The sequence below is a fragment of the Rhinoderma darwinii genome, chromosome 5, assembly GCF_050947455.1.
Source record: "Rhinoderma darwinii isolate aRhiDar2 chromosome 5, aRhiDar2.hap1, whole genome shotgun sequence".
Lineage (NCBI taxonomy): Eukaryota > Metazoa > Chordata > Amphibia > Anura > Rhinodermatidae > Rhinoderma > Rhinoderma darwinii.
Genome location: NC_134691.1, coordinates 54,203,905 through 54,348,083, shown reverse-complemented (window position 1 = coordinate 54,348,083; position 144,179 = coordinate 54,203,905). Strand labels below are relative to the sequence as shown.

The window sequence follows — 144,179 nt, the reverse complement described above, 5'->3', positions numbered from 1 at the left end:
CTGCAGCCAATCACAGGCTGTAGTGGCGGTCACGCACGTCAGGATGACGCTTCATCCCACGTGACTGCCTCTGCAGCCAATCAGAGGCTGCAGCGGCGACATGGATGAAACGTCATCGCTGGAGGCCGCCCTTGTAATGCTAGGCTGCTGCTGCTGTGTTGTATCTGGCTGGTTATAAAAGTGGGGGGGACCCCACGTCATTTTTTTAAAATATTTATTTACATTTCTTTTTAAAAAAAGACATGGGGTTCCACCCAATTTATCATAACCAGCCACATACAACACAGTGTTATCAGCCTGGGAATGGACAAAACCAGTGGCCCTTCCCACCAATGTAATGCCAGACTGCTGCGGCCTTGTATATGGCTGGTTATTAAAAATGTGGGGGACCCGTCTATTGCTAAATTTGTTAAATTCAAAAAAAAAAACGACGTGGGGGTCCCCCCCATTTTTATAACCAGCCCGATACAACACAGCGGCAGCAGCCTAGCATTACAAGGGTGGGAAGGTCCACTGATTTTGGCCCTTCCCAGCCTCATAATACTAGCCTACGGCCGCCCCAGTACCCGACCATCACAACAGATGGCCGGGTACTGGATCGTACCAAGCTCTTCCCGGCACCCCTGGTGGTGGTGGGTACCGGGGTAATAATGGGTGGTTAGTGCTAGCCTCTGCACCGGCTAACACTAAGTACCGCCTTAATAATGGACACTGTCAATCAGCCAACTACCATTATCTAGGCACTAATAAAGTTTAAAAAAACCACAAAGACAATTCTTTTTTATTGAAATAAGAAATCCCCAACAAAACCCTCGTTAACCATTTTATTAAAATTTGAAAAAACGTAGATCTACGCAGTAGTCCAACGAATCGAAGATGTAGTCCAATCGGTACATCAAAATCTGCAACAACATAAAAAAACAGTTATCAATGTGAACAATACCAATACTTCTACTCACCTACACACATATATACACGCACACACAAACAAACAACCATACACAGACACACATATATACACAAACACAACAAGATATACACACACACACACACACACACATAAACAGACAAACACACACACATATACACGAACTCACACATATACAAACAAAAACAAACAAACAAATACAAACAAAAACACATATCCAAACACACACACACACACAGTTATACACACACATACACGAACACACATACATACACATATACAAACAAAAACACACATACCCAAACACACATATACACAAACACATATACACAAACACACCCATATATACACACAAACACACACCCATATACACAAACACACACATATAGAAAAACACACACATATACAAAAACACACACAAACATCTACACACAAACATATACACAAATACACCCATATATACACAAACATATACACAAACACATATACACAAACACACCCATATATACACACACATATACACAAACACACATATAAAAACAAAAACAGACAAAGTCACATACCCAAACACACATATATACACAAACACACACATACACAAACGCGGTTTCTTTTAAATGCTGCTGGGGAACCCGCTCGATCCACTATATAAGGCTGCGCTACAGTGCAGCATTTAAAAGAAACAGGATCCTGACCTGTCCATAGAGTTTAAGGCAGCACAGAGTATTTCAGGACATGAGCGTGCAGATTCAGTGCTGCTGTGAACTCTGCTCTTACCATTACGTAGCTCTCAGTCTGTTACCTCTCCTCCACTCCTGTCCTCCAGAACACCTTCACATGATTGGCAAGTCACCACGTAATGGTAAGAGCAGAGTTCACAGCAGCACAGAGTATTTCAGGAGATGAGCGTGCGGATCTTGTGCGGGGTGGTGACTTGCCAATCATGTGAAGGTGTTATTGAGGACAGGAGTGGAGGAGAGGTAACAGACTGAGTTACGTAATGGTAAGAGCAGAGTTCACAGCAGCACTGAATCTGCACGCTCCTCTCCTGAAATACTCTGTGCTGCTGTGAACTCTGTTCTTACCATTACGTAGCTCAGTCTGTTACATCTCCTCCACTCCTGTCCTCTATAACACGTTCACATGATTGGCAAGTCACCACCACGCACAAGATCCGCACGCTCATCTCCTGAAATACTCTGTGCTGCTGTGAACTCTGCTCTTACCATTACGTGGTGACTTGCCAATCATGTGAAGGTGTTCTTGAGGACAGGAGTGGAGGAGAGGTAACAGACTGAGAGCTACGTAATGGTAAGAGCAGAGTTCACAGCAGCACTGAATCTGCACGCTCATCTCCTGAAATACTCTGTGCTGCCTTAAACTCTGTGGACAGGTCAGGATCCTGTTTCTTTTAAATGCTGCACTGTAGCGTAGCCTTATATAGTGGATCGAGCGGGTTCCCCAGCAGCATTTAAAAGAAACAGTATCCTGACCTGTCCACAGAGTTTAAGGCAGCACAGAGTATTTCAGGAGATGAGCACGGGCAGCCGTTTGTTTTTCCGAGCCATGCTCCCATTATGCACACGACCGTAAAAACACCCGTTATTGCGGGTCGTAATTACGACCCGCAATAACGGGCTCATAGACTTCTGTTACCCACGGGTACCTTTCCGTTTTCTCACGGGAAGGTGCCCGTGCCGTTAAAAAAATAGAACATGTTCTATTTTTCTATTTTACGGGCCGTGCTGCTATAATTATAATGACAGCACGGTTCGCAAAAGCGGCCGGCTGCCCGTGGCCGGCCGGCCGTGCTCGTAGTTACGAGTCGTAATTACGAGCACGGCCCGTAAAATAAAAAAATAGAACATGTTCTATCTTTTTAACGGCACGGGCACCTTCCCGTGAGAAAACGGGAAGGTACCCGTGGCTAACAGAAGTCTATGGGCCCGCTATTTCGGGTCGTAATTACGACCCGTGATAACGGGTGTTTTTATGGTCGTGTGCATGAGGCCCCGTAATGACGGGTGGCTACATGTGTGCACCCGTCATTACGGCAGCGTTGCTAGGCGACGTCAGTAAGGGTATGTGCACACACACTAATTACGTCCGTAATTGACGGACGTATTTCGGCCGCAAGTACCGGACCGAACACAGTGCAGGGAGCCGGGCTCCTAGCATCATACTTATGTACGACGCTAGGAGTCCCTGCCTCTCCGTGGAACTACTGTCCCGTACTGAAAACATGATTACAGTACGGGACAGTTGTCCTGCAGAGAGGCAGGGACTCCTAGCATCGTACATAACTATGATGCTAGGAGCCCGGCTCCCTGCACTGTGTTCGGTCCGGTACTTGCGGCCGAAATACGTCCGTCAATTACGGACGTAATTAGTGTGTGTGCACATACCCAAATAGTCACTGTCCAGGGTGCTGAAAGAGTTAACTGATCGGCAGTGACTGTTTCAGTACCCTGGACAGTGACTACCGATCACAGTACCTGTAAAAAAAAAGACGTTCATACTTACCGGGAACTCCCTGCTTCCTCCAGTCCGGTCTCCTGGCCGTTGCCTTGGTGACGCGTCCCTCTCGACATCCGGCCCGACATTCCATTATGACGATGCAGCCCATGTGAGCGCTGCAACCAATCACAGGCTGCCGCGGCCTCTGCAGCCAATCACAGGCTGCAGAGGCCTCTGCAGCCAATCACAGGCTGCCGCGTCAGAAAGGAAGGTCGGACTGGAGGAAGAAGAGGCACTCGTCACCAAGACAACGACCGGGTACGTATGAAATGCTTTTTATTTTATTTTTAATCAGCAGCCTCTTTTCTCTATCAGTGATTGATAGAGATAAGTGGCTGCCGATTTGTATAATGTTTTTGACCGGGTTCGGTCAAAACGGATTCGCTGCGAACCGAACTTTTCCGGAAGTTCGGACCGAAACCGGGTTCGGTTGTCCCGGTTCGCTCATCTCTAGTCTTGATGACCATTATGTTCTTGTATTTATTGTAATAAAGGATTTATATATTTTTTGCAAATCTCTTGTGGCATTTGGTGTTATTATTTTCTCCCCTTTGGGGTGTCATTATTTGTCCTCACATACAGTTATAGGTATTTATTGTCCGTACAGAAATCATTTGCAAATTTAGTTTAACCCCTGCCATATAAGTTTGTACAACATAAAACAACAGCTCCCAGTATAGCCTCAACTATGGTTAGGATATGCTGGGAGTTGTTGTTTCACAAAAAAGAATGATACACATGTCAACTCGCTGAAGATCATACAGTTACTACAGTACTGATCAGTCACAGGGAGAATAAACATTTACATTGAGTGACTCACAGGTGACACCTCAGATTCTTTTTCGTTCTTTTTATCTTTTCTTCTCCATCTGGTCCAGACCTCTATGATAACTTCTCCCAGCCACAGCCCATTTCTACAGAGTTTGCCGCTCAGATGTCTTTGGCTTCTCACTTTTCCGACATTTCCGCACCTATAAACGAAGATAAAATTCTCATGGTGCCACATACTATGCCGCAAATATAATAGTATGACACACTGTGCCCCTGAATATGATAGTGCTAAAAACTGTACCCCTGAATATAATAGTACCATATTGTAAACGCTGTAAAATATAACTGCCCCCTGTAGATAGCGCCAGTTGCAATGCCCTCTGTAAATAATGCCAGTCACATTGCCCTCTGTAGATAATGCCAGTTACACTATCCCCTGTAGATAATGCGAGTCACAATGCCCCCTGTAGATAATGCCAGTCACAATGACCCCTGTAGATAGTGCCAGTCACAATGCCCTCTGTAGATAATGCCCGTCACAATGCCCTCTGTAGATATTGCCCAGTGTAGATAGTGCCCCCTGTAAATATTGCCCTCAACGCTGCCCACAGAAGACAAAAACAAACCAAAATATTCTCTCCTGTCCCCGTCCTCCAGCGACAATTCACTGGTCAGTAACCAGGCAGCGTCATACGGGGGCAACGGCGCAGTTGGTGTGATGACGTAATCACGCCAACAGCGTCATTGTTAAAGCGCCCAATGGTGAGGCGGGAACTGATAGTTCCCATCTCACCAGCGCAATAGTAATCAATTGTATTTGTGTCCTAAGGGTGAGAGGTCCTGCTTCACCCTGGTTCTCTGAATCGGCTGTAATTTTAACAAACGGTTTGGGACAACCGGGGCGAACTGGGCCCCCTTCCAGCCTCGGGCCCCAGGCACTTGCCCAGATTGCCCTCATGGAAGTTTGCCCCTGCAGGGGACGGATTGCAGATTACAGGAGGGGAGACACCTAGTGGCAGTAACTGCACTCAGAATTTGCATGGATAAAGTAGCTGAATTTTAACAGTAAGTAAATTATAAAGTTGTTTTATATGAGGTATACTATTAGATCAGCATAAGTTGTTTAAAAAGTTATTGTCCATTTAAAGAGGCTCTGTCACCAGATTATAAGTGCCCTATCTCCTACATAATGTGATCGGTGCTGTAATGTAGATAACAACAGTGTTTTTTATTTTGAAAAACTATCAATTTTGAGCAAGTTATGCATCATTTTAGATTTATGCTAATTAGTTTCTTAATAGACAACTGTGCGTGTTTTTACTTTTTTACCAACTGGGCATTGTAAAGAGAATTGTATGACGCTGACCAATCAGCATCATACAGTTCTCTCCATTCATGTCCATTCGTATTCACTGCACAGCGTGATCTCGCGAGAGCACGCTGTGCAGTCACATACTCCCACATTAACTTTACCGAAGTGTCTTGAGAGTGAATAGCCATTGCCTCCAGCCTGGACGCGATGTCTATTCACACTCCCGACACTTCGGTAAAGTTTCTTGGTCTCGCTGTGCTGTCATTCACAGAAACTTTACCGAAGTGTCGGGAGTGTGAATAGACATTGTGTCCTCGCTGGAGGCATTGTCTATTCACTCTGAATACACTTCGATAAAGTTAATGTGAGAGTATGTGACTGCACGCTGTGTTACGAGTACTGCTAAAAATTAATGGAGAGAAGTGTATGTGTCACGAAGCGGGTTAGTGGACCCACTAGGCAGTACCGCCGTAGCGGGAAGGCAGCTGGCCAAACAACAGGACACCCCAGAAATACAATGTCCCGCACAAGGGTACCTGAATAGTCCAGATGGTGGCCGCAGCTCTGGCACAGATGAGATGGGTGCAGCAGATGGCGCCAAACGTGGCGGATAACACAGGAGCCGCAAGTTGCGCCAGACGTGGCGGATTCCTCCGGACGTGGCAGATGACACAGGACGTGGCGGATTCCTCCGGACGTGGCAGATGACACAGGACGTAGCGGATTCCTCCAGACGTGGCAGATTCCTCTGGACGTGGCAGATGACACAGGACGTGGCAGATGACACAGGACGTGGCAGATGACACAGGACGTGGCACGACTAGATACTAGGGCAAAGCACGGGAAACAGGAACGAGGAACAAGGTACGGGTAACAACAGGAACGGGAAACACTAAGGGACCATTTGCAAGACAGACTGGGAAAACTAACAACGCTCAGGCATCGAACTAGGGGGCTGGACCCCTCTTATAGCCCAGGGTACTCACGGGTCAAAGGTCGTTCAAAATGTCCGGTGCGCGCTCTGCCCCTTTAAGAGCGGGGACGAGCGTGCGCGCGCACCCTGTGGGCTCCGGCGGAGGTGAGTGGATGCAAGCGCTGGCGTCTCCTGAGGAGGAGGCTGGGGTCAGCGCTTGCCGACTCGTGGCTGCGGCTGTCAGCGGGAGGCTGGAGCTGACAGCCCGCAGCCACGGACATTACAGTATGAGGCTGATTGGTCAGCATCATACACTTCTCTATACAACACCCAGTTGTCTATTAAGAAACTAATTAGCATAAATCTAAAATTGCTCATAACTTGCTCAAAATCGATCACATTATGTAGGAGATAGGGCACTTATAATCTGGTGATAGAGCCTCTTTAAATAGAAAATTGAAAGACATTACACCAGGGCCAAATTCAGGAACATATAAGTCATGTTTTGCTATCGGGAAGGAAAATTCTTTAAATGGGTTGTCCGCTTTGGGCCATCCCTTATTGTTAGAATGATCTCCAAATGATAAGCTGATCATGGGTTTTCTTACTGCTGGGACCCCCAGTGATCAGCTTATTTGATCGGGAACCCAGCAGCAGGTTTTCATTTCCCCTGCAGAGCCACCACAGGGGAAATTAGGCATTACACCTTTCCTATTAAATTCAATGGGCTGTTCATGTAGTGCATGGAAAAGCTAGGTCCATTGGCTCAGCGCGTGAGCCCCGCTCTATGCTTCACCCCCGCATCAGGATGTGCTATTACCTCGTGGTGCGCGAAGGGGTTAAAATTCCCTAAAATGGTATTTGAAAATGCTTTTTTTAAATCTGACAATTCCTATATGTTATATTTGTAGACTATATCAATAATCATGATCAAAGATAATATCATTAATCTATCTGTTAAAATAAATATTTTGTTTTCAGAAGGCTTCAAATACTATGATGTACTTGGTGCAATTAAGAAGAACAACCTATGAACCATGCAATGCTTAAGTGTCACTGAATTATTAATTCTTTAATATCATGTAGCTGGAAAGATGAACGTGATCTAAAATAAGAAAGTAACATATTGGAATTTTTTCTCCATGATTAAAACCGCATGCACTCTGCATAAGAACATAATAACCTGGGAACTCAAGACGTAGTTTTACATTTGAAAACCACAGGAGGTAAAAGTACAGTACATTTTACTGCAATATTTTATGGCATTGCAATTATTTAAAGATGGATTTCAAAATGAATGTTCATTTCTTCCTCCTATAATAAAACAATCAGCAGTAAATATAAATTCTCGCCTTTTCCATTTCTGTCAAGTTGTGATACCTGTTTCTGACAACCAATATGGCCACCATTATAGCCCCAATAGGGTTGTCATCATCCTGTCTAGACTCAAACATGGCAAAGGGTGTAGTGTAGCTATAGGGAGTGCAGAGGTAGCAGTTGTACCTGGACCCTGGAGTTTGATGGGATTCAGTGTAAGACCCACATAAGAAGACACCAGTATTCTAAATGACACATGGTAGGTTTAGGTATTGGTGCAGGTTTTTCATTGAGGCCTAGGCGCATCAAGTTTCGCCTCTTATGGCCAGCGGATCCGCACTCGGATTTGCTCCATTTTAATTCAATGTAGCAAATTTGCGGCTTTTCAGTGCGGAATCCGCAGCAATAATAAGCATGATGTGGATTTTAAAATCGGCCGCACTTGATCGCAATTGATCGCTGCGGATATTTTCCTGAATGTGTGAATAGAGAATAAATCGAGGGTTTCCGCCTTCAGTACAGTATTATAGTATTTCTAGTGACAAGTGACATATTAGGGGGGTAGTGACATGAGTCTTTTTTTTTGCCACAATTTTGGTAATCGGGGCAAAATCTGCATCAGCTTTTTTTTAAAAATGGCATACTTTTTTCGCAATTATAAAAATTGTGGCAAAATACCGTAATGAAAACAGCAGGAAAAATTACTTATGCTAATGCAAGTGTCCATCACACTGCCAGGATAGATTTTTTTTTATCTATTGGAGGAAAAAAATGAGGGCTCCTATACTGATAAAGCAATCAGGGTACTTGAAAACGTGAGAAATTAATACAGAAAGTATATTAGAAAATTGTATGACTTTTCATTATACAAAGAATAACCTTTATTTGATAAGACGAGGAGGGGAGTGGGGGAGAGGTAGTCGCGGCGCGGGGAAGTCAGTAGTGAGGTCAGTGAGTGACACCTGACCCGCTGGCGCCCCGAGCAGTAGCCGCAGAGCATGAGAAATTCACCCGCTGGTGCCCCCCTTACAGCATGGCGGCCGGCGCCCTGTGCGACCACATGTGTCGCACGTAGCTAAGGCCACTTCGTTTTAGCAATCGGTGGGGTCTCAGTGCTCGGACGACCACCGATCAAAACTTCTGACATGTCACTATGACATGTCAAACGTTTTCTAAAAATTTAGTTACACTTTAAAAATGGATCAAGGGGCAAAAATGAACGTATGACATGATTCATGCTGATTTTAGACATGTTTCTATAACACAGACTTTTTCTTTCTGAACCCCTTGACGCACTATGACAAAACTGTACATCATGGTGTGGGGCTTGAAGTATGGAGTGGGCTCACGGGCTGAGCCCGCTCCATATGCCGCGGGTGTCAGCTGTGTATTACAACTTACACCTCGCACTAACGGCCAGGAACAGAGAGAACTCTGATCTTGGCTGTTTAACCACTTAGATGTCACGGTCTATAGTGACCGCGGCATCTAAGCTGTTAGAAAGAGTGGGCAGCCTCCTTCGACAGCCCACTGGCCCCCCCCCGCAACGTGATTTTGGGGGTGATGATCTTTGTCATGGTATCCCAGGGACCAAATGAAGACCCCAGGTCTGGCATTTTTTTTGCTCCATCCCCGCAGCCCGGCATCTCCCAGTGAAGGCTGCTGCTAGCAGCCTTGGTACTGGAGGAAAATATCGGGTCGGATCACAGTGGTGATCCCTGTCGATTAACCCCTTAAATGCGGTGGTCAATAGCAACCACCGCATTTAAGTTGTTATAACAACATCGGCACCACATGGTGCGATTGCGGGGGGGGGGGGGGGCGATGGTTGCTATGGCAACCGGAAGCCTAACAAATGCCTCCGGTCTGCTATCTATGTAAGGCGATTAGGTCCTGCCTTAATATGCCCCCTGTCAGTGTCAAACTGACAGGTATAATACCCTGCAATACATAAGTATTGCAGGGTATTATAACAACGATCCAACAATTGGATCCTCAATTCTCTCGTGGGACTAAAAAAAAAAAGTTACAAAAAGTTACAATAAAATGTACACAAGTAAAAATGTTAAATAAAAATAGAAATCGCCCTTTTTCCCTTATAAAGTCCTTTATTATTAGAAAAAAATTAATAAACTATGGATAATTGGTATCACTGTGTCCGTAACGGCCTGCACTATCAAAATATAATGTCATTTATCCTGCATGGTGACCGCCATAAAAAAACTAATAAAAAAACGATACCAGAATCTCTATTTTTAGTCACTTCAGCTCCCAAAAAATTGTATAAATAGGGTTTAAAAAGTCGCATGTACCCAAAAATGGTAGCAATAAAAACTACAGTTTGTTCTGCAAAAAACAAGCCCTCACACAACTTTCTTGATGGAAAAATAAAAAAGTTAGAATATGGCGACAAAAAACTATATAATTTTTTTAAAACCGTGATTTTATCGTGCAAACCCCCTGTAAAACATAAAATCTATATACATATGTATCGCCGTAATCGCATTGACTCACAGAATAAATTAAATATGTCATTTATGGCACACGGTGAACACCGTAAAAAAAAAGAATAAAAAACAATAGAAGTTTTCACGGTCTAATTACACTAAATTTAGCAAAAAAACTGCAGGATCAAAATGCTCACTATACCCCTAGATAAATTAGTTTTAAGGCTGTAGTTTCCCAAATGGGGTCACTTCTGGGGGGTGTCCATTGATTTGGTCCCTCAGGGGCTTTGCAAATGCGACATGACACCCGAAAACCAATCCAGCAAACTTGAGCTCCAAAAGCCAAATAGCTAGCACTCCTTCGCCTTCTGAGCCCTGCCGTGTGTCCGAACAGCCGTTTATTACCACATATGTGGTATTGCCATAATCAGGAGAAATTGTTTTACAAATCTTGGGGTGCTTTTTCTTCTTTATTCCTTGTAAAAAGGAATTTATTTATTTAAAAATTTTATTGGAAAAAATTTTGATTTTCATTTTTACGGACTAATTCTACTAAATTCAGCAAAGCACCAGTGGGGTTAAAATGCTCACTATACCCCTTGATTAATTCCTTGAGTGGTGCCAAATGTTGTATTTTTAGGGGTGTTACTGTTTTGGCCACGCAAGACCTCTTCAAACCTGACATGGTGCCTAAAATATATTCTAATAAAAAGGAGGCCCCAAAATGCTCTAGGTGCTCCTTTGCTTCTGACAGTCCATTAGCACACTAGGGACACATGTGGGATATTTCTAAAAACTGCAGAATCTGGGCAATAAATATTGAGTTGCGTTTATCTGGTAAAACCTTCTGTGTTACAGAAAAATAATTAATTAAAATGGATTTTCTGACAAAAAAATAAATTTGTAAATTTCCCCTCTACTTTGCTTTAATTCCTGTGAAACACCTAAAGGGTTAAGAAACTTTCTAAATGCTGTTTTGAAAACTTTGAGGGGTGCAGTTTTTCAAATTTGGTGACTTATGGGGGTTTCTAATATATAAGGCCCTCAAAGCCACTTCAGAACTGAACTGGTACCTATAAAAATAGGTTTTGGAAATTTTCTTGAAAACTTGAGAAATTCCTGCTGAAGATCTAAGCCTTGTAACATCCTAGAAAAAAAAAAAGGATGTTGAAAAAAACATGCCAATCTAAAGTAGACATATGGGGGATGTTAATTAGTAACTATTTTGTCTGGTATTGCTATCTGTTTTACAAGCAGATACATTTAAATTTAGAAAAATGCTAATTTTTGCAAATTTTCTCTAAAGTTTAGTGTTTTTCACAAACAAATACTGAATTTATTGATCAAATTTTTCCACTAACATAAAGTACAATATGTCATGAGAAAACAGTCTCAGAATTGCTTGGATAGGTAAAAGCATTCCCAAGTTATTACCACATAAAGTGACACATGTCAGATTTGAAAAAATTGGCTGCGTCCACAAGGCCAAAACAGGCTCAGTCCTGAAGGGGGTCAAAGGGGTTGTCTGGGATCCCCCAAACAGGACCAAGGGGTGGTGGGATGCCAAAAAATAATAAAATAAGCATAACTATCCTATTAAATCCCTGTAGAAGCAGTAAGTTATGCTTCTTTAATTATGTGAAGGCATTTCCCTATTTTTGCCCATTTTTTTGGTGATCCCGCACAGCCTAATATTCAAGAAGTGGTGCCGTAAACTATAGGCCTGTAAGTTTAACCTCCATTGTGGGTAAAATATTTGAAGGTTTTCTAAGAGATGCTATTCTCAAGTATCTCAATGAAAATAAAATTATAACGCAGCATCAGCATGGGTTTCTGAGGGATCGGTCCTGTCAAACTAATCTGATCAGCTTCTATGAGGAGGTAAGATCTTGACTGGACCTGGGTAAGGATGTGGATGTGGTGGATCTAGACTTTTGAAAGGTATTTGATACTATGCCACATAAAAGGTTTGGCTATAAAATGAAAATTCAGGGACTGGGGGAAAACATGTCTAATTGGGTTAATATGGCTGAAAACAGAGTGTGGTTATCAATGATTTTTGCAGATGATTCTAAGACCTGTAAATCAAAAGGAGGATAATATAATATTACAGAGAGATTTGCAGATGGTGGAGGCTTGGGCAGAGAAATAGCAAATGGAGTTTAATGTGGGAAAATGTAAGGTTATGCACTTGGGCCGCGGAAACAAATTCTTCAATTATGTATTAAATAATAAAACACTGGGTTCTATCTGTAAGTACCATCCTTTAGCCCCTGAGAATACAGTGGGAATCTGACTTTGACTTCACTATGTCTCTTAAGCGTTGGCACCACCGCGTCAGGAAACCACGCCAAAAAAACTGCCGAAATCACCTCCCAATGTTTTTTACAATGAGCGGAAAAAACGCTTGTGGGAAAAAAAAGTTACATTCTCTTTCTTCCTGCGGTTCCATCTCTGACCTCCCATTGAAATCAATATGATATGATTTTATGATATGCGTTTTTCGCGGCATTTTTTTGCCCGCAGCGCTCAATGGCAACGGCAGAAAAACGCCACGAAAAACGCAGTGAAAACCGCGGCAAAGGAAGTGCAGGCAGGTCAAAATCTGCCTCAAAATTCCTGAAGAAATACCCTAAGGCTATGTTCACACAGAGTATTTTGGGGGAGGAATATCTGCCTCAAGGCTCCAAACGGAATTTTGAGGCAGATATTCCAACCCCAAAATACTCCGTGTGAATAGCAATTATCGCGCCGTTTTTCGCCCGCGGCCATTGAGCGCCGCGGGCAGAAAACACGCTTTCTCCTGCCTCCCATTGAAGTCAATGGGAGGTCGGAGGCGGAAGCGCCCGAAGATAGGGCATGTCGCTTCTTTTTCCCGCGAGGCAGTTTTACTGCTCGCGGGAAAAAGACGCCGACGCCTCCCATTGAAATCAATGGGAGGCGTTCTCGGGCCGTTTCTGCCGAGTTTTGCGACGCGGTTTCCGCGTCAAAAAACTCGGCAAAAGACCCCGTGTGAACATAGCCTAAAAGTACTCCACCGAGCTTTGTATGGTGCCGACTAGGTTACATGCAATATATCCAGATGTATCAGATTTATGCTTTAGAGAGTGTTATTCGGTAGGTACTCACCTCCAAATTTGGTGGATGTGCCCGATTGTCCGCAGGTTTTGGAGACAGATTGGCCATCTTATTGCATCTGTTACCAGTGTTGCCTCTACTCTCCCACCACAAGTCATGCTCTTAGGGGACACACCACCTAGGATTGCGAATGTGTCCTTTAAGCTCCTTTATAGCACAGCAGTGGAAAAAGTCAAAACTCGTGTATGATGTAGTGAAGGCTAGGATTAATAAAATCATGCTTTGTGAAAATCTAACAGCTATACATCTAGACAGGATAGTACTATTTGAAAAAAATTTGGTCTCCCTGGCTTTTGCATATCAATGTGACTAATTTGAACTACTATATCAGACTGTAACCTGAACTTTGCTTATTACACCATGTATCAGTTTTTCCTAGGTAGTGCTCGTGTGTATTTTGTGTATTTGTGTCTTTGGGGTCGATCTAATTACAATGCACAAATATATAAATGGATAGTACATATATCTTGTATTGATATTTTTACACCTAGGGCTACAACCATAACAAGGGGGAATCCTCTATGTCTAGAGGAAAGAAGGTTTCCCAATAATTATCAATGGGGATTCTTTACATTAAGAGCAATGAGACTATGGAACTCTCTGCCAGTGGATGTTGTGATGGTTGGTTGATTGAGCAAGTTCAAGAAGGGCCTGGATGCCTTTCTTGAAAAATATAATATAACAAGTTATGGGTACTACAGACCTGGCCAAAAGTTTTCAGACTGACACAAATGTTGGCTTTCACAAAGTTTGCTGCTTCAATTTTTATAGTGGCAATTTGCATTAACTCTAGATTGTTATGAAGAGTGATCAGATGAATTCCAATTAATTGCAAAGTCATTCCTTGCTATAAAAATTAGCTTAATCACGAAAACCCAATTCCCACTGCATCGAAGCCCTGCCACAAAATGACCTGCTAACATCATGTCGGTGATCTTCTGGTTAGAGCAGGAGAAAGTGTTAGTGTGGACAAGGCAGCTGATATCACTCTGTCTTACTGATTGAATTATAAGAGCAGACTGGTTGCTTTAAAAGGGGGATGGTGCTTGAAATCATTGCCTTCATCTGTTAACCATGATTACCTCCAAGGAAACACGTGCAGTCTTCATTGCTTTGCATCAAAAGGGCTTTACAGGCAAGTATATTGCTGCTCGTAAGATTGCCCCTAAATCAACCAATTATCGGATCATCAAGAACTTCAAGGAGAGAGAGGGTCAATTGCTGTGAAAAAAAGGCTTCCGGGCGACCAAGAAAGTCCAGCAAGCGCCAGGACCGTCTCCTAAAGAGGATTCAGCTACGGGATCGGTTCAACACCTTTGAAGAGTTGCTCAGGAATGGCTGCAGGCAGGTCTCAGTCCATCTGCACGCACAGTGAGGCAAATACATTTGGAGGCTGGCCTAGTGCCAAGAAGGGCAGCAAAGACCACTTATCTCCAAGAAAAACATCAAGGATAGACTGACATTTTGCAGGAAGTTCAGGGATTGGACTGCAAAGTACTGAGGTAAAGTTATTTTCTCTGATGAAATACCCTTTAGTCTGTTTGGGAGATCCGGAAGAATGATTATCCGGAGAGGAAAAGGTGATCGCTTCCATGAGTCCTGTGTCATGCCAAAAGTGAAGCATTCTGAGACCAATCATGTGTGGGTTTGCTTTTCATCCAAGGGAGTGGGTTCACTCACAATTGTGCCTAAGAACACTTCCATAAATAAAGAATAGTATCTAAACATCCTCCAAGAGCAACTTCTCCCAACAATCCAGGAGCAATTTGGTGATGAACAATGCTTTTTCTAGCGTGATGGAGCACCATGTTACAAGGCAAAAGTGATAACCAATTGGATAGGTGAACAAAACATTGACATTTTGCGTCCATGGCCAGGAAACTGCCCAGATCTCAATCCCATTGAGAACCTGTGGTTAATCCTTAAAAAGCGAGTGGACACTCAAAGACACAGAAATTATAATAAACTTCAAGCACTGTGATTAGGCAAGAATGGGTTGCCATCATTCAAGATTTGGCCCAGAAGCTGATATCCAGCATGCCAGGGAGAATTGCAGAAGTTTTGAAAAAGAAGAGCCAACACTGTAAATATTGAGAGTTTGCATAAACTTGATGTAATTGGCAATAAAAGTTTAAAAACTTATGAAATGCTTATAATTATACTTCAGTATACCATAGAAACATCTGACTACAAAAATCTAAAAACACTGAAGCAGCAAACTTTGTGAAAACCAAAATTTGTGCCAGTCTCAAAACTTTTGGCCAGGACTGTATTCTGGAGATGGGACATTGTTTCCAGCATTTACTCTGATACTTCCGCCATATTTAGCGTCTTTGAAGAATTTTTTGCCTCTAATATGGGGCAATTGGCAACCGTCTCATAGGGTTTTTTTTGCCTTCCTCTGGATCAATAAGGTAGGATAATAGGTTGGACCTGATGGACCTGTGTCTTTTTTAATGTAACTATGTAACTATGAAGGTCTGCCATTGTGCATACAGCAGTATGTAAATAGCAATAGGTCAAAAAATTCCTGCCAGGGCAATATAAGGGCAATACAGCGCAGAGAATATAAAACCCTATTTTAACTTTAAATGTATCTCCCTCCCTTAGCTTTATATGCAGTTTCTGTACATAAATAATAATCATCTCAGTACAGATTTTTTTTAGTAAAGAAGCAAAATTATATAGGGCCGGTGTAGAACAGACTAAAGTTGATGGTTTGTGGCAATTATTTTATGTTTGGAGTAAAGTCAATGGCGGATTATAAAATGGGCTGTTCGGGCGGCTGCCCGGGGCCCGAGGCTCCCAGGGGGCCCATCGCCGCCCGAACCGCACACACCGCAAAACTATGCAGCGCTGCTAGCTGCCGTGCTGTCCCGCTTCCAACTGAATCTGCGTCCGCAGGACGCAGATTCAGTTGGGTTGAATGCCGGAGCCTCGCTCTAGCATTCACTCTGCCGTGAGCGGCTCGGTGCAGGCAGGCGCGATGTAGTGACGTCATCGCGCCTGTCTGCACGGAGTCACTCACAGCACAGTGCAGAGGAGGAGAAGCATCCCCCACCGTCGTGGGAACCGGGAAAGGTAAGTAATTATGTTTTTTTATTTATTAGGTACGTACATATGGAGGCATTATACTGTGTCACAGCTATGGGGGCATTATACTGTGTTGCAGGTATGGAGGCATTATGCTGTGTTGCAGCTATGGAGGCATTATACTGTGTAGCAGCTATGGGGGCATTATACTGTGTTTCAGCTATGGAGGCATTATACTGTGTTGCAGCTATGGAGGCATTATACTGTGTCACAGATATGGGGGCATTATACTGTGTTGCAGCTATGGGGGCATTATACTGTGTAGCAGCTATGGAGGCATTATACTGTGTTGCAGCTATGGAGGCATTATACTGTGTAGCAGCTATGGGGGCATTATACTGTGTCGCAGCTATGGGAGCATTATACTGTGTTGCAGCTATGGGGGCATTATACTGTGTAGCAGCTATGGGGGCATTATACTGTGTTGCAGCTATGGAGGCATTATACTGTGTAGCAGCTATGGGGGCATTATACTGTGTCGCAGCTATGGGGGCATTATACTGTGTTGTAGCTATGGGGGCATTATACTGTGTAGCAGCTATGGGGGCATTATACTGTGTAGCAGATATGGGGGCATTATACTGTGTCCCAGCTATGGGGGCATTATACTGTGTAGCAGCTATGGAGGCATTATACTGTGTCGCAGCTATGGGGCATTATATTGTGTAGCAGCTATGGGGCATTATACTGTGTCGCAGCTATGGAGGCATTATACTGTGTCGCAGCTATGGAGGCATTATACTGTGTCGCAGCTATGGGGGCATTATACTGTGTTGCAGCTATGGAGACATTATACTGTGTCACAGCTATGGGGCATTATACTGTGTCGCAGCTATGGGGGCATTATACTGTGTCACAGCTATGGGGGCATTATACTGTGTCACAGCTATGGAGGCATTATACTGTGTCACAGCTATGGGGGCATTATACTGTGTAGCAGCTATGGAGGCATTATACTGTGTCACAGCTATGGAGGCATTATACTGTGTTGCAGCTATGGAGGCATTATACTGTGTTGCAGCTATGGAGGCATTATACTGTGTAGCAGCTATAGGGGCATTATACTGTGTCGCAGCTATGGAGGCATTATACTGTGTTGCAGCTATGGGGGCATTATACTGTGTCACAGCTATGGGGGCATTATACTGTGTAGCAGCTATGGAGGCATTATACTGTGTTGCAGCTATGGGGGCATTATACTGTGTTGCAGCTATGGAGGCATTATACTGTGTCACAGCTATGGGGGCATTATACTGTGTAGCAGCTATGGAGGCATTATACTGTGTAGCAGCTATGGGGGCATTATACTGTGTTGCAGCTATGGGGGCATTATACTGTGTCACAGCTATGGAGGCATTATACTGTGTCACAGCTATGGGGGCATTATACTGTGTAGCAGCTATGGAGGCCGTATACTGTGTAGCAGCTATGGAGGCATTATACTGTGTTTCAGCACTTCATATTGTGTGCACACAGCCCTGTGTCCTGTCTGTTGCTAACAGCCCTGAGCACTGGGCAGAGTGTCAGGGGCCAATCTTTTGGTCCCTGAACATGTGATCGCTGTAACAACCAAACACGGCGATGATATGCATTTCTATGTAAATATAGTGTGCACGCAATTGTGTGCACACAGCCCTGTGCCCACGCTGTTACCAACAGCTCTTGGCACTGGGCAGAGTATCAGGGACCAATCTGATGGTCCCTAAACATGTCATCGCTGTGAAAACCTATCACAGCGATCACATTTGTTTTTATTTTTAAAGTTCTGGCATTGTTTCAGTGTGAGGAGAAGAAGAGACTTAGAGAGAATTGCTGCCAGAAGAATACTGTGTGAAAAAAATACAGTGTTACACTATAAAACATTCTCTGTATAGATAGATTTATATCTATCTATGCAATCTATCCATCCATCTTTTATTATATCTACCTTTCTATCTTTACTAGAATAGTAGAATAGGAAGGTAGGGAATATATAATTATATATCCATATATATATATATATATATATATATATATATAGTATATATATCTATAGCAGGTTTATTTTTTTGTTAGCAGTAGTGTATACCAGCTAGTTTGTGTATATATATATATTTAGATACATTTATATATATACTCTGTTATAAATATATATATATATATATATATATATATATATAAAAAATAATAATTGTTTGTTAGTTAGTGTTAGTTACGTTATGGCGAGGAAGTTATTTAGCACAGAGGAGGCATACGCCATGCTGTGATCTGAGTCTGAGACCGCATCAGAGATGGCGTCAGAGATGGAACCTGTTTTAGGCAGTGACGATGATAGCGTCACTTCAGGTTCATCTTCAGGGGACGTTGTCCCTGACGCAGTTGAAACTGCAGAACATTGAAGCGCAGGGCCTAGTAGCGCTGTAGCATGGGACAGCCTGGTCCCTCCAGTTCAGGTTCTTGTATGGGCACCTGCTCCATCTTTTGGGCCTAGAATCCATGGATTTACTGCCACTCCTGGCATAACTGTGAACAATACAAATTTTGTCCAAATGGATTACTTCCATTTATTCATTACAGACGACCACCTAAATATCATTGTCGACTAAACGAATTTATATTCCGCTCAGTATATAAGACAGAAACTTGGAAAAAAGAATTGCTGGCGGTCAAGTACAGGGATCGCACAGATGTGTATGTACTAAGCACAATACATACCGCAGGAACAGAGGCAGTGAGGGAAAGGGGGGCATCATTGGACAAGCACAAACCAGTGAGCGTGTCCGAATATAACAAGTACATGGTGGGATGGATTTAAGTGACCAGGTTTTACAGCCCTATTTAGTGAAACGCAAGACAAAAACCTGGTACAAAAAAGTGGCCGCGTCTGCAGAAAATACGGACGGCGCAAAGATTCCCGATATTTCTGTACCTCATGTCTCTCGCAACCAGGCCTGTGCATTCACCCATGTTTTAAAAAATACCACACTGTTCTGAATTATTAGATTTTAGTTAATTAGTTGAAAATATATTTGCCCTACATTACATTTTTATTTTTCCAATGATTTTACTCCAAGGGTGACGGAGGGAATGGGTGGGGGGTGGATGTCATGTTTGCATATTTTCTAATGTTTGACTGCTGGAGATCTCCACTTGCATAAACCTGCAATTTCTTATATTAGGAAACCCAAAAAAATTAATTCCTATTATCCCCCTAGATTAATATTTTGGGGTCTCTGCTTCAAGAGCAGATATTTTGGAAGTGTTATAGAAACTCTGTTGAGTTTTGTAAAACCTGCTTTGAAAAAAGGTGATTTGTGAAATAAGCTTCTTCTATCGTCCGCCCTCCTACATCTCTATGTGATAAATAAGGCAAGCATATTTAGTATCCCCATGCTCAGGAGAAGTGGCAGAATGTGAAAGGACATGAATTTTGTCCGTGGTCTATACTGTGTGTGAAAAGTGCTGGTATAAACTGACGCATTTGCTAAAAAAAATGCTAATTTTATTTTGTTCCATCTCATTCAAGAAACTTTCAGAAGAAAACTGGACTTTCTAAAAATATGATAAAGCCCTTGAAGAAAACCTTGTGGGGCCTACTTGTGTGAATAAACTAATTTATGGGGTGTTTCTAATGTTTCAGCAGCATTCCGCCCCCCAGAACACAGTATGCTGCTATAAAGTCAAGTGCAGAATTCCTGGACTGAAAAGGCCAAAAATACTTCTTTTACGCCAAGCCCTGGCACATGCCCGCACAGTGAATAAAGCACACATATTTGGTATCCCCATGCACGGGAGAAGTGGAAGAATGTGAAAGGGGATGAATTTTGTCCGCGGTCCATACTATGTGTGAAAAATGCTAGCATAAACTGACGCATTTGCTAAATTCTTGCATTTTTTTTCCAATTTTGCCCATTTTAGAGAAAAAAATTAAAATCATGTATACTGACAAATGCCATTAAAACAAAGCCCTATCTGTCCTTTAAAAAGAGTGTAAAATTCAAAGATGAACTTTATTCACCTGCAGAGTTATAATCACCTAAAGAAGCACATAGTAAAATTGTGACATTTTCTCTGGTCATTTAGCTGTAAAACAGCCTAGACCTTAACCGGTTAAAAACATGGAGCTTCAATTCATTATTGTAAAAGAAAAAGTAGAGTTTACTCCCAAAGAAGTATCGCTTACCAGTAGTTTATAATTAGGGCAATCTGGGCACGTGCCCAGGGCCCGAGGCGGTTGTTAAAACCAGTGCAGAGAATCGGGGTGAAGCGGGACCTCTCACCCAATTGTATCTGCGTCCTTAGGACGCAGATACAATTGATTACTATTGCACTGGCGAGACGGGAACCATCAGTGATGCGGTCGGCGCAATGATGAGGTCGGCGCAGTGATGCCATCACACCTACTACGCCGTTACCCCGGATGACGCTGCCTGGTTACTGACCAGAGCTATGTCGCAGCGTTGGGGGCTCTATCTACACTGGGCAATATCTACAGGGGGCATTGTGACTGGCATTATCTACAGAGGGCATTGGGTCTGGCATTGTCTACAGGGGGCATTGTGACTGGCGCTATCTACAGAGGGCATTGTGACTGGCACTATCTACAGAGGGCATTGTGGCTGGCTTTTTCTACAGAGGGCATAATGACTGGCGCTATATACAAGGGGCATTGTGAGTGGCACTGTCTACAGAGGGCATTATGACTGGTGCAATCCACAGGGGGCATTGTGACTGGCGCTATCTACAGGGGGCATTGTGTGTGTGGTGTTTTACTTTACAGTGTTTGATTCAATTGAATTCATGGGGACAGAGTATGGTGCTATGATATTCAGGGGCACAGCGTATAGTACTATTATATTCATGAGCACAGTGTATAGTACTATTATATTCAGGGGCACAGTGTATAGTACTATTATATTCAGGGGCACAGTATGTAGCACTATTATATTCAGGGGCACAGTATATGATACTATTACACTACCGTTCAAAAGTTTAGGGTCACTTAGAAATTTCCTTATTTTTGAAAGAAAAGCACAGTTTTTTTCAATGAAGATAACGTTAAATTAATCAGAAATACACTCTATACATTGTTAATGTGCTAAATGACTATTCTAGCTGCAAACGTCTGGTTTTTAATGCAATATCTACATAGGTGTATAGAGGCCCATTTCCAGCAACCATCACTCCAGTGTTCTAATGGTACATTGTGTTTGCTAACTGTGTTAGAAGGCTAAAGGATGATTAGAAAACACTTGAAAACCCTTGTGCAATTATGTTAGCACCGCTGTAAATAGTTTTGCTGTTTAGAGGAGCTATAAAACTGACCTTCCTTTGAGCTAGTTGAGAATCTGGAGCATTACATTTGTGGGTTCGATTAAACTCTCAAAATGGCTAGAAAAAGAGAGCTTTCATATGAAACTCGACAGTCTATTCTTGTTCTTAGAAATGAAGGCTATTCCATGCGAGAAATTGCCAAGAAACTGAAGATTTCCTACAACGGTGTGTACTACTCCCTTCAGAGGACAGCACAAACAGGCTCTAACCAGAGTAGAAAGAGAAGTGGGAGGCCCCGCTGCACAACTGAGCAACAAGACAAGTACATTAGAGTCTCTAGTTTGAGAAATAGACGCCTCACAGGTCCTCAACTGGCAGCTTCATTAAATAGTACCCGCAAAACGCCAGTGTCAACATCTACAGTGAAGAGGCGACTCCGGGATGCTGGCCTTCAGGGCAGAGTGGCAAAGAAAAAGCCATATCTGAGACTGGATAATAAAAGGAAAAGATTAATATGGGCAAAAGCACACAGACATTGTTATGGACAGACGAATCTAAGTTTGAGGTGTTTGAATCACATGGAAGAACATTTGTGAGACGCAGAACAACTGAAAAGATGCTGGAAGAGTGCCTGACGCCATCTGTCAAGCATGGTGGAGGTAATGTGATGGTCTGGGGTTGCTTTGGTGCTGGTAAAGTGGGAGATTTGTACAAGGTAAAAGGGATTTTTAATAAGGAAGGCTATCACTCCATTTTGCAACGCCATGCGATACCCTGTGGACAGCGCTTGATTGGAGCCAATTTCATCCTACAACAGGACAATGACCCAAAGTACACCTCCAAATTATGCAAGAACTAATTAGGGAAGAAGCAGGCAGCTGGTATTCTATCTGTAATGCAGTGGCCAGCGCAGTCACCTGATCTCAACCCCATAGAGCTGTTGTGGGAGCAGCTTGACCGTATGGTACGCAAGAAGTGCCCATCAAGCCAATCCAACTTGTGGGAGGGCCTTCTGGAAGCATGGGGTGAAATTTCTCCCGATTACCTCAGCAAATTAACAGCTAGAATGCCAAAGGTCTGCAATGCTGTAATTGCTGCAAATGGAGCATTCTTTGACGAAAGCAAAGTTTGAAGGAGAAAATTATTATTTCAAATAAAAATAATTATTTCTAACCTTGTCAATGTCTTGACTATATTTTCTAGTCATTTTGCAACTCATTTGATAAATATAAGTGTGAGTTTTCATGGAAAACACAAAATTGTCTGGGTGACCCCAAACTTTTGAACGGTAGTGTATATTCAGTGGCATAGAGTGTGGCACCATGAGAATTTTATCTTTGTTTATAGGTGCGGAAATGTTGGAAAAGTGAGAAGCCGAAGACATCTGAGCGGCAATCTCTGCAGAAATGGGCTGTGGCCGGGAGAAGTCATCATAGAGGTCTGGACCGGATGGAGAAGAAAATAGAAAAATAGCGGGAAAAAAAGTCTGTAATGTAAATGTGACTAAACAGTACTGTAGTAACTGTGTGATCTGCAGCGAGATGATGGGTGTATCGTTTTTTTTGGTGAGACAACAACACCCAGCATATCCTAGCCACTGTTCTGGCTATACGGGAAGCTTTTGTTTTATGTCGTACAAACTTATATGGCAGGGGTTAAACTAAATTTGCAAATTATCTCTGTATGGAGATGCATTTGTGCTGGTGCTGTATTTATATACTGAGCTTTGTTCTTTTGCTGTATTTATGTACTGAGCTTTGTTCTGGTGCTGTATTTATGTACTGAGCTTTGTTCTGGTGCTGTATTTATGTACTGAGCTTTGTTCTGGTGCTGTCTTTATATACTGAGCTTTGTTCTGGTTCTGTGTTTATGTACTGAGCTTGGTCCTGGTGTTGTATTTAAATACTGAGCTTGGTTCTTGGCTGTATACATGTACTGGGCTTTGTTCTGGTGCTGTATATAAGTACTGAGCTGGGTTCTTTTGCTGTATATATGTACAGAGCTTGGTTCTGGTGTTGTATTTATATACTGAGCTTGATTCTGGTATTGTGTTTATGCACTGAGCTTGGTTCTGGGGCTGTATATATGTACTGGGCATTGTTCTGGTGGTGTATATTTGTACTGAGCTTGGTTTTAGGGCTGTATAGATGCACTGATCTTGGTTCAGGGGCTGTATATATATATATATATATATATATATGTACTGAGCTTGGTTCTGGGGCTGTATCTTTGTACTGAGCTTTGTTCTGGTACTGTATTGATGTACTGAGCTTGGTTCTGGGGCTGTATAGTTGTACTGAGCTTGGTTCTGGTGCTGTTGCTATGTACTGAGCTTGGTTCTGTTGCTGTATATATGCACTGAGCTTTTTGCTCTGTTGCTGTATTTATGTACTGACCTTGGTTCTAGTGTTGTATTTATATACTGAGCTGGGTTCTGGTGCTGTATTTATGTACTGAGCTTGGTTCTGGGGCTGTATATATTTACCTTATCTTAAGGTAAAAGTAGATGTTAAATATATACATTAAAAACTAAACCCAAAAAAACATGGAGGAATATCAGTTTTTTCCAATTCAACCATTATATGGTACTTTAAATGGTGCCAATAAAAACTACAACTCCTCCCGCAAAAAATATTCCTTCACACACCCCTCCATTGACGTACAAATTAAAAAGTTATGGCTCTAGGTAGGCGGCGAGTGAAAAATGTCTTTGAGGGGTTAAACAACAGACAGGTTCTTTAAGGTTATATTCACGCACAGCAGATTTGTGTTTTTTTTGTGTTGCACCTTTTCACAGCGGCTGTTAAGGGTACTTTTGCCAGAGCTTTTCACGGCGCTCTGACATAAGCCCGGCACGGGTGTCCTGTGCCGGCTAGAGCGGGTGACAGGCGGTCTGAAGACAGCCGGACACCTGCTCTAACAAATGAGATCGATTTCAACATCGATCTCACCCGTTTAACCCCATAGATGCAGCGCTTAATAGCGAGTACCGCATCCAAGTGGTTTTGGAGGGAGGGAGCTCCCTCTCTCACCCCATCGGCACCCCGCAATTGCAATTGCAGGGATCCATTGGCTTCTATGGCAGCCGGGGGCCTAAAAAAGGCCCCCAGGTCTGCCTGTAGTGGATGCCTGCTAAGTCATGCATGACCTAGCAGGTGCCTGTCAGTTTTACACTGACAGGAAATAATACGCTGCAATACAGAAGTCAGATAGTGAAGTCCCCTAGTGGGGCTAAAAATAAAGTTATCATAAAGTTTAATACAAAATTTATAAAAATCCCAAATAAAAAAAATGAAAAACCCATTTTCTTCCCTTATATAATAATTTAATATGAAAAAACAAAACATTTTTTTAAAACATTACACATATTTGGTATCGCCGCGTCTGTAATGACCCCACCTATAAAGTGATTACATTATTTAACCCGCACGGTGAACAGTGTCAAAATAAAATAAAAAACAATACCAGAATTGCTGTTTTCTGTTCATCCTGCCTTCAAACAATTGTGATAAAAAGTGATGAAAAAGTCGCATGTACTCCAAAATGGTACCATTAAAAACTAGAAGTCGTCCCACAAAAAACAAGCCCTCATACAGCTGCATCAGCATAAAAATAAAACAATTATGGCTCTTCAAACATGGCAACACAAAAACAAATAATTTTGAAAAAAAAAGTGTTTTTACTGTGTAGTAAAACATAAAAAAATCTATATAAATTTGGTATCACTACAATCGTAATGACCAACTAAATAAATGTATTATGTTATTTATACCACACAGTAAACGGCGTTAATCTAAGAAGTAAAAAAGTGTGGCGAAATTTATGGTTTTTTTTCCATTACCCCCCAAAAAAGTTAATAAAAGTTAATCAATAAATTATATGTACCCCAAAATGGTGCTATTAAAATATACAACTTGTCTCGCAAAAAACAAGACCTTATACAGCTATGTCGACGCATAAAAAAAAAAGTTATAGCTCTTGGAACGCGACGATGGAAAAATGCAAAAAATAGCTTGGTCATTAAGGTTTAAAATAGGCTGGTCACTAAGGGGTTAAAGCCCTTGACCTCTTTAGGCTCTCAAAGATTTTTGCTTTTTTCTCTTCTGCATGGCTCATTCTGCTTACAGCAAATTCAAAACCGTGCCAGATCTATGGCCACCTAAACAGAAATCTGCAAATATTTACAGTACAGTGTCCTCAGAATTCTATCTTCAGAGTTTAGGGGGGGGGGCAGACTTGAAAAAGTGCCCAGGGCCCATTGTACCTTCAATCCGCTTCTGCCGCTGACGCATTTCAAACCTGTGTGTGGTTCTTAGTCATAGCTGTTATGTACATTGCAGGGAAGAAAAACTAGAAAAAAACATCCATAGCCAAACTATAGAGTTCCATAAATTTGTGCTATTGACTTTGGACAGATTTTCATCAAGCTTAGTCCAGCTAATACTGAGAAACCCCTTTAGTACTATGCTTCACCGTAGGTACCCAATTAAAGGGGTTTTTCCATATTCATTATTTATAACCTATCCAAAGGATAAGTGATAAATATCTGATCGGTGGGGCTCGACCACTGCTCTATTCATTTCTATGGGGCTGCCGAGCACTATCTTCGGCAGTCACATAGAAATGAATGGAGCAGTGCCCGAGCATGCACACTACCCCTCCATTCCTATGGGGCTTCCAGGAACGGTACAGTAAGCCTGTTCTTGTGATTGGTGGGGGTCCCAGCCGTCGGAGCCCCAATGATCAGATATTTATCACCTATCCTGTGGATTGGTGATAAATATTGATTATGGAAAAACCCATTTGACATCCAATGGCCCAAACAAGTTACTGTACGTCTAAATCTAGAGCATAATAAACACAAACAATTGAAAGAGTTTAATACATATTTTTTCATGTTTTTATTACACAGTAAAGAATACAACAATACCTGAATCATACTTTAAAGATTCACAGGTTGACAGACCATACATTACAGTCCAACTAAAGGAAAAGAATAAACAGGAACCCACAGTTCAGACATTGTAGACTTGAAAGCTCAAGATTATGCTGACAAAAGCATGATGTCTACCCACCCATTCCCCCAGTGTTAGTCTACCATTAACTTGTGGTACATGTCTGAATTAAGTATTGCACAACAACTTTTTTTTCACAATAACGTTGCAGAACCCAAAAAAAAAAAATGATTTAGAAAAAGTACTTCAAATCTGCATTTCAACAGTCTCCAATTTGATTTACTGTCCTCTGAAGAATTCGGACAACATGGAGTCACCTTAACCCACCCCACCCCAACTTTAAGTATTCCAGACTTAGGCATGCTTTGCATTAGTAAACCAGCCTTGTATTTTTAAACCCCAAGACATGCACCTACACAAATTAAAGCTTAAAAAAACAGAAAAAGGAAACAAAAATAAAACAAGAAATAGGCGGCCCTATCACAGAGTCATGTGACAGGGTTAAAGAGAAAGACCAGAAGGAAGAAGTAGAGGGGCAAGAGTTAGAAAGAGGGTGCCCTAAGCCTATCAGCGACCACTATTTAGTTATATCCAATGAAGAGAACATTTTTTTTTTTACTTTTAATGTGTTATACCTACAAATTATACTCTCACGTAGCCTGCATATAAGTGACAAGCAAAAAAGGAAAGTAATTTTTTTCTTTTTATTAAGATAATGAGGTCTGCTTTGTTACCAAGAAGTGATATGGTTTGCAGCTGTATGAGCTTTGCTTTTGGTATCTGTTTTTATGCCCATTTGGTTTGACTAGACCAGTTTTGATAGCTACTGGTGCAATATACATGCTGTCAGAGGTAGAGTGAAACTTTTTGCTACTGAGGAGACTGTAGCAAAATAGAAGGAAAGAAAGAAGAGGAAAGAAGGAGAGCTCAAAGTTAGCAGGAGGGAAGTAGTATCTGATGTCACTCAGGGTGCCCTGAATTAAAGTAATGAGACGTATTGTTACTAAACCATATTTTACGCAGAAAAAAACAAAAAACAGCTGCCACATTAGTGAACAGCTTATGTTCATTGACATATGATATGATTTATGTAAATTACCAGAATTTTTGCAATTTTCCCATTCCTTCTTACACTAAACAGACATGAGCTCCAATAGTAAAGACTGTCCAGTGTCATACACAGACAACAATAATACACAGAGAGAGTCAATGGATCTGGGAGCCCCATGGAATTGGGTTTAGGAGCACCATGGCAAGAAATCACTTGTTGAAGGTCCTGGTCATGTGCTTCATTCCTTATATGTTTATCCTTTGGCTCCTAATACACTAGACTGCCTAGAGACTTCTTTAGACCCAATTCAGAATGCAGTACAATACTCTTTTAGACAACAGAACAAACCAAAAATATGACAAACAACATAAACAAAAACAATAAATAGTAGTGTAGAAATACTGCATTACGGTATCATATCATGTTATTCAGGTAATATACCTGTTACCTCTAACATGAGTATATAGTCCAACACAGCAAAAAACATGATTTGCAACACTCACCATAAAGCACAGAGCCAGGCCCTAAACAAGAGATAGGTATATACCATAAAAATAAAGCTACATGTCCCATGACCATCAAGCAGGCATGCTTCCCTTTAACTTTTACTTCTTAATATCATGGGAGATGAGGTTCAGATGGGCTGATGTAATGGATCCTCCTTGACTTGGGCTATCATCATTATTATTATTACTTTATTTAACCCACACATCTGGTCTGAACACTGGACATTAGAAAAAAAGAGATCAATGAATTCACACTATACCTTACTGGACATGTTTTACCTGCTGATCTTTTGGAATATAGTATTGGTGCTTTAGGAAACTTACATTTTGGTCCTTAAGATCAGTCTTTGGCTGACTTCCCTTTATGTTTAATACTGTATGACCTGACATTCAGCAGTTAAAGCCGTCAATCTACACCTTAGCATTTGGAAATCTAATTATCATATTCAAAATCAGAAATACATAGTCTTACAGCAATACACATGCACTGCCCTTTAACATTAACGTGATATTTTATTTTTGTTTTGTTTTTTTTATTAAAAATTTGTATTCATGAATCTTTTAAAAAAGGCAAAATAAAAAAATGAGTAGGTAAACCAAAAATCCACTATGGTTCTATGCTACTGTTAGATCGAATGGTGAGGTGGACCTAGAATATTCAAAAAGGAGTTTGCCAAAATAAAATAAAAATGCATGCCTAGGGAGTCATTGTGACAGTGCAAAAATACATTTATGTACATCCCTCCTACAAAAACACCAATAGGTCAGCATTCCGTGAAGCATGCTAGTTTTCAGAAAAAAATCTTATAACAGAGTGAGTTAGCAGCTCCGGTAAATAGCGTTAATTCTTTCCTTTGTTAAAGACAAAAAAAGGGCTGTTTGTACTACTAGAGATTTATCACTTACATTTACAGATATAAAAGCAGCATAGAAAGAGACGGGTTTCTCACCAGCTAAGAATAAAGAGGTTAAATGTGGGCATGATTAGAACTACGATGAATCTTCACATTTGTCCATCACATTTACAAGAAAAAACACCATTGGGGAACCTCACAGGACAGGAGTGTTTGAAACACCGAGAGAACTACTAGCTTTTAAGGTGAAACAGTATGGGATGGAAAATTATTTTCTGTTTAAAAGTGGGCTGGAGCTGAAGCCACTGTGTATACATATTTCTTTTTAACATTTTGTCGCTTTCAATACAAAAAGAAAAATATTAGATTAGACCCGATTGTCTCTGTGGAACCTTGCAAAAGAGATTGAGCATCGAAAAGTTTATTTTTGGGGCAACTGCTTGGTGTCATGATTGCCAACTTGCTACTTAACTATTGAATGAGACCATTCCGTATCAAAAGAAAATAGCCTTCGCATGATAACATCTATCATATCTCCCACTTATTTTTCATGGTGTTGACCTGGATATTACTGTATTTATTTCAGAAACAAAAAAAATGATGAACATCTGTGGTTTCTTCCAATCTGCTGCACATCTGTAAGTTTTTGTAGCGGGTCTTCAAAGTTCAGTTCGTAAACCCATGAACGCCATTCATCTTCTTGTTAAAATGTCTACTGCTGTGTTCAACGCTTATGCCCTTGAGGGGTTCATCTTGACTTTTTTTGTTCCCCCTTTGTTACTATAAAGAACAATGTGATTTTATTTTTTTCAGGTGAGCAATTTTTGCTCTTAACAGCAGTTAGGAATCTCTTGGTTTGCTGTTTGGTAAAGCATTTGTTAATGAGGTCATCTAGTTTTAAATCCCAGCTACTGTAAAATACCAGGGAGGAGGTCAAATCTAGCATTGTGTTATATTCTGTACTCTCTTTCAGTTTTCTAAAGAAAAAGATATCTTTGATTTCCATAAGAAGTCATTGTGACCCGTTACTGGCCTTCACTATTACGCTACAACCGCAGGATAAAAGTAGTCCATTGTTATTGTAGCAATGAAATATGATACTTCATTTAAATCTTTGAACATCTGAGAATGAGGACTTGGTTTTCATTAAGTCTGTAAAGTTTTCAAACAAATTTTTGTCTTTGTTTTTTAACGGGCAGCTGTCTCTATGGTGGACGGTGTGCCTGGAGTGGTCGATCGCGGAGTAGCTGCTGGTGGAGTGTCAATAGGGCTTCCCGCACCACTGCTGGGTGTAACAGAGGAGCTGACTGCTGGAGTCTCTCCTTGCTGTTGAGCTTGAACAGTCTGTCCACAGATATGGTGATGTTTCTCCCAGTCTTTGTGCTGACAGAATGATCCACAATACCGGGCAGTATTACAGCCACTGCAGGTTTCACTTGCTTTCCGTCCACAGTTCCAGCAACTCTACAAAATAACGGGAAAAAAAAAATAAGAAAATTCCATAAGAACATTTAATGGTTTAACTATGTTCATTGCCTCAAAGAGTAACATTAAACGAACTGTAAATTACCAGCACAGGTGGAAAAAGTACGAAATATGTTCTGAACACATGGTGAGACATTTGTGCAAATCCACTGAATTTGCCTTATTATAGTGAAATTGCAAAATGCTATGTAAACAATCTGCTCCGGTTTTTCTGCAGCAGATGACAGAAGATGCTACCAGCAAAGACATGTTCTGACTTTCAAAAATACATTTCAGGTTTTTTTTCTCTTTAAGCTACTACATGTTTTTCAAGTCTATAAAATGTATTTGATATTTTCCATCTTTCCTTCATCTGCCAAACTTTACTTAAAAGTTTTCTAAGCTTTGATAAAAAGAGCCTTAAAATAAAAGGTGGAACCAGATTTAACAGAGCAACAAACAATGTATTTTACTTAAAGGAACCTGCTCTAATTCTAGTCTCTTTGATTTCGATCAAAGGAACCTTTGCAAACCCAGATGGAAATATCAGTTTGATAGAAGACATTCAAATAAAATGTGAAAAAATGATCAATAAAATATTTACATCTCATTTGTCGTATCACAGGAATTTTGAACATGGAAAAGTTCTCTTCTTAGGAGATCATCCCATATTTTCACCTACAATTATTTGATCCTGTTAAGTTGGCCATTCACAGTGAGAAGATTCGACACTTATGAGAAATGGAAGTATAAAACTATTGCATAAATATCATTTATTTTTATAGCACTATCATATTCCATGCGTTACAACAAGAACGTACACAAGACAATGTAGCATGTAAATATAATGATGCAAGACATATGATACAATACCATATGAACTATATACATTTGGAGAGAGATCCATACGAGCTTACACTCTCTACAAGGAACAAGGAAAGGTTGGGAGATGAGTAAGAAGCTCTATGCTTGTCCCGAGGAGACAATGGTAGAACAACAGTTGAGGGAGACCTAGGCCAGATAATATAGTTGCCGGAACGGGTAAGTCTTCCAGGCGCGTTTAAAGTGTTGGACAATGGTGGATGACATGAGGCAGGGAATTCCGGAGGTGAGATATGAGAGCTACGTAGGGACTGCTTGTGATCATCTCCCCATACCAATCCTGATTGTTGTACTAGGCCAAACTACTTCCCAGTGTATGGTCAGCTTTAGATAAATCAGTCCCTTATCATTATATATATATTCAATTAGTAGATGTCCAGAGCAACAAATCAGATTCCTTCTTGATTGCTATGGGAAACTGCTCCACTTTAAGTTAACCTTCCTTGCACCAGTTTTTAAAAAATCTACCCCAATGTCTCTACTTTTGATTTCCCCCTCCAACCTCTACCCAACTATAGGGTCACCCTATAAAGTGATGGGGAGGAAGTGCACCTGTTGCATATCAATACATGCCACCAGTACTTCTGTCTTGCGTTGAGTGACACGGCTCAATCTCCACAGGAACATGAAGATCGAGCTGTGTTCCCCGCTGTTGATAGGCAGCCACCAATTCGCTTGTATTCATTTGAGAGTAGGAAGGATTTATATTGAATAAAATAGTGAGAAACTAAATTGGTAAGAACAATATTATTTAATAAAGCAATTAAAATTTTGAGTAAAAATAGTTGAGTAAAAGCATCTATATCTGCCTGTAAAACTATGGAATGGTCTGAATGAGGCTTTAGTAGGTACTGGAAAGTTTGCCATGTGGAAATATGGTCTCTGTCCAATACTTACTGGCTCCATCAGATTAAAATCAGATGTGGCTCCATTCAAAAGCATAAAGTATACAGAATCAACCAGATAATTACAAATGCATGTGCTGGAACTTTTTTTTTTATTTCTAAAATTGTTCCCATCTTTTGAAAACACTTCAAAATATCCAAAGAAAAAAGTGGCCAAACACAGAAACAGATGTTTTTTTTCTTTTTTTGTTTGGTAGTTAAACGTTGAGCTTGTAGACTGGATGTCTGGCATCACCTGCTATTAATTCACTCCTTCTGGTTTCAGGTTTACATTGTCTAAACTTAGCCGACATTTGGAGATGTCAAAACCTATTACTACACGCAGTAAATGGGTTCAGGATATATTTACTTTTGCCACAATTTTTCCTATATAGTCTTTTAAAGCATGAAACAATAGGCATTTATCGATACGCTGGGAGTCAAATATCCACTACTACTGTATCTTGCACACATTGTAATAAAACATGAAATTATGTATTTGACTTGTTCAGTATCGTAGGGTCACTCTATGTCTGAAAAATATTTAGTTCTTTTATTACTAAAGCTGGACCTACCATACATGACTATAGGGTTATATGGTGATCTAATTTAGGTTCAGTCCGGTTTCAGACAGCTGTAATACAACCTCAAGACCCGGACCTCCTGCGTTTCTACTGAACCAAACATACATTACTATAGAGTTCTATGATAATCTTAGCTCAGTTCAGTTCAGTTTCAGATGGTTGTAATACGACCGCAATGCCCGGACCTCCCGCGGTCTTGTGACTGTAATACAATTTCTTCAACTCCGATATATAATGGCCATCTGAATCTGGACTAAAGGTAAAAAGGGGAGGTCAGAAGATACTTGCTTTTGCACTCCGCCAGCACGGCCAGTGTTTGGCACTTTACTAGAGACATCAAGCTCACCCTGTATAGCACTAAGATTTATTTATTTTACGTGCAAAACTGATTGAGCTTTGATTATTACAACTTTTGCATTTAACTCGGTAACCAGATAGTCGCCCAGTAATTTCCATATGCCAATAAGTATTTGAGGACTATTACTAGTCAAATACTGTATGTCTACTACTATTGCTAACGCAAGGATCTAATTTCTGAGCTCATTTAACTCATAAAGTCATAGAAAAGGTGAATATGTCAATACATCAGGGCTAAGTTTCGGATTTTTCACAACATATTGGGATATCTCCAAACCTTGTGCCATCTGTTAAGCCTAATAAATAATCTTAACTCAGTGTAATATAATGATACAAAAATGTAATAGAATGACAAATCCATTTCTGCTACTTGCATCTGCAGAATATATCGATTACGTAAATCAAACTAAAGGGCCAGAGGCTGCCCTCCTGGCATTGACAACAGAATACAGGTCAGTCCGGTAAATGATCAAAGGGACTTACAGTAGCCTTCAGCATTGTATATTAACCCTTTCAGGACCAGATTAATTTTTGTTTTTATGCTCTTGTTTTTTGCTCCCCGCGTTCAAAAAGTCATAACTCTTTTATTTTTTTCATTGACACAGCCAAATAAGGGGTTAATTTTTATATGACAAGTTGTATTTTCTAATGGTACTATTCAATATTACGTGCGATTTACTGAGAAACTGGAAAAAAAATCTGAATGGTGTGGAATTGGAAAAAACCCCAGCAGTTCCGCCATTTTCTTATGGGTTCCTTTTTTATGGTGTTCAATGTACGGTGAAAATGACACGTTATCTTTATTCTGTGGGTCAGTATGATCGCGGAAAAATCCAAATTTAAGTAGTTTTTGTTATGTTTTTAGTACTTTTAAAAACAAATTAAAGATTTTTTGCATCACCATATTGTGACCCCGTAACTTTTTTATATTTCTTAGTACAGAACTGTGTAAATGTCATTTGTATTAATACCATTTTGGGGAATGTCGGCCATTTCGATCACTTTTTATTAATTTTTTTGTGGGGTTGAAGTGGCAAAAAAGCTGTGATTCGGCCATTTTTACCTTTTTTCCCGCTACAACGTTCATCGTATTGGATAAATATATTTTTATGGTTTTGGCATTTACGGATGTGGGGATACCTAATGTCTTTATGTTTATTATTGTTTATTTATATATGTGATCTAGGGAAAGGGGGGTGATTTGAAATGTTATATTTTTACATTTTTTGGGTTTTTTAAAAAACTTTTTTTACAATTTGTTAAACTTTTAATTAGCCCCCCTAGGGGGCTCGAACCTGCGATCATTAGATCGCTTCTGCCATAGACTGCAATATCACAATAGTAAACAAACCAAAATTGCAGCATGGATCAAAGAATCCCTGCACATGAAATACCAAAATAAATATATATAGAATATGCGGGCTGATCCTGGGCCACAATCCCAATAGCATCATGGATGCATAATCTAAACCTATAGAGAAAAGATGCCATGAAAACAATTTTTTTTATTACAGTCTATGCCACTTACATATATAAGAGCTATAAGGAGTTATGACCACATTCACCATCATGAATCCCCCCATCTACCGCTTGTCACCTTTGCTCTTCTACAGTATCAGCCCCTATTAAGGTGATTGCCTGTTGTTCTTAAATTCTACCCTATTACCAATAATAATGGGTAATTACATGGATAAAGCTGGCTTGCCTACAGAAACAACATAGGAGCTTCACTTTCCTCAGCCTAAAGGAGATAAATCCAAGGACTGTACCTTGGAAATAACTATGATCAGTCTAATCAGGGTTTCTATCCAAAGGGTGAAGTTCAATATCCTGGATAATAAAACAGGAAGCCGTTCTTATTTGTAATCAAATCCAATAAAAATGGCGAACAATTTTACTCAAGCATTAAACTGTCAGAATATGAAGAGTAACATATGACATACGATAAAATAACTTAAGATGAAATGTTTAAAGGAATTGTTCACTTTTTTTTAGAAGAGTCCCCGACAATAAGCGGAGATCTCCTGCAGCTTAGACCCCAGCGATCAGATGTACTTTGTGTGGGAACCATGTAAGGTGGGCTGCCCATGTAATGCCTGGATGTGCCAGGCCTTACAGATAAAAGGGGAGACCAGGGGATTGCCCTCTAGGAATAATTGCCTTATAAGGTATTAGAAAGTGGATGTTCAGAACAAGATAATCCCTTTAATAGCTAAGTATAATCAAAATCCCTACAATAATTAGTGGTCTTTGGGCCATTATTTGATAAAGGCTTTGACATTTGCCATGTGATATTCTCTCTGTAGCTCTTAATAAGTTAAGGTTCAAAAATGTTATAATTATTTATATTATTATGATTGTTATTATTATTATTATTATTATTATTATTATTTATAATATTATTATTATTATGAAACTGGTTTCTGTACTGAGATATCTACTACATTGTAGAACCAGACCACAAAGTAGTTTGACAATATAGAATACTACATACAAATACCTGGCTCCATGTTGTAAACAGATACACACACACACACACACACACACACACACACACATACACATACACATACACATACATACACGCACGCACACACATGCACATGCATACACATGCACACACACATACACACACATTCACACACACACACACACACAAACACACACACATACACACACACACACACACATACACACACCTGCACACAGACACACACACACACACACACACACACACACATAAACACACACACATGATCTGATACCGTCCCTCTCTCACAAGTAACTGTAGAAGGAAGGCATACTATGATTACAGAACAAAGACTCAATTGAATGTGTACAAATATGTTCATCAATATCTGGCTTGTTAACATGAAGATGCCAAGCCAATTATGGACCGGTCTCATTTGATTCCTGCATGGAGAAGTTTGCTTCCCTTTAACTCCCTTCCTGAGAAACTTTCAGATGTTGCAAATCAATTCCTTTTGTCTTTGGGAACTCATCTGCTATGCATTAAAATGAAACTCTGGGCATCTACTGATCCCACAAGGATCTTTCATCCTCAAAGACGTCTGCAACAAATTAAATTCTAGCTTTGCCTATTAAGACACAGTTACATGTTAAATCTGAAGCTCTGTGCCAGTTTTTTGCTTTCACATAGTTTTGTCATTTTAGCTTTTCAACCTATAATTTTATATTTAATTCACTGAAAAAAAGATAATGTTTTTAGTATCTATCTATCTATCTATCTATCTATCTATCTATCTATCTATCTATCTATCTATCTATCTATCTATCTATCTATCTATCTATCTATCTATCTATCTATCTATCTATCTATCTATCTATCATCTATCTCATATCTATCTATCTCATATCTATCTATCTCATATCTATCTATCTCATATCTATCTATCTCATATCTATCTATCTATCTATCTATCTATCTATCTATCTATCTATCTATCTATCTATCTATCTATCTATCTATCTCATATCTATCTCATATCTATCTATCTATCTATCTATCTATCTATCTATCTATCTATCTATCTATCTATCTATCTATCTATCTATCTATCTATCTATCTATCTATCTATCTATCTATCTATCTATCTATCTATCTCTCTCTAATAATAATTCAATCTAAAACAAAGTTATTCTGCACTGGATCTGCTTTAAAAGAGACCACACAATCATTTTGGAATTTATATTTTCTTATTTCTGGATTCTGTGCTTAAAATGCAAACTTTCCGTGCACAATTCACTTAAAGATGGAGTCTCCCTTTTGAAATGCTTTTATTTTTGTCTTACCTCGCTTGAGTCTTCTTGTTGGTTGATAACGGTGAGGGCATCCTCGGCAGCTTGCCTCTTTGCTTCTGTAACCGTTCTTTCCATTTTTGCTCTTTCTGTAGTAATCATCTCGTGTGCTTTTCTTTCTGCCTCCGACACGGCTTTCTGCAGTTCTGTCATCGCTTGTCTTTTCACCTCGTTTACTGCTTCTTCTGTAAGACAAGTAAAATATTTTCTGTAAATATGCATGTTCTGCTGAGGCCAACAAAGAAAGGCTGAGAACTGAAAATGTTCCCGTAGAAGAAGCGGCTGTGTGATAGAAGAACTTGATTCCTGTAAAAGGATTTGTACGTTATAAATGGTGATCGCTAACGCTGGAAAATGCCTAAATTTCCCTATAATCCATCTTTACTAAAATAAGCTGTACTTACACTGCAGGGGTCATTACACAGTATATATAACCTGTGCACCTTAAATGCTGGCGACTTGGAAATGAAATGAGTATATACAATGCGAAAATACAGCTCATGAATTGAATACAGTCATAGGCACATAACACAATTTGGCTAAAAATAAAACAGATACTGTATATAGTATGTAATCTTTAACCACATAAATAAAATCAAGGGCATTACTGAGCCCTAAGTCTTTCTATGGTACCCATTAAAATGAATGTATCACCTTATCTTTCTTACTAATTAAAAATCTATACCTAATTATATGTTTTTATTTTTTGATTACATATTTTTTTCTGTTTTCTTTACATGAGCAGACATCATGCATGAGCTGCTTCACAGCAGAGACATAGACATAAGAGAACTCAGTCAGAAAATGACCTTTTGACTTTTATGGCAGAGTGTTGTGGGCATGCTCTGTGACTTGCAGAGGTCACTGTGCACGAAGGGTTAGGAGGAGGGGAGCTGTGTCCATCACCTATTGACAATGGTGTGATTCTGTGTTATTTGTGTCTAGATTTTTGATAACAGAGTTACATTTTTATTGTAAATCTGCCTGCGATGACAATAAGATGCTGAAAAGTGACCTCGACAAAACAAGAAGTGTCAGTCTATTGATAGCTCAGTGGACAGTGTGAAAAATGCAAGATTTCAGCTTTTTAAATTTTTTTAAATATAGATAGTTACATGGAAAATTAAGAAAAACCACCAACAAAAAAGTTTTAACTTACAACAGGTCATTTTCTGATGATAGAATTCAGTTAAGTACAAATAGAGATGTCATTCATTATTGGTTAAGCTTAGTGGGTAACCAACATGACATGAGTGACCAGCACAGATTCTGTCAAATTATGGTAAATATTATTTGAATGGCGTAACGACACTACATATATATATATATATATATATATATATATATATATATATATATATACACACACACATACATACATACAGAGTGCTGTGAAAAAGGATTTGCCTTTACCCAATTTCTTATATTTTTGCATATTTGTTACACGTGAATGTTTCAGATCATGAAACAACTTTTAATATTAGACAAAGATAACCCAAGTAAACACAAAATGCTGTTTTTAAACAATGATTTCCAATCAATTGACATTTAAAGGGTACCTGCCGTTTCATTAGACTTTTTAGGATAAGCTACCATGTGTGTGTACTGGAGGAGCAGCACTATTTATGACTATTATATAACTTTGATTTTGCAATTTCTAGCACTTTTCCCCTTTGCATGCTATATCTGTAGTTTTGCATTTCTCTCTGAGCTGGGTGTGGAGACTGGCAGCCATACACTACACACAGTAAGAAGAGGAGAATTTGCTCCATAACCTTCTCTGTCACGCAGAAACAGCCCCAGGATCATGCAGGACGTATATAGAGAAGTACTGACCTGTACTGATGTGAATAAAGTGCTTTGGTTGTGACAGCAAGGTCCCATGCCTGTAGTTCTGCTCTTATCTCCTGCACCTCCTGCTCACACTTATCCCTCCCCTCTCCATAGGCTTCCATAGACATGTGTAATCTTATACATGTGAGCTGCAGTCTGACTTTTTAGAGTGAATGTCAGTTTAGCAGAGGGAGGGGGAGCACAGAACCAGCCAGATAAGAGTAGAAAGTTGTCTTGTAAGGTCGGATTCACACGAGAGTTGCGCATCTCGGACGTGAAATCTCGGATGTGAAAAACTGCAGTTTTTCATGTCCGAGGTGAATCCGTGCATTGCGCTGCGGGACGCGATGTCACGCATCCCCCATAGATTAGAGTCTATGGAGGAAAGGGAGAAAAAAATAGGACATGTCCTATTTTCTCACGGAACATTCACACGGTCCGTTGAAACAATGGCCGCATGAACGGCCACATTGAATTATATAGGTCCGTGTGACGCCATTGTTTCAACGGCCATCACACGGACATTTAACACGTTCCTGTAAATAAGGCCGTACTCTGATAAGATATATTACAAAGTTTCTCATAGTCGCCTGTACTATTCATTTATGCAAAGTTTGTTGCAATGACCGTGCCCATTTAAGTTCAATAGGCACACCCAGGCATGATTACTGGCGGACTTGTTAAATCTAAACATGACTTAAATAGAATTTGACAATGTGAACAGTCTAGGAGGTCTTAAAAAGTCGAACATAATGCCGCAACCTCAAGAGATTCAAATACAGATGCCAAATAAAGTCATGCTCTGGGACTCTAGTACACCACAGTGTGAGACATTATCCACAAATGGAGAAAACTCGCATCAGTGGTGAACCTTTCCAGGAGCGGCCGGAAACACTTTTACCAAGAGCCGATTGACGTCTCATCTAGGAGGTCACAAAAGAACCCCAAAAAAACATCTAAAAAACTGCAGGCCTCATTTGGCTCAGTTAAGGTCAATGTACATGATTCAGCAATAAGAAAGACACTGGGCATCCATAAAAGAGTTGCAAGGCACAAACCACTGCTGACCAAAAAGAACACAAAGGCTCATCTTGTACTTGCCAAAAAAAAACATCTAGATGACTCCCAAGACTTTTGGGATAATATTCTGTGGACTGATGAGTCAAAGGTGAAACTTTTTGTAAGACATGGGGCTTGTTACATCTGGCGTAAAGCTAACACTGGATTCCACCATATGAACATCATACCAAGGTGGTGGAACTATGATGTTCTGGAGTTGCTTAGCATCTGTAGGACCTGGACATATTGTTACAATTGATGGAACCATGAATTCTGCTCTCTATCAGAAAATCCTGAAGTAGAATATCCGCCCGTCAGTTCATGACCTTAAGCTTAAAAGGGAAGGTGTCATTAATTTTTTATTTTTTTTCTATCATATTGCTTTTAGTATGATAAAAAAAATAACATTTATTTATTTGTGTTCGTGTATTCTACTTTTTGCTTTTTTTTATTTTTACTTCTCTATGGGTGCTGCTTTTTTTTTTTTCATGTCTGTATGTGTAGATGGAATATGGCACATACATCCCCATAGAAAATGCAAATGGGAGCCGTTCCATTCACTGCAGCGTATGCCGTCTGTGTGGGAACGACACATGCGGAGCAGAGGCAGCAGCGGGAGCAGGTAAGTTATGTTTGTGTATGTGATGTGTGTATTATGTTCGTGTATGTTAGTGTTATACTGTCTGCTAGCACTGTATCTAATCCTCCTACACTGTGCATTCGCTCAGAAAATGGCGGCACACAGTGTAGGAGGTTTGAAGATTAAACCCCCTCCTTCTCCTGGCACTAGCCAGAATAAGGGAGGGGGGATTGTGTGAGGACACTAGAGCGAGTGTGTCTACCCCAAATTTGCAGCATAAAGCAATGAGGTTGCTTTACCACATTGACCATGCTGCAATTTGGGGAACTGCTCCCTCTAGTGACCAGCACATGGAAATGTTATAAATTAGAATCTAATTTATAATATTTCCTGACTTGTGAAAAAATTAAAAAAATTAAAACAATGTGTAATCACTTAAATACTAATTGTTTAACTGAAAAAAAAAAATAATTTCTAGCGACACATTCCCTTTAAGCACAGTTGGGTTATGCAGCAGGACAATGATCTGAAGCACAAGCAAGTCCTCCACTAAATGGCTCAAAAGAAACAAATTTAAGGTTTTGGAGTGGCTGAGTCCAAATCTTGACTTGAATTCCATTGAGATGCTGTGGCAGGACCTTAAACGGACAGGTCATGCTAAAAAGCCCTCGAATGCAGCCGAATTAAAAAAAATTGCGAAGAGGAATGTGCCAAAATTCCTCCGCAGCGATGTAAAAGACTATGTGCAAGTCATCACAAACGTTTACTCGCAGTTGTAACTGGCAGGGTGGCACAACTAGTTAGTAGGTTTTGGGTTGGCATCTACTTTTTGGCATGGGTGATAACGGTTTTGAACACCTCTTTATCCTCAATAAATGGAATGATCATTTAAAAGCTGCATTTTGTATTTACTCAAGTTGTTTTTATCTTATATTAAAATTAGTCATATCATCTGAAACATTTAACTGTGACAAATGAACAAAAATAGAAGAAATCAGGTGGGGGCAAATCATTTCTCACAGCACTGTTTATATATAAATCTTCATTAATTAACCTATTTGGATTCGTCTAAATATTTATTCTGATGTTTCCAGATTAAAAACATTTCAAAAATACATGCTATAAATATTACAAATAACTGCTCATATACTGTAAATCAAACTTATGAGTAAGAATTAAGCGTGACTCAGCACCTAATGATTTGAAACTCTCTCGGAGTATAAATAAAAAAAATTACCTTTTAAAAATTTAAAATTAAAATTTAAAAATTAAAACTTTTCTTTTACATTTTTTTTACGTGCAATGCAAAATAGCTAAAGTTTTACAATCACCAGCCTATATCATTAGTACGGAATTAACCGATTAGATATATGACACTGCCTATAATATATTTTCCACATTTTTAATGCTGACACTAATTAAAACATGCTTGTGGAATCTTTCATCGGTTTTTCTCCATTAACACATTACAAAAAGAAAACACCCTTTGTTCTACAATGATGCATGTAGTTATTTTAGTCTGGTTTCCAGCATAGATAGGGTCATTTTAACAATATTAAAAAATTATAATTATTAAAAAATACTAAAATATATATTTTTAATATTATCATTTTTTCAATATTATATATTACATGCATATTCAATACATAAATGACGGACTTAAATACTTTATTTAAAGTAAATGATCTAATTGAATTATTATGTAACGATATCTTCCATTGGATCTAGTTCATCTAATTTTCATCTTTATTCAAACCAAAATGACAATGAATAATTGAAAATTTAATAAGCAGTAATTATTAACTTGGCAAACGTTGTACCAATTAACACTCTATTAAAACTAATTATGACATGTTTCATTCAAGTGTTTTCACCTAATTGTTTCACTCACTTAAAAAGCACCTTAATTAAATGTTCTGTTTAATTAAGAACATAGATTTCTAATAGAATCATATTACAAGATATTAAAAATGAAGAATGAATGAATACGCTGCAGGAAGCGATCTTTAAAGACACTATCTACAAACCACTACAGAAATTAATATTCCCACACACCATTAGCAAAACACCAGAATATTGAAAAAAAATTCTACGAATTCAAGAATACTATAAAATCCAGCTGAAAATAATGGCAAATAACAATATAATTTAATATTTCAAATTTAAAAATTGAAAGGCATGAAATAAAAAATTAACTTTCTCTACTTTCAAGAAATATTGTATTTACTAAACGAATCAAAAATGATGTATATTTTTTTATTACATTTTTTTATTGTAAGGAATTTGAATGTGGGGCAGTGGTTCTTAATATCACAGCCGGGAACAATGCAGCCCGGGCTTAATTTACTTTGAATATTCAAGGTGAATTAAAATTCTATCTAAGTGGTAATACAGGACAATAATTTTTGCTTACGATCAAAGCTACAGCTTGACTAATTGTATATGCTAATCAGGCAATTTATATTTAAATTATGCATTCCTATTCTAGTCCCACAGGCACGAACAGATCTGCACAGAGAATTGATAGAATGCTCACAAGGTGCTTGCATATTTATTACCAAATGCAAACAAACCTTGCTTACTCAAAAAGAAATATATATAGAATGTGGTATCAGCGGAGTTTTATTACGAACATTGCAAATTTTAACATTTTTATAAAATTAAGTGTTTAATTCAATAAAAATGTTACAATCAATGCAATTTTATATTTTCATATTAGCATAAATGTGGCATATTGACTTTATTCACATATATATATTTTATGGACAGTAGGCATCAATTTTGTTATTTAATAAAAGCTGTGTTCAACACGTCAGTATTGGATTGCTATATAAATAACAGGCCATAAAATATTTATTTTATTTAATGTAAACCTTGTTTTATGGGGGGTAAAATAGCAATAAAAAAAAAATAACAATACAAAATAACAAATAAAACAGTAACCATAAGAAAAACAAATATGGTTTATATATATTTTTTTGATGTGCCGGTTTAAATAACAGGTACTAAGCCTAATGGTATAAAATAAGATCAAATAAAAACAACAAATGGAAGGTACAAAGGGCACACAATCTGCCTATTAATTTATTGTAAACTTTATTCACTATTTTAAGTATGTTCCCGAAACATTAACAGCCTAATGGGTAAGTGTATAGTAATGACACAGCAAACATAAAAGATCAATAGTATCTCCTGGGGTTGAAGATTTTCTACAAAGGATTTCCGCAGTAACCCATATTATAATTTTGAGCAGTTATTGAGGATTATTGCAATTTTGCTGTGTTACTAATCAGTCTGTTTTTTGATTCCTCACATCAGTGCATTAACAACTGCACACATCTGCCAGAACACTAGGTCTGTGTTTTTAAACAATCCTTACCAGCTTTCTTCCAAATTTCCTCTGGCACGTATCCAGAAGCGGGCCTGTGAAGGAATTCCCGATGCGATTCTGCAGAGGAGGAAGAGAGAAAAAAAAAGAACACATTGAGGGTATTGCTCATTTGTTAGTACTTGAGACTGACAGTAAAGCCCACTCTGATATCACGCTGCAAGTATTGTCTACAGTACACAAAAATCTCATTGTCACAGCTGTTTCATGCCTTCTGTAGGAATGTCGACAGCATAACACCATGACATTCTCTGACAGATTGCAAATATTCCAAAGAAATTAATGCAAATGGAAATTTATACACCGAGCAGCCCTGACTGAGCTATGTGTGAGCCCGAGCTCATAAATATCAGCGTCAAGCTTGGCTGGCTGAATAACGGGAACAATCCTTTCGTTTAGGCAGGACACAAGGCATTTATTAACTAGGGGGTTTTAACTGGTTAATATATATATATATATATATATATATATATATATATATATATATATATATACATATATGTATGTATATATATATATATATATATATATATTGAAATTCTATATAAGCATGGAGTTCCCACGACATTATATCACATCTATGTGTCTGATCTATGTACGATGTAATAGTTTATACTATAAAGAATAACATACCATTGCTTATAATTTACTACAGGTCAGAGGTCATTTTACAACAGGACTTTTCTGCTGACATACAGGACTATACAATGGGTTTAATATATGTAAAGGCCATGTCCACCTTCACAAAGTTTTCTTGATATTGCTCCAATACATCTAAAATTACGTTATTTTGCAAATAGTCTTGATTAAAAATATCCAACCGTTTTGTCTCTACAGCTGCTATGCAGACCTATGTGTCTCCATGGAAACAGACAATAAACAAACCCTCAGTAATCTGATCTTGCAGTCACACTCCCCTACTAAGCAGTAGTGGACATAAGGGAATATGACTGCAGGATCAAACTATACAGCATTTGTTCATAGTCTGTTACCATGGAGACGCATAGGTCGGCATAGGAGATGTAGACACAAAATGGTATACAAATGTAAATGAAGACTATATGCAAAGTTTTTGTGTTAGATGCAATGGAGCAATAAAAAAAAAATGCTTGCAAAGATTTACATAGCCCTTAAAGTTTATATATAAATTTAAATAGAATCTATAGATATTATAACAATATTCTTTAACTGTGTTAAGTGTTTTATCCCCCTAGTTTGCACGTATACATCTATACATTTATTTATCTATTTATATATTAAAATTGACAGTACATACACAGGCTTTAAAAAGCGCGAACATTTCGAGAGTTCGATGTATTCTTTGATCACTCCTATTAGCCAAACAGCACATAACTTTTTTTTTTATCCTTTTGGGTAACAGGAGAATGGACCACTCCCTCTAATAAGCTGCCCTTACCTCGGGTGGCTTATTGAGGTGATAGATCCCCTTTAATGTCAATTTGTCAATGTCAATTTGTTGCCAAGATATATTTTTACTCTATAACGGCACATAAAATATGCAAAAAAAGTTTTAGATGTATTAGTATGAAATTGGTTTTAGCGTGTTTTTTACTTTGTGAATCACATAACAAATGGATCACATCTTTACCAAATGAAATTATTGTGAAGCACAAAAAACTGACTGCTTTCATGCCACCCTACTAGCACGCAAATGAGGTAATTAAGTAGTTTTCAGTCTTAATGATTTAGCATTGTAGGCACTTTGAACTGAAGATGTCTGTATCAATAAAGGGTTGTACCTCATAAACTGATCTTTCGTGAGAATGAAAACGAAATGTTGTAACCATAGAAATATTTCAGAGTGGAGAGAGAACTCTTCCAAGAACAGATTAGCCAAGCTGTTGAACAGCTGTGAAAAATATATGACAAAACTATGTGGTATTACAAATTAGGCACTAAAAATACTTTGTTGTGATTTTCATCAGACTCAAATTATATCTGATTATTTGCAGTGTTATTCTATCTGGGAGTCCGCTAGCCAAAATACTGGAGTTAACATTTAGCTACATAGAGAAAGTCATATTTTCTCATTAACGAGGAGCTGAGCGGCTGGCATGAGACGACCAAAGACAGTTGCAAGGAAAATAGAGCAATTTGTAAGGACTTAATTTTTTAGGCATAAGTCTTGTCGCAATCATATTCTTATTTATCTCTAAAATTGCACACATTAACGCAAGTCTAAACTGGGAGTCTAGACCAAGGTACATTGAACCCAAAGTAAACACTTCAATGGCCGAATGCCAATGCTTTACAATGTACTGCTGTTAGATACGGTAAATTAAGTAGTAGAAATAGACTGAGAAGAATTTAGTGGTCACCCACTACCCGCAGTCCAGTAACTTTTCCCAAGGAACTGCTGTAGTCATGTTTGTCTGTGACTATTACAGCTACATTTCACAACTGTCTAAGCTCCCCATCAGACTTTATCAGTCACCTCACAGTCTTACAGATAATAAAAATCTAATTTTCTCTTTGCGATTCAACAGAGACGGTACGGACATGGCATTGACAGTTGCATCTACAAGTCATTCCCGTGAAACTGTACTAAATCATGTTTTGTCACCTCTTCAGCCAATGACATGATGCCTAGAAAAGCTGGAATAGCGATGGTGTGCAACTCTGTAATATACACTATAAACAAATTATGCCTCTCGATGCCGATCATGGAGTTTACGAGGGAAGGAGGGTGGGATACTATGGAAAAATCGAGAAGGCGATGTATATCAGCGGGTCTTAGTTGCAATTCCAGCCTCTTGATGGCATTGATTTATAGCGTAAGGCCCCTTTAAGAAAATTGGTGGGGTAGACGGGGTGATAATTATGTTTTTATAGCTTCTAAAAGGACCATTAAACTGGGCATATGGAGTGGGATCTTTTTAGATGACTCAAGGAGATATTTCTACTGTACATATAAAAAACGGATCAGACTATATAAAAAAATCCCTTTGAGCTGATGCATTGTCATACTTCCCTCGTGGAAATGAAAGGGCTCAAACTCCACAGTGCCAGTGGTACTACAATAGGCAGAATTATTCAATAGAAAAGTGACAGGAGCTTGTTAGACACAAGATAAAGTTGAGATTGTTGGGGAAGATATTTTTGTATTCCGTTACATAGCAGATGTTCATACAATATGAAATGTCTCAAGACTTGTGAAGGTATGTTCTTAAAGGGAAGGTGTCATGAATTTATTTTTTTATCATATTGCTTTTAGTATGATAAAAAAATAAAATTTATTTATTTGTGTTGGTGTGTTCTACTTTTTACTTTTTTTTATTTTTACTTCTCTATGGAGGCTGCCATTTTTTTTCATCTCTGTATGTGTCGATTAACGACACATACAGAGATAGAATATGGCACATACAACCCCATAGAGAATGCGAACGGGAGCCGTTCCATTCACTGCAGCATATGCCATCTGTGTGGGAACGGCGAATGCGCCGCTCCCACACAGACCAAAACGAAGCTCGTTAGCAGAGTGAAATCCGGCACCATTTTCATGTGGACCGGAAGCTGCTGCCGGACAGTCAGATGACGACTTCCGGCCCCGGCTTCCGGCCATATCTTCAAGGAAGCAAAGGCACAAGGAATAGGAGCGGAGTCGGCAGCGGTGGCAGAAGCAGGTAAGTTATGTTTGTGTATGTGATGTGTGTATTATGTTCATGTATGTTCGTGTTATACTGTCTGCTGAGCACTGTATCTAATCCTGCTACACTGTGGATTCACTCAGAAAATGGCAGCACACAGTGTAGGAGGTTTGAAGATTCAACCCCCTCCTACTCCTGGCACTAGCCAGAATAAGGGAGGGGGGGATTGTGTGAGGACACTAGAGCGAGTGTGTCTACGCCAAATTTGCAGCATAAAGCAATGAGGTTGCTTTACCACATTGACCATGCTGCAATTTTGGGAACTGCTCCCTCTAGTGACCAGCACATGGAAATGTTATAAATTAGAAACTAATTTATAATATTTCCTGACTTGTGAAAAAATTAAAACAATGTGTAATCACTCAAATGCTAATTGTTTAACTAAAAAAAAAATAAAAAAAAATTCCAGCGACACATTCCCTTTAATGTCAGACATTCTATTTATGGCTTACTGGCCCTTTAAATCATAAATCATACACTAATAAAATATAGCTCAGTTTCTTAAAAAAATTATGGAATCTAACAGAAAGCAACACATGGGCAAAGCTATCAAAAGAAGGCGACTGAGGAAATGGTATAGACAATAAAAAAGTACATATTTATTTTGGCACAAATCGCTTGCAGTAAAATCCTGAGAAAAACAAAACTGCCTGCACTATCGATTATTTTATATTATGTGGAAAAAGACATATGTTAAACCTTATTTAACCTAAAGTTTGAAGAAAATCATAAAAATGTGGGTAACTTTATTTTTATAATTCTATATATGACATCGGAATAATTCGCACATGTACTATTTCATTCCTCTATCAAGGGGAGGAAATAGATGCCGTCTGTTCTCCAAATATCATGATTCAAACAAAATATATGTTGGGAAATAAAGCAGGAGTGGATAGATGGCTTGCTTGTGTTCATGTCTACACACCATGTTTATACTAGATTAATACATTTGAGTGGTGCAATGTAATGTTTATAAAAAACAAAAAGATAATGACTACGATTTTTTGGCAGATTTTAGCATATGTAATCCAAGTGTAACACAAAAAAAATGACAATTACAAAAAGGGTAACATCTGTGTACCAGGTATCATCCAGATGCCTACACAGATGTATATGTTGGCCATTGACTTCAATTGAACACAAAAGTATACCGTGTGCGTAAAAAATTTTTTTACTGCTCTTTTTAATTTAATTAGGACAAAGATATACCAATATATACTGACCAAACGTATGCCAAAAGGACACTCTTTTGGCCTAAGTTTGGCTAATCAAAGTCAATTTCCAAGCATATAGGTGAAACATTGTGTCAAAACACAGTGGAAATAATTCAGATCCCAAAATACTGGCCTGAAGATAAAATTATCAACATATTCAACTATTTAGTAGACCGTACTATAGACCAATGCCATTTGCAGACTACAGGTTGCTGTATATAGCACCATGTAGTCTGTTGATGGAATGGGAGATAAACTCTAGAAAATTGGAATTTCCTTGGGAGACAAGTCAGTAGCTTCAAAACTCTTCAAATATGTGTTTAAAACCTACTTTCCTGAAGGCAGATTATTTCACATGACCTGTTAATAGATGTAAGTTTGCATGACCAAGACAAACTTTGCCTCCTCATCCACGGTACCATGAAGCATATAAATATATATATATATATATGGGTATATATATATGGATATACATATATGGATATATATATCTCTATAGATACATATCGATATGTATATATCTATATATATGTATATATATATATATATATATATATATATATATATTTTTTTTTTGGAATAACTTTCTATACAGGTACAGTTTTAAATAGAGTATTGGCACTTTATATCTGAAGATGATGAGGATGGTGGTTATGTTTGGGTATGTTTATGGTATTTTTATTGACGTCTATTTGTGGGATCTAGGTCAAATACAATTTTTGGCAGCTGACATTTGACAGCTGTTTTGAGTTACACCCATTCAGAGTCAATGTTAGTTTACGAAGCAAAAAGTCATCCAACAGATCCATCCATGTACCAACGCATGACACAGGGCATTGTCTTGCCCTTGTCTAACCCGCTTAAATGGGCTTCAATTCTACAGTCAATAAAATCCTAGAAATGCATTCATGACTTTCCTATACCAAGGCAGAATAAATAAATACATGACATTACATAAAACATAACATAATAAATATATAAAACCCATCATCAAATGAAATTAATCTTTATACAAATATCTAAGGAAAGATTGGTCATTTAAGAACATTAGGACAAAGGTCCGAGGACCCATCATTGGTAGTGTTAATATACCTAAGGGGACAGGATCTGCATTCACAGGGCTCTGTTGTCTGGAATGGCTGGTGCTGCTGCTACTGCTACCTTTCTTTAAATCCTCCGCATCACTGTACCGCCTGATCCAGTAGTTAAGCTCTTCTCGGTCAGCTTCCTGACATCGCCGTAGCACAGTGAGGGATCGTCTTGTTTTTTCCACCATATCCATTATACAGTTTAACAGCTGTTAGGACAACATCAGAAAAACATTTATTTTTTGCCACTGTCTTAAATAAGTCACCATATTACACACATTTAATTTGCAAGTACTAATATGAGAACTGGTTCCCATTTTATAATTTTCTTTTGCAACAGCATAAAATAAACGTGGCTCAAAAAGACACAAGATCTGTCTGTGAACATGCAACATTCATTAAGCCCAGCTTCCAAACACTTGGAAAGTACTTTCATCTGCCATCTGTGATGATGGTAGAGTTATTTGTTTTAAATATATTATGACTCGGTAATCTTGCATACTTGAAATTTGCATAGGACTGATCCAAACTGCAATGGAAATGTATGCCATTATTTAGCTCTCGACAACAGTATGTGAAGACAATGTACAAGATATAAAGATGATATATTGTAAATGAGTTAGGCAAGTGAAGCATAACGGAGGGAAAAAAATCAATTCAAGCAGCTACTTTGGTAAGTGCTGAAAAATTGTCCAAACAGAATAATGTTCTATAGAGAAAGCTGGGCAATAATTCTATTTTACATGCGGCATCAAATTTGTACAAAGTGTATATTTGTTCTATAATTCATATCCTGTATTTTTGGGAATTTGATGATTTACCAATTATTGTTGTAGATCAATGTTTCTTAACATCTCAGTACCCACTTTGGAGATGGTGTGCACTCCAGGGGGCACAACAGATTGAGAACCTAGGTAAGAGATGACCCAGTAATCTGTATACAATCACCTTCAGCAGTTATAGTAAATATGAGCCATTATATGAGGTCATTAGTTAGAGCAAGGGCAATACAGGTGGTATTGAAGTCAGGGGCCCACACTCACCTGTCAGCTGCCCTCTGCCAATGCATGGGACTCACACAGTTATATTTATATTAAATGAAGAGAACCCATGTAATAAACAATTATATGCAAATATAGAGCCCAGTAATTCCATAGGCTCCAAATAGTCTTTTGCCCCCCCCCCTACTGAAATATATGATATGGATCTAGAAAGGTGCTCACAGGTCATATTAGTTCCTCCTCCTTTGCTCCCTCAGGTGCCCACAATATGTATATAATAGGTTACCAGAAGAAGCATGGAGATGTAGGAGGGAGCCCAGGGGGCCAAGACCATTTGACTGTACGGGGTTAAGGGATTCCATATGCCAGCCCTGGTTAGAGCCGATCTAGTGCTCAGATATTAGAATTATTTAATTAAAGATAAACAACCCTTTTAATACATAGGAAACGTCTAATATTATTTTCAATTCCACTGTGAATGCCATTAAGAGGTTCTTACATGATCAAGGTGCTTCCATTCTTCTGCCCACTCTCTGTCTGTTAGTCTGTGGTCTATCATTTCTTCTTGACGTGTTCCATGTAACCCTAGACAAAGCACACGTAAAGTCTCATGTAACACTAATTAACAGCCTTCTGAAAAATGGAAAAGTCTTTCAACAATATAATTATTTTTTTTCTAATTGGTGGAGAGCTAATATAATTGTCCCAGTAGAAAAAAACAAAAAACAAAAAAAACAGAAAATAAGAATCACTAGAGAATTAACAAATTCTGTAAAAGCCATAAAGACAATAAATTAATATACTGTTCAATAGAGACAGTAGCAGCACAGAATGTCAGATTGTATTGAATTCCTATTTGTCAAGCAATCGGTGCCCACCATGGTCTCTGTAGACCCATCCCCACTGTCATCAATAAATCTGATTTCAAGTGTAGGAGATAAGATGCTCTAGTTTGTCTGTCAGGTCTTCAGTGGGCGTTCCAAGTGTTTAATTACCACTTTCACGGCAGAAAGAGACTGGCTGTTATATCAAGTGGTTTTCTCCTACACTTAAATCAATAGCAAATGGGATTTATTGACTTAGATTTGCATTTTTAATACTACCACACATTGTATTATAACAATGACCAAAATGACTTCAATATAATCAAGTTAATATTCTCCACAAAGCTATGCTAACACAGGAGAAGTACAAAAAGATCTCCAATTCTCTTACCCATAGGCCTGTTTCTGTCCCTGAGGTCCCTGTGGTTAGGGTGTCTGTACGAGTCCCTGTAGTGGTGGGCAATAGCCATGTCATCCAAACGATAATGCTGAGGTGGTGGTGGGGTAGGGTGAGGCAGACCATTGGGTTGATAGGATAAGCCATTATTTGGACTGTACCGCTGGCCGGGGCTTATAGTGCATGGCCGCTTGCTTGGATGCTCTGAGTGCAAAGGCTCTCTGTCAAAGCCATTTTCTTTGGTTCTGAAAAGAAAATATGTGTAATGTACTACAAATGTAATCTAAGTGTATTTTATTGATCTTACGTAGGCTTGACATCGTGGAGATTATGTACAACATGGGTAGGTCAATTCGGGTGCTCAACTTGTTCTCATCTACATGCATAGTCAACCACAACCAACTTCTCACAGGCTGTGGAGAAAAGTTATCATAAGAAAAGCTAAATCCTGTCATATAGAACTTTTCTATGGTTTTAATGACCCCCAGATTCGCTCTACAATAAGCTGGAAAAAGGAGTAAACAAAACCTGTGATGTAGAACAAATTATTAGTCTTGCTGGGAATCGAGTCTAATAGTGAGATAAATACTATGAGCGCTTTGCAACCATGACATGTCATGGACAAATTACTCAGTTGTGTTTTCCACTCACGTGTCAGGTTTTTTTTTCACTCTTTCTGTGACTGATGGCTCCCAGTGTTATTATTGAAACAGATTGATCTTTTTAATGAGCCAGTTTAATAGACTCCAAAATCTCACCGTGGCTGCTCATCCGTGTTAGACCATATGCACCAAGAAAACATTCAGTAAAACATAAAGCTTCACTGTCAGACTGTGGAAACCTTAATATACCTAAATCTACACGTCTGCATAAAATGGCAAATAATGAAAATGTATATCAAAAGCAACAACACAATAGTGTTTTCTGTTAGTTATATAGTAGACACTATTTCCCTCAGCCTACTAAGCCTTCTAGGTGGAAATAGTTCTGCTGGCAAATGCAATAAGGTTAATGCTATGATCCTGACAATAAAGCCAAGTATGCGTATTAGCATTTCCCTGTATAATGATATCCTAAATCCTCACAAGTGCTGTAGCAATTCCAAAAAAATCATCTGCCACATTTTTCTAGGGTAGAAGGCAAGTATTGGATATGGTGAAGAACGAATAACACCAGGTTGCCCAAATTCCCTTACGTATATCCTTGAATGCTCTACTACTGCTAAAATAATTTCTGATGCTGAACATTTTACCCCAGGCCGATCGAATAAAAATATACTTCAGTCTGAATAATAACTTTCTTTAGCCAGTTTGGCGTTCAGTGCGGCCCATGGGAGGCTGGACAGTCACAAGGCAGTCTTACTGTACCTGTCTATATACGCTCTATGCAATATACTCCAGGACTATTTTTAGAATGTTTGCTATGGAATCTCCTCATACATTGTGTTGTATACGAAGTCATGATTTGCCCATGAGACTTTATGTCATAACTCCTTCAACTATCCTATTCTAGAACAAAACATCTTTAAGTAAGGCCCATTTAGTGTCAACCATGTATAACATTACCAAAATAATTTTGCTTTATGAAGAATTATTGTCGATTTTTGAAATACCTAGAATTGGGTAAAATTAATCAATCAGTAAACACTATTGACAACAACTGGAGAGGACACAGGATAAAATCTGTAAAATATTTGCAGCTTATTTGAAAGATTCCATAAATTTGTAAAAATGTTAATTGAACTGTTTCTATTGATCTAAGCACCAAATGTTAAAGCAAAAATGTTAATATTAAAAAATACATATACTGCAAACCCTGAAACAGACTATAGAGAAACACGGCACCACACTCATATAAGTTACAGCTCTTAACATCTGTTTTTTTTTTTTTGTGTGATTTACTACTTAATATTCTTTAAATTCCTATTAGTGTGGTGTTGGAATAATTTGCATGTGATCAGTTTATGAAAAATAGCTCCTGGCTAAAATTTTTGACATGTCTAATTTCACGCTTGAAAAGAGTGAGTGTGCATAGATAACCCCATCAAAGGAGGGAAAACAACAGACGCACAATTATAAGCTGGCTCCATTTCAGTGCATTCTTTTATAGTCATTGGCTAAAAAGGACTTTTCATGAAAAAATTATTTTCATCTTTCTTTTTCAATAAATGAATTATTTAAATCATTACTTAGGGCTCCATTCCACAAATGGACTTTGTTCACGTTTGCGTTTTTCCTATTCCGTTTTGGTTCCAGTGTTTTTGACTGCAAGAATAGTGTCGTCTGCAGTGCTATTCTTGCCGACAAAAAATTCCGTAACCCTGATTGCTATCTGTTAGAATTTGGTGAAAACAGATCCGTCATAGCTGTCCTGGTTGTATTAAGACTGGATGGTGTGAAGACAGCCTTACATATTCCTTACTCCAAATTAGTTTTAATGTTCAAATTGTTAACACAGTAAATTTCTGGGTACCAGATTAGTGGATGTTTTGGAATGTTAGATTATTTTCATATACTCAGAAGCCTTCCCAATGTCATCTTGGGTCCCTCCTAATGCTGTTAGTTCTTCACTTTGATCTTAAGCATTCTAGACCATTGGTTGATTTTGGATTAAAACTGATTTTGCAGATATTTTTGACAGATGTTGCTTTATTGGGGGAATCCTGGTTAATGAAATTCTCCTGTGTGTCTTTTACATAAAAGTTTATCTGAAATGAGCAACATATCATCAGCAGAAAATACAACCTACATTCTACATATGGCAGAAGAATAATCTATTACATAAGAAGACCATTGTTGCTCGATTTATATTTAGTATCGTTATAGATCTTGTAATCGCCACAATATCTTTAAAAAAAATATATTAATTCTTGATTTCAATTTGGAGATAGTTTATATTAAAGCTCACTAATACCAAAAAGTTGCAATCCACATACTGTTGTATGTTTTATAATGTGGATTTGATAGGCAAATTAGTTTACTCGATAATAAGAATGAGAAATATAAAGTCTGGAACCATATGTTTGTAAGACAAAATATACATTGCACTTATATATTATGTTCTACTGGAAATAGGGAAAACATCACCTAGTAATTGACTTCTCTTTTCCCCACTCTAGCCATGTTTTATGTGTTTTTCTTATTTTTCGTCCATATTTCCTGGAATCTCTTCTGGATGCATTTGTGGGGCCATGCGAGTGAAGCAGCCAGATAAGACTTTTTATGAGGATAGTAGAAATAAAATAGTCTATTTAGTCTGCCGATAATATATTGGGATGTTGAATTTGATCTGTAGAATCTAACATATTTTTTACTGCTGGAAAAGTTTAAATCAACTTTATTCTAAAGGAAGTAGAATATTCTCTTCAATTTTTCCAGCAAAAAAAAGTTTCAAACTTTAGTTTTATGGCACACATCCAATAAGTAGTTTCTCTACAGAGATACAAATTGAGCCCCAGTTCTGATACACAATATAGATTGGCGTGGAATCACTGCTCATTTTTCTGCTGTAACGTTATTGATTACCTGTCATCTATTTAACATATTCTACAGCTCTCTACAGGAGATTTGCTAACATCATTCAATGTCTCCATAGGTTTGACATACATAAATACTAAAGGATGGAACATTAGTACAGGCATAAATTTGTTTATGTGTAAACACAACGTATTGTGCATGTTTTTATCCGCCTTTGGCCATCACTGGGGGGTGCGGAGGAGCTGCATACTATTTACACATTGAACTCAACACTAAAACAGTATGCAGTAAGCTCCTAAGGCCTAGTTCACATTGCATTTTGGCTCTACGTTTAGCGTGTATGTAGGAAAAAGCTCTCGATGTACATACTAAATGTGTTCATAGGGCTCTATAAGCCAGACAAAGGCCAAAAGAGTGCCCCTTCGGCTTCCAATAGGTTGATATACGTCAGTATATTTTCTTTTTTGAGGGATGGAACAGCATAGAAGATTATGCTTTTCCATCCGATCATGCGGTATACGTTTTTTTAACATGGGGCTTATGAGTTAACGATGCCACTGTATGGAATTTGCCACAGGCCTCCAGTTAATCGGGAAGCTCCAGTGATATACATTTTTATATATGGACATTTATCACTGGAGTTTCCTGACGCAGCAGAGGCTGCCTAGACCAAACCCCCGCGACCTCAAGACCTTTACAACCGGTGGCTCCGGCTGCTCTCTCAGCCTGGGGCAGCTACGTCACTGGAGCTTCACTCGGGTATAGGGCTACACCAGTGAAGCTCCAGTGACGTAGCTTCCCCGGTATCCGGCTGCTTTAAAGTTCTTGCGGCCGTGGGGGATAGAGGGACGCTGTGCAGGTGGTATCTAAAATCCCTGGCCAAAGTACCTTCGTCACAGCACTCTACACTGCGGTTCATGCAACATATTCCACTGTATGCCTATGCAGTGGAATACGTTAAAGTCTTCTTTCCGAGATATATGTTGGAAGCTATCTAACATATGCCTTCGACAGAAGGAAAAAAACGGCAATGTGAACACTGCCTAAGCTTCATCTAGTGGTGGCTGTGGGCAGCCAGAATTTTATCAATAAACTCTATGACTATAAGGGGATTTGGAGCCATGTAACAGAAAAACGGAGCTCCCACCACTAAAAAGATATATTAAAAAATGAATCAGCACAAAAAAAAAAACACTGGACCTGAAAATGACACTTTGTAAAGGTGGACAATTACTTCAAGTATAAGCATCATGAAGCAACATCTATTTCCATGCTTTGCAGTCTGAAGGAAGTTACTCTTCAAACTCACCAGATTCCAAACTATACAAGTAAAGAACTACTACTTGCAGTATCTACTGTGTTTTTACAAGCAGGATAACTATACTAAATGGTTGATAAGCCGTAGATGTCAACAGATCTTGGGTTTATTTACCTATCAGGGGTTCTCCTCTTTCCGTTTTCATTCACATCGAGAAGCAACTCGGAGGAGTCAACAGGTGAGGTTGTGCTGGCATCCAGTAGCAGTTGCTCATGCTGAGCTAGATACTGGGCTGGGTTTTGCTTGGCCAGTCTTGCACAGTGCAGAAGTTCCCGCTGCAGCAGAGGCAGATTGGCCTATAAAATATACAACAAAGATTGAGGGAACAGCTTGTTATAAAATCTGAACTCTGGAAAGCTTTTATTTTATTTTCAATTCTCCTTAACAGTTTGACAGAATCTATAATCATTTTTCTTTCTTGTGTTCTAAACTTTGTACATGAAAGGCTGCCAGGGGAAGTAAAAAACATGTATGGCAAATGATCTGTGTCCCTTATAGAAGGTAAGATCATTTGATGCTATATCTTCTTGGGATCATACATACTAGTATCTAAAGTAATACATTGATTCTGACAATAGTTTATACAAAAAAAAATCTTGCAAAAACAAAATGTTTTGGTAGGTTGGGCTGATCTCTTACTCCCAAAATATTACTTACCTGGGGTAGGTAGGAGATCACCCTTTGGGTTTAACGTAACTTTAAATAAGTTGCATGTACAGATGGAAAGTCAAGGATCAAATGCTATGGAAAAAACACTGTCCAAAATTGTTTGTGGGACCGCCACAAAAATATTAGAGGATCTACTCTAAGAGGATCCAAAAACTTAAACTGGATGATAAACCTGTATAATTTCATAACTTTTGGACTTATGTATGAAACAGTTATACAGAGACTGATGGATTGTAATAAGAAAGTTACCTAGAGTCATGACAAATTAAATGATAATGTTTGCCCAAGACCTTGGCAACCAGGTGTCCTAACTTAAACAGAATTTCCTGCCGGAGATAGTTGTATTGTACAGCTATAAAAATACATTTACGTTTTGTAATCTCGTAGACCAAATTCTTGAATGATAATTATAAAAAATTACTAGCAGCAAGTCATATTGTGTGCAGATGACTTTTGGCAAAGCTTAGTTGGCTTCGAGCCAGGACCAACCTCAATACATTGTCTACAGAATGTTTACATGCAGATTCCAGAAGCAAATACAGTATAGATCTCATAATAATATAATATAAACAACATAAAAAAGAACACAAGGTTATAAAATTCGCAGAAACGGCATACAATGGTTATCAGATTCCACCTTAAAGGGTAACTAAATGTTCAACAAGCTTCTGGTATGTCATAGTGACATGTCAGAAGTTTTGATTGGTGGGAGTCCGAGCACTGAGACACCCACCATTCTCTAAAATGAAGCGTCAGAAGTGCTCGTGTGAGCGCTCAGCCGCTTAGTTTCTATTCGGCTTTTTCTGAAAATCAATGTATCGGAGTACAGGCTCAATAGAAAGTCTATGAGCCCGTACTCCGATACATCGGCTTTCTGGAAAAAGCCGAACTGAAACGTAGCGGCTCAGCACTTCTGCAGCTTCGTTTTAGCAATCAGTGGGGTCTCAGTGCTCGGACTCCCACCAATGACATGTCACTATGACGTGTCAGAAGTTTGTCTAACGTTTAGTTACCCTTTAACCATGTCAGAAGGATGCTTAACCTGATCTCTTCACTGACAATCTGGTGCCCAGTCCCTGCTACATCAGGGCTCATATACGGTCATGTCAAAGTTAGATCAAAAGTCGGTAATTGATCTAATGTGACAAAAAGACTGGGTCCACAAAATAAGGAAGCAATAATTACATATTTTTGAGATTCTTTATTCCCTACATGGAACATTTTAGGATCGGACATCGTTTCCTGGAGCATTGACAAATATCTTTTAGATGTTTACTGTCCATAACATATTTTGTGCATTGTTAACATCTGTTTTCATAATTTCCCAACATGCTGGCTGATCATTGCTACTTGATGGGAACTGGTGAAAATATTTGTTTTCACTTATTGAATGATTAAATTATTATGGTGGCCGTCCTATAGGTTACATTTTTAACAGGTCGTAGAAAGATGGATGGTCAGACTCAATGCCCTGTAAGCCTCACTGCCACATAAAAGGCAATTACAATATAAAAACCACTAACACGGCAAACAGCATACAACAACAACCACATAAAATAAACAACTCAGTCCAAAAAATCCCATTGCTCCCGATCACTTTAAAAAGAGTGTCAGAGATTTACAGCTAATGAAAACCAGAAATGCTGCCTCTGACAAATTCAAAAGTAATGATGACACGGTTAAAATGTCTTTTGTTTTCTCCCCTTTTTTATTCAGCAATTCTATAAACATGTTCTTTCAATTTGAGAAAAAAAAAATGGTAATACAAAGCAATTTTGTTTGTTCTAGTTCTGGTGCCAGATTAGGTAATTAGGATGGTGTCTAATATCCTTCCAGTAAATGTTTCTCCATAAACGCAGAATGGAATCGTGGGTCTGCGGGTTGCATTAGCTTAATGAAAACAAGATTTTAATGCATATTGTTACAGCTGCGTTTGAATGCACTTATTAAGGCCCCGTGTTCCCACAACCATATGGTTTTTGTCATTAATGTCTCCTTTGAGGAAAAGCACTAAAATTAGAAAAAAAGTTGCATCTTTGATTCCAGTGATCCAAAGTAAATGATATGGGGACCATATGGTGCGCAGCTCTGATAGAAGAATGTGTAAGTGTCCTTGGAAGCTTGCTTTTTTTAATTTTTTTTAATTTTTGTGGCAGCCAATTTGACCCTGAAGAGAAACATATTTTTATTTTTTACAAAGCAAAGAAATCAGCGGTATTCACAGAGGAAATGATGTTAACACGTTGAAATTCATAAAGAAAGCATCCTTTTATGAACCGAGCATACCCAGCACTTCTATAAACAGCTTTGCTTATTAGTTTAAGTACGCTGCTTCATGGGATATGGGCCGAGCTCAATACACTCTATACTTTAACTGCCACCTACCAGTCCATACATAGTCAGTCATGCTTATTTAGTGACAACTGAAATAAATTGGGCCTTAGGATTATCTGCATTTGGCACACAATGTTAACAAGGTGATTATTTTAATTAGCTAAATGGACTACTGTTGGATGATGGCCAACAATGAGCTCCGTTGCCAACGTCTGAACCAAATTGACAATGCTAAGAATAGTAAACCCGATCATAATCATTCATGGTATGCCTCCAATAGTCCCATATCACAGTCCATTCCTACTCTAACCAGCTGAGGGCATAGAAGAGAACACTTACACCAATGATGAAGGACTTGAATGGCTGTTGTAGGCATTAGGGGCACTGTAGATCAGGCTATATGCGATTTTTATTATATCTCATAGAAAACCCCAAGCACTATATTAATTTCACTTCATGGAGAAAAAAAATAAATCTAACTGCACTCAAACCAGGTGTGACTCTAATTCACCCTGATATCTCCCCCTTGTCAAACTCACAAAAATCTGATAAAAGGGGAGCTGTTTGTCAAGTTTCTGAGACTGAATAATTTTCTTTCTGTGACTGATAAAAAGGGGCCTTGCAGGGCTGAAAATAAATATCTTACTGAAAATACACCATTCTATTGGTCAGGGAAAGAAAATAAGCAGCGATCACCAGTGATCTAGTATGAAGATCCTACTAAACAGCTCACCGTAAGTCAGCTTCTTAGACCCTAGAGTGTTACATGGGTAAAGAGTGTAGAATATTGCAGTCACATTTGAATTTCCAGGTTTTGGGAGTGGTTCACTTGAAAGAGAATACTGTATCCTATATAGATAATATTGATAAGGGCAATTAAAGGGGCTGTCCCGTTTAGAAAACCCAGTTTCATACACATTATTAGTGAATTCTGAGTAATTAGAGGGTGTCCTCTGTTCAGGATCCTCATCTCTTGGCAAGAGTGGAGAGCGGCTACAAAGAGCGTCTCTCCCTCTGGAGGACCTGTACTATCCTGCACTACACAGACAGCCCACTGAGATGAATAGACACTGTGTAATGATTCATTTCCCCTGTGGTCGTGCTGTAGGCAAATCAAACTTGGGAGTCCCAGCCGGTGGATACTTTGTGATCATCTTAATATCAAAGGACCCTTCTACTAAGTATGGAATGTTCAAAGCGGAGAACCCCATTAAAAGTGGTATACATTTCTGATATGTTCTAAATAATCTAGCACTAGTCATAATGAGAAAATTAGATATTTTATCTTTTATTTTCCCTTGCATTACAACAAAGGTGCTAAACTTACAGGTCTATCTGTTTTATCATACAAATACATTGTGCTTCTTGAACTTGCACTGGTAACTTGTCCATTATGAGAAACGCATTGGTTTTATAACATGCCATTATATATTTCTGGAGGGAGAACCATACCATTAGTGACAAGATCTCACCATGTGCGTCTTAAAGTACTCATCGACACATCTTTACTGCAACATTTCAGAGCGTACATCTATATCATTTTCTGCAATTACTCAGTCTTGGCAGAGCCAGGTTCCATGTGAGGTTTGTAAGTGTGAGTTAAGAACATAATGTGCTATACATATGTATTGATGCTATTTTGTGGGCAGAAAATCTGCGCACGGTGTCTAACATCACAGCTATGTTAAAGAGATTCTTTTCCTCCGCAGGTCATGACTTACAGAAATTATGAAAGCATGCTTTCTATATAACCACTAAATAATGTGATAATTACAAGAGAAGATGGGTTAACAAAAACATCCTGCTCATTAGGAAAAGGCGATATAATCTACAACACACAGAAACATCACAACTCATAGCAGAAGACAAACGCATTGGCATCTCTCAGTCTTGGGCAAATTATAAACCAATTATAACAGTATGGCTACAACCAGTTAATAGGATTGCCCCATACTTCTAAATTCCCTAGCATATATCAGGGATTATGCATTTTATGCAGAGTGTCGGCAATTGATGTTACTTTTGCCCATCGATCTATAGAGAGTAATGCCTTTTGCATTGGCAGCAGACACGTAGATAGACAGAGTCAGTCCAGTAAAATTGTTAGTCTCAGAGCTCTAACGACTTCTCATTGGCACCCCCATACAATCCAACACCGAGAGGACACATGCCCTACAAGTCTCCCTTTTCCTTCAGCCTTGGAGCTCTACTGGCTACTTATTGGCATCTCCTATACCCCCAGTAACCAGAGGCCACAGACCCCCTCCAAACTATACCCCTTGATTGAGAGTATAAACAAAGTGCACCCATTTCTTGGGTCTGTGAACTTGGCTGCTTTATAAAAATAGTATTCATGTAGGGAAGCATTCAGACTCTCTAGATAAATGCACTATTAGGGAATATTAAGAGACAACATTAAAAAAACAATAAAACTGATTTCAGGCTGGTAATCTGAGTGTGTGTTCCTTTCAACTATGAAATTGCCTTCCCTATCCTACCCGGAGATACAAGAGTAGCACACTAGAGGTTGCCGAGGTGTTCATTGTGTCTACAGATCCTACAGTGTGATGTCATCCTATATGATTGCACATGATGTCATTAGAGGTTGGCTCAGGTATGGACACTTGTGCTTGAGGGCAAAAGTGCCATGCTAGACCAGAGGAGTTGCCACTTTTTCGTCGGTGCAGAAGCAGCATTAGCCAAAAATGTTTTAATAATCTTTAACAATTATTTTAAATTGCACGTTACGTTTGTAATGATCTTTAGAGTTGAATAAATTTTTCAGGCTGTGTATTAGTGAACTAGAAATATTTCTAATATTAGCATATCCAGCTCCCCAGATAGTTCCATGATAGGAAAATTGAATTAGAAGTTTGTCCTAAAATACTGACTACACTGAAAGATGAAGCTTCTTAAATAATTTATCCTTTTTTTTTATTTTATTTTTTTATAAATTGACAGTGGAACATTTAGATAAACTGGATTTTTTTTAGTTGAAGAATTAGAGCTAGGAAAAAAAAAATAACATATGATACTGGACATTGAATATTACCTATATTTTATAAGCCAGCATCACTGCCAAAGAATGAAATGGAGAGAACTAAACCATCCTAAATTATACACTCATGGTACTTTCACGCCCCATAACTAGAAATAACACAAAGAGAGAGCTATAGGGCAAAGAGTCACCTAGATAAGTGTGTCCATCACAGCTCGGTCCTTACATCTCTGATTTATTTTCCATTTTCTCTCTTAAAAAGCAAAACAGTAAAACACACATTTGTGACCTAGCAACAATAAGGTTTGAAATCATTTCCAGATCGATGAACTGTGCAATACCTTTAAAAATGGGATGACAAAGGGTCGCAGTGGAAAGTTAGTCGCTTCTTGCAGTTTGGAATGAAATTCTTCAATTGTCAGTGTAGAATTCTGTTGGATATGGCAAAGAAAAAGACATGGCTTAGCACATTACCCACTAGTAGGAAAAGATTTTCAGCAGGCAATTATTACAAAGGACAAGTGTAAGAGATGATTTTCCATGTAATGCCTTCATTTAAATCCCATATATAATATATGTAAAATAATAGTCAAACAAACTGCCTCCATCCTATATAGATACACAGCTATAAAACAGGCAAAAATGTAATTGAAAAGCATAATCATATAAAAACCAACATACCCTCTATTTAAAGAGGTTCTTCGGAAATAAACAGTGCTGAAATAACAAAGCTGTTTATTGGTTACACTTCCTGATATATTGTGTTACAAGTCGATACCATAGCACTGATCTTAAAGCCCATGACTGCATGGGGGTAGCTTGCTTACATAGACAATGGATATGTCCAGCTACATTGTGATGGATCCTTGCACCCCTACATAGTACTAACACTGACGAACACCAAAAAAAACAGCTGAGTCCATTTCTAATAAAGACTTTGATAAAAGACAACCCCGTTTCTGCCCAATCATTGCTCTTGTTCGGAATAAAAATAATTTTGCAGCTTGATGTATCCTTTGACATTATTTGTTATTCATTTTGTTCATATGAAGGACTGAGCTCTTGACAAGCGTAACTGCTCTCTTAGGGGAAAGCAATAATAAATCAATGCTTGAGAAACAGTCGTGTAATTATAATTATATTATTACTTATCGCCCGCTCCTGTTTTTTTCCTGCAGAAATTAACTATATGATCTGAGGACACATAAATCTGTCAGCACACTACTCCAATATCCCACAATGATCTAATAATATGACTTGGACATAAGACAAGACAGACACACGTTGCCATTATTAACCAGCATATTAATAATCCACTTTATGAAAATGTTCCCTTTCTCAATACTAAACGTGGGTTGAATTTTTGCCATCATTGTTAAATTATTGTGCACTTTCTTTTTCTTTTTATTTTTTATAATAGGGTGTTCTGAGAGACTCATGCTGTGAGAGGGGAGGAGGGGGAAATTATATTACAGTCTCTCACAATGTCTGTTAGAGCCGGAGGGCAAGCATCAGGATGAGGCAGCTTATTGGCTCACAGCACAAGTCCCCATCTCCAAATAAGGAAGAGACCGCCCCCACTCAGCAGACATGGAGAAAAAACATTAATTTACAAAAAGTAACAGAGGTAAAAACATGCCGGTCATGTACAACATTTCTGTTTGCACTTCATCTAATATAAACCTACAGCTGCTTTATAATATAAGTGCTTAATTTCAGGTTACATTCAAACTTCCATTAAGGGACTATTTGCTGTCTGGGGTAATGGAAATTACATTGTCTGATAGTAAATTTAATTTGCAAAGCAATGGTTGTCACTTTCAAACTGATTTACTATCCTAAAGTAAGTATTGCTAAAAACTGCCCTGCATTTATACGGCACAATCTGAACCACTTCATGGCTCTTCTTACCACTAATCCAAGAACAAGGGTGCGCACTCTTTCCCCAATTTCCGGTGAAATATCATTGCCAAACTGCTGTAACGTGGTGAGGAATCTCTTCAGTTTACTAAGTTGCCGTGCACCACATGCTGGAGGCAACTGTTGATTTGCCAATGAGGATGAGGAAGAGGATGAAGGTCCATTACTAAAGCCATTAGGAGGGGACGGAGCTCCATTCAGTGCTGTTGGTGAATGACTTGTGCCATTGGTTACTAATAAGAAAAAATAAAGAGTAGTTGTCAGCTCTATACAGGAATATCTTTATAACTTCACATGTGAATCTCTACTAAAGACAGGTGACAAACATTGAAGAAAGGCGGCCTCATAGCAGAGATCAAAATGGGTCCTTCATTAAAGTCTTGGGTTTTGCCTCCCTCAACCCCAGACAAAAGGGCCTGGTGTTTATTTACCCCTTTCCAAAGACCTTTGAGCCAGTTTCCCACAACCTTATTTTCTAACAAGGGGAGTCCTCTGTGGGTTCCCGTCACCCAATAGCAAAGAGCATGGGACCAACCAGGACTTTTCAAGTGCCCAATAGCATCCACATGGTCTAAAGGCCCTATTAAACTGTCCGAACTTTGGCAGCTGCAGCGAGCGCCGATCAGCAAAACATCGTTGATCGGCGCTCATCTGCTCCTGTCACAAGGAGTTATGGATGGGGAAGAATGGTTGTTACTCCAATCGCTCGTCCCCATACATTATTATCATGTCGGCAGCATGTCTCCCTGTTTACACAGGGAGAGGTGATGCCGACAACGATAATATTTAACTTTTTAGAAATGATACGATCGACAGATAAATGAGCATTTGCTCGTTCATCTGCTGATCGCTGTCCTGTTTACACAGGGCAATTTTCAGCAATGAGCGTTCTATGAACGCTCATCTGCACGATAATCGCCCAGTGTAAATCCCCCTTAACTCTATGGTATGTACACCCTTGCCATTGACCAATTTGACCAAATTAAACCTTCTTTCATCCATACATTCCTGTTTTAAAAGCTGTGGACATTTTTATCTTTTATCTTTTTATTTTAAACACCTTTAGCTAATTTGCATGCAATGCCAGAGACACAAGATAACAGAGCTGGGAATGAAATACATTTATTTTCCATGTTCAGTGACATTGTCAATGTTTCGCAAGTATACTATTAACATAGCAACCATAGTACTATAGCAACAATGATGTATTTATTTAAATCTGTGTATTCTCTTTAGGTATGTGTGTATTCTATATGGTCATCAAATCCATCTATTTCATGTGTAATAACTCTGATAAACCCAATTCCTAGACAACTCTGACAATGTTTTGTATTATATTCTTTCCCCTTGAAGAATGGTAAAATGCTTTATCTTACAATGTGACACCGTCCAATTCATGAGGTTTGATTGGCCACTTCAGTGGCATTAAAGCAGCAGGAAATAGACTTTTGAAAGTCCCATTCAGGTGCCATTTTCAAACACCTATTTCTAAAATGCAAACGATTTGAACATTTTATCCTGAACATAGCAATCATGTTTATATGAAGAATTTACCCTAGCCATATCATTTTACTAATGATGTCATTAATATGGTTATTACAGACCAGAGTATCAAAAATGCATGGTTCTAAGCCTTGGTCATAGGGGAAGACGGTTTTAGGTAATATTTGCCTTTCACTGAAAAATTGTCACAATCATTTCTTAGAAAGAGACATGGTACCATCTTGTATATTTTATACATGGCTTGTATGCAAAAGTCATGAAGAGGAAGGTCGATGCGAAGGACATAAGTGTTTCATTTTTAAAAAAATATATGAAAAATTAAAAAATGTTTGAGATGCAAATCTTTCCATTATACCTTTTCTTTGTGTAGGGTCCACTCCTGGTTTTTGCTTACAAATAGTGATGCAAAATATTGACCGAAATACTGCCGTGTTAAAGTGGCCTAAGGGTTCATACAGACGGATAACCTCGTGCTCAAAGCCTATACCGTGACGTGAGGAGTCCCTACAGCTCCTTACCGTGTGTGCCACCACATGGTGCCTCCATACGGCACTGCAGGATTCATATGGAATCACACAGGAAAGAATTCTATGTGTCTCTGTATGAAATCAGAAGCATATGGAGGCACAGTATGGTCCCACAGCCGTGTATGGAGGCCTTACTGTGGTTCCGTACAACTCTGGGCTTGTATGGAGCCGCAATAAAATTGTGTCCAGAAGTCCATAAAAAATCTGCTGCAGAATTGTACTATTTGACCAAGGATGCACTATGTATAGTCTCACTAACAGCCAAGAAGGTTAACACATTTTTAAAGAAACCATTTCTTACATGTTGTGGGAGTAAATGAGCTTGTTCTTGGGGCTCCCTGTGTGGTCGGGGGAGGTGGCATTGTCGGAGGCGTCAGCCTGGATTGTGTCTTCACATCCACAGGTGAGTCTGGCATTGTGGAGCGCTTCTCAGTACGATCTGCAAAAAAAAATAAAAAAAAATGTTAAATGCTATATACATGGGATATAAAATAATATATACACCTATTTATGTACCTTATGTATCGTCGTACACCCGATGCAAGTCTAACTACTAACCCACATATCCAGACCTCATTAAACCGTGATCCATAGTCTTTAGAGGATTGATTTTTTGGTTTTTTTTACTGCGCACAGATGCTTCTTCCTCAGAATGATCATAACAAACAATGGCGGCTATAATGCAAGTATGGAAGAGAAAGGAAGTAAATGAAAAGGCGAGATGGTAATGAATCCCCTATGACAGCTCCAACAAACCAAAACCTGATGCTCTGTTCTACAGGTGAGCTGTTGGCAGCGCTCGCCATCCTCCCAGACTTCCCCTGGAAGCAGCACCTGCTGCCTGCCTTCTCTCCTGCTTTTGTTTTGATAGTCAGTATAATGCAGCGAGTCTCCTGGCCCTATCTCCGACCCGATTTTCTCTTGTTTTATTCCGAGGCAACAATAGATAAATACCATATGTCACATAGTAAAAAGCTTTTTCTTTGTTTATACAGCAGCCGATTGTTTATACTTGTTCATTAGGGGGGAAAATGCACAAATAGTCCGGTTTATACCACGGCTTAAAAAGAAAAGATTACAGGTGTATTCCAATTACTGTAAATATTGCAAGCTGGCGTAACGCACAGGCTGCGGTTCCTATGTGTCTAGGATGGTGACAACATGAGATCTAGACATGTTATTAGAGAAAGGAGAATTTTACTTTAAATATGGTGGGATAGGCAAGACAATAGGGAGGCAGACAATGCAAGTAGGAATTTAGACTTGTATAATAATGGAACATAAAAGCCCAAACATCGAGAGATCAAATGGGGAGCACTATATCATTGTGTGCAAGCATGGCTAAAGAAAATAAATTAACTCTCTAGACTTGTCTGTATTAGTAAATATATATATTCCCTATAAAATAGAAATTTTAGAATTTGATTTTGCTCTGTTACTCCTCCTGGAATTGTATGAATAAAGCTACAACTGGGTATTCATACATTTCCAAGAGGAATGGTAAAATTGCAGAGTTTTAAAAAAAAATATTTTCCAGCATTATTTTATAGGAAATACAAGCATCTACTAAAACAGACATATCGGAGGAACCCACATGTCCTCTATAACACAAAAATGTAAGCATTTCTATGATTTTACCATTTGAATAACCAATCTATGTTTCGATAGCATTGCTACATCTCTTTGATCTGTGAGTATCGACATCTACTCCTTTACCTGGATTGTGGCAAATACAAAAGGCAGCCAATATATTACCTATTCTTCTCCGTACACATTTCACATGCCATGAATGACATATACATCTGCGCTATTATACAACTCCTACTGAAAGGTGGGAATGGGTCTGCTTATATTTTGTTGGAATTGATAAAGATGTATATTATATTTTTTTTCTCTAAAAACAATCAAATAAAAAATATTTAAAAAAATGGATTAAAAAAAAAACAATTGCAAAGCTTTGTAAACGCCTGACAGCTTTTTAAATAAACCAATCCAGAGTGGCAACTTCCAAAAAAAAAACTGAAATAAAAAAATCTCCTGGACCTTTACTCTCAATGATAGGCCTGTGCAAGTCTACGGGTATTTTTCAACTTCAGAATTTAAATAGTTAATGTTTCGTCACTGACAGCAGGCAGAGGTAGTAAAAAGGGGTTCAGGATTAAAACGGTATAACTTTTCAAGCTTTAATTCCATAAAACCAGAACATCGCTTTTTAGTCATGCCACCTTCAGGTTTCGGACCTCTACAAATGTTATTCTGGTCCTAGGCTTCCTGAACATTGCATATGATGGCCCTGATAAATGGCTCACCAACATCTTGGGGAGGCAAACAGCAAATGAAGTTCAGTCTTAATAAGGGAACGAAAACATAACAATAAAATACTGGCAGTAAATCTTCAGTCACTTGGACCGGCGAGGACTGTTATTATATAAATCCCTTTAGTCAGTCAGCATCTCAACGTCGCGAGCCGGCCTGAGAGTCATATGGAAGAAAGCTGCACAGATCCTTTTGCTTCTCTACTTCATTCTTTGTAGGTCAAGTTGGTTCAAATGAATAAACATTTGCATCATCATCTGGAATCATTAGCTGAAGGATCTCAGAAGTGGGCTGAGATTATGGCTGACACCTGTGTACTAGATTTTCCCAGTGAGCTATTAAACTAGAAACAACCCCAACCCTCGACTGCACAAAGGATAAGTGTGCAGCTTGTGATGAAGACAGTGGCACGGGGCCAAAACGCAACTCACAATGGCCTAATATTAATTTTAATCTGCTGACAGACAACGAACCGGACAACTCGGCACATACATGTTGCAACAATACACATAAACCACACATAAAGGTATTGTACTGAACACAGGGCATACCATACTGATCTACTATAATAAAGATAATCATAATTATACTTATTCTTTATTAATCTAGTCATTTATAGTCCAATCTAATTTACTTACAAAGTCGACACATACAAACCCTGAAACGCAGTGGAACAAACATCATTGGAAATCTAATAACCCATCAGTTTGGTTATATGGGAACACACACTGTTTAGAGGAAGCCTACACAAACAAGGGTAGAACACATAAACTCCTTCTTCTTTGTTCTTTGTGTGATCATGTTATAGCCTTCAGCCTGTAATCACAATGACACCATTACCCACTGTTCATATCTACGTAGTTTCTCCCATTTATAACGGAAGTCACAACGATGAGCCAGATTTTTCACATGATGGATCCAAACAGTGTCCGCCAGCCCCGTAAACTTATAATTGCGGCTGGCGTTCCATCAAGATTTCCATTGTCTTGATGGCAAGAATAGCGCTGCATGTTGCACTACTCTTGCCGTTAGAAGTGACGGAGGCACCAAACTGAATCCCGAATGGCAGTGTGAACTAGTGGCATACATATAAGAGAGGGGGCCACATAGCAAAGATAAAAATAGGCCAAACATTATGATGGTCACATTTTTTACTGAGGACAGAATGGCCTAGTGTTTTTTTTCCATGTGCTATTTCCTTTCCATGACCCTTGGGCCAATTCCCCATCTTTTTGCTTGTTAACAATGCAGTTCTTCTTTACAGGGAGCCCTGCACAGGTTGTTGCCACCCAGTAGCATAAGGAATGGACCCAACCTCTATGGTATCGTGTAAAGATAGACTTAGTAAGGTTTCATTTACATACAGTGATTTCGGTTTTAGTCTGACAGGCAACCAGATTATTAATAAGACATGGGTCTGAACTGTGCATTGACATTTTGAGATATAAACTGTTCCCTTACTAGAAAAGTAAACCCTTCCAATTCCTATTAAGGCCACACCACCATTGTACATGGTACCAGGGTTGGACATAGACAGCAGAGAGCCCCTGTGCAATAACAGTCCATAGACCCATTTCTCTCCAATAGCACAGCATAGGGCACCCCATTATGTCTCTCTCACAAGCCACCAGTAAATGTGAGCTGCTCCTTACATGCAATCTAATAGACAGTAAGAAGACGCTGGCTGCTTTGAATGTGGCAGTGAGCCCCCTTACGTACCGGACCCCTGTGCAGTTGAACAGGTAGCGACTTTGGTATGTCCTTCTCTACACGCCTATAGCATTATTGTAGAAAATGTTTATGCAAATCATACAATTATTGGCAATCGGGGAAAGATTGTAGCAATAATCCTCATGAGTAAACCCAACTTCACAGAGGATAAGGAACTCTAAAAGTCAGGATAATAGTAATACTAAGTAGAATAACAATTTGTAGTAATATACAAGGAATGATATAAGGAGACATATATCTGTATAAAAGGTATAAAAATCAAGAAAAATGTTGGAGACAATAAAAAGTGAGTGTTTTTAATTATTTTTTTGCTAATATTTGATAAACATATCCCATTGACGATGTCACCCACGGCTCACCTCACCCAACCTTTGCTTCATTGTCAGCAGGGGAATAAATGGCTTTTTTGCATAGACGGCAGCTGAGTGAAGGGCGACAATGTATGGACACCATCTAAATAAATGCAAGTATTTCCCTCTTGCCAAAGAAATAAAGATAGGAGGACATTTGCCAGAGCTAGTCTGCAGATAGCAGTGAGAATGCTGCTCCATCTGGATTTAATTCTGCTAACACTCACACTGAACTATTGGAAAAGACTGTCCAGATACCCAGATTGGAAACATGGGACCAGTTAGGGAGGGGGTTGATTTTTTTCTTAGGGATTGCTGTACAGGAATAAGGCACAATGTGTATCCTCAAGTATTTACAACAAAACATCATTCTGTCATTTGGACGGCGCCCAGTCAATCTGTTTTCTATTAACTAATTATTCAGTAAAGGGCTGTTGTTTAGAATAAAAGAAGGATCTGCCAATGGAAAAAAAGATGGCAGGACAATGGTGGCATAATGGTTAATACCAGTCATTACCACTTGCCACAGCACAATAAATATAGAATTGGCATGACTGGCACACACTCATTTCCTATATTTGTGTTCCACTCGAGCCAGTCTTGCTTTCAATGGACTGTGGTTGACAGCATGCTGCTTTTATGATACAATTAAGTAACACATTTGAATATGTTTTCAGTTTCGTACAAGAGCTTTTTTTGGATGTTCTAAGTCGAGGAAATAGAGGAATGGCAATGATTACATTTTACTTCCACTAAGGAACTTGGCTGTCAGTCAAGAACTAGCTTAGAATGGAGACTCGATTCTGACCAACCAAGACTTAAACCCAAAGGTCATTGAAATGAAGCCAAAATAATACCATCTGCTCCTCGTTTTACATTCAGAGCAATCAGTTCAGGATGGAGATACATGGTGATATAATGGGTCAATCTTAATCCCCCTACACACATACAACCCTCTGGTGAAGTAGAAGATATGAACCTAAATTCAATAAACATGTTCTAAGCATGCAAATGCCTTGGACTTATGTTTCAGATTATAGCAAAGGAAAAGAAAAAAGTCATTCAGGGTTCCTTAACAGCAAAAAGTTTAGAGACGTCAACTAAGCAAGAAAAAAAACCTCCCTGTTCCCTTAAAATGTCCAGAACAAAAGGCCACGACAAGAGGACAATCAATCAATGCTGGTGACACTTCACCTCTGCTGCCCTCTGTGGCTGATTCACGAAAAGGAACAATAAAAAAACATTTTCATACCAGAGAAGCACACACAAAGGATTACAAAGAACCATAATTTTATTAAAGGAACACTCCAGGAGAAATCTACAGGGCCTTTAAATCCTGTGTCATGCACCACCCCCTTAGGCCCTCCACAGGCAGAACACAGAGCATCAGTTTTTTCTGGAGTGTTTCATTTAATGATGATGTCCTACTTAAACATCGGCAAAAACATTTTTCCATAGAAAATCATTCTGACCAATTTTATATTGACTCATATTTGACTTTAGTTGTACCAAATTAAACCGATCATCATCAATGATACAAATATTATCCTGCCAACGACTTATTTATGGACAGATCTTCACATCTATGCCCTCCTTAAGAGACCGGTCTGTTCACAAAGTAGGAAAGTAAAGTGCGGCATAATAGCAGAGGTATACAGTGACTTGAAGCTTCTGGGCCCCAATAAAAAAAATTGGACACAGGTCCCGCCGCCTACCATGTGCCATTTTTATTACTGGTGTCTTCTTATGAGGTAGTTTGGCCTTTGGGTTAGGTACTAGGGACCCCGGGTGTTGCGGTTTCCTCTGCACCCCCCTATAACTCTGCCCCTGCATTAGAGAATTATAAAAAGCTTTAACAAGGATGCTGAGACAACTAATTCACTGGGAAATGAGAAATTTTTCTTTATTATTCTTTTCCCAGTAAGACAGTAACATGTTGAATGGATCTTTTGTGCTCAGGACATTGCCCAGTTTTTTCCATGTCCTTAGACCATGGAGCGCTCTGTTTACACATACTTGGAGAACAGATATCATTAGTTGTCTCTTGGGCCAACAAAACTGCCTTTGATCACACTCACAGTTGATATGAGTGTTGGGACCCAATGTAAGAATGTGTCTCGGCTCCGTCCTGTGTCTTTTACCCAGAAGTGTTGCAGAGATCAAGCTCCTCATTTGTAATTTAGACCTACTGCAGGAGTCAAGGCAGTGTAAGAAGTAGTATGAGATATTTAATTCATCCAAGCTGTGTAGTCTTATAGAATAGTGAAGCAAGGTATCCGCACTGCTATAAATGTGTGCGTTATGCTTCCAGGGCAAAGGTACCATGGATGTTTACATTACTAAACAATGTGGAATCGATCAGCATTTCAATGGTGACTTTAATGTCAACTCTGAAGGCCTTTTTCGTCTCATTCGCAAATGGAAAAAATGTATTGTACGATATCCATTCACAGATGTCAGCCGCGCTAAACATTTCCATATGTAAGTGGGGACTGGGTTGTCTTAAATAAAAAGTAAACATTTTAATATTTATGGTCTATGGAATGTATTGACATCTGAAAATAGTTAATAAGAGTTCCAATGTCTGCGCTGTGTTACTCACATTATTTTCTTCTGGTGACTACATAGGCAACTGTTGGCCTACATTGTATGCACCGCTAAGCTTAGTACTGTTCTTTATTCAGTATCCATGCTTCACAGACACTACATAATAAACTAGTTTCCATATCAGAATACAGTAACCACAAATATGCAAACAGAGTTGCAGAACTCACTTAATACGTTACCATAAAAAAACAATAATCCCAAAAGCGAGCAAAATTACTTAACATTCTGCTATATAGTTGAATGATTTGCAAACTATCATAACATTGGTCATATTTCCAATATAAAATGTCTAAATAGCTGGTAAGTCTAAAATGAAAATACATTCTAATTTTACAAGTTTTTCAGTTTTTAGGAACAGATGCAGCAGAAAATAATGTTTGGTGACATAGCTGTCTGTCTGTGTAGTCTGGACCGCCTCCAAATTGCCTTGTAACAGCTGTAAGGGGGCGGGCCAGACTACACAGCCAGTAGTATGTGCAGCAATCAACTTTGATCAGTAGAAGTGTCTACAGGAAACAAAGTTTAAAAGCTAATAAAGGTATATTAGGCTCCGTTTATATCTGCATTGGAGCCTCTGTTGCAGATACCATCATATTTGACGGATAGAATAGCGCAATAAAGACGAACACCATAACGCACACTTTAATGAAACAAGACAGAACCCACTAAAGTAAGTGGAGTCTGTCTGGTGCCGTTGGTGTCCATCATGTGATGTATCTGTCACAGCTTAAATTCTGTTTTCTGCTCCTATGACTGAACAAAAAAATGGAGTTCACAATGCTATGTTTAACTCATGTTATCAAAAGACACAAGGAAAAGGCTATGCCTGCCAAATTATCAAATATGGAAAACAAGGGTGTGTGAGCTGAGAATGAAATTGGTCAAATTTGCTTAAAGGGGTTTTCTAGTTTTAGATACCCTAGTAGGGAATTCTGAATTATGGAAAGGTGTCCCTCGTCCAGGACTTTTATCATTCAGCTAGAGCAGAGAGCGGCTACAAAGTGGGTGACTCAACTTGAATTCAGTGGGCACTGTGCAATGCTACATTTCCCCTGTGGTGTCGTGAAATTGCTGGAAGTGAACATGAACATATTTGGATATGTTCATTGGAGCCTGACAAAATAATATTTATAGTAAATCCTTAAAAACGTCTTCTTAAATTGAAGGAGGGCAATGTCTTTTCCTAAATGTCATCCGAGGTGGTTTTTACTCTCTCTCTCCACATATAAATTAGGAATCGCACATCTCATGCCTATTACATGACCTCAGTGACAAGTCTGTGAAGACAAATCATCACAAACATCCGCTGAATGGGGAATAAATATCCTTGGAATATATTTTATAACATAATTGCCCCATCTTCCACTTCCCCTATTTAATGTCTTCGAATAATTTATGATTTTTTTTGCAGACCATGCGGACAGTGGAGCTGAGCCGGTTAACGCTCTCTATAAGTGAAGTGGCGGAATGAAAGCTGGTCAGAGCTATAAGTACACAGCAATGAGAACACTTACATAAAATAATATTCATGTTATGTAGCTCAAATCAGTAGCTGCTAGAAAAGAAATATAATACATTTTATACACTGGTGTTTTGTTAATAATTTAAATATTGTACTATATAAAGAGCATTCCCATCTATTATTAATAATCCCCTGTAAATATAAGACCATATGGCCACTGTTAAAGCTTTCATGGCAAATGTCACCCAACTTTCCCTGACTTCTGAATGATAAATCTTTCTATTTATGGAGCGGTCCCGGGTGGTGGGGGAGGGAAGTTGTTGATTGTTCAAAATGAACACCATACTTTTTGAAACTCAACTTTTATTTATAATTTTTATTTTAGGCGTAATGCACTTTAATCGAGTTGATATGTTAAAGGAACACTCCAGAAACACTGATGCATTGTGTTATGCCTAGTGCAGGGTTTAAAGGGGCGGTGCCTGACACATGGAATCAAACAACTCCTAAGGCAGATGTCAGGTTGCTGGAGTGTTACTTTATGTAATATTTATCGAGGTATGTACAGCACTTTGCCTGGATAAGAATGCCTTACAGCAAGTCAGCAATTCCATCATGTTGCCATCTTGTAGTGGCATTGGTAAGTTTTTATAGATTTTTCAATTGTTTATTCATTTATATGCAATAGATGTAGATTGATTTCTTTTTTCTCTTACATGGCTCAAAGTGTAACTAAACTGTAATAGTAACATATCAGAAATTTTAATAGTTGGGGTTGTCCGGGTGCTGACAACCTCACCAATCGCTAAAACGAAGGGGCAGAAGTGCTCAGCTAATGCTATTCCCCTTCATTTTTGATCGGCTCTCCTCAGAAAGCCAAGCAATAGGTGTAAAGGTTCCATAAAAAGTCCAAGAGTCCGTACACCGTTTGCTAAAGTTTCAGAGGAGAGGCGATCAGCAACGAAGGGGAACAGCGCTCAGCTGAGTGCTTCTGCCCCTTTATTTTAGCAGCCCAGACCCCACCCACCAGAATTCTCTGACAGGTCACCATGACGTGTTCAAAGTTTTAAGAAAGTTTGGTTACACTTTAAAGGGAAGGTGTCATGAATTTTTTATTTTTTTTTAGCATATTGCTTTTAATATGATATTAACATCAATTTTATTTATTAGTGTTGTGACTGTCTACATTTTACTGTGTTCTTACTTTTACTTCTCTATGGGGCTGCCATTTTTTTCATCTCTGTATGTCTCGATTAACGACACATACAGAGATGCTATACGGCACATACAACCCCATAGAGAATGCAAACGGGAGCCGTTCCATTCTCAGTTGCGTGCGCCGTCTGTGTGGGAACGGCGCATGTGCCGCTCCCACACAGACCAAAACGGAGCTCGTTCGTAGAGCGAAATCCGGCGGCCTTTTGATGTGGACCGGAAGCCGCTGCCGGACAGTAAGATGACCACTTCCGGCCGCGGCTTCCGGCCATATGTTCAACAAAGCGAAGGCGCAAGGAATAGGAGCGTAGACCAGCGGAGGCGGCGGCAGAAGCAGGTATTATGTTCGTGTGTATTATGTTCGTGTGTATTATGTTCGTGTGATACTGTCTGCTGAGCACTGTATCTAATCCTCCTACACTGTGCAGTCGCTCAGAAAATAGCGGCACACAGTGTAGGAGGTTTGAAGACATTCAAACCCTTCCTTCTCCTGGCACTATTCAGAAGAAGGGAGGGGGGATTGTGTGAGGACACTAGAGGAGAGTGTGTCCGCCCCAAATTTGCAGCATACATCAATGAAGTTGCTTTACCACAGTGACCATGCTGCAATTTTGGGAACTGCTCCCTCTAGTGGCCAGCACATGGAAATGTTATAAATTAGAATCTAATTTATAATATTTCCTGACTTGTAAAACAATGTGTAATCACTTAAATACTACTTGTTTAACTGAAAATTTTTAAAATAATTTCTAGTGACACATTCCCTTTAAAGAGGGCTTCCAAATAAAGGCTTTCTGACATCATAAAATGTAATTTCAGTAGTATTTGAGCAGCTTGAACCCCAAACAGATAGGTGAGCGGTTTGTCATTGTTAGTGCTGCACATGCATGGGCAACTTCGTTGAAAGTAATGAATTTAAGGATCCTACCTCAAGTTGGGGAAAGGTAGTTCTTGGTGCATATGACTGGTCCACATGGACAGGCTACAGGCAAAGAGAAAAAATCCAGACGACACTCCAAGTAAAGATCTTTTATTGACCCATGCAACACTTGGAGTGCTGCCTCGATCTCTTCTTTTTGGGTACAAAGGGACCTGTGGAACAAGCCCTGTTCACTCATTCCTGTGCTGCCTAATATATTGTTTAAAACACAGGCATAGACCCACATCCACGGGTGCTATCCAAACCCAAAAGACCTATTTGGGGAGCTGAGTTTGTGTCATATATTTGCTTAGTTTCCCTATATTAATACTCTCCAAAAAGCAACAACATGAGAATGATAACGCAATAGACACAATGGTAATAATGGAGTAAATGTTCTTCTCATTGGCCTAGTTCTCCCTTTGTATAAAGGATTTATGGTGGTGAATGTGATGTTTTCAAATTGCCAGTCACAAGTTCAGAAGAAATAAACCGTCTAGAGACCCAAAGTGAGTGCAGTAGAGCAAAGACATGATAAATCTGGAGTGAAAGCCAGCTGTATTATCCTCTGCACAATGTTCTGCTTTCACTGTAATAAATGGGACTTGTCTCATTTGATGTCCAGATGTTAACAGTACTGTTGGCCATCATGAAACATTTCAAGAATCTTGTAAGTGCTGACAATACTAGCTAGAATTACCCACACTGCCTCCCACATCCCTTTTTAGAAATCGCAGCTTGTTATAATGTTTTGAAAAGTAAAGTGTTGAAGTAGCAGTAAAACATGTCATGCCTCAGACGCTGGCCTTAAGGAGCCGCTCACACTTACCTAACTCATTACGTGACCTTTTCTTTGACTTGTCACCAAATATGTGTCTCTGTCTGAGTAAAGGCTGCAGAGAGCCCATAATACATACAGATATATGACATTAGGTTTAGACATAGGAAGCTGTAGCGTCTTATTAGCAATATCCAAGATGTCATTTTTATTAGGTAATAAAATAAAAGAGCACTAAAGACACGCAACAGACTGTTCCACTCGTCACTGAAAACCACATTGTCATCAAACATGCATATATGTACAAATGGGAATTACTATTATATTTACTGTATAACATTTAGTGGATGTTTTTGATCCCTTTTTTTTTTTTTTTGCATTAAAGGCTATGTACACAATTGAAAAGTTTTATATATATATATATATATATATATATATATATATATATATATACAAAAGAGAAAACAGCAGCACTCACAGAATCAGTATGAATCGGGTGCCAGCAAAAAACGTCCCGATCCTCGGACGTAATGTCAGATATAGAAAAAAGAAAAACTTTGTGGCACTCCAAGTTGAAAAAATGATGGTTTATTCAATCCAAATATAACAGCAACGTTTCAATTCTACAATAGGATCTTTCTCAAGGCTTGAAAAAGATCCTATTGTAGGATTGAAACGTTGCTGTTATATTTGGATTGAATAAACCATCATTTTTTCAACTTGGAGTGCCGCAAAGTTTTTCTTTTTTTTTAATATATATATATATATATATATATATATATATATATATATATATATATATATATATATATATAAATGTCTATGAGTGTGTTTGGTGCAACTTTCTAAATACTTTTTATTAAAAGTTATTTGTATTTTTTGAGATACAGCTGCTTTGTGTTCTGTATACAGAGCAGCTGTATCTAGTGTTAAGACCTGAATTCGTGGGACTGACGGCTTCAGTGACAGCGGGTCACACGCAGGATCCACCTGTTACCGTTGACATCCAAGTTATGAACCTGCGTGTGACCCGCTGTCAATAAACCCGTCAGTCCCACGAATTCAGGTCTTAACACTAGATACAGCTGCTCTATATACAGGATACAAAGCAGGTGTATCTCAAAAAGTAAAAATTATTTTTAATAAAAAGTATTTTGAAAGTTGCACCAATCACACTGAACAACTGCACAAAACCTGATCAAAACCTGCATGTTTGAATACACCCTTACCATTTATGACTGCCCATTTTTTAGGTATAGATGTACTCTTTCATATCTACTCATTTGCATCTTATCTCTCTAACATCAAGACACAGGCAAATGCCCTTTGAAGTGAATGCCAATTTTTTTTTTCTTTATAAATCAAAATCTTTGCAGCAGTTAGAAATCCAGTTTTTTTATTCAGAGCTCCAAAACCCCTGGTAATGGAGACCAGCACTAGGGGGAGCTACAGGCAGATAGAATTTTATCTTATTTAACTCTTTGGGGGGAATTTATTAAGACTGACGTTTCATACACCATTCTTAATCTAAAATCGCTGGAGTAAGAGGCGCACAGCTCGTAATAAATTAGGCCCATTTCTGTCTGCCCATGGGCCAAATAGCTATGTACTGGCATAGATTTGCACTCTAATTTCTGTCAGTTTTCTGGCCTAAATAATAGTACATTTGTCAGTCCGAGGTGAGCATGCCATCCCTCTAAGCACCGCTCCTCTTTTTAAAGTGCTGAACAAGGGGTAAAAATCAAAAAGTCGCAATTTTATTGCTTAAAACAATTACAGCTTTTCTATGCCAGAAAAACAGCGTAGAGTGTTTGATAAATTCCCCTTTATGTGTATACAAGGCATTTAGAGCTCAGCATCATCAAAATGAAGCACTGACCAAAGTAAAGATATATTGAGAAAATAATCAGAACAGAATAATGGACTTAAAAATGTCATGGTGTTAAAGGGTAACTAAACGTTCGACATAGTGTCATAGTGAAACGAAGCGGCAGAAGCACTTGTGTGAGCGCTCAGCTGCTTCCTTTCTGTTCGCCCTTTTCCGGAAATCAATGTAGCGGTGTACGGGTTCAATAGAAAGTCTATGAGCCCGTACTCCACTACATCGACTTTCCAGAAAAGCCGAACAGAAACGATGCGGCTCAGTAATGATGATGCTACGAGCCGGTGTATATTTGCGCCATTATTGGCAAAGAGGCAAGATAAACATCAAACAGCAAAAAGTCACACATTATTGTTGAAATGTGGCATGCGCCATAACTTGCGACTTTTCAATGCCAGAATTGTGCCGCAAATGCAATAATAAACTTTCCCCACGCTTTCTATTCTCAGTACTATGATCACCCTAGGGTGAGCACCATGTCAATCATGACTCCAGCTCCTTAGTTTGATTGTTCCCCGTTTTGGCCTTAGGGCCCTTTTACACTGGCCAATTATCGGGCAAATGAGCGTTCACAGAATTACATAATTGCCCTGTGTAAACAGGGCAAAGATCAGCCGATGAACGAGCAAACGCTCATTTATCGGCTGATTGTATAGTTTACGCAGCCTAAAAAATTATCGTTGTCGGCAGCACATCTCCATGTTAACAGGGAGACATGATGCCGACATGATAGAAATGTATGGGGACGAGCAATCGTAGTAACGAATGCTCGTCCCCATACATTAATAACAAAAGCTCCTTGTGAAAGGAGCAAACGAGCGCCGATCAACCAGCTGTCTCGTTGATCAGCGCTCGTTTTCATGGCCCATCCCGGGCCGTGTAAGAGGAACTTTAATCAACACAATTCTGTCAAGGGAGACACTTTAATCCTACATGTAAGAGCTACCTAATGTGCTCAAAACACCTACATTCATCTACATTATAATAATGGTAGATAACATATTCAATTAGCGTAAACTCGGGTACTTGTGAAATGAAGGGTAAAATGTTGAGTCTGAGAAACGTGTTGTGTAGTAATGATTTTCTTCCTAATCCAGACTAGCAATGCCTTATACTATTTACAGACTATTTACAGACTTCTGTATGTGTTGATAGTCTAATCTCATTGATAGCTATTGCCATAATGACTTGGCTCCTTGAAGAACGACATTCGGATTATATCCTGTTCATGTTTTATTACAATTTAAATTCACCAGACCAACCGAGACAGAAATACATCCATTTACATGTATATGTATGAAGCCGTGTATATATAAAGCCTGCTTCATAATAAATACATGTCAGCCCCACAACAATTATATGTTCAATGGTGCGAATGCTGTATTCCCTGCTCCCTGCATCTGGATGTTTACCTTGGCTCCATTATGAGAGTTCTAAAACGGAAATGGCTGTTCTGGGCATGAAGTTATTTATTTACTATAATTCTCCTGTGTCTTGTGAGGTACCAGAAATGACTGGAGAAAGGTTAAGGGAACATTCTGGGAAAAACTGATAAACTATGTATTCCCTAGTGCAGAGTCTGAGGGAGCGGTGCCTGACACAGGGATTCAAAGGACCCCAAACAGAGAATGTGCCGCCCCCTCAGATCCTGCACTAGGAATTACACAATGTATCAGTTTTTCCTGGAGTGTTCCTTTAAGAGAGGAGGTTTTCGTTTGAGATGCATCTCCTGGCAGAGCCATGACAAAATTGATACAGACTTGTCTATTATTATAATTCTTATGCTTTATTTATAGTGTAATATATATATTATTTTTCTGGTAGGTTTCCTTTTAAAGGAACAGTGTCGCCACAATTTTTTTTTTTATATCAGTTTGATGTTAGTGTTTTATTAAAAACGTTTGTATTTATTTGTGTGTTTGTGTGTTACTTTTTTTTATTTTTACACTTTTTCTTCCCTATGGGGGCTGCCATTTTTTTTTCCATTTCTGTATGTGTCGATTAACGACACATACAGACATGGAATACGGCAGCTCCAGTCCCATAGGGACTGCGAACGGGGCCCGTTCTATCCACTATGGTGTACGCCGTCTGTGTGGGAACGGCGCATGCACCGCTCCCACACAGTCCAATTTGAAATGCGCGCCGTCCGGCGCCATTTTCCTGTGGACCGGAAATCGCGGCCGGACAGTAGGATTACTACTTCCGGTCGCTGCTTCCGGACTTGTGCACATGGAGCAGCGGCAGCAGACGGAGCGGACGGTCCGGAGGGAGCGGCGGCGACTGGAGCAGGTAAGTGATTTCTATGTATGTTCGTGTTTTGCTGTGTTTACACTACTGTATGTAAACCTACTACACTGTGTGTTAGCTCAAAAAATGGCGACACACAGTGTAGGAGGTTAGACCGTTCAATCCCCTCGTTTCTCCCGGCACTAGCCAGGATAAAGGAGGGGGGGATTCTGAGAGCTCACTAGAGCGAGGGTTTTTTTCCCAATTTTGCAGCATAAAGCAATGTGGTTGCTTTACCACATGCAATGCTGCAATTTTGGGAATTGCTCCATCTAGTGACCAGCAATGGGAAATATTATAAATTAGAATCCAATTGAATCCAATTTATAATATTTCCTGACTCGTGAAAAAAAATAAAAAAATCTAGAACAATGTTTAATCACCTACACACTAATTGTTTAACTAAAAAAAAAAATAAAAATTTGCTAACAACACATTCCCTTTAAATATTTTACATTCAGCAGATCGTTGACCTCAATAGAAAGTTGTTTTTTTTAACACTTTTCTTTCTGGAGCGCACAGTTTAGAGGAGATTAAGGGGGGGGGGGTGTCAAAGATTTTTAGAAGTAACTCATGTAAAAAAAAGGGTGAATATACAAACGCAATGTAGATGACGCCATGGCGCCTAATGGCCCACAAATAGCAAACTTAAACACAGTGAAAACTGGAAAATCTATAAATCAGAATAATAATGTGCTGGATTTAAGCTGAAGACTTAGTAGAAGTAAATGATAAATTCTATGGCAATCGTGCCCTCGTGTAGCACTGGTTCCTGGAGGGTTGATAGTCTATATGAATATTGTATGCACTCCCAGTCCAGCTTTGGCGCTAATAGAAATAGCGGCTAGCCTGAACTAGTGGTTGGAAGACTGTTCTAAGAGTAATACGAGCAAACATCAATAAAATAAAACTCTAGGGCAACTACACCACTTTCCATATATGCCCCTTCATTCCATTGCATATATAATATTATAGGCTGTAGATGGGTATAATATTATAGCTTCCAAAGTCAACTGGAAAATTTTAAAACTTAAGACAATGACTAAGGTCTTAACCATCTCTTCATGGGAATTAGGGTTATACTAGTATAAGTTGCTGCCTGAAACACGTTTATGCCAACACATTTTAAATATAATAAATAAGAGGATCTCTTCTGTACGTTACAAGCTCTCAGCTATTATTTGAGCCATTAAGCTTTCCTTCCTCAATCATCGCTACATACATCTTTTCTTTAGGCTAACTGTCCCTTTAAAATCCTGCCATCAACAGGGCACAGCAGCCCATTGAGCCCCTGGGGAGAGAAGCTGGATTAGTTGAGCATTTTGCTGATGCACGGCTGGCTTCAGTCCTGAATTCCAATATAAAAACAGAAAATGACCCTCAATTATCTCTGCACATGTTGGTATAACAGCTCGCTTATCAATGGTAAATTGCCAGTTACTGTGAAAAATCTTATACATAGCATAATCCTGTTAACAATTGATTTTGGAAAAAAAAAATAGCAAGCCGACCTCTCTCATAGAGAAACCTATATCAGAACAAATTTGTGGCACATACAATTTAAAGTCATTACGTATATGGATGGGCTGAACGTAGGAAGCAGACGTTGACTAAACAATGAATCCTATCAGATACAACACTGTGAGCGAAGCAATTGGAATTTTTTATTTTCAGACTACAAGAAAAGGATCATTGATTCGTGAAGCATTTTTTTACTTTGCTCTTTCGTGCTACTGTAAAACATTGAACCTCAGTCATAGATATATTGCATAGTATTAGATCAGGTAAGGACTATGCAATACAAAAATCCAGGTGAGGTAGCTAGGCCAATTAAAGGGGAGTCCCACCTTAGACATGTATGGCATATTCACAGGAAAGGTCAGCATTTCTACAGGATAGGGCATTAAGGCTGAGAGCGAATGTAGATGTGGCCAGGATTACGGAAACAGTCAAGCACGCTATTTCCGTAACTCCCATAGAAGTAAATGGGATTTTACTGAAACAGCGTAGAACATTGAGCGCCGCCGCCTCTCTTTGCGGGACAGAGTCAAGGTACCCTTGTTCTGGGGATAGGTGTGGGTACGCATCTATCAGACATTTATAGTATGTTCTTTGAATATGCCATAAATGTCTAAGATGTGTCTACCCCCTTAAGAAGGCAGAGATCAGGGGTTTGACAAGTTATCATAGGACCATAGGGCCTTATAGTAAACTTGGAGGCTCGATAGTAAACTTGGAATGAGACATGCTCCATCAGGACATTAAAGGTTTAGGATTGTTCTGGTCTTACCTATGTCCCCTGTGTCTTTTGTTCCTTCCCACTGATCCGCATTTAATTTCCATTTCTCACCTTCCATCATCCACACTTATCACTAATTGATCACCACTGAGTGTAGATGAGCCCCTTTAGTTGCTGAGCCCCATAGCAGCTGCCTTGTCTGCTACCCTGGTGGTTTGTGCACATACAATGATAATGTGCACCCAATAATCTCCATGAAATGTCCTTAATGTCCCTAAAATGTAGGCACTAGCAAACAAAGCGCAATTGAACCATCCCAACTCAAAACAATAACACATAAATCACGTGGGAAAATTGTAGACTGAAACAACGGCAAAAGAAACATGTGCTAGTATAAAACAACACTGTGGCAATGAATGAAGTTGAACTAAATCCAAAAACAATGGCCAGTCCTAATATAAAAACCAACGAGAGATAGTTATGAATCCTTCATGTAAAACCGGGTTATCATAAGGATAAACCGGGAGGTAAACCGGCCTCATTTAGTCTATTCCACGTCTAAATCAACCAAAGCTTTGCCTATTTTGTATGGATCTAGGACAGCATTCAGTTTTCATTTAAGATTTTAATATTTTCACAAAATTCTGAATTTAGGCATTATACCTGTACCATAAAAGTGTGGTCCATATATTGATGTCAGGACTCTCACAGTCAATATCGAATGTTTACTAACAAAATGTGCCAATTTTAAGATGGAACCTGCTATGAATTCCAGAAAAAAAAATATATATATATATATAGTTGGACCTGCGTAGTAAAGATAAATCAAAACTGAAGTAGGAAACTGCATGTTAAGCAGTGAGTATTTTCGCCACATTGTTCTTGTGGTTAAGTAGTCAAAAACGATATTGGTGCAAAATATTCCTATTACTAAATATTTGCATATATCCTGCTATGAATATTAATGAATAGTTTATCTAAATTGTTATATCCCTATATATAACTAAATTATGAACGTGAGTTTTTCTGCCTAAAACTTGGATAAAACATATTAAAAAAAATAACGCAAAAAATAGGTATAATATAATCATGAGTAACAAAGAATATGAGAAATAAAGACGCACATTCATTGAAATTCTCCTGAAAGAAACAAAGCAGTAGGTGTTTGTCTTATGAACGAGATGGCGAGCTCAGTCCTGGCACTGTAGCAAAAACATCATTGAAATTCAGAAGCAGCTTTCACGGAGAAGATGCCTCAATTGGTATGCAAGGGATGCTGTCTTGCCCTGAATACATTATGAACTGGCAGCATGCTAATATGCCGAGCTATCATAAGCACCAGATGGAACAGTAAGCAGTACATGTCCCATCAAGCCTTAAGACGATGTATTAATGTCCCCACTCAGGGTTTTCGACTGCAATCTTTTGCCCGGGTCTCTAGACTTCCTTATTTCTTCACATTCCATCACCTGCTTCCTCCGTGCTGCTCCTGTCTCCTGTGGACCACGGCCCGCCAGGTGGAAAAGAAAATGCATATTCTCTGTGGCAGACTCTACATGGGCAGGAGGAACACATAGAAGGCACACAAATGATATACAGACAGAACACATTCATACACACAGACACTACTTGAACACATATACTTGCACACAGATACACACATAGAGAATGGATGTATCTATATACACCCCATATACACATATGTAGAAACCTACACAATGTAAAACACACACAAATATACTCATACATACATACATACACAAACATACGTATAAATACACATATTCATTCAGAAGTACACAATTGTACACACATATATACACACACAAAGGCATTGGGGAAAACTTAGTGGAACAAGAAATATCAAAGCATTGATTTCATTTTACTGGACTGTAGGATTGAGCAGAAGCCGCGCACCTGGAAACACTTAAATATTCTGCTTTCCGCCCAAAACAAATAACAATACAAATTCCCGTTTCTATCTACATGTAGAGAATATCCCGTTTAGCAGGGAGCACAACGCATTTTTATTGAAAATTATTGTTCCCCAAATGATAATGAAATGGGTTGTACATTTTTCTGACACAAGGGAAAAAAGCTTCTGTCAACGTCCAACCATAACAATCTACTTGTGGGCCGGAAAATTCTCTTACTTCTCCCTCAATTCCCTACCCAATACAATAGGACTTGGCAAGTAGCCTAGACTACCGTCACTTTATTACCTTGCTGCAAAAAACGTATGGTTCTCTGCAAAACAGTTTGGATACTTAGAAGCCAAACTTTTAAAATAAAAAGAAACAGGATTGCACGTTATAGATTACTGTTTATGGCCATCTATACTCTGCAAAAATGATCAAACTACAGACAGCTTGTAGCTGCATATCAAGGAAACAAGAGGAAATTCCCACGACTGGTATTTTCTATTTTTGGATATCAGATCACTCCTGCTGTTTTCTGGAGTGACTCTGCCAATACCATTTTGCTAGGGAATTGACAACCCCTGTCATTATGCCATATTAGAGCGTATGGATGTCATGGGGGTTCCCCTGTTCAAGACACCCTCTATGAGCCGGAGAGAGGAGAACCGCTACTAAGCATCAGGTCTTGCTCTGGCACACGAGCCTTCCATGCATTGCATGGATGGCCAATCATTGTAGTGATTCTACATTTTCTACATTTTCCTGTGGCGACCCCTACAGGGGAAATGGCTAGTCAATGGCCAACTTCTCTCGACAAAATGCGTTACCTCTAGAGGAGACCTAAATCCTTTTAAAATAAGATAAACTGCCTACCCCCAAAACCCTTCTTGACATTGGGTCGCTGAATTCTATACAGTGACCATAAGGACTGTTTTCTTAGAGTAGTGCTGTGCTACGGAAGCAGGCAAGACACAAACTTCTCCAGCAGTCATGAGAGCCAAGACAAGAGATCATGGTAGACAACTTTCTTCACCACCGTTCTGATGCCAGAGATGAGGAGCCTGCGTCAAGAAGGACTTGTGGTGGGTGCAGAGAGTGGTCTTACTCTAGTCAAAATCTGGTTCTGCGCTCTTGACTCTAGCCATATTTCTGCAGAGCAAATGTGCTCTATGTTTGTAACATGGTATATGCTGAAATTCAGTCAGGGAGATCCACATGTCTGCAGGCCGAAGATGTGTTTATTTACACATGGCACATATCCTTGGCAGCGTTACGGGCACAGAGCTATTTCTACAATGACTAGTAATAGAGTACAACACTCCTAGATAAGCCAAAAAAGGTGTAGGGATCCACGTCCGAATGACAACACTGTTCCATCAACCCAGGAAAAATAAGACGACAGTATCCCCTTCCTCTTAAAATATTTTCCGGGCCATAGATTCACTTTAGAAATGTTGTTTTTTTCATGTTCGAAATTCTAACTCAATTTGGAAAACCTCAGATGACTTTAACCTGGTTTCTATCTCTATTAATATGCTTGTGCTGTGCTCTCAAATCACCTTCTCCAGAGCAATTCTTTTCAATGGCAAAACCAAAAGCAGAAAAATCAAAAAGCTGTGTTAAGAGATAATATTATTGATTTTAGCTTGACTCCTGTGATACAATGCAATTTTGTGGAGAGAATGTAAACAATTTGCCACCTGCTTGCTGGTGTCACAGAAATAGCTACTATTTTGAAAAATAAATTGGCAATTTTACGCTAATGAGCCAGCTGCAGAGTACACAAAAATTGGGTAGATGGTAGGAGAATAAAAAGGTTTTCCAGATCCCTCGAGCATTGAAAAGGTTAGTTAATCATGAAAGAGTTTAAAATGGTCAAGGCCAAAATAGCCTAAATAGCTTTAAAATAAAATACAATTATAAAACTAATGATTGGCATTCTTTTTATGTTGTATAAACTGACCATAATTTTGATATAAAAATAGGAAATTAAATATCAGATATTATTATTATTATTATTATTATTATTAATACAGAGATTATCATCACTCTTATCAGTATTTGTCCCCAATAAATCTTACAATCTTATTCCCATTTCTTGCAAACACTAGGGCTTATTTCATAGGAACCCAATTTACCTTTCATTATATTTTTGGAGTGTGGGAGGAAACCAGGGAACCCCAGATGAAACCCACGTAAGAGAACATACAAACTCCATGCAGATGTTGTCCTTAGTCGTTTCCAGGACCTCAGTGCTACAAGGCACTAGTACTAACAACTAACAACATCTTTAGTGCATGTCAAGTGCCATTTTTGCTTAAAACCCTGCACATCGGTTGTACACTACTCTCTCTGTAGAGTAGCCCCTTCAAATGACAATGATTCAATATCGCCAGTGGCATAACTACCACTGTAGCAGCCATAGCGGCTGATACAGGGCCCGCGGCATGAGGGATCCTGTGCCAACCATGTCGGTTGCACCGTAAGCAGCCACTACGGCTGCTACAGCGGTAGCAACACCACATTCAATAGTATCTACGTCCTCAAGACGCAGGTACTATTGAACAACATGGCAGAGCAGGGAGATATCTCCTTGCTCTGGCATTTACTAGGCTACAGGCCACGTTCGGCTTGCAGCCTATCAGGTGCAGGGAAAGGATCCCTGCGCAGGCCGGTGTGATGACATCACTGGATCACGCCGGCTTACGCAAGGATCTCGTCGGCGTTGAGGATGCTTTGGAGAAGCTACGATGGGGGGCTGTATGGAGCTATCTACAGGGGGAGCTGTATGGCACTATCTACAAGGGGGACGTGGGGTGCTATCTATAGGGGGCTGTATGGCACTGTCTATAAGGTTGTCTAACACTATCTACAGGGGGCGGTATAGCACTGTCTACAGGGGGCTGTATAGCACTGTCTACAGGGGGCTGTATGGCACAATCTACAGGGGGGGGTGCTATATGGAAGAATATACAGGGGGGCTGTATAGCACAATCTACAGGGGAGCTGTATGGCACTCTTTACAGGGCGGCACTTTATACAAGGGGGGCTGTGTGTGGCACCCAGGGGAGAGGAGGCCCAGTCAAATGTTTGCTATGGGGCCCAGTGTTTCCTAGTTACGCCCCTGAATAACACCATTTTATTGAAAGAAGTCATATGAAAATGTATTAAAGGGGTTATCCGGGAAGTAAAAAAAAATGAAAAAAAAGACACAAACAAGTCTTAATGCATTTATGTGAACACTCAACTACTTTCCCAGCAGAAAATGACATTTCAGTGCTACTTACTAATCCCTGATGTAACACTGTAGCCACGGGCAGACTTCCTTTTAACAGACGGGACTTGTAATTTCTGCATGCGCAATAAACTACAAGACCCGTCATGCACGTTGTTCTTTTTTTGTCATCGATCAACTGAGAGCTCAGTGGGGAAGGAGGCTGGCTTACTTCTGCAGGGATGTCAGAGCGCCGGCCCCCAAACTGTCACATGGGATGATGATGGGTCAACACCGCGGGAGCTAGCAGTCACATGGGATAATACCAAGCCGACACCACTGTAGGGGAGACTGCTATCGGTCACGTGGGCATGTGTCAGCGCGTCACCATTGCAACCAGAACTACAGGGCTTCTATCGACCCAGGAGTGTATGGTAAAGCAGGGAAACGGCACAAGAATTAAGATATATGTGTATTAGTACGTTTCCTCAATTTGAACTTGTATTTTATCTGGAGATAATTTTTACTACCCGGATAATCCCTTTAATTACATCATTAAGTACATTGTTAAAATGTTCCTACATCTAGTGGAGGACAGAAGTGGTCACAAGAAGTTCAATCTGTTATACAATGTACTACCTCTCATAGTTACACAGACTGGTATTAAGTCTCTCCCACTTAGACAATCCTACTGTCCAAATCATGATATGTCCCAATAAGGTTCTTACTGCTACTAATCAGTTGCCCAAAAACATATTCTTCAAATCAATTTCACTTATCAAATACACAAAAACCTCAACCATTGATCGGGTTCTTTAATAAGCCAACCCCTTCTGCTTATATCAGTAGATCATCCCCGTATACAGCACATCAAGTCTTCACTACTAGGTCCTATTACTCTAAAGATCCCAAAATGTCACAGATACACCATGGTTGTCTAGTGCTCATGGACAAACGGGATAAATCAGGCAATCACAATGGGTGGTTGTAATAAAAACATCCTGTTATGTCCACAGGTAACTGGTTGAGGATGTACAGATAACGTCTGAAGAGAACATTTTTAGAAAAAAAAAGTTTGGGGGTCAAGGACATGGCGCTGAAAATGGCTCTTCGAGCCTTGACAAATGTAGGTAATATTAAGCTGAAAATGTTTGGATTCAGCTACTTTGTGGACTCGGCTGCAATGCAGAAACATATGTTACAGTTTAATGTGAGAGAGGCCAATCGATTTCCAGGCAGATAGCAGGATATTTCTTAGTGTGCTTTGGAAATGAACATTTTCTGTTACCGCTGTAACCTAATGCCACGGAGCACAAACCCCATGAAAGATAATTTATTCACCAACACCAATGATAATGCCTTCCAACCACTCATTTCTCTGGTAACACAAACCATCTACATGAAAACATAGCTGCACTGTATTTATATGTAACTTAGAGCCGGTTTTGGCTTTTGTCACATTCTGTGATCATCGGCACACTCATGCTGTGATGGTCACCGTCTCCATGCACATACCCCACCCTCGTAACCCGGCACCGTCTGGACCAAATAATGATCCCAGAATTTTGGCTGCGGGCCCCGGCATATGAGTTGTGTTAACATATTCAACCTTAAGCTATGGAAAATCTTCTTAGTATCCGGACAAATTCTATTTTAAAAGTGACTCATCTAGAATCGATGACATTATGTGTATGTTGCAAACAGCTATTGACTTTTCAGATTCATACTGTACATGTAATTCTCTTTTGCTGTGGTGGACAACAGTGACAAGAGGAAGCGCAGCCATATTGGTTGTCATTTTTGAAAAAAACTTCTCACAAATTGATTGTAATTGCCATTTTTTCAGTATGTTCTAAAATAACAAAGTGAAGGTTTTACCATCAGATTCTCGGGAGCTAATTTATAGGTGGCAAACAATATGGCGGCACTTCTTGTTGTAACTTTTGGATCTAGTGGGCAAGTGGATTTTTTGGCTTTTTGGAACGCTCTCTCAACTAAAGGGGGCATTTCTAATGATCAGAATATATTAGGGAACTAGTATTCCTGAATATATTTGCTAAAGTAACTTTATTTTTAGTGACTCTGACCTGAAATCAGTAATGAGATTTGTAGTCAGGGCATTCATTTCATCACTTTCCCTTCTGTAGTATACATAAAATTCAAGTTATTTAGCTTAAAAAAAAATGTGAACAACATAAAGCAATAGACAGATTTATTACAGCTAATACAATAGTGAATATCATTTTACCCATAGCAAACAATTACATTTCCTCTGCATCATATTTTTCTTCATACACCTCAATACGTCAACACAAAATTGTGGTACCCAGTGATAGGAAAATAACAAGGTATGTTTTGCAGAGCAAATCCCCTGATATCTGAGCAACCCAAACTAAAGTAGACTATTGGCACTCACTAACAAGGGACTATTTGGCCTAGATGTATGATCCATGAATTATTCAATGAAAGTTAAAGGAATTGTAATGTAGTTTATTAAGCATTAATTGGAGCTAGAGAGTAAATGGAGGATGGCAGGGTTCCTCGTAGTGCATGCTCTATGTATTACTATAGGTTTAAGTAATAGGATTACATTTAAATCTTATAGGGAAAAAACAAATCACCTCATTGTGTAGCAATTCCCTAAATGCTTTTTTAAATAATGCACCCATAAATCTAAAAGACATCAAGCCTGATGAATCATAGGTTTAAAAAGTGGCTATATACATATATCTATATGTAGGCTTAGTCCCAGTTCTGGGTGTATGTGCAGCGTAGGTCCCCACCTTACAGAGGTCGCCTTGTCGTGGCAGGTGGGCTAACACTTTTTGATCAAAATGTGCACTAAGAACCTCCCTATTATAAGTAGATTCAGCAGTAATGCCTATTTATTTATATTTAGTGGCTTAGGTGGCATTAGTGTCGCAGTGTGCTGTCACCATTTCTTTTTCTGCTATATATATATATATATATATATATATATATATATATATATATATATATATATATATATATATATATATATATAGAGAGAGAGAGAGAGAGAGAGAGAGAGAGAGAGAGAGGCAGGAGAAGAGAGAGAGAGAGAGAGAGGCAGGAGAAGAGAGAGAGAGAGGCAGGAGAAGAGAGAGAGAGAGAGGCAGGAGAAGAGAGAGAGAGAGAGAGGCAGGAGAAGAGAGAGAGAGAGAGGCAGGAGAAGAGAGAGAGAGGCAGGAGAAGGGAGAGAGAGAGAGAGAGAGGCAGGAGAAGAGAGAGAGAGAGAGGCAGGAGAAGAGAGAGAGGCAGGAGAAGAGAGAAATGGAGGGAGGGAGAGAGAGAGAGTTAGGGAAAAAGAGAGGTGGAGATAAAGTGAGGAAGGGAGGGAGAGAGCAAGAAAGAAAGAAAGAAAGAAAGAAAGAAAGAAAGAAAGAAAGAAAGAAAGAAAGAAAGAAAGAAAGAAAGAAAGAAAGAAAGAAAGAAAGAAAGAAAGAAAGAAAGGTAAGGAAGTGTGATGGAGGCAAATAGAGCAAAGACAGAGAGAAAGAAAGACACAATGACTGAGAGAAAAATGAAGAGAGAGAAAGAGAGAGAGAGAGGGCGGGAGAGCGAGAGAGGCAAAGAGAAAGGGAGTAGGGGGAAAGAGAGAAAAAATGAGGAAGAGAGAAAAAATTAGTGAGAGAGAGAAAGGAAGGAAGAGCAAGCAGGAGAGAGAGAGTGTGAGAGAGGGAGACAAAGAGAAAGAGAGGAAATGAGAGAGAAAGAAAGAAAGAAAGAAAGAAAGAAAGAAAGAAAGAAAGAAAGAAAGAAAGAAAGAAAGAAAGAAAGAAAGAAAGAAAGAAAGAAAGAAAGAAGAAAAGGAGAGTGGATGAGCGTGGTAGGGAGAGTGAGGGACAGGGGAGAAAGTCCCTTAGGGCTCTGTATAGATTTCTTTTGAATATCCTCCCTGTCAGATTGTGTCCCCCAGCGGATGGAGCTCCGGATATTAGAGACTGGTCTCTGAAGAACTCACCTGATTCAGGCATTTTTAGAACCGTTATGGATTTAATACTAAGTGGTCAATTATTGACAGCAAAGTTCACTTAAACATCAAGACAAGAAAGCATCACTCCTAATGTAGTCCCTGTCCATTCTCTACCCTGCTGCAGATCTGTGGTTTGTTAACTCAGCAGAATAAGATCATTACAAGTTTCCAGTAATTGCAACCAAATTCTGTTTATTTATTTATATTCATTTTATGAAGAGGAAATGGTCTGATATGTTATCTAAACAACTCATAAAACCCAATATTAACAAACAAAAGGTCCACATTTAGAAGGTTCATCTGAGATGTACATAGTTAACTGGAACCATACGGATCCTGCTAACATCTCTGCTGCTGGGGGAGGGTAAGCTGGAGCTTTTGCATAGCATTACCTATGATAAAAAAAAGTTGTTTTATTTTCCTTCCTTATATAACAGGGTAACACTTGGGCTTTATTAGAAAGGGTCTCATGGACGTTCTTTTCTAAAACTTGTCCTTATGGAATTGTATACTTTCCTGCTCTGTCCATGTTGTGGCCATATTTTTTGTTTAATTTTACAAAAAGTTCTGCATTACTAGTATTATGTTTACATAAAAGTTACATTTTTTCATTTTAAGTGCTAGTTATCCTTTTGAAGGCTGGTTTACACGGGCAGAATTCTGCCCATAACAAGTGGCGATCGACAATATAACAAGTCGATCGGCGCTCATTGAAAGGCCGTTTTACACGGGCCAATAATCAGAAATGGGTGTCCGCCATTCCCATCCCTGAAACATGGACAGAGACCACACATTCTGATACAGAAAGATCATTGACGTGTATGTTTGGAGCCCTAGACAGGTGCCACATTTGTCTAACACATGCAGGACTGGCTTAATTTCATTCTTTTAAGCTCTAAAACTGTCAGCTTCTTTTCAAGATCTTCTCCTCAGAGACATCTGATTAGGACACTACACTTTAAAAAACACTATATCCATTTAAATCCTTCCTAAAACCTGGATATGGTAATGTTATTGATTGGTAAAGTCAAATATCTCCTTGTTGTATTGAAAGGAATTAAGAGGGTTAAAAGGTTGGAATATGATGTCTCAGGAAAGGCAGCATATTAGCGAATTACATTCGTGACTGACGACTGTGGAGCTTCCACATCTCAATCCTCTAGACAGACCACTTTCCGAAATAATGATCACGTTTTATGTCATAGATAAAACACTGTAAAAGGTTTAGAAAAACATACATAAAATTAGCCTTGTCCACATTTGTTAAAACCTAACTCAACCAAATACCATCCAACTGTCCTCTTTTGGTCACCTAGGTTTAAAGGTCTCTCGATTACCACAATCTTGGCCAAATGAGTACTATAGGTAATCACCCAAAAAACTGTTTAAAATGTTTTAATAAATATATATATATACACATAATAACAACAATCTGTGTTCACTAAGTTTTTCTACCAAGTGTTTGCAAGTACAGTCCTGAGGACTTTAATGCTAACCAAATTCTCGTGTATGTCTAATTGTTATCTCGAAAAGCTTTTATTTATGGCCAGTTTGAAGAGAAGCAGACACACAGTGCATCAGATAAAAGGCGAGATTATCAGCCAAAATAAGCACATCCCATCTCCATATGTTTACACATAGAAACAGGATTGATTGTGTCTGCATTCGGAAAGGACTTCCTCGATAGAATTTAGAGCTGCTCATTATTGCGGAGAAGATATGAAATGATTTGGAAATGAGGTCTTAATTCCAACAAGAGTAGGGATTTCTGGTTTATACAAACATCTCTCTTCCTCTGGGGAGACCGGTATATATTGTTATTCCTTACACATCTGGTTGGCAAACTATTTCCTCTGCTTAATCTACAAATGCCAACAGGGTTTGGAATCACATTTGGATGTAGTTGGCAGACAGCCGTAAGAGTCAATAGACGGAAGACTTCAGATGCTTTTTATTCAATAAATATTATCCGCATGGATTACAGCTACCAGAGTGATAACTGAAATCTAATTACTGCCTACCTTGGTGCTCAGTGTTAGATGGTGGATATAAAGGCATGGTCGTAGCATTGCTGCTTATAGAGTGATTTATATTCATTGTAGTCATTTATAATCCCTTGGGTAGTGGAGATACATCCTGTTTTTCCATCCCAGGTGCCAATGCTGCCTTGATTCAATGTTAATGGTTAATAATGTAAATAAGACATACAATTTTGCACGCATTGAATTTGGAGCGCCCTACTGCGACCTTTACAAAATATTTTTTTAGAAAGACAATTGCACCCATTGAAAATATATGTGTGTGTTTGAGAGTTAAATCAAGTGAAGGGTGAGTGGGAGAGCCAAAGTGAACTAGATTAATAAAAATCCAACACATGTTTCCTGGAAGGGATGGTCAATAATATTTGCCAGTGCCCATACATATTAAAAAAATAGCATCTACTATACCAAAAAACACCCGAAAAAACACTCAAGTGTGTATGGGTAGTTCAAGTCCCAACCAGCATCCCTTCTGACCAGCCTAGTACTGACAAGTCTATTAACTAATTGACCTTGAAATTGTTAGGAATTTAAACCATTGAAGTTCTGAAGAAAATGTCCATTTAAGTTTATCTTTTCACAGTTCCTGGGAAAAATCGTATTCTTATTGGAAAGTCATAGTTGTCCGCACCACCAGCTTTAAGTAAAACATTAAAATAGTACTAAAATAGTTGGCAACTATTTCTTAGAAGAGCGATCTACACTAAAATGAAGTGTTCCAGTGGGATTTTTTTGTGTTTAATAACACACATTCCCATTAGAGACCTGCTATGTACACTATGTAGACAATGCATTACATGTAAACAACTCATACAAATATAGGTAAATGTATCCTTAATGAGCACATAACATAAATCTTGATAGTTTACATCTGCAGTATTACATCAATTAGTAAGCTTAACGATCCAGTATTGTAACTACCGCTAAGAAAATCCGAAAACAACATCTGAAGCATTATCCTTCTAAATGACTGCAATTGTAGATGTCTGAATTGTTCTTTACAGTTGATAAGAAATCTTAAACAATCTTTGGGTCACTCCATTAGAAATCTGGTCCAAGTTATTAAAAGCTCTTGATTTCCAGAAAATAAACTTTAATGGTCTTATTATGCTCCCAGTGTGATAGCGAATGGTGGATTTTAATAGACTGTGTTCAGTCGGCGGAGTTGATTCTGGTGATAGGAATAGTATTGGAAACACTAAGGTTTATTACTGGACTTGTGGACGCTGCATAAATTAAATTGAAACTAAAATAAAAATAAAAGCTTTTTGCAAGATAAGAAAAAACAAGATCTGTGAAGGCAGAAAATAAGATCTCCTGCAAACTATAGGGTATAAACATGGATGAAAATGGATTATAAAAAGTGGTAGACGTTTATAGTCTCAGTCATCATAGACTTTCAGAGTTGTGTAGTGGATTTCAAAAACATTCATGGATCGACTGCATAGCCACCCCTACATTTATTTATTCTACAACCCAACATAAAATGTATTCTGTTTACATGGTTGTCCATTGTTAGATGTAAGGACCTGTTACCACAACTTTACTCACAGTCCATAGAGTGAATTTTTACTCTCCTTTTATTCATATTTGGAAAAGCTATTAACTATAAAAATGTAAAATAGATGAGAAGAGAAGGTTCATGATATTTACTCCCGGATCAATGCTCTATTCATTGAAAAGTTGCGTTGACTCACGGAATAGAGGCCCTTTGAATAATCTTTCTGACTATGTGCTAACAACAAAAACATATTCTCTCCCATAGTCACGCGCTGGTAAACACATAAATAAGTAAATAAAGAATAAGAAAAAAAGACTGGAAAAAGGCAAAGGGAATTTATTCTAAATGTAGTGGCAGCTTGGTTTTACACATAAAGGAAAGTCTGGAAAATCTGCTTGTTGACCCCAAATTTGAATATCCACATTGGAATGGATGTAAATTGGTGAGAACCCCACATGAAGAGAAGTGACTTCTTAACGGACATCTCAATCACTGATCTATTGAGACCATATGTAAGAGACTTTATGTGGCAATAGTTACATAGTTACTACGGTTGAAAAAAGGCACATGTCCATCAAGTTCAACCAAGGGAAAAAGGGAAGGTATGAAACAAAAATTCTACACATTGACTAAGGAGCTGGGGCAGCACGGTGGCTCAATGGATAGCACTGTTGCCTTGCAGCGCTGGGGTTCAAATCCAACTAAGGACACATTTGCATGGAGTTTGTATGTTCTCCCTGTGTTTGTGTGGGTTTCCTCCAGGTACTATGGTTTCCTCCCACACCCCAAAAATATACCAATAGGGAATTTAGATTGTGAGCCCCATTGGGGACAGTAAAAGAGGACCTCTGTACAGCGCTGCGTAATATGTTGGCACCTTCTTATTGTCTACTTAGTCTGCTTTGAATAAATCTCAGCGGCATTACAGTGAAATGTAGTATTATATGCCAACCATTCAAATGAATGGCTTATCATGTAAAACATGGATGAACCAGATCCGCCGGGTTGGGTGCTTTTTGCGAGTAGATACCCTAATAGGGCACATGAAAAGGGTTAGTCTTCTACAATTACAAAATTGTAATTATTTATGACTTGATCTCCTCTATAAAATATTTTGCTTCGAAACACCTTCATAAAAGACCAGAAAATTAACAAAAAGGGCCTCAAAAACAGACCAGAAAACACTACAAAAAATAGTAAAAATATCATCGGTACAATGCAACAGCAGCTACTAAGACTGTTCAAAGTCTCAAAAAACAAGATCTGAAGGTCTGATATTTATGGACTTAGTCTAAAGCAGAAGTGTAAAGCTTTTTAGAAATGAAAATAGTTTTATAAGTACTATCTATTTTTGAACTATGTTTTGAAAGCTCTTCCACCACTGGCAGCCATGAGGCACTGACTCACAGAATACTGGTTGCAATGAGCGCTCTAGTTTCCTACACAATAGAGATTCATCCTCAAACGTTCAATTACAACTGCAGCTAGCTGTTTTCTGTCCACAGTCATTTGGGCTCTGCACTTTTTAGGCAAATGATCACTTGCAAGAAGCAATTGTGAAAACAAAAAAAAAGCCTTAAAAACACAGCAGTCATAAATGCCAAAACAATTTTCAGCAGACAGTAAAATAGTTTACGGTTTTCAATAAACAATGTGCTATTATAATGCTCCAGAAAGACGTCTTTCTGATATATTGCTCAACTAAATGGAAAATACGGACATGTTGTAAAAAAAAAAAAAAAAAAAAAAGAAAGAAAGAATAAGAGAGGGTCTGGCTGTGAGTTGATGGCTCATTTCTACTGGGACCATCTTAAACTTATGTGCAAGTGTTTTGAAAATCTCACATGATGTAGCCATGTGTTAAAAATTACAGTCAGTTAAGTTCTCTGCTAAGAAAAATATGTGGCTAATTTATGAAATGCACTCCATGATGGAGATGTCTTAAGTAAAACCAGATTCTAAAAACAAATCCATTTTTGAAACATGAACTTTGAAAAAGGAATGGTTCCAAGCACATCTGGCGAGCAGGAGCATAGAAAGGGTGGTCTGACCTAATGCCAAGACATCTTCTAAAGGAAGATTATTATTGCTGGCCGATGTTGACTGATAACCGACTGTCCTTTTATGGAAACAGACTCATATTGAGCCACAGGCGATAGAGACATATTTTGCAGGCCAGCATCTGTTCTTCCTATTGCTAAACTAAAGCAGCCCAACCTATGTTGCTTTATATGAGAATTGAAGAATAAACATACTGAATCATTTATCAAACGTATCCTGCAATAGTCGATTCTATCTGCAACACATACTAATTTGTATGTCTTCTACCCGTGCCAATGAGATACATCGTCAATGTGCCTCACCAGAGGATGAACATTTAATGATGTCAGAATCTATCAGTTCTCACTGCTATTTGATTAAAATGGGAAATCTAGTGATTTATAGGACTTAGACTTTTTTTTAGAGTGGGTGCAGTACCTTCTTTTAAAATATAGAGGGCAGTGTTGTGAGACGTTCTGATAGAATATGTTTGGCCTGTCTGCAAATAGTGAAACCTGCAGGATAATTATATAAAAAAACCATGTGTGGCCAATTTGCTATTACTTTGCCATTGCCATAACTATTGGAAAGAATATAAGTGGTATTGGCAAGTCAGGTTCCATCGATCTCTTTATTAATGCAGGTTACTAGATTAAAGCTGAGTTCTGATTGGCTGCTATAGTTTAAAAAAGTGTTTATTTTTCACCAATTTTTTAAACTAGCCCTCAAGGTTTTATGTTTTTAAGTGGAGACATAGGAGTTTGTAATGTCACGGCACCATCTGCTATGTGGATACACAGATGTACAGGAGATTCTTATTAGACCAGTGTTCTACATCTGTGTCCCTGTATTGCTCATGTTTGTGGTATGCTGTCAAATTGCTTAAATGTATTTCTCTACCTAAAATACAGCCTTCTAAAAGGCAATTTCAATATTCACTTTCCAGGAATCTATCTAGGAATTTAAGGGACATACATATGTCCTCTACTGTGCATGACGACCCATCAAAATTGTGCTATGCTACATGACACATTAATGGGCATAATAAGGATTGTTCAGTGTTGTAATGTATTGATTGGGTACAGTTTCAGATTTACATATAAAGAATCCCTATAACTGGAACCTGGCTGAGATAATACTATTTTGTGCAGATTTCTTGATTAGTAGTGTGTATTTTTGAATGTGGAATTACTTACTTTTTACTATATAGTTTAGCTAGTTGTACTATATAACCCATATACCATCTCCTACGACGTAATTCACTTTATAAGTCTGGCAATAAGGAAATCTTTGTACAAAGTGCATTTCATCAGGTATTACAATCCTGTGAATGGTACTGATACTCCTCGCGGAGATTCAGCAAAAGTCTTTAAGGCAATGCTCCCTGGGAAATATGCAAAATAGCTCTCACAAATGTAAAGACAACCATTAAACAGTATGAACATGCCATGTGCTATGTGTAATATAGTGAGATTAGATTGCTAGTACCACTGGGGATTAGGGACTAACGTAAGGGAATGCAATCTGTGTACAAGTCTATGTAATATGTTGGCACCTTGTTATTTCAGTACTGAGACAATCAGCACTTGGTTGATGAACATATATACAATCACTATCTTATATATACATTATAATGACTTAAATGACCGTATCTCATGACTGTATCCCTTGAGATTTGTCACACTTTCTTTGTACAGTAACAAAGTGATAATTTTGATTATTAATACATGTTAATAATTCTGAATATTAAAAAGCTATAATAAATATCTCATTTACTTTCCCCAAAATCGTAAACCTTCCAACAACAGAAAGTATACCCTATACATGGCTTTATGACCCTGCATCAGGAAACACATTATTACTAACCTTCAGCAAATAAATGATGTTCTTCAGCCACTATACCTCTTACATAACATGACGTAGTGTGCCATTACTTTAGCTTAAACAACACAGATTAAGCAGAGCTGAAATTGTTACTTGGCCAAATGTATCTTCATATCCCATTATGTCACCTGTGGTTTTAAATAGGAGTGTAGGTAAACCTACAGCATCGACATGTGCAAAACAATGCCTTCAAAAAGAGTTCAATGGCAATTTCAGAACTGCTACATCTGTACTTGAGCACCACATATTATATTTCCAAATAAGACATTGCTTTCTGCAGAATTCACTGTGATATTTTTAGACATTTACATATTATAAATATTGTATCATATGCCAAGAACAAGTCTTGGTTTGCTAGAAACGGCTTAATTTTTTTTCCTTAAATATGGCTCATTATCTCGAATTGACTGAATTCACTCATAATAAGTTTTTGGGGTGAAATTTGATAATAAGGTGATAGAATTTGAAAGTGTATTTTCAATAAATGTATGAATAATAATAATAATAATAATAATATATATGATTTCAAATGATAGATAGATAGATAGATAGATAGATAGATAGATAGATAGATAGTGTGCCTTTATTAGAGGCCTTAAATATATCACGTAATTATACTATCTATCTATCCATCTATCTCATATCTATCTATCTATCTATCTATCTATCCATCTATCTCATATCTATCTATCTATCTATCTATCTATCTATCTATCTATCTATCTATCTATCTAATCTATCTATCTATCTATCTATCTATCTATCTATCTATCTATCTATCTATCCATCTATCTCATATCTATCTATCTATCTATCTATCTATCCATCTATCTCATATCTATCTATCTATCTATCTCATATCTATCTATCTATCTATCTATCTATCTATCTATCTATCTATCTATCTATCTATCTATCTATCTATCTATCAATCTATCTATCTATCTATCTATCTATCTATCTATCTATCTATCTATCTATCTATCTATCTATCTATCTATCTATCTATCTATCTATCTATCTATCTATCTATCTGTCTATCTATCTAATATCTATATATTGATCTCATATTTATCGATCTATCTCATATCTATCTATCTATCTATCTATCTCATATCTATCTATCTATCTATCTATCTATCTATCTATCATCTTTCTACATACATATATTATTTATTTATAGCGTAGGTAGGCCTCTGTTTCACCATAACATTGAGCAACGTACACAATTTTCCCAAATATATACATTTCAGCTAATAAAATCTGACCGTGTTCGATCTCATGTCTACAATATTCTATTTCTAATTACTCCCATCAATAATCATTTCCATTAAATAGAATCCAAACACACAGACGACCGGTAGGCAAAGGGTTAAAGATGTAGCCACTGAAACATGATTCCATTAAAGGAAAATATCCCAGTATTCAGCAGTACATCAAATCATGTCTCTAAGCAAAGCACAAAGTGACCACTGAAGCCAATATATTTATGAAAATGCTGAAATATGCAATAAACAGATTGAGAGGCAGCTCATTCTAGCGAAGAGTATTAAAAAAAAAACTACAGATGGGTGTCAAAAATAGCCAAGTGTCAGATTCGCTCAAGTATTTCTCTTTTGGCACATGCTCACAGTCACAGCTGTGAATGTATTCTCTGTTTCCAAGTGCAAGCCTTGCTGGCATTCACTGCAAACATTTGAAAACACTAGTGCTTGCGTCTACTTTTAGAGGAAGGCAGTAATAATTTAAGCTTGTTTAACAAGGAATGTGGTATAAATACCGATGACAGATTCAATTGGGATTATTTAGATTAATATTACTATGTATTAAGAAGTATCTGGTTTATTTTTACTCAAAAATTCCACACTTAATGTGACAAATCACGCGCGCATCCAGAAAATCTCAATACTTCTTATTTCTTACCTATCCATACACTACAGCCTAAACCAAATGGATAAAAAAGAAATAAAATAAATAAAAATGATAAATAAATAAACAAACAGAATCGATTGGTAAACAAGTGTAAAAATATAAAGAAAGAGAGTGATATTTTGAAAACAGAAGGTACAGGAGTGACATGGCGCTTTAAACGCATCGTATCGGTAATAGGATTGTATAATTAAACCTCCAACCATAAAATCAATTGAGGTTTCTCCACCTTGTCACTACTGCTTGATATAACCACACATGCCAACCCAGTTTTGTGACCACAGATCAACCCTGAAGAGAAGACATTCTTCAAACAACTGCCAATACCTTCACACAAATGTGGTCACAGCAAGCTGGCAGCCAGATAATGTTTCAAAACACCATCTGCGCCGTACACAGGCTGTGCAACCCAAAAGCTGCGCGTCCTCCCTAAATACGAGCGAGGAATCAAGCAGCAGTCCTCGACACATTCTTCCAGGACTAAAGGGCCTCTAGCAAAGAAAGTGTTACACAGCGTACCTTGTCCCTCGACACATTCACCCAGGCCATGTTCTTTCCACTGGCCCTCCCCAGCTAAGCCAGATGTGTTTTTACTGGCAACGTATCGAAAATTGGGGACTGGACCCACATCCAAGATTAATATTTTCTTCTGCATATTTGAACAAAAAAAAAATAAGCCCAAATCATTCCCAGCCTTAGTATGGTGTGTAACTTGTTCGACCCTGTGCCTAAATAAGAAGTGCTGTGATATTCCATTTATAGCCTAAGTCATGTAAGAAAGTGACATATAAAAAGCAACAAACATCAGTTCAATAGTTTATATATAAAACCTAACAAATGCTATTGTACATGCAACACACAAATCTAAACACTCAACATTTTTACCAAGATATATAGATCTATAGACACCATGTATGCACATATTATTTATATACACATATAGTGGACATATAGATACATATACGTACATATAGTGTATATATATATATATATATAGTACACAACGCACATGCTGTCATTCTATACCCATCTATGTTGTGTTGTGTCTGCTGTGGCCAAGGCTTCACAAGCATCCAAGATTGAAGTGAAGGAGACATCCTGACTTACCAGGCATCCTGCAGAGAAACAGCCCTGGGAAGCAGCTCTCCCTTGTCGTCTCTTAGGTCTAGGAGCTCCAGCTCTGGACTAGATGCCTGGCCATGCGGGCTGCTGGCTGCAGGCAGGATGATGCCAGACAGATGGAGAGCTGACACTCCGTATTGCACTTGGAGCAGAAATGTGAACGATGACAGGAGCACATGTGGCCTTGAACCCAGCCCTGTCTCTTCAGGCAGAACAATGACAGGGATGTGTGTGCAAATTAGCACAAGCCCAGGTCTCTCCTGCTGACTCGTCTCACTCTATCTAGCGACTCCGGCAGAGGACAGGACGGTCTGCCGCTTTCAATTCGCTGATTATTATCACTGTGGTTGTCATTGATTTATATAGCGCCATCCTCTTCCGTAGGGTTGTACAGCGTAAAACTAGAAACTACAGGTAACACTGTGATGGCGAACATAATAATGCAATCTGGGAAAATCAATTAACCCTTCAATTTATCACCCCTGACTTAAACACAGGTCAAGAAACCAGTTCCTGGCCCCCCCCCTCCCCAACTCCATCCCCCCCCAGACACAATTACCTGTAAACACGCTCTTTGTCTGGCATTTGGAAATCACACAATAAACTGTTTTTTTAATGATTTTTTTTCTTAATAGGCCAATTCATCCGACTGAACAAAAGTATCCAATGCCTCGTCTTTGTTAGCCCTTGAAGTATGTGTAAAAACACACTCAGAAGAGGGGCACAGCGGTCCTACCCCCCCTGGGAACTGCGGATTGATAGTCTCCAAACATTTACAGCTTGTGCTATTTTACCTTTTCCATGCTGATCCATAGGAGATGAAAACAAAGTATCTCCTGCGAAGCCTTTTCAAAGCTTAACAATCATGTCCTCCTGCTTGTGAATTTTGTACACCCTTAAATGTTTATCCTTCCAGTGAATAACGCAAACCTCTCTGGGTTCAGTGCACTCTTCCCTAATAAGCTTTAATGGACACCATGATACATAAAGCTGCAGGCTTTTGTTAGGCTGCTTTATGGAAGGCTGGCTATTTTCCTCTCAGCAGTGGCTCTTTAGTCCTTTGTATAAGATCCTTACCTCATAGGAGAAACATACGCCTGACAAGCCTGTCTTATGTAGCGAGCTCAGGTTTCTACAGAAAAGCTGAGCCCCAGGAACATAACTGCTGCTTGAAACTCTCTCTTTGAACATAACCCTTCCTAAACCTCAGCAGTGTCTGTGAAGAACATCTTTGCAGCACATGAACAGCACACGCCGCCGCTCTATAAAGTACCTGTGCCAGTCTACGTTTCAGTCAAGGAGAGATGGAGCAATTATTAGATTCCAGATCTTCAGGAAGTCCCTTCTGCATCATTCCAGCAATGCTCAAGACCCACAAGCTGCTCCTTAACTCTTGCAGCCTACAGTCCTCTCTACACATCCATCTCCTGAATAGTCATTTCCAGGCTGCAGTGTATTAGCTGATGTCAATTTCAACCCAAGCGTTTCTATACAGTCGACTAATGAGATCTATGTGTTTAAACAGTGACAAAATGTTCCCTCCTCCCTGACTGTCTTCCTCCTCCGTCTACTGAATAGAAACATCTCCTCTGTGGTGAGATATTCAGGAGCGGGAGAAGAGATGGTACCTGGAAGGACCTCCCAACCTAAAGTCCTCATCTTCTAAAAGTAAAGTCACGTTGGTTCTCAGAACTGGAGATATGATACTGATCATGGTCTAGACACTACTTTAGCCTGATGTGGCTGAGTACAGAGAACAATAGACTGCATAGTGGAGATATTTTCGCTTTAATGTCTCTTTAAAGACTCTCACAGTCAAAGAAAAGCCACAATCACAAAAAAGAGGCACAAAACAGTTAAACATTGCAATGTAAATGACTATAAAAAATAGCACAAAAGACACAATAAGAAAAAAAAAACAACCTAAATACAACTACTTTCCCTCCTCTTCTGTATCATTTTGCACTTTGTTCACAATTCACAGAAGTGTTTAACCTATCGGAGACCACATGGTGCTGGATGGAAGTGATTCTCTACACTCCAGGCACCCATGATTTACACTGCCTCATTATTAAAGCCCAAATAGAAATATTAACATGACTGCAGCAACCATACGACCATCCCATTATCAGCTTTAGATTAACACTATCCATTCCAGGTTACAGTCTTGCTGCCCTCAGTCAAAGACAACAGCAGATCTACTGTACATTTCCAGCCAACTATAGGGCAACGTCTCCAATAAAAAATCCAGATGAACAAAAATTTGCACAGTGCCCTGACTTAAAATTCACCTCCCATAAGCTGGGTGATTATGCGTCCTTTCCTTGCGTAAAAAGGCTTTTAAAGTCGTTATCTGACTGGAGTAATTGCCACTTTAAATTGATCCACGTCAACAGCAGCAGGATCCCTGGGGATTGTCACCTTGAAGCTGGTTGTAGAGAAGGGTTTGACAGGATGCCTGAGCATCTGAGACTACTTCAGTGTTTTTTTCCTCCAGCAGCCAGCTGCAAGCTCACTTTTTTCCCCGTCCTCATTATTTAATAGTTGCAGACTTCAACCTTTTTGGCAGCGCTCACTGAATACATTTTCCTTGATAGGTGTTTTTTTATTTTTTTTATTTTTAACACAGCTACAATAACAGTTTGCATCATTTAGAAAGGTATTTATAGGGCCAGGCGTTAGAAGGCGCAGACAATTTCCAGGATGGATGGAGATTTGTACTTAAGATAAAACACGAGACACAACGTAGTTGGGTCTATCGCTGCGTAAACACAAGGTACCAAGAGACGTTTTGATATACATCTTAAAAGCGTCGTAATGAACATCTACTATGGCGTCTTCCCAGACACACGCCAAGTGCTAAGCTGATACATTGTAGAGTGGACAGATCTGCAGAACTTACCAGCATGGTCTAACACGCTATAAAAATGCATCTGGAGAGCGACGAGGACGGTAGTGACCAGGAGTCGACGAGGAACCGGTGTCTCTGCCTTGGTCCTGGCTGCGTTCTGCTACTTATAAGCTGCTCTGTTGTGATGCATGGAGAATTCATGACTACACACAGTGGGTATTAAGTGAGTTCATTGTAAAGAAGCTGACACCTGATTGATCCTAATTGAAAGCAATACACCCGACCAAATACACTCCTACCACATCTGCTCTTTCCTGCCACCAGCTATTCAGAGCAAGAGAATAGTCTCGGATAGTCTAACCCACCAAATAAAGGCGCTCGTCTAAGCAGGGCTGCATTAACAGGGAAAAACAGGGCCAGAAAGGGTTCAAATGGCAAGTTTTACTCCTTGTTGGCTTTAACAAAGCTGAATAAGGCTTTTTTTTCCTTGCCTTTCTATGTGCAAGACTTGATAAACTGAATGAAGAGGCGGCACTCAATGATCGGCCAAGAAGCATTGATGAATGGTCAATAGACCCTCATCCTAGGATGGGCTTCATGAGTTATTGACACACCAGCTTGGATGGGCGGACTTGCTAATGTCCACATTCTCCCCCATTATAACTATCCGACCAGTGGTTACCAATTGAGACTTCGACATTGGAAAATGATTTGAGCACAAAAAGTACAAGCAATTGCCAGTATTTCAAATTCTAATGTGCTCAAGGTTTTCTTCAAGTGTCTCAAATGTTCCAGCTAGCTGGAGGCTATTAGTGTTTTCCTAAAGTATCCCACTGGCAGAGCAAACCCACGTAAGGGGGGAGCTGTATGGGTGGGTTGAGCCCTGTTGGCAGCCTTGGCATTAAATCAGAAGAAAAAATTAATGAAACTTTATGCAATACATGAAATCTATAGACAGCCTTGAAATAGATCTATTATAAAACGCTGTAAAATGCCTACATAGACCAATATAAACTCTCTATAGATTATAATACAGTACACAGCCATGAAATTGTGACTTGTCTACAAGGTTATATCTCCCACTTCTCCATAGCGAACGTACATATATAATAGTTAGGAAACACTAAGCAAATATTTGAGCTCAATAATGCCAGCTATATATATATATATATATACACACCAGGGAATGGGCTACTAGCAAATAGACACAAGCTTCAATCTTGCTATGTTAGTAGTGTATAAATTATTCTATCTGTTAAGTGAACAGGTGGCTTTGCATAGAATCCCGATGAATTGCAAACAGTCTATGAAATAAAATAGGATTGTCTATTCAGTGTCCCTGCTCTACGTCTGTATTAAGCGAGCAGACTGTGCGGCATACAGACGGGTGTGTGCGCTACGTGATTCTTCCAGGCGAAATAGATGGCGGTATTTAAATTCAACTAAATTCATTGCACAAGCTCTCTTAACATTTTATTGAAAAGCCATTGTTTTAATGTCAGCCACTCTGGGTTGTGACTGATGGTGAGTTAGTTTTGTTAAAATGCGAGGGTGATTGCATATGCTCCACTGAATCTTCCCTCCTCTCATCATCAGGGACAAAAACCTGCAGCTTTGCTATATGCAGGCTGCCATCTGGACAGCCTGCACTGAGTACCCACCCCACACAACACTGCGGGCACCATTACAAGGCTCCGGCGCTGTGTTCAGCTATTCATGACATACCAATTTCACATTTTCTGCAACAATAAATGCTAATCAGGAAAGACATGAATGGCAATATTAGAACTAAAACAATAGGCAAGGCCTCCGAATCTCATTCATATAAAAAGTAGCCATGCGATGGTAGAGCCTTCATCGCTCTACCATCGCATGGCTACTATTTAAATGAATGAGATTCGGAGGCCTTGCCTATTGACGTTGAAATTTGTCATCATTTGGCCATCCAAGAGAATAGGAGTTATGGGTCTTGTGGTAACACAACAATATTCACGTTTATAATAGGTAATAATTATTATAGATTATACTATAATGTGTAACAAAAGCAGTGACGACAGAAGTCGAAATGTTGCGACTTCATAAAGAACTGTCAATATTGTAACAAGGAACATTTAGATAACTAGATAGTAAGAATATGGAAAATTGAATGTCCTGTATAACCACACCTCGCCACAAGGATACCCACCGTACTTGGCATAGTTCTATGACACACAGAAATGGGAGTCACTATTGCCATTCATTGACTTTAGACTAAAACCCAAAGTTTTGGATTTTGCTGTCACAAATAAATAAAAGGATTTACATTCTGGAGATGAAGCCTCAAGTCATTGACCAGTGCTATGATGGCAAATAGTCAGATACCCCTTGGGATTGGAGGATAAGTTCAGTATACAATGTGGGTGACTGTCGAAATTGTTGCAAAGTCTTTTATTGTATTATTATTACATCTAGAAGAATTTCCTTCACCTGGGGAAAAGATTTTGTTTGTTGCCGTAGCCTTGTATCTAAATACCCTGGTCGAGGCAGAGTGACATGTTGGCATCACTCCCTGGTGCCCAGTTCACATGCCTCGTGAGCCCCCCAATAGCTACACCTTCAATTTAAACAACTACAACACCCATGATAAAAGGGAAAGTTTAGATATCTACTGTAACCAAACCGTTTCAGTGTTTTATCATGAATATGGATCAAAGTATAAAACAGATCATTTCAATAGGAAGCCAGTCAAGACATCTTAGGAGTGACTAATAAGACGTGACACCCTCTAAGCTGGAAAGAACTTTCTTTTTTCCTGCCGTGCATTGTGTGGAGATAAAAGCCGGTCAGGGGGACTTAATCCAATTTTCTGATTTGACCGATATGAAGTTACACTCTTATTTTTCTGTGCACAGCTTGTTTTTTTTGTGGATTTTGAAGATTTTGTTTTCAAATATGATTCTTACATTGACCCCAACTTCAGAAAAATATGCAGAAAATCATCCAGACTGCACAAAGTATTTCTTGCTAATACGTCACTAAGACTTTGTAGCTATCAGATAATGATAAGTATATCCCTGCTGCAAGGTTCAGTGAGGAGGGTGACAATACTTCATATTCACTTGTCACCTTCGCATAGATAGGCAAGGATTTTAATTGGAATGTGAGGAATGCAGTGGATTGTCATTGTGATACCTTTTTACTCACATGATCCACCAGGTGGCGCTAATGAGCAGTGCTATGAATCACCACCAGACACAGTCCAGTGATAAAATAAATCACCAAGCTACAATACAAAGTAATGAATAAGACAAGATGACAAAAATGACCGACTCTAATAAATCACTTCACCTGTTCTCATGCAAAATACAAAGATTCGTCTACAGGCAGTCGATACTATAAAGATCCACCATTTTCATCAGTGATATATATTTTTGTGTGTCTTCCAGGCGTAAAGGCACTTGAAAGTTTTGCAAACCAAACTAAAGTTGGGAACAATTACGCAGGTTTAACCTTCTTAGCACTTGCAATCCTCTTGCAATAGATAGGTTTTATATTTGGTAGACATGACTGACAAGATGTATGAAAGGCAATTACCATCCTCAGCATCCCCCAGTCTGAGTAAAGGGGGTTTTACACTGGGCGATTATTGTGTTCATAGAACGCTCTTGCCCTGTGTAAACATGGCAGCGATCAGCAGATCACCGAGCAAATGCCGATCATCAGGTGGTTGTATAGTTTTAAAAAAGTGCAATATTATCGTTGTCAGCAGCACATCTTGGTGTGTAAACCGGGAGACGCGCTGCCGACATGATAATAATGTATGGGGACGAGCGATCGGAGTAACGACTGCTCGTCCCCATCCATAGCCCCGTGTGATAGGAGCAAACGGGCGCCGATCAACGATGTTTTGTTGATCGGCGCTCTCTGCACCGGCCTCTTATCGGCCGGTGTAAAAGGGCCTTTGGGCTTCAGTCACACAGGGCTTTTGCCTGTCATTTTAAACTGCCTGAAATAACTAACACATGTAAAAATGGCAGATTTTTTTTAAATGTAACATTCGTTTTCGGTCATGTATTTTAAGTAGGGTCTTTTTTTTTACATGTGTTTTTTATGGTCTTTTTCAACTAAGTCCATGAGGGAAAGGCTAGAAAAAAACCGTCAAACCCAAAAGCATGATGCATTTTGAAGAAAAAAAAATCACAAAATCATGAACCCAAAAACGCCAAACCAATGAGGTTTTTATGTTGCCTTTTCAATAATTCACCATAGAATTTAAAGTAACAACTGGTCGCAGCTTTTTTGGTACAAAACGCAGCAAAACGCGATGTGTGAATCCAGCCTAAAACAGACACTGGGGGGAATAAAATATCAAAAGGTTTACTCAAGTTTTCTGGTGTAAAAAAGTTGCGAAATTTTCCTGCAATATTTACTTTTCTCGTCACTTTCACCAAGGGGGCGAAGCCTTTGCCGAAACAACATATTATTCATAATTTACATCAGAAACTTGTGTTAGTTATGGGGCAAATCGACACCTTCTAATAGCAAGCGTAGATGTGCATTTTTGTTGTACGGACAGCCAAAGATCGCCAAATATACTAAGCCGCGTGCACCTCTTCATGTATTTTGCATTTTCTGCCGACCTGAATTAGTTTAAGACCGGCGTTTTGTGGTTAAACAAGGTGCACAGTCCCATATACGCAGCGTTTCTGTAAGTTCAGCCTCTACCACCCCATGTAGTGCTGCACAGGGTAATAATCTGGTGCCCATCACAATGCACCATCCCAGCAATCACTTGCCAGACCAGGGCCCCAAAAAACTGCAGTAACTCTGACTGGATCCTTGAGTCAGATGCCTTAGGCTATGTTCACACAGAATTTTTTGCAGGCGGAATTTCTGCCTCAAAATTCCGTTTGGAAGTTTGAGGCAGATTTTCCTCTCCCTGCACGCCGCGAAAATTTTCGCAGCGTTTTTTGCCCGTGGCCACTGAGCGCCATGGGCATAAAACGCCACAAAATACGCTTTCTCTGCCTCTCATTGATGTCAATGGGAGGTCAGAGGCGTAAACGCCCGAAGATAGGGCATGTCCCTTCTTTGGCTATGTTCACACAGAGTTTTTTTACACGTTTTTTTACGCAAAAACTCGTCAAAAACGGCCCGAAAATGCCTCCCATTGATTTCAATGGGAGGCGGAGGCGTCTTTTTCCCGCGAGCAGTAAAACCGTCTCGCAGGAGAAAGAAGGGACATCAATGGGGGGCAGAGAAAGCGTATTACTCGGCGTTTTATGCCTGTGACGCTCGATGGCCACGGGCGAAAAACGCAGCGAAAATCAGCGTGCAGGGAGAGGAAAATCTGCCTCAAACTTCCAAACTGAATTTTGAGGCAGAAATTCCACCTGCAAAAAACTCTGTGTGAACATAGCCTTTCTCCCGCGAGACGGTTTTACCGCTCACAGGAAAAAGACGCCTCCGCCTCCCATTGAAATCAATGGGAGGCATTTTCCGGCTGTTTTTGGCGAGTTTTGCGGCGCGGTGTTTGCGTAAAAAAACTCTGTGTGAACATAGCCTTATAGTGAAATACATCTCTGCCTGTCATGAGGTTCTGCAGCAGCTGAGTTGGTCTTTGCAGCAGCTTTTGTGGTCTATATAATATAACAGATACATCCAGAACCTCAACACGACCCTTTTTTTTCTTCACAATCAATAATGTTGAGAACTCACTGGCTATACAAAGCCACTGGGCATACGCCAAGGTAAAAACTGTATCTGTCAGCAGTGAGAGGAGAGGAGCCCGGCCAGTTCCTGACCCAGCCCTGCGGCACACAATGGACTCACTGAATGGAAGGAACACAGGCAGTGCACAGATAGCCCGCTGTCACAGACCGGCAGGATGTGTGATCTGCAGCCCGAGATACAGGCCGTTCACACACCCTGTACTTAGATGTTTTGCTCTGCGGGTAATTATAACAAGGAAGCGTGTATGGATCTGACCCCGGAGCCTCGGCTCCAATGTTCTGCATATCAGCTTCCGCAAGAATAGCCTGCTGCCCTTCCCCCAATACCCCATCCTGGCCAGCCCCTGGAAGCAAATGCTCACTGATAACGCCTTCTGCTCTCCCACTTGCGAGCGATCAGTATCATTTTATAGCCACAATAGATTTTTTTTTCTCATCTTTCTACAGATGAAAAGATTAATTGATGTATAAATCCATTCACGTCCCCCTCCAAAGTGCCCCCCTCCATACAGTGCGCCATTTACTATCAGTCATGGTTAACACAGCTCTGATATATTTTGTATAGCAAAGATATGTGGTTTCTGTATGAAAGGTGTGCATATATACTGTAAGTATGGGTTTTCCCTTATATACAACATTTCATTCACTACTTGTCCTATACAGAGCGGGATCTGTCCTATCAGGTCTGGTTGTTACACATTCAGGAGACAATGGGTTAAATCCAAATAAATACTTTCATGAGCCAATATTATAACTCCTAGAACTTGGACCCTTTTAGGCACATTGGCTACCTGACTCCTTGGGACTACTATAGTTGGTATATATGTATTGCGGACAGGATTCCTTTCTGGTTGGATAAATCTGAATATCACATACATCTGAAAAATAATGACATTATTTATTATGTATATGTATTAAATTTACATCTGTATACGGTGCATGTAAATATATACTTGTATATACATATATTGAGTATCTAATTATACAGGCGGCACATATATATATCCATGTTTATATAGTGTATATAAGTCTTATATGGATATAAATACAGGTAGACCATACATATACATAGGTACTATACATATATATATATATATACAGTATATATACACTGGACACGTATGCATAAGGATATAAGTGTTCTGCAAAACAAACCCCCTTCCCTCCTTATTTGCAGCCAGCATCCTTTTTTGATTAGCACTGTCGGGAAGGGGTTAAACACATCCCCTCGGGGTCGACATGTGAAAGTCAGCAGTATGTAGATCCGCTGTACATTTCCAATCAGTTGGGGGGGGGGGGGGGGTCTTCCAGTGATGGTTATTATATGAAATGGGTTTAGTGTAGCCTAAATATATGGCTCTAGCTGACCAGACAGTCTTGTTTATGAGCTGTAATTCCCTACAGAGACAGCGCTGTTTCAGCACTACAATGAAAGATGTTCGGACAGTCTGGTCCTGAACTGTATGATCTTGTCACATACATAGTGTCCTACAGAAGAAGCCTAGGATTCCGTATTTTTTATTTATGTAGCGCCAACATATTCTGCAGCGCTGTACAGAGATTGTCATCCCTCACTGTCCCCAACGGGGCTCACAATCTAAATGACACATTAACCTATCAGTATGTTAAGTTGCAGACCTTAAACATCCATTGTTTACTTCCAGCGGATACAATTCTTTCCATGGTCATGTGATGGATACACAGGTGCACGGCTCGTTACAGTTCGGCCCTGTTCACTCTGAGTTTTTTGCAGGCAGAAAAAAATCTTCCTAAAAACTCCTTCAGGAATTTTGAGGCAGATTTTGACCTGCCTGCGGTGTTCGCAGCATTTTCTTTTTACAGTATGTGTATCAGAGCTGTGTCTAATAACCATCCCAGCAGCTGTGTGTACATCACATGACCATGGACAGCTCTCACATCACATGACCATGGACAGCTCTCACATCACATGACCATGGACAGCTCTCACATCACATGACCATGGACAGCTCTCACATCACATGACCATGGACAGCTCTCACATCACATGACCATGGACAGCTCTCACATCACATGACCATGGACAACTCTCACATCACATGACCATGGACAGCTCTCACATCACATGACCATGGACAGAATTTTATTCTCTAGAAGTAAACAATCAATGTTCCTACTGAGTAACAACAAGCAGAGATCATGAAAACTGTGAGGAATGAATACAGAAAGTATATCGGAAAATTGGAGAACTTTCCATTATACCAAAAAATAACACTAATTTGCTAAATCCAGACAAACCTTTTAACAGTGACAAAAAGACCAACCCCACTATATTGTCAGAGATACAGCGGCGTAGCTTGAAGCTCCTGGGACCCTATGGCATATTTCTTACATGGCCCCCAATTGTTATACTTCATTGTAACTGGGTTCACATTGTGCGTTTTTTAAATTCTGGAAATGCTTTTTTTTAATTCCCATGCATTTATAAAAATGTGGAGGGTGGACTTGCATGTAAACTATACAAATAATCATCCCGCCAATGCAGTTAATATATTATTGTATAATATATTTTTTTTGTGCTAAACCCCCGAATAATAAATGTACTCCAATAATAACAATGAGTTATAGACTTTGCGGCATGAACCTGTCTAGAGTTCATGGTAAGTGCCTGTAATTCAATAAAATCTTTCAGTGGGATACAGAATAATAAGTGGATATGGGCCGTAATGTATGTATAAGCCTCATATTACAAGGTCTTGAGAGATCAACTTGGGTAGTGTTCTTCTGAGATGACCCCATGGTGACCATAGTTGTTGAAGGAGATTGATGATAGTTATAGGAACTGTGCATTGATGGACCATAACATCAAATGTAGGGTTATGGTTCAGCCAACACATTCCAGAAACGCCTGTGGGTACATCCAGCTTTATACAATGACCAATTATCTTGGACATCACAACAGCATGTAAATGCCTATGCACATATGCCAAAGATGAAGCCAACAGCTATGGGGCCCATTGAGTTGAGGGTCTCCATTAAGGTTAGCCCTTGACCCCTTCCTCATGGGCAGTGTGAACTCATGCTGGGCTCCAGCTCCCAGATATTCGTGCTACATTAACAAACAAGGGAGGGAGGAAAAAGATTTACAACATTTTTCTTTTCTACAAAGAAGGAAAATGGGGCAAGAAGATGAAACATGCTATAGGACCCATGGGGTCGGATGGAAAATATTGTCTCCTTCTGTGGTAGTATGAACTGGCAATAGGAAGGATACATATCTGGATATTGGTGCCGGGGAACATTTCCCCACATCTATAGCATAAGAACCAGGCACATTAGTGATATTATTTATTATGTCCCAATCTATCTCCATTTCCCAATACTATATTACATCTCCTGCTCGATTCCAAATAGTGAGAAGGATTAAATCTTGCCCCCAAATACCCCGCTAACGTCTCATCATAAAATCCAGACTGATTCCAGCGGGGCGCCTTCCCATCCACAACAACAATGCTCAAGAGATTACCCAGTCCTCTCATACCTGAATACATATACTGTATATATATAGAAATGAGCTGAACTGTCGCCTTACCATCCTCAATAACAATGCTCAAGAGATTACCCAGTCCTATCATACCTGAATACATATATATATATATAAAAATGCGCTGAACTGTTGCCTTCGCCTTCGCGTCCTTCTATTCGTAGCAAAATGATTTGTGAATTGTAAATTGGCTAATAGTTTGCACATGTATTCATTCAATTTAATTTCACCCTAATCTTTCACTGTAATACAGAAATCCATTCCTTTACATCTCGGAGATCATTGAGTATAATATGGTCGCGAACAGGCAGCAATCGACGGAGGGAAAAAAAACACAAAGCAATCCTGCTTGTCTGTGCTCAACACAAAGAACATTAAATGAAAACAACTGGCAAACAGCCAAATTCCTATGGAGGCAAAGAGATTCAAATAAATTGATTTCACGCATCATACTGACCTGGGATCAGCCAGCACAGCTACATTATTCTCAGACCTCTGTGTGGGGCAGAGCCCATTAATGCTGCGGAGACCACTACTCCATCCCAGCACAAAAAAAAAAGATAAATCAGATGGGGTCCTTGAATGGAGACATTTGCATGAGGAAATCCAGACTTTCCTGGAACTTGAAAAGCTCAATTTTAGGGGAGGACAAGATGTTTTCTGTCTCTGATCACTGTACAAAGCTACACAAGGATGGCCAATGCTATCCTATGAAAAAATAAATCACATGTAGGATTTAGTAGCCAAAGATCAATCATACAGATGTAGCGGAGCTGAGTTTATAATTGAGCTCATTGCAATTAATCACTATTATAATTGTGATTTGTAGCGCTATTTATATAAGTATGTCAATTTTGCTATGGGGAGCAAAAGTGGTCCCATGCCAGGGCCTCAAGTTTTAAATGACAAGGATGAAAGTAGAAAATGTTTGTATGTGTCATCTAAACTAATTATTATTATGTGCAAACAGATAATGGAGCAAACCACCGTACAATCTGGAAACCCATGATCGATTGATGGGGCTCATGTATTGACGTTGTAATACAGCCTATAATACGCTGCAACTATAGGGCAGATTTAGTATGACTGGCGTTTCATATGCCAGATGTGACAGGTTTATTACGAGGTGCACGCCACTAAAAAAATACATTGCATTTTTCTACTGGCCGTGCGCTACAAATCGTGGCACAACGACTGCGGGTGTGTAATCCACTTCCCTCTCCCATTGGACAAAAAATAAAAAAATGTATGCTCACCTCAACGCTCCTCTTCACTTCTGACCTCCGGGTCTGCTCAGGCTCCCCCGGTGTGCTGCGGCTCATACAAGGTCCCGATGCCGAGCAGTGTCAGAGCCTTACATGCAACGCAGCACTCAACATCCTGCGTCACATACAAAGTCCTGACACTGCCCAGCGTAAGCCGCGGCACGCTGAGGGAGCCTGAGGGGAGTAGTAAAAAGGAGCGTTAAGGGAAGTATAATTTTTTTTTATTTAGTATTTTTTATCGTTTGATGGAGGGTTGTCGAATACTTTTTATGTTGCTCCGCCACTTCCAACATACATAACCCACATAGGTCATCATATCCATACAACATTTTGTGACATTTTTAGTTTATGACTGAGATATTTCCTCAAGGAATTGGACCCACATGATATTTTTGATGCCTACTTTATTATCACATGTACATAAAGTTGATATTCTCTTTGAACAACCCTTTTCTGTAAAATAGATCCCTCGGTTAAAGATCAGGCGACGCGTTTTCATGCATCATTCCAATAAATAGGCTTCCGTGTAATACCCTAATGCCATTGGGCCTCAAGGCCAAGACATGCTTTCTAGCCCCTCTTCATCCTGGCCAATAGAAAAAGTTTGAGTGGGGGATCTCCCGTCTATTAGACTCCATATATCCTGATAATTAATATGCCATAATAGGACGTATGGAAAGGAGTTGTCCAAAGTGGACAACACTTTTAAGTGTTTGTTTACATGCTACGGTGGTGGAGCGGCACAAAATCCCACCACTACTACACCACTGAAAACAAAGGCAAAAATTTTTTTTATCACCGCCTTTATGGGAACCTGCTATCAAGTTTTTACATAACGTGACCAAAAGCAAATCCATGATCATGCAAGTTATATTTACAATATTAATTCATATAAATTAATATGTTTTTGATTCAATACTTTTGAACAGTTTATCTGCTGATATCATCTGTTATCTATGTGTTATAGTTGTTTTATCGGCTGTTTCTACGATTCGCTAACCCTGGCAACCAATGTTCAGGCATTCAGTCTTTGCCAACCTTAATACTAGAGATAATGCAAGAGCAAGTGGGAAACCATACAATGGAAGAAATACACAAAACAAAATAAAAGGGATGGGCATTTCTGTTCCTTGCCCAAATTACATTGGCACAAATACACCAAAAAAAAATACATTGACTATAAGTATTTATTGTTAAGGTGCTGTGTAATAGGCTTTATTGCAACATCAAGAATGATATATACATTACATTAGTAGTAAGTACAAGTTTTAGTTATACTGAATGATCTATATCTCTTTATTGTATGGTCCTCTTCAGCCATGAAGCTATAAATTAGAATTTCTAGATCTGTTTCCCTAATAAATTGGGTGACAACCGATATGACTGCCATTACAGGTCCGAAAGGAATTGTCATCTAATCTTCTTAGACTCCTGTTTGGCAAATCTGTGATGTACCCCCCACTCCGCATCTCAGGGATTAAGCTGGGAGACAACTCTTTTGGAAGCTCTGGTAGTGGCCATATTGACTGTCCCCCAGGAATAACTAATAAACTGCTGAATAAAATACTCTAACTTTAAAGAAGAGGACAACTTAACTTATATTTATAGATTTTTTTTTTGTATTATTTTAGTAGGACATGCTCCTTTTTGATTAATAGTGGCAGCAAGCCATAGTATTACCATAAATCCAGTATGCTGGATACAGTGCTGTATCTATTACAATCCATTTCCACTCCATTAAAGGTTACGTTTTATGTAGATGTATAAAACATTCTCATTGTTATAAAAGAAGGAATTCCAGTGACATAACTCTCTCCATGTCAGGTATGAATTGTGTCATATGAGCTCTGGATTGTTTTTCACATCAGCTCTAAATGTGGTTTAACTCTCAATGCACAGGACCATTGTGGTAACACTAGAATACTTTGTCCAGATATTTTTCTAAATTCTAGGAGTTCTTAATTTATTGGGCATGGGAAAATCAGAGCAATGTTCACCCCTGGATTCTTATATAGCACCATGCCTGGTTCCTCATTAATCCCCAACACTACATCTACATATTCTAGTAAATTATTATATGGGTTGGAGTCATCATTCAGTCTTCGATGTATCAAGTTCAGCTCATATGATCTACAGGATGAATTTGTGCTAATAATTTCAAAGTGGGGGAAATCTATTTGACCTTAAAATATTCAAATGATTAATAATTCTACATCTGACTGCAAATAAACTGGAGCCAAGATCCAGTGACCATATGCAGTGGATGGTGCCAATCATGCATTATTGTTTCTTTATAACAAAGTCAAGTGTCAATACTACACTTCTTCACTATGAGCATTAACTGATGGCCTGGAAGCCACATATAATGGACTTGAGAGTCTCATGGGGCATTATTGCCACCACATTGGCCCTGGTTTCATAAAACATAAAGCTGTAGGACAAACCAGGAAAAGACAGGTTGTAGGAGCCAATACGACCACTCCAGGAGCCATAGTGGCCTGGAAAAAAAAACTTTCATAGACCTCCATTGAAAAAAAAATAAAAAAAAATTCAACAGCAAATTTTTAGGCGCGTTGACAACCAGGATCCTGTTTTGTAAGGTGGTCAGGTAAATCCCAAATAAATAAGTTTATCTCAAAACTCTCGTATGATGACATCACCACTCAATGATTATAAGCAAAGGCCTCAGAACTACCCCTTATACTTTATACAGCAGTGTTACCGGTTTTTACACCATAGCATTTGTCAACTCCATAGGAAAGATTTTCAGTTTTTACACATAACTTTTTTTTTTTTTACTCTTACAACCTCCAAAATATAAGAATGAAAAAAAAAGAGACACAAGGACTTTTTGTATATATTACACAGGGGTTTTATGTGTGTGTGTGCACTTACATATGTTCAAGTTGTCCCTTTTTCCCAATACCCTAGTTATGTCTGCTTCGCATTTTGCCTAAATGTTAAGCGATAGACCACTGTACTGCAATAACTCATCCAACAATATGTCGTAAACAATCTGTAACTTTCAAAGACGACTGTAAAAAGATTTAAAAAAAAACAAAAAAAGATTCAACATGTTGCATTGCTATGGAAATTGTGAGAAACATACATTCCCAAAGAAATATTACTTTTTCTCAATGGTATGAAGTAATGAGCTACACATGTGAAAAGCCAAGTCCGTGCAGTAGTTGGGACTGCAACTAATATAAAATACAGAGTGAACCCGGCCTTATAAAGGATTTTTGTTACAGCAATATAATGTGAAAGCCAGATGTAGACAGACAGCCTTAATCACAGATGGGAATATAATCACTGGAACACAAAACTCTTTTTTTTATCAATCTTAAACCATATGCGAAATGTATTTCTTTTTCGAAAGAATGCAAAAATAATTCGAGAGGTTTCTATTTAATTCCTGTCTACTTTTGTATCTTGTGGAACTTTCATCTACCCCCAAATATAAGCCACCACCACCAACCTCGTCTCTGCAAAAGTTGGACGGACATCAACAGCAGTAGGGAAAATGTTAAGGTTTGGCCAAATATATATATACTTACATAGATGGATGGATAGGAGTTCAGAAATCATTTTAGAAAAACATTGATATTTACTTCCTATTTAGTTAGTGTTACTAGACAAATTGTATGTCTTGATAGGCTAAATATGATTAAAGGGGTTGTTCGGGCACGGGGTGGTTTTTCATACTGATGACCTATTCACAGAACAGCTGATCGGTACGGTGTCCGGGTGTCGGAACCCCACTGGTTATATACTGATGGCGTATCCAGTGGATAGGGCATCAGTATGAAAAACTGCTCCGTGCCTGGACAACCCCTTTAAGGTACAACGCAATAGCAATGTATAGACTTAGCTTATTGGTTTGCAAAAATGTGTATAATGTGTGATTATGAAATAAGTGAGGTTATGAAAGTTACCAAGACCATATACATTAAACCATCTGCCTATAATTGTGTAGGTCCCAGCTCCGACCCGTCAAAAAATGGACCCCCACAAGACTCCTGAAGGTGTCCTGTGGAATCTGGTGACCCTGTCGCCAGTCCTTCTTTGGACCACTTTTGTTAGGTACTCTAACCACTGAATACCAGAAACACCCCATAAGACCTGCCATTTAGAGATCCTCTGACACAGTTGTCTAGCCATCACAATTTGACCCCTGTGAAAGTCGCTCAGATCCCTACACTTGTCCAATTTCCTTGCTTCCAGAACATCAAAACATCAACTTCAAGAACTGACTGATCACTTGCTGCCTAAAATATATCACCCCTTATCAGGCGCCATTGTAACAAGATAATAAAAGTTATTCCCTTCACCTGTCAGTGGTTCTAATGTTATGGCTGAACGTTGTATATATATATATATATATATATATATATATATATATATATATATCCATTAGTTCTGATCTATTTAAGGGTTATAAGGATGTCCAAGTCCTCAATACAAAGGCATAAAGAGACCCAAATTATTAAGTCAGGGATGTCGAAACTAGACAACCCTTTTAGAACATTTGTCTATGGGTTTACCAAAAGAAGGAAAAAACATTAATACGTTTTACCGTAGAATCTGACACATAAAATACTGGCTCCTGAGCATTAAATGTTGATTGTTGTATTTCATATGAACATTATAGGATCATATAAAAGACATAGCAAACAGAAAATGTAAAGGCTCTGAATGCATCACCACATACTGCACATACAAAGACACAATAGTACAACCAGCTGCATGACAAGCTCTCCAGAGGGAAGACCAGGTGAAGGCTTTGACATGCAGGTGCCTTTTTATTTTTTCTTTAGTTTATAGTCACAGATTAACATCTTCTTCGACATACCAATATCTGAGTTTTTGGCCCGTAAATACGTTTTAAATGGAAATTCTGATGATTTAATGGTGTGCTGTAGCTCAGCAATGAAAAAGGAAATAAATCACAATGGATGAGAGGGGAGCACATAAGTTGTTGGGTTATCTTCAGAGGCGTAGCTTGAACATCTAGGGACCTAAAGTAAAATTGTAAATAGGGTTCCCCTCCCATTATGTTCCCTACACCCCCTATAACTATGATTCCCTAAGTTTTTTTTACCTTCAACATTACATACAGCTAGATCTTCTGGTACAAGTTCCAATTGCTTGAAAGCTATACAATGTGGCAATTTCTGCCCTGAGACTGAACATTTGACCTAGTGGGCACTTTCTTTTATGATGTTCAATGTTTCTACAGAAATTCCCACACCACAGTAAGAAAAAGGGGGTATCCAACGTTTCTCACAAGCAAATTTTAACATTCAGCAACAGAGTCTCAATAAGGCAGTCAACAAGGAGATTAACTGAGGACAATGATGCACAGGAATCTTCGAGGTTTCTAAATTACGCAACCAGCCTGAAATGTAAGATGATCTGACAAACAAAGGCTTCTATAGTATTACTGAATATACAGTATAGTGTTATAGCCTTTCTCACAGAAGTCTGGCATATGTGCAATATCTCTCCAAGGAGAAGAGGTTATTTCTGCCATCCGGCTGAGAAGCCAACTATGGACAAATCACACACTTGCACATATCACAGTATGTTATTTTGCAACTGGAAAACATAAAGGGAAGCTCCATTCCCCCATAAAACCACCACAAAATATCATTTTATGCAGAAGACATGAGTGGAGTCCTAAAGCAGTAACAATACGCTTCTACAGTAGTCAGTCCTACAGGTATAGGCATGTACGTGCAGAAGTTACTAATAACTAAAAGGACTCCTTAGACTATATTAAAGGTGTACTAAGCTTTACATTTCCTTCTATATGCAATGTTTTCTCTAAACTATTATAACAGCCAGCATGTAGAGTCTATCATTTCAAGTCTCCATCCAACCACAGGCTACCGGGTCCACCACTAGCTTAAAAACACAACACAATCAGGTTGGTCCTTTTGTGCGGGGACGTAACTGGACAGGACTGACAGGGCATGTGCCTGGGTGTTGGGTGGTATAGGGGGCGTCAATGACAGAGCTGGGAGACAGACAGTCCTACAAGAGCGGTCAGAACTCAACCCTTGAAAGACATCTATCTACACCACTTTTTGTGTGTTATTACTTCTGGTAATCCAAGGATGGACAATTGTTACAGACTTTAGGAGACTTTAAGTTTTTTAGTAGCCACTCAAATTCTCACCTTCATAGACATCAATGAAAAATAATTAGTCCACAAATGTTTAGACGCACTGGCTACCCAGCTTCTAGGATTTTCCAGCCCTGTTGCATCCTCTCAGCTATACTAGATTACATCTTTTGATGCTCTCGGGCTTTTAGTTGGCACCGTTTCATCACTGTTCGGAGGATCCATGGTACCAATCCATTTCCATGGTTCAATTTGGATGAAATCGATAAATGTGATTAAGCTTAGTTTAAAGCCATGGGAATAATATGTATATCATTTTATATTAATATAAAAATAGATAAAGCCCAAAAAGTCAAATAAGTACCATATAAGAATAGACCTATGTGTCATTCTTACAAATCCAGACAACCCCTCCTTCACGTATATTAATATGTATGGAATCTATACATACATCAATTTACCTCTCTTCTTCTGTACAGAATTGGCCATTACCATCTAAGCAGAGAAGTGAGGCAATGCTATACATCAGGGCTTAGTGGCTCCTAAAGCATACAGGTCTCCATTACTCTTGTTCAATAGAAATTACAAATCTGTTGATCCAAGGTCCATCTTTGTGAATGGCTGTCTCTTTAATGGGAGTGATCCATTAGCTCTTCCACCGTGCTGCGTACAGCGCTTTATTTTGATTATCTTACATCCTGTCCGCCGTATCATCTACTTTAACTATCAGCAAATGCATGTCGGTTGTTAAAAATAAACGCTTTACAAAATTACAATGCAAGGCAAACTTAATGGCATTCACCATTAATGCTTAATAACTAAGTCTAATAATCTGTCTACTATAACCAGAAATCAGGATGAATAAATGATGAGCTCTGCTTTTCGAATGCCATCGTGATATATGTATTTAATTTATGCTACTGTGTACTAAAGACAATGTGGTATCATTAAATACGGAGAAATCTCTCAACAGTAAAGTCGTCCTGGGAAGAACGGTGAAAACACCATGAAAAGCTTTTGTTTTGTGTTCATCTTCTTTTTCATCTAATTTAATCTGCAATAGACTGTCCCTAGAGGACATGGGAAGAGAGAACCAATTATATCCAGAGGCTGGTTTCTCCAAAATGAAGGCATCTGTTCTATGCCAATGACTTCCACATGGAAGAAAAACAGAACTTTGAAGGCATCTGTGTTCATGGTTGAAGCTCACAGATCTTAGGGTGCATTGTAATTGCCCAGCTGCAAATATGATTTAGTCCATGTTCTCTCAGCTGATCCCACAACTGAACACAAATAGATGATGTGACTTCAAAAGCCGCATAGACATGTAAAAGAATGGCTTCTGCATAAATGGCGGTTTTCAAGGCTTTCTTGCATTGTCGGACCTTCAAATTAACAAAGTATTGATAAGCTGCAGTGTTTAATGATTCGGATTGTTTTTTGCATATAGTATACACTGCAAAAATAATACATGCGAACGCATAGTATTATAAACCACATACTGTAACAATTGTCCTATCCTATGTAGACAAAATATAGAAAATTCAAGGCATTGTAAAAAGGTGACCTGTAAAGCATCATGTTCTGGCAATGGTCCAAAAAGTGGTGCAGATGCCATGAGCAACCCAGACTACAGCTCTCATCATTCTAAAGCAGGTTATAGAACGAAACATGGGATCTTGTTGGTTACTATGGGCAACTTATTTACCTTTAGTTTTTAGGTCCATTGGTGCCTCCTGATATCATGTAGGCAAAACTTTAATACATGGTTATTTTTTGTTTAACATTTATTTTTTTAAGCTTACATAATTATTTTTATATTGTTAATGAAATCATCAATCATAGTATAATTATGTACTCACCATTCCATAGGTAATATAAGTGACAGAATGCCAACCAAAGGCACTTTTAAAGATCAATATATCCATATAAGATCCATACATGTTAACAGAACATCAGACCCGTACTAGTTTCAATATATGAGGCAAAGGGACATTTCAAGCACCCTCAGGCCCTAGGGCCCAAGCGTAACCACAATTTCTGCTCCCCCTATAGTTACACCACTGAACAGATCTTTACAGAAGATTTGTTAACAATATGGGTAATAGGAGCAAGTTACATAACAAATTGAGTTCCACTGAATTGTAGACTCCTCCAGTTTACGATACCATGACTGGAGAACATTGTTGATGCATATGTGTAAGGTCTAGTACCATAAATATATAAGCAGATAAATCATCCTCTCTAAATATAGCTTAACAACTATGCAAATAGAAATGCAAGTTTCTGCTAGGATACATGAAAACACAATAGTATGTGCAGTAACTAGAGAAGATCCATTGCTTCTGGGCACAGCTGAGTTCTACAATATGGTATATGCCAGGAATGACTAGTAGGTATAAGCCCCAGGCCACAACCTGCCACAATGTATATGTTTACTAAATAACATCCTCTTTTGTGCCCCTTTTATCTGATAAAGGACCCACCTTAAGTCCCTAAAGTCCCTAAACTTAAAGGTAATTAGTGCTTCTAATGAATGGAAGCTATAATTATCCCGCCGTCACAATTTCCTGATTGTAGTTACAGGTGAGTTATGTGTAACTATTCATCGACCCTTGGAGATAGAGGGCCTGTTTTTTTTGTTTTTTTATTTTTTTTTACAAATGAACCCCTACCTATGCCCAAAAGAATTTACTGTTTATCATTGAGTTGGAGCGGAGCATTGTGGATCATTATATTATCTGCATACAGACAGAGCTTTTTAAAGTTCACTCTACTGTTTAGGTCCAAAGTAAAAAAAAAATGGGGAAGAGGGCCTGCAGTGGGCATAGAAGGTCATGATGTCGAGCAGCATCAGGACCCTGTATGTGCAACAACAGCATACGGTGGGCGTGGGCCCTGAGGACAAGCCAGGGTTGGATAAGCCCTGAAGACAAGCCATGGGTGGGAGTATATGACTTTTTTTTATATCTCCTCTGGCCTTTCATTTAGGGGGCTAATCTTGTGAATCTATGCTAGGCGGATCCATGCTTGTGGGGCTCCATTCAAAAGTGTGGCATGGGGCCATACTCTCTAGTTACGTCCCCGGATTCAGCCGTAGCAGCCCCTTTTTTCTTGTGATCAGTGGAGGTCCCAATAGTTGATGTATAATAGAATATCCTAATGATATGCTATCACTAATTATTAGCACGGAACCCTTTAGACTATGACTATATACCGTTCATCTGAGGTTCCACAATGCACTACTCTCTCTCTCTTAACAGAATTCTGAATTTAGCTTTGGATGTAACTGAAGAATAAGTATGATGTCACTCAAAAATTCATTAAAGGAACACTCCAGGAAAAAATCTTTCTTTGAATCACACACCTTCCTCTCAGGCATAACAAAGTTATAAGTTATTAAAGTTATCAGCTATCATACTTAAAACTACATATTGAATATAAATATTTTTTTCATTCACTGTGTTTGTTTGGCAGTACCCAAATATGTTAAACCACTTCCCTAGCAACAAGAGCTGCCATCAGCTGGTGACAACGTAGGTGCTCCTGACTCCTGTGGACAAAAATTTAGTCACCTGGAAATTTGCTGATGAATTCTGTGCCCAGGAATTAGGGTCCCAGTAGCTGATAAGGGAATAAAAGTTTTTTTATTACTTTGTCATTGGCATTATCTGACAGTACAAAGAGAAAATGTGTAAGGTTGAAGGTTGGGAAGTTATTAAATGTTATTAACAAACAACAAAGGCCCTTTAATACAAATAATTTTTCTCCACTCTGCACAATGCCCTCATGGTGCTTTGACAGTCATTACATCTGACTTTGTGAAACATGTTGTTAGTTTACATGCACAGGGTTGCAATAGGGCAGCAAAAGTAATTCTATAGCTATATTGGGGAATTTGAAGTTCCGTTCACATAAAATATCAGTTAGCGGAGGGAAGTTACACAAACAACAAATGCCCTACGTGCCATATAAAATATTTAAAATATGCCATTTGATTTATTGCTTGCATCTCTGCAGACACTAATGGTATCTGAAGTAAACCATTCAACCCGGCATATCCAGCGCATTCTAATTGCAAAACAACATTTTTATCCACCAAAGATAAGTGATAAGAGCCAAAAATTCACATTAGGCAACGGAATTTTAGAATAGAAAATTGATGTTTTTTGAAAACCACTTGCATTAACAAAAGATTACAGAGGCTCCTAAATTACAGGGTGTTTATTTTAGTGGTAGAGCTTCAATATTCATATTCAAGCAGATGTAGCAGTTTAACAAAATAGCTCTTCAAATCCCGCACAAATTGAAAAACACGGGGAAAAAAAATGATTGCGCTTGTCTCTTCCCTCTTATCACTCTTCTTTTGTGAATTGACACACTTGGCCTTCGGAAAATTTACACATGGCACCTGCTGATCTGCTGCAAAACCTAACATTTAGGCAGGGAAACTGACAGGACGACCGGTTTTCACCTCGCTATCTTAGAGTACATCTGTCGCCTACACGTAAAAAAGGCAGACGTATTGAGGATCTCTGCTGGGCGCGTCGGAATACCACTGTGAGCAGGTGATAGGTATAACTTAAGGGTAGAAGAGCCCCTTGTTACTGATTATTATTCTTCGAGAGGGATTTTTAACCTATAGCATCTGACAGTAACATTGTATTAGGCAGTGATGTACTAAAAGAGAAAATAGATCAGCAATATAAAAGTGCCCGCACAATGAAACCTTAACCATCGGCACTATTTCTTTAAAGGGGTTTTCTGGTTTTCTATAAATAAAGCTTAACCATTGTATAATGAAAAGTGTTTCAACTTTCGGACACTTTTTGGGGATGATAAATGAAGACTGGTGTACCAGCTGAGTGGGGTAGTGTGGACTGTATACTGCAACATAGTGCATGATTGTAGGAGAATATAGCTCAACGAATGGAACAACCCCAAGCCTAAAAATGACAGAACTTGAAAAAGCCTGTTCTGTCTGGAAAAGTATTGGGGAACATCTATCCAAAAGGTGTTCATGTCCATTGTTACTTTTTTAAAACAATTATGGCAGATAACGGGTATAATTTCCTTTAAACGTAACCCTCTTTGTGGTTCAATCTCTAACTATTTCCAAAATTTCTGTTTGCTATCAGTGAATGGAAATATTCTTGCATACAAAGACAAAGTATATGATAGACTGCAAAAAGGTCACGTACAAGGATGACAGATACCTGATGCAATTACAATAGGATATTACGAAAGACTATGAACAAGTTTAGACTGAATTTATTTTATTGTTCATTCACTTCCTAATTGTAAAGCTAAGCAACTTTTTAAATGCTCTTCATTAAAAAATTCCTACCATTTTGCTGCTGTAGAATCTGTGTAACTCCTTCACCCTGCTGGTTGTGCTGCTGCTTCTGACATAGATTAAACGGCACATTGCCTCTCTCTCTCTCTCTCTCTCTCTCTCTCTCTCTCTCCTCCCTCCTCTCTCTATTTCTCCTCACTCTCTATTCTCTCTCCTCTCTCTCTATTTCTCCTCACTCTCTATTCTCTCCTCTCTCTCTCTCTCTCTTTCCTCTCTTCCTCCCTTCTCTCAGTGTTAGGCCTCTTGCACACGACCGTATCCATGTGCACGGCTGTGATTTCAGGGTCGGCCAGCCAGGGAGTGACAGCAGCGAGCCGCCCGCAAATCGTGGGCCGTGCACATGGCCGCGGCCATTATTTTCAATGAGCTCCGGGGCCATGCACGGACCGTGAAAACTACGGTCGTGTGCATGGCCCCATAGGAATGAATGGGGCCGCAATTCTCCTGTGGATTTTCGTGGGAATTGCGGCCGCAAAAGCACATTCGTGTGCATGGGGCCTTAGAGGTAGAAGCAGTGAAGGGGAAAAAGTTGAACATGGCAAATCACAGTGTGGAGAGGGAGGGAAGCATCCAAGTCTTCAAGGATGGCCGCTCACACAGGCTGTTAGTATCAGAGTGAAGAGAGGGAGGAAAGCACACAGGGCAGTCTGCAGGGGGAAGGAGGGGGAATCACACATGCTGTGCAGGGGGAGAAAGGGGGGATTAGACACTCACTAGCATGAGTGTCTGTGTTGGAACAAGAGAGAGGACATCATGCAGGGGCTGCACTGAAAGGGGAATCAGTACAGGAATGAAGCTGTGCTAATACATAAGAGCTAGTAAAAACAGCAGCATCATGGATACACAGACCTCACATCCAGCATGTATTACCGGGAGTACCCCCCCCCCCCCCATAGGAAAAGTCTGAAATCAGGATCAGATTCTAATTGCATATCAAAACCATGATGATGTAGTTTTCAGGACGAAATCGCCTTTCTAATTTGGTTCAGTTGGATTGTGGACTTTTCTACTACCTATTAAAAAATGGTTTGAGGGCCCCTTCTCTATCAACCTCATAAATGCTGTGGCTTTCTTTATGCTGCAATTGTCATCATTGGACCATTAGAAAAAAAAATTATAGAAATAATAGAAAAATCAGTGTATCAAGATTCTATTTCTTGACCATCACAAATGACACACATTCTGCTTTTCTGGAAAGAAACTTTTGAAAGTCGTCAAACTGTCCAAAAAAATCTGCAGTCCATCAGCTAATAGTTGCAATAGATAACAACATCATGTGGATTTCAGCCTCTCTATTAGTGCATGATCCCCACAGTGTCTTCTAATACAAGCGCTGCGCAAAATCATACCCGGATCAGGGCGAACTCACATTTCCAAACATAGAAGCTGAGCAGTTGCTGCAAAGTCTGAAGTAGGAGTAATAGTATTCATTATGATAACACAATGAATCACATTGTCTGTAGTGCTAAATTCCAAGCATGTTGAAAAGTATATAAACCACATAGGAGCCGACACCTTCCTACCGTGTGATTCTGAATGTAATTAAACTAATATGTTCTTCTGTTCCTTACTGCATAAAATGTGAACCCCCACCCATTGTAACTCCCAGTGCCATCCTCTACAACTCCTATAACCTGGAGGCACAGATGACATACATTAACATAAGTGTCATTGCAGCCAGTTGTTCTGTAAATGGTAGTGGTTTATCATGTGCACTGAAGCAATGGAAGACCTGAAATGTCAATATGTTCAGTTCATGGAAGAGAAATAATGGGGCTTTATTGTCTTAACCTATTGATCTCCTGCGCTCAAGACCATGCAATGTCTTGACATAATGCTCCTGACATTATAAGATTGCAAATACCCTCAAGAGATACTGATCATTGGGGCGTCCCAAGATGCAGCTCTTGATGATAGAAAATAGATGGGAGCCCTGAATCCGGAATCCAGTCCTATCCACCTTACATGTCCTAATAGAAGGGTTTGTCTAAACTATCCAACCCCTTTCATTTTATCTACCACCTCCTTATGCCAGGCTTCATGTAGAGGTAACCTAAATTGGCCATAGACAAATTTTATCTCACCTGAATATATTATTTGTGTTGTATAGTGGTAGATAATTAAAGGAACAATCTGGGCAAATAACACTGTGTTAGGACTAGTACAAGGCCTAACAGGGCTGGGCATTACTTCTCTCTTTTGGTGTTCTCTGAATGCCTGTGTAATGCAGCGCCCCCCTCAGGCATAATATACAGTAGATTTGCCTGGAACATTCCTTTACCTATATATGCCTATATGAGTGCTATATCATAGTGACTTTTGCTATGGTCAGAATATTTTTGGGGGGTCTTGAAAATTCCAATTTAAGAAAAAAATCTATATAGTTTAATTATAAACATTTTGATAATTAATATATTTGATCACGGATGGGATCATGGGAAAATGTTTGCGTCTATTGAGACTCTAGAAATAGGTTGCTGTATTGACAGTGCTCCTCAATACCGACTAACACTAACAAGACGTGGTGGCTACATGGCGGCAGTATTTTTCCAACTAAGTTCTCAATGACCTTAACATGGTAACTGTTAGAAGAGATTAATATATTAGGGAAACCCTGAAGCCTAAGGCCTTACTCTCAAATACATGTATACATCATACAACAATTCATCAATGCTTTAACTTGATGGATCTGTGCCTTGCTTCAACCAAAATAGCCATGTAAATGAAATATGAATGACACAGCACAATATTAATTCAACCAAATTATTAAATCTCGCTCTGTTGTTAAGGCTACTAGAAAATCTACTGGCTACCTACCTGGATTTGTCCAGGACTATCTAAGGCAGGGTTGTAACTATAGGTAGTACATGGTTTACAGCTTCACCCAGACCCTGGAGTCAAAGGGTAACCAAAGGTCCCTTTACCCTGTATGAGGAGATAGATACCATGACTGATGTGATAGTTGGAAGAACGTGTTAGAGATTTTGTGTTGGTCCCCAGGAACTTCAAGCTACTCCTCTGAACTCAGGAGAATTTCTGTTCCTGTCCTACCCTCAGTGCACATTTAATGGTGAATGTGATCTTCTATTGTATGTATGTATGTATGTATGTATGTATGTATGTATGTATGTATGTATGTATGTATGTATGTATGTATGTATATATGTATGCATGTATGTATATATATATATATATATGTATGTATGTATGTATGTATGTATGTATGTATGTATGTATGTATGTATGTATGTATGTATGTTTGTATGTATGCATATATATATATATATATATGTATGTATGTATGTATGTATGTATGAATGTGTGTGATTTTTGTGTGAGTGTTTTTTGTGTGTGAGTTTTTATATATATATATATATATATATATATATATATATATATATATATATATATACACTTGTTTGTATTGACCTGTGGAAAGTGAACGATCAGCAGATCGATCTCCAGATAAATAAATGATAGGATGAAGGAAGTCGAATCTGTCATAAATCAAAACTCCCCATGTGACTCACTTCCTCCAGATAATAAGGTCCCACTCCATTTTTTTGTTTGCGTTAAGCGGCCCTCAGACCAGATCATAAATTTCCAGTGGTCTCAGCTCTGTTGTGTCAACTGACTAAACTAACCCCAAATTCCTGATAAAGGCTCTGCTAATCTCCCTCTTGGAAGTGCTTTTGAGGAAAGAGGCGATGGCAGATAAAGTCAAGATGTACCCTGCAGGAGCCAGTATGACACATACCATGACACACACAGGCACATACACTATATACTCATAAACACACACATGTACATGAATAATCCTAAAAAGCTAAATCATGCTTAGCGGCCTTTATGTAAGAGGCTGTAGGGTGTGTATTGGATATAATGGGGAATGAATAGAAGAATAAACATGAGTGGAATTATGAAATTCATTTATTTATGACACATGTTCTGTTTCTTGAAGGTATAAACTATTCCCCAAATAAATAGTATTTTTATTGTTTACTGTCTGTCAGATAATCAAACAATGGGTAGGTTTGTGGAGATGACATTAGATAATGGAGGATAAAAATACATATAGTGTATAGAAGCTATATGGATAGATAGATAGATAGATAGATAGATAGATAGATAGATAGATAGATAGACAGACAGACAGACAGACAGACAGACAGACAGACAGACAGACAGACAGATAGATAGATAGATAGATAGATAGATAGATAGATAGATAGATAGATAGATAGATAGATAGATAGATATGAGATAGATAGATATTATACACATAGCTACATACAGACAGACAGATCGACATAAAATATTAATTAAATAAAAGACAGTTCTAAAAAGTTAACAAGAAAACTACATAATGACTTTTAGAACATAACAACACAGAAAACTTCCCTGAATTGGATAAAATAATGTTATAAATGTATGAAAAGGAAGGAAGGTGAGAATAAAGAAGTGGTTGAGGGCAGGCGAGGTGCAGTGGCTTCTGTATTCATGAAGCAGCCTTCTTAGCTTATCTAGAGCCAGGGGCTTGTCATCAGCACAGCACAATGTGTGAGCAGAGGAGACAGGCAATGTGCAGCAGGAAGATTACAGTATCAGCAGGGCCCACATGGAAGAGGGGAGGCTATGGGCCAGGGGGAAGACAGAAGAGGAAGGTGTGTGCCACACAGGAGGAAAGAGGTGGGCGCACCGTATAAGACAGTGATTCTAAAAAACAAAAAAACTGTGTAGTGAGACAATGCCCTGTACATAAGACAGAAGCAAATACCGGACCTGAAAAATAAGTATCATAAATGGAATTATATGTCTACAACACATTCCACTCCCTGGCACCAATCCTTCCTAAAATATCATTATTATAGATAGAGATGTAGCAGAGCTGAGTCTGTCATTTAATAATGTTGTGACTCCTTTGGCTTCATGTATTAATTTTTCTATGCCAAATAAAAGTCAGATAATATGGTGTTTAAGCCAGAACCACATTAATGAACGCAATTGCGCCATTTTTAATCAACTATTTATTTAATTTATCATCCCATTGCAGAAATTACGCTGAACCAAAAAATGCATGAATACATAAACCCCTTTAGGATTACCTGCAGTCCTATGTAAAATTACAGAGCACATCTCTATATGACAAATAACTTTTGCCAAGCAACAAATTCAACACTGTTACATCTGTATACATATATTTGGGTTTATATTGCCTCTATTAATTAAACATTATAAGAAGACTGAAAATTCCAGTATATAATCCCCAGCAGTTCTCGGCCGCTCTCTCTTCCAGCAGATGCTGAGGAATATGTAGCTCCATGGTGTTTAATTTGTTTTATTAATTATTCAGGCTAATTACTGACAATGATTGTATATGACATTATATATACAGGGGGTAATGTGCCCGGCTTGCAGTTCACAGGCTGATGTGGGAATGGTAATTCAGTGATGTTTTTTGATAATCCTAATGCTAGGGTAATAATCCCTTATGTTTATACAATGATGGCAGAGGAATGGTCAACCCTTCAATTCCCAATCCCTAAAAAAAATATATTGGTTTTCTATTATTTTCCTATTTACACATTTTTGTGTCTGAAGTTACAGATATAAATAGACAGACAGACAGACAGACAGACAGACAGACAGATAGACAGATAGACAGACAGACAGACAGACAGACAGACAGATAGATAGATAGATAGATAGATAGATAGATAGATAGATAGATAGATAGATAGATAGATAGATAGATAGATAGATAGATATGAGATAGATAGATAGATAGATAGATAGATAGATAGATAGATAGATAGATAGATAGATAGATAGATAGATAGATAGAATTATAAGCTAGGACACGTAAGATTTGCAATGCATAAACTGCTGCATCCATTCCATAATACTAAACCTATAATATACTTGTGTTTTTTTTGTTGTATTTTTTTTTTTTTTTTCAACCAAAAAAGTTTAGTATTACGTGCATCCTGTTCCCCTGTCCATATAGTCATGTAAAGCACTATTCTCAGGTATGGATTGTACGTGTGATGTGATGGGGGAGGGGGAGATACATCTCTCTGCCAGTGTCACTGCATATACACGGGGGTCTCTCACAAATCCAGCACTAATCCAATAATGGACAAACACGGGGGTAATAGCACTTCATACAATTGATCTATTTATGGACATATCTGAGACAGCAGCAAAGCTTTCAGCTGGACAGATAGTATCTATGTGCAATGTGTACAGCGCCTAATAATATTATTACTATTATATTATACTGCATTATTGTGCTGTAACAAACATACTGCTATTTCAAAACAAACTGAAACAATGTATCCATATACTGCGTGTGTTTGTATATATATCGCAGAAGCACGCAGAGTAGCAGAGCTGAATTTGCTATTTAACTCATAGTCATTTAATTCAAAACATTGTCTATTCCGATAACTGTATAAAGATATTAAAGAAATGTAGCCATTTTACTGGAAATCCCTGGGCTGGCCGTGCCTGGTATAGACAGAGGATGAGTGAGGTGTAGTGTCCTGTGTGATAATGTGAGAAATACAGCAGATGACCAACACACATCCCCCGACTTCATATGGGATTCATATCTTCATTATACTCATAATTACTGTACACAGATGCCCAGACCATTCATGTTACTCTCTCTCTCTCTCTCTCTCTCTCTCTCACACATTTATCTATCTCTCATATCTACATATCTAAACGTCTATCTAATGTATATATAGCTTTTAATATATGCATATTATTTTACAAAACATATACTAATCATTAGATCATTTTCTATACAGTTACTCCCATAGTTATGTAGCTTTAAAGTTACCTTCATCACTTTAGATTAATTAAAAATATAAATAAAGAATATAGATAAGGAGTAGAAAATAAATGTATAGTGTGTTGTGTAATATTTGATATGAATAGGTTGTATTGTGTAACTGTATCTTGTGTGGAGTTATTACATAGACAGGTGTCATCCCCTATACCGGCACTGGAGGTTACACTGCAGACAATGGCTTCACACCTACAACTAACTACAATATTTGTTACATCAATTAAATGACTTTTCAATGTAAAGATGAAGAAATGACTGTGGCCTATATTATATTTATCATTTTAATGTTTGAATAAATTATTACATACAATACATTTTACAGAAGTATATATTGATATTTTCTCCTCTATTGATCAACCTATATACAATTTGTACACCATACATAAGTATATTGAAAATACCACCTATATCATACAAGATGGATAGATAGATAGATAGATAGATAGATAGATAGATAGATAGATAGATAGATAGATAGATAGATAGATAGATAGATAGATAGATAGATAGATATGAGATAGATAGATAGATATTGGATAGATAGATAGATAGATAGATAGATAGATAGATAGATAGATAGATAGATAGATATGATATAGATAGATAGATATTGGATAGATAGATAGATAGATAGATAGATAGATAGATAGATAGATAGATAGATAGATAGATAGATAGATAGATAGATAGATAGATTTGAGATAAAGTAAATAAACAAATAAATAAACAAAACGAAAGATAGATTATATATATATCATGTTAATGTGCGCAGATTGTGACTTGGTGCTGGGAATGATGATAAGACATCATTTACTATATAGGAGAGACCCGGACTTGAGCGTGAGAACAGAGCACACAGTCCCCAGATCACCTCCATAGCAGTGGCTGATAACAGCACAGGACATATGACAGCTTCCCACAGCTCTCATCACACAATATACACTCAGCTATCTAGTATTATAATCAGGTCCTTATTTAATTGGAAAAAATACATCATTAAAGGTGCACATAGCTGCCAAGTGCACTATCCTGATAAACACTCTCAGTAATGACTGGCCATCTCACAGGGACATACAATGGCTGTCACTTCACACTACCAGGTGTCACTAGGAAATAAGAGGAATCTGTATCCCACGGAAGATCAGGAGATAAGGAAATCACAACTATGTGGAGGAACAATAACTATTATTATTACTATTAATACAATTCATCCACAGCTTTAAACCAGATGTATGTAATCGTGCTATACTTCTCTATTGGTGGTGGGACTTGTGGTTCTACATCAGTCACTGGATTTAACCCTATATAGATTATGCTGTTTCCAACCTCTAATAAGCTGTTACTTGGCCAGCCTATGGATTGGTGCCCTCTCCATACATTGATTTCTAGAATTTGACAGCAATAATGTTGCGGGTCTGTATTAAGCATTCATCACAATATACAGTGACTGCTGGCCTCAGCCACACAGCTTAATTAGTAAAATGATCCAGTGTAACCAAATATAGAAGCAGCCAGGCTGCTGGGAGCTCCCACTATCCATATGCCTGTCCATAAGGAGCATCTGCACCCACAAAATACAGATTTCCAAAGCAAAAATGCAACTATTAGTCTGTATGATCATTTCCTGGAAAGGTTTGCTGGAGCCTGAAAAACACTGAAGGAAGCTGCCTGTGTTTCCTAAGGAAATCTGCTTCCACAGCAAGGAAACTATGCCTGACATTGTGTGTCCCACCAGGAAACACAGAGCACACTATCAGCAACCCAAAGCTGCTCCTGCTTATCTCCAGCCAGACTCAATCTGCTCTGCAGCAAGGCCAGATGCCTGCTCATTTCCACCACAGGATTAAAGGCTCCAGCAACAATATATATACACAGTTCTCAGCCAACCTACATAGCAGTGAGATGGACCTCTACCCCCAGACTACTGGCACCTACACTTGTATATAAACCAATTACAGGGGTCATTATCTGTGTCTTTGGCTATGATTTACAGCCAGGGAGTGAACCCCCCCCCCCCCCAGACTACAGCTCCATATCAGAAAAAAAATATATAAATATATATATATATATATATATATATATATAAATATATATATATATATATATATATATATCTATATATCTATATATCTATATATATATATATATATATATATGTATCTATATATCTATATATATATATCCATATATCTATATATATCTATCTATATATCTATATATCTATATATATATATATAGATATATATATATATATATATATATATATATATATAAATAAAAGGGGTCAACATCTAAATGGACCTCAATCACTGAATACACTCCTCTTCTTTTTATATTGTTATGTTAATTACAGTTTGTATTATTATTATTATTATTATTATTATTATTATTATTATTATTATTATTATTATTATTATTATTATTATTATTAATAATAATAGTAATAACATCTAAGCTTTTCCAATGCCAGGAGAATTGCAAGACACTATGCAGTGTATATATCTTGTGTATACTGTATATGGAGTGTGAGCCAGGTCCTGTTTCATGTCAGCCTGCCTCCCAGCACAGTGTACATACAGTAAGACTGTATACAGTAAAGGAAGCAGAGATGGACATACATGGATACATGGTATCACCAAGAGTTTTCATTGTAATATTATTTGGCTGTATCATAGCTGTTACATTAAACTTTATACTACTACTTTATCCACTGTCCTGGGGCTTTTACACTCTCAAGTTTCATAAAGAAGTCTTTGTTCTATCAGTATGAGCTGTACCCCTCATATGCAACATAGGGGTGCTGAGAAAATAACTAAAAGAACATACATACAACGAATATATATTTACCTCTCTATAAAGGCATCAATATAAGTCAATATGCAATAACCCCTATTCCACACACATTCAATAGAGACAGATTTCCAGATTTTGTACATCCTACTGAAAATCAACCCCAAAATACAATAATCTACAAACATCACTATAACCTGCAGATCCTACAAATCACAGATGCTTCACCCCCAAACAATATATAACTTATTTCTATGCAACCCATTATTATAGGACATGACCCCCAAACAGTGTAACCCCCCTATAAACACCAGTACTCTCATGCCTATACACCCTACATCCCCTAACATACAATACATTCTGCAGAGCTTCACGGACCAGGTAAGAGGTCCCAGGTCTTCCAGCTGACAGCTCATTGAGAAGAATTGAGACATGACTTGATGTTACTTACACTGGAAGGGGCTTGAAATTCCCACCATTCGCCACAGGCTTGTACAGTGACTGCAAATAAAAGTTCCTGTTCTCTGATGTGCAGAAATGAAAAGATTGGGGGAGAAGGAGGGGTGCGCACAGTAATAATAACCAAGGTGGTGGTGGAGCAGAAGAAGAAGAAGAAGAAGAAGAGGAGGAATGCTGCAAGTCCAGATGATCCAAGTCCAAACAAAGTGAAGAACTCCAGCTGCCCACAGCTCCTGAGGACCCAGGCAGGGGGTGGACAGGGGGGCACGACTAGGGGCTCCTTCAGACTGAGCTGACAAGATCCTGGTGTTGCAGAAGAGAGTGATCTGGAGAAGTCAAGGATTGCTGCTGTCAGTGGTGGTCTGCTGAGAGGCAGCAGTGGTGTGTGGCTCTGTCATGGAGGAGGAAGGAGCCTGATCTGCGCTGATCTCCAGCATAAGGCTGCAATCTCTTCCTCCCCTCCTCCTCCTCCTTCTATTCAATGTTTATTTCTCTTGCTCTCCCTGTAAAGTCAGGCAGCACACTGGCAGCAGACAGCCAGGCTCAGCTACCCAGGTGCAAGGGTGGGAGGGCTCCCAGCAGTGGGAGGTGATAGAGGTAGCAGACATCTGTGTCTTGCACAGGTCACAGGGGGTCAAGTAATGCTAACAATGGGGAGAGCACATTGCCAGTTACTTCTTTATACTCACACTCTCCCTTGTTCTCTCCTATCTCAGACCTGGTGGACTTGTAACATGCTCCCAAGCTGCCTGCCCTGCAGTAACCCAAGAGCAGCACTTTCCCTGGCCATCTGGATGCAGAGCTCCTCCTGGCTGCCTCTCTGCCTGGGACTCATCACTGTGCAGACAGTGCAGTTACAATCCCAGCCTCTCTTTACATGTCTCCACTAATCCCCTTCTGTTACTTCATTTTTTTCAGTCTGTTTGTTTTTGCATTTAGTAATGGTGGTGCAGAAAACAAAGAGGTGTAACTGTTCCTTTCCTCCCTAACCTCTCGTATTGACATGTCTCTAGGTTGTTTAGCATGACCCAAGGTAGAAGACCTGGATCCCTGAAGAAAAACGCTTAATAATCTAGAGGGTGATGTATATAAAATCATTGAAGGTAAGTATAGACCCAAAGATCTGAACAACCCAATAGGCATCCAATATCGTGGTGTATGTTTCATCAGAGCGGACACGCTTACCAGGATCCCATCGGAAAATGTTTCCTCTCGTGTCATAGTCATACAGTTTTGTATGGGAAATGCTCAGTTGAATTTTGGTGTATGGTACAGTTGGAGCCATATTGACCGCTGACTTTATCTGGTCGTCTATATATGTATTAGTGCGCGATTGGTGGGGGAATGAAATAAAATATCTTGGATATGTAATGGGATTAGGATTAGACAAGGAGGCCATTGCTGCTACGTTTGATTTTCAGGCAGGTGCTGATATTCTTCATGATTTTATTATTATAGTGATTACTATTAGAAGTATTATTATTATTATTCATTATTATTAAATATTATTATTATTATTGTTATTGTTGCTGTTACATTTCAAATAACAAATCAGAAAATAAATTGAAGTATAATTCAGAAGCAAAAAATTATTTTGCCACTGTATAGTGTATTATTTGGAAAATGAATGCCATAAATGTTATATTATTGCATATTTGCAATGCTGGATTGCTGGTATTACATCTGGTATTAAAGCATCCATAAACTGGTGCCACACCATATTTAGGATCCACGTTCGGCGTATATGCCGGAAAATTAGCCAAATGTTTTAAGAGTATATTTTTACCTTACGTTTGGCCGGTATACGTCATACACATCGTATATATTTGCCTCAACTGTATTGAAAAGCATAGTGGACCACAATTTTCAATACAACTGCATGCAAAAAAACACATATATGGAATGCGAAATGCGTTTATGTTTAATAGGAGTCAATGGCAGACACATGCTACTATATTAGCTTCTGGGGGCTACATTCAAGGACCGTTTCAAACAAGAACTCCGAAGTAATGCCCAAAGGTGGTGTGAGCCCAGCCTTACTTGTACTGATATTCAAATTCTATTTTCCCAACAAAAACTGTGAATTTATTTCAAGAGCAGCATAATACACCAACAACCTGGATAATGCCAAATAAAAGCAGCACATGACTAGTTGTTCCTCTCCAATTCAAGAACAATATCCCGGCACTAATGAAGATATGGAAAACAATAGCGCATGTAGGTCAATTACAATTAAAACGACTTGCAATGTTTTGGGGCAGGTTTAATAACGTTAAATGCTCTCTCTCCGGACCCTAATTTGGCTTAAGTAATCATCAGCCGCACTTAAGTCCCTTCTGTTACAAATTGAAATAATACCCGACCTCCTAATAAAAAAAGATGCAGGATTCTTAGGGTTAATGCAAGGAATAGGGCTGTTCTATTGTTTCGGTTGCCTCTTTCCTATCAAGACGGATCTCCATTTATCTTTATTCTGAATGATATTTTCTTATATTGCTTGTTTGCAGATCAGGTTCCTGATTATGAAGTCGCAGAGAAAATAGAAGCGTAGAATTTGGCGGTTTATAGGATTCCATAGGTCAGGGGATCATTGTTACATGTGGTTTATTTCTTGTTTTCTATTTGCAGGGTCGGAGTAGGTAAGGATTATCTTGGGTATTTTTTTCTTCTTATGGTTTTCTCTATGTTTTTTTTTTTTTCGTGTAGTGGTCTGATCAGATTTTTTTCACTCAGAAATATTTAAGGATTTTTTTTAGCATTGATCTCAATTCCATTGGGTTCCCGTTGCTTTTTGATGGCAAGAATAGCATAATCTGAAATACTATTTATGCCATGAAAAAACGTTGGAAACCTGACGGACTCATATGGACTCAATAGGATCCATCAGGATTGGGATCCATTTAAAAAAAAGTTCCAGCAACGCTGTCATGGCTCCATTAAAAATGGACCCCATGATGTTAATGTGAATAGTCTAAAATATAGTCATGTCTATTCCATGATTACTTATAGTCTTTTATTGGATGAGCCCTAGCACCTCCTGTAAAAAAAGGATATTCCTATGTTCACTTTCATTTCAGGTGTCCAATTGAGGCTCTGTTCACATTGCTATTTTCTGTTAGGCTGGATTCACACATAGCATTTTGCTGTGTTTTTTTGTGGAGTTTTTAATGGTGTTTTTGTAAACGTTTTGTGGTGCTTTTTTTTTTTTTAGTGCTTTTTTTAGATGTTACATTAGAGTCTATAGTAAAATATTAAATGCACTACACACAATTGCATTTTGGTTTGTGGCGTTTTTGAGGTAATTTTGTGGTCAGTGGCGTTTTTTTTCTCCAAGCGCATACACTGGGTATGGTGTTTTTTTAAAGAGACTCTGTCACCACATTATAAGTGCCCTGTCTCCTACATAAGGAGATCGGCACTATAATGTAGGTGACAGCCGTGCTTTTTATTTAGAAAAACAATCTTTTTTTACCACTTTATTAGCGATTTTTAGCTTTATGCTAATTAGTTTCTTAATGCCCAAGTGGGCGTGTTTTTACTTTAGACCAAGTGGGCGTTGTACAGAAGAGTGCATGACGCTGACCAATCAGTGACCAATCAGCGTCATGCACTTCTATCCATTCATTTACACTGCACTAGCGATATAGTTATATCGTTATGTGCAGCTACATACACAAACACTAACATTACTGCAGTGTCCTGATAATGAATATACATTACCTCCAGCCAGGGCGGGATGTGTATTCAGAATCCTGACACTTCTGAATCTTTTCTGTGAGATTACAGCAAGGCAAACGTAATCTCATTTGAAATGACAGGTTACATTGTAATCTCCCGAGATTACGCTTGCCTTACTGTAAATCTCACAGGGACGCTACAGAAGTGACAGGATTCTGAATACACATCCCGTCCTGGCTGGAGGTAATTTATATTCATAGTCAGGCCACTGCAGTAACGTTAGTGTGTGTGTGTATGTGGCTGCACATAGCGATATAACTATATCGCTAGTGCTGTGTAAATGAACGGAGAGAAGTGTATGACGCTGATTGGTCACTGATTGGTCAGTGTCATACACTCCTCTGTACAACGCACACTTGGTTTAAAGTAAAAACACGCCCACTTGGGCATTAAGAAACACATTAACATAAAGCTAAAAATCGCTCATAAAGTAGTAAAAATTGATCGTTTTTCTAAATAAAAAGCACGGCTGTCACCTACATTATAGCGCCGATCTCCTTATGTAGGAGATAGGGCACTTATAATGTGGTGATAGAGCCTCTTTAAGGCATTTTTCCCATAGACTTCTCTATAAAACTTCAAAAACAACACAAAAAAAAGCATGTACAAAATTACACCAAATGAAAAACACCACTAAAAACACCTTAAGATACGCATGTTTCATTTTAATTACGCTAGCGTTTTTAGAAGTGTTTTCTATGCAGTTTTAAATGCCAAAAATGTTGTGTGTGTCAAGGAGGCATTTGGACATCCGAAACCACAATGGAAACCTGTTGTGCCTCATTACAAGTCAATGAGAACCATCATTATTCATTGGGATCCTTTTGAAAATAGATCTGTCATGGCATCATAATGAATGCAAGCCACAATGCTAGTGTGAACAGAGCCATCTTGTTCGCTTTATTGCATAATCTTCGGTGAAAAAATTGAATGATCAAATTAGTTTAATTAATTTAGAAAATCCAAACCTCTGACATATAGGTTTACAGACTACGATACCGTAGCAGTGCCATTCGACAGGGTAGCTGAGAGGGTTGATCTGCATTTGGAAATCCCATTGATTAATTAATGGTCGGCATGAATATTATCGGAACACATGATGTCTCTGACTCGGCTGATTTCCCCAAAGAATGTTTCTACGGTCAAGGAAATTGAATTTCTCCTATTGTTATCCACCGTCCTGTGAACATCCATTGCACAATGATTAGGCTGAGTTGAGAAAAGGGA

The 144,179-nt window shown here is 38.8% G+C and overlaps 1 protein-coding gene across 7 annotated transcripts; it reads right to left on the bottom strand.

Annotated features, from left to right (window-relative positions):
• Positions 1-26,561: 26,561 nt before the first annotated feature.
• Positions 26,562-140,093, bottom strand: RUNX1T1 (RUNX1 partner transcriptional co-repressor 1). Of its 7 annotated transcripts, none has more exons than XM_075825986.1 (11): positions 139,207-140,093; positions 67,145-67,282; positions 64,805-65,046; positions 63,235-63,324; positions 57,007-57,188; positions 52,093-52,343; positions 51,377-51,462; positions 49,881-50,085; positions 43,898-43,966; positions 37,041-37,231; positions 26,562-30,519 (listed from the first exon to the last, which is right to left on the bottom strand). In XM_075825986.1, the coding sequence occupies exons 1-11, from the start codon at positions 139,232-139,234 to the stop codon at positions 30,244-30,246; spliced, it is 1,758 nt and encodes a 585-aa protein (XP_075682101.1). In that variant the 5' UTR covers positions 139,235-140,093; the 3' UTR covers positions 26,562-30,243. The 7 variants fall into 7 exon arrangements, with proteins under 7 accessions (XP_075682101.1, XP_075682100.1, XP_075682104.1 ...); XM_075825985.1 differs by lacking the exon at positions 139,207-140,093 and adding an exon at positions 107,179-107,244; XM_075825989.1 differs by lacking the exon at positions 139,207-140,093 and adding an exon at positions 105,550-105,845.
• Between the last annotated feature and the right edge of the window lie 4,086 nt (positions 140,094-144,179).

What these genes read in the sequence shown, in the direction of transcription:
- RUNX1T1 (XM_075825985.1), bottom strand. Translation starts at nt 107,209, where the DNA reads ATGCATTTTTATAGCGTGTTAGACCATGCTG. An exon ending in TAGCGTGTTAGACCATGCTG is followed by an intron (nt 67,283 to 107,178) that starts GTAAGTTCTGCA and finishes TTTTTTTTGCAG; the next exon opens with ATCGTACTGAGAAGCGCTCC. An exon ending in AATGGAAGCACCTTGATCAT is followed by an intron (nt 50,086 to 51,376) that starts GTAAGAACCTCT and finishes TTGTCCTAACAG; the next exon opens with CTGTTAAACTGTATAATGGA.